The 144,179-nt window shown below is 40.1% G+C and overlaps 1 protein-coding gene and 1 non-coding gene across 2 annotated transcripts; one reads left to right on the top strand and one right to left on the bottom strand.

The window, feature by feature from the left end:
- Positions 1–85,592: 85,592 nt before the first annotated feature.
- On the bottom strand, positions 85,593–126,088 carry LOC127122013 (sugar transporter ERD6-like 6). Its single transcript, XM_051052429.1, has 8 exons — positions 126,014–126,088; positions 117,083–117,343; positions 111,928–111,990; positions 111,779–111,838; positions 111,497–111,562; positions 111,349–111,408; positions 111,130–111,244; positions 85,593–85,651 (listed from the first exon to the last, which is right to left on the bottom strand). Exons 1-8 carry the CDS (start codon positions 126,086–126,088, stop codon positions 85,593–85,595), a joined length of 759 nt encoding a protein of 252 aa, XP_050908386.1.
- Positions 126,089–131,916: 5,828 nt separating this feature from the next.
- Positions 131,917–132,023, top strand: LOC127124896 (small nucleolar RNA R71). Its single transcript, XR_007804374.1, has one exon. It is a non-coding gene; the product is annotated as a small nucleolar RNA R71 (small nucleolar RNA).
- Positions 132,024–144,179: the final 12,156 nt, after the last annotated feature.

Here is a 144,179-nt window from a genome sequence, read left to right as displayed (position 1 = left end):
TCTAACACGAATTATCCACTTTCGATTTCACAAATTTCTAACGTTTCTACCTCTAATTCCTACGAATTTCTTCAATTTTAATCCAAATTTCGTTCATCCCAAAAGTTCACAAATTCATCATACATCATTCAATCAGAGGCATATCAATGGTTTCTCACTACCCATCACATATTATCCCATAATACCCATTAATCGATGATAAACCCCCCTTACCTGAGTTAATCCGGCGAATCTTTAAGCTTCAAGCTTTCCTTCCTTCAACCCTTGTTCCTTTGCTCTTTTTCCACTTTCTGTCTCTTTTCCCTTTTCACGTGAAAATAACCTTTTTACCAAAAAAATGGGATTTTCTAAATTCCAACTTATATATTTTCCAATAATTATTATCCCAATAATAATAATAATAATTCAATAATTCCAAAATAATAATAATAATAATCCAATTATCTAATTAAATTAATAAATATATTATTAACTTAGTTTAAATAATTATCATATTATTATCGGGGTGTTACAACTCTCCCCCACTAAAAGAGTTTTCGTCCTCGAAAACATACCTCAAGTGAACAACTCTGGGTAAGACTCCTTCATCTTACTCTCCAGTTCCCAAGTCACATTGCCACCTGCTGGTCCTCCCCAAGCTACCTTCACCAAGGCAATCTCTTTACCCCGCAACTGCTTCAACTCTCGATCCTCAATCCTCATAGGTGATGTCTCAACAGTCAGGTTATCTCTCACCTGTACATCATCTACTTGGACTACATGCGACGGATCATGAATGTACCTCCTCAACTGAGACACATGAAAAACCTCATGCAAATTCGCAAGCGACGGCGGTAAAGCGATACGATAGGCTACCTCTCCTATCCTCTCCAAAATCTGATAAGGACCAATAAATCGAGGTGTCAACTTCCTTGACTTCAAAGCTCGACCAACACCAGTTATTGGAGTAACACGAAGAAACACATGATCTCCCTCTTGGAACTCAAGTGACTTCCTCCTCTTGTCGTGATAACTCTTCTGACGACTCTGAGCAATTTTCATCTTCTCCTGAATCATCTTAATCTTTTCCGTAGTTTGTTGAACAATCTCCGGTCCAACCACAGCACTCTCACCGGACTCATACCAACATAAAGGTGTCCGACATCTCCTACCATACAAAGCTTCAAACGGTGCCATACCAATGCTCGAATGAAAACTATTGTTGTAGCTAAACTCAATCAAAGGCAAATGACAATCCCAAGCACCTCCCTTTTCCAAAACACAAGCCCTCAAAAGATCCTCTAGTGACTGAATCGTCCTCTCAGTCTGACCATCAGTCTGCGGATGATATGCAGAACTCAATCTCAGCTTAGTTCCCAAAGCCTTCTGCAAACCTTCCCAAAACTTCGATGTAAATCTAGGATCTCTGTCCGAAACAATACTCGACGGAATACCATGCAAACTTACAATCTTCTCAATATACAACTCGGCTAATCTCTCTAACGGGTAATCCATTCTGATCGGAATAAAATGAGCCGATTTTGTCAATCTGTCAACAATTACCCAAATAGCTTCAAAATTCTTATTTGTCCTCGGCAACCCAGACACAAAATCCATACTGATACTATCCCACTTCCACTCTGGAATAGCCAACGGTTGCATTAGCCCAGACGGCTTCTGATGCTCAATCTTTGACTTCTGACAAGTCAAACAGGAATAAACAAAACTCGCAATTTCTCTTTTCATTCCCGGCCACCAAAATAACTTTTTCAAATCATGATACATCTTCGTAGCTCCAGGATGAATACTCAAGCCACTACGATGTCCTTCCTCCAGAATACTCTTCTTAAGTTCGGTAACATCCGGAATACACACTCGATTACCAAATTTCAAAACACCATTCTCATCAACTCTGAATTCACCACCTTGGCCTTGATTCAATAAAGTCAACTTATCAACCAAAAACACATCGGATTTCTGACCCTCTCTGATCTCATCCAGAATACCACTTGTTAACTTCAACATTCCCAATTTAACACTATTGTGAGTACTCTCACACACCAAACTCAAGTCTCTAAACTGCTCAATTAAATCCAATTCTTTAACCATTAACATAGACATATGCAATGATTTCCGACTCAATGCATCAGCCACTACGTTTGCTTTACCCGGATGGTAATTCAAACCAAAGTCATAATCCTTCAGAAACTCTAACCATCTCCTCTGTCTCATATTCAGCTCTTTCTGATCAAACAAATACTTTAAACTTTTATGGTCACTGAAAACCTCAAATCTTGACCCGTACAAGTAATGCCTCCATAACTTCAGAACAAATACCACGGCTGCCAACTCTAAATCGTGTGTCGGATAGTTCCTCTCATGAACCCTCAATTGTCTCGAAGCATAAGCTATAACCTGCTTGTTCTGCATCAACACACCACCCAAACCCAACAATGAAGCATCACAGTAAACCTCAAATGATTCCGACGGACTCGGTAATATCAGAATAGGAGCAGTAGTCAACCTTCTCTTTAACTCTTGGAAACCTTCTTCACATTTTGAATCCCAAACAAACGCTTGCCCCTTTCTAGTCAACATCGTCAACGGTAACGCCAACTTAGAAAATCCCTCAATGAACTTCCTATAATAACCAGCCAAACCAAGAAAACTTCGAATCTCAGCAACAGACTTCGGAGCTTCCCACTTAGACACCGCTTCTATCTTAGAAGGATCAACAGCAACACCACCTCTTGAAATCACATGACCAAGAAAACTAACCTCTTCTAACCAAAATTCACATTTAGAGAGTTTAGCAAATAACTTCTTTTCTCGGAGAACTTCTAAAACCACTCTCAAATGCTCAGCATGCTCTTCTTCAGATTTCGAATACACCAAAATGTCATCAATAAACACCACAACAAACTTATCTAGGTACGGATGGAAAATCCTATTCATATACTCCATAAATACTCCAGGCGCATTAGTCACACCAAAAGGCATTACAGAATACTCATAATGTCCATACCTTGTCCTGAAAGCAGTCTTCTGAATATCCTCAGTTTTCACACGTATCTGATGATATCCCGACCTCAAATCTATTTTGCTGAACACACTCGCACCAACCAACTGATCCATCAAATCATCAATCCTCGGCAAAGGATACCGATTCTTGATCGTTACTTTATTCAGTTGCCTGTAGTCCACACACAATCTCATAGTACCTTCTTTCTTCTTAACCAATAACACTGGTGCACCCCACGGTGACACACTCGGACGAATAAATTTCTTATCCAACAGATCTTCCAGCTGACTCTTCAATTCAGCTAACTCAACAGCAGACATACGGTACGGAGCCATCGATATCGGTCTAGTACCAGGTACTAAATCAATCGAGAACTCAACTTCACGCTCTGGTGGCAATTCATTCACCTCTTCCAGAAACACATCAGGAAAATCACACACCACGGCTAGATCACCAATCACCAGTTTATTTTTAGCTTCCAAAGTCGCTAACAGCATAAACAACTCTGCCCCATCTGCTACTTCCTCATTCACCTGCCTTGCAGATAGAAACAAACTCTTTCCTTCCTCAATCTCAGGAAAAATCACAGTCTTATCAAAACAGTTGATATAGACTCGGTTAAACACCAACCAGTTCATACCCAGGATAACATCAACCTGTACTAGTGGAAGACACACAAGGTCTATCCCAAAATCTCTACCAAAAATACTCAAAGGACAACCCAAGCAAACTGAAGTAGTAGTCACTGAACCCTTTGCAGGAGTATCAATCACCACACTACCATACATCTCAGATATCTCTAACTTAAGTTTCACAGCACAATCCAAAGATATAAAGGAATGAGTAGCACCGGTGTCAATAATAGCTACAAGAGGAAAGCCATTAATATAACACATACCTCGGATCAAACGATCATCTGCAGAAGTCTCAGAACCCGATAAAGCAAAGACCTTGCCTCCCGACTGGTTCTCTCTCTTCGGCTTAGGACACTGTGGACTGATATGACCCAACTCTCCACAGTTGAAACAAGTTATAGTCTTCAACCGACACTCTGCAGCCAAGTGACCACCTTTTCCACACTTGAAACACTTCATCTCAGCACTGGTACACTCATGGACACGATGTCCAGCCCGACCACATCTATAACACTTAGCAGGGGCGCTAGAGTCTCCCCCACTAGGCCTCTTCATCCCACTCTGCTTCTGGAAACCTTTGCCAGCTGCATACGGTTTTCCACGATCATTCTGATTCTTGCCTTTCCTATCAATTCTCTGTTGATAGCTCTCTGCTCTGGCTTTGGAATCCTGTTCAAAAATCCTGCAACAGTCAACCAAGTCAGAAAACACTCTGATCCGCTGATATCCAATAGCCTGCTTGATCTCAGGACGCAACCCGTTCTCAAACTTCACACATTTCGAAAATTCTCCAGCAGCCTCATTATAGGGAGTATAATACTTTGACAGCTCTGTGAACTTAGCAGCATACTCCGTAACAGACTTGTTACCCTGCTTTAATTCCAAGAACTCTATCTCTTTCTTTCCTCTGACATCCTCTGGAAAATACTTTCTCAGAAATCTCTCTCTGAACACAGCCCAAGTGATCTCAGCATTTCCAGCAGATTCCAACTCAGTGCGGGTAGCAACCCACCAATCATCTGCTTCCTCTGACAGCATATGCGTACCGAACCTGACCTTCTGGTTTTCGGCACACTCAGTCACTCGGAAGATCCTCTCAATCTCCTTCAACCACTTCTGAGCACCATCTGGATCGTATGCTCCCTTGAACATTGGAGGATTGTTCTTCTGGAACTCACTCAGTTGACGAGCAGCTCCCATTCCCACCACATTCGGATTCCCTCCAAGTACTCCAGCTAGCATACCCAGAGCCTCAGCAATCGCAGCATCATCTCTACCTCTTCCAGCCATCTCTATTCTGAAAACCCAAACAACTAAAACAATGAGTACTGATAGGGTTACACAACACCTATCCCGTACAGGGAAAACATAATAATTACGACTCGACTCGACCGACTATGCTCTGATACCACTAATGTAACACCCTTCTATGATACCCCAAATATTTAATTAAAATAATAAACATATATCAGAGTAATTATGCAGTTAAGGGTGTCACACAATCATTCACACCATGTTCCAAAATAACTGTCATGCTCTTTATTTACCCAATTAAACATTTGCATAAATCGCAGCGGATATAAATCAAATTAATCAAAACATGTAACATACTACATGTAAACTGGTTCAACAATCTTTAACAACATAATTAAAAAGGTTCCCTCCCGATGTTACATCTATCAGAGCATGACCCACTAGGGAGACTACACTAGACTCCAAGCATTCGCTTCTTCTCAACTCATTTCTCGTTACCTGAAAAATAGTTGTAAGGGTGAGTTCCTCAATCGATATAATAAGCATTATAAAATCTCATGTCATGTTAAGTAATTTGACACATTAATCACCCTAATCACAACATACAATCAGTAACAGCACATCAGCTCAACGTCATACTCAACACCAACATAAAACACAAGTATAATCTCAAATCATACTCCATAACAACACAAACACACGTATAATATTGGAATACATCCATTCATATTATACGCCATACATAATTTATGCAATGAGACTCCACACATGCGGTACCGACTATTCTTGAACATATAGTTCAAGCTCACCGATCAAATCCAGATACGGCTACTAAGCTCACTAGTCCCACTCATTTGAGATCTAATGACTCACTCACTAATTCCTCACCATGGGAATTAGCTACAGCCCCGAAGGCTATGCTATGCACACTAATCATCTAGCATGCAGACATCAACAACAAATCCACAATGATTCACTCACTAATTCCTCACCATGGGAATTAGCTACAGCCCCACAGGCTATGCTATGCACGCTAATCATCTAGCAATGCAACATCAACAACAATCCACAATGGACACATGCTCACACTCTAAGCCATACAACAGTCCATTCACAATTACATGCATAATATATACATTCACAGCATTATGCATTTCATCATACATCATCAACACATGTATCAACACATCATATCATGTCAAATAATTAAACACAGTATTAGCACACTCTACTAATACCTATACTGCTCAAAACAACGGGAAATGATCCCTACTACGTCATACATCAGCTAAGTTACATCACTCAGCCTAAACAACCAAAAACTGCACAACAACAGTTCAGGAAAACCACAAGTCTGCCCATACGCGTATTGCCTATGCCCATACGCGTATGGCGCATTTCCTCGCCCAACCCATACGCGTATCATCTGTCTCATACGCGTATGCTACGCGTACCACTCTCCCATACGCGTACCAACAGAGACAAAATCTACGTTCAAAATATCATTTTCCTCACCCATACGCGTAAGGCCTCCTCCATACGCGTACCAGCCCTATCATACGCGTATTGCCTAGTGCCATACGCGTATGACCAGAAACCAGAATTTCCAGATCTGCAATGGCTTTCTCTGCTACGAGATCTATCCAATTCAACCTTCCACAGTCCAAATTTTACACACAATTCATTCATCTCATCTAACACGAATTATCCACTTTCGATTTCACAAATTTCTAACGTTTCTACCTCTAATTCCTACGAATTTCTTCAATTTTAATCCAAATTTCGTTCATCCCAAAAGTTCACAAATTCATCATACATCATTCAATCAGAGGCATATCAATGGTTTCTCACTACCCATCACATATTATCCCATAATACCCATTAATCGATGATAAACCCCCCTTACCTGAGTTAATCCGGAGAATCTTTAAGCTTCAAGCTTTCCTTCCTTCAACCCTTGTTCCTTTGCTCTTTTTCCACTTTCTGTCTCTTTTCCCTTTTCACGTGAAAATAACCTTTTTACCAAAAAAATGGGATTTTCTAAATTCCAACTTATATATTTTCCAATAATTATTATCCCAATAATAATAATAATAATTCAATAATTCCAAAATAATAATAATAATAATCCAATTATCTAATTAAATTAATAAATATATTATTAACTTAGTTTAAATAATTATCATATTATTATCGGGGTGTTACACAGTTGGCAAGTGATGGATACATAACAATCTTCCAAGGAGATCATTGGAAGATTTCAAAAGGTGCAATGACACTTGTTCGTGGTAAAAAGTGTGGTTTTCTTTACAAGACAGCTGAAGCATGTCATTTGATTGCAGTTGCAGCAAATGAAAGTTCCAATCTATGGCACCAAAGACTAGGCCATATGAGTGAGAAAGTGATGAAAGTCATGCACTTAAATGGAAAACTACCGGGTCTTCAGTCAATAGAAATTGACATGTGCGAAGACTGTATACTTGGAAAGCAGAAACGAGTTAGCTTTCATACAAGTGGGAGAACTCCAAAGAAGGAAATACTCGAGCTTGTCCACTATGATGTTTGGGGTCCAACTACCGTCTCATCTATTGGTGGAAAGAAATACTTCGTGACTTTTATTGATGATCATTCCAGAAAGGTATGGGTATACTTTCTGAAATATAAGTCTGACGTATTTGAGGCTTTCAAGGTGTGGAAAGTGATGGTAGAAAACGAGACCGGATTGAAGATCAAAAAGCTCCGAATTGACAATAGTGGTGAATATGTAGACACCAGGTTCAAGAAGTTATGCTATGAGCACGGGATAAGAATGGATAGGACTGTGCCAGGTACGCCTCAACAGAATGGTGTAGTTGAGCGTATGAATCGAACGTTGACTAAAAGAGCCAGAAGCTTACGCATGCAGTCAGGCTTACCGAAGCAGTTCTGGGCAGAGGCAGTCAACACATCAGCTTACTTAATCAACCGAGGTCCATCAGTACCATTGGAGCATAGAATACCAGAAGAGGTATGGAGCGGAAAAGAGGTAAAACTCTCACATCTTAAAGTTTTCGGCTGTGTAGCATATGTTCACATTAGTGATCATGGTAGGAACAAGCTTGACCCCAAATCAAAGAAATGCACTTTCCTCGGTTATGGTGAGGATGAGTTTGGGTATCACTTATTGGATGCTGAAAACAAAAAGATGATCCGCAATAGAGATGTAGTCTTCAATGAAAGAGTGATGTACAAGGACAAACAAAATACATGTGTCAGCAACTCAGATTTGAGTGGGCCAGTTTATGCAGAGGTAGACGATGTCTTAGAAAGTCCTATAGTTGATAATCCTCAACTAGAGGAAACAATTAAACAAGGCAGTGAGCAGCAGCCTGGCATATCAGAGCCTCCGAATCCAACTCCTATATTGAGAAGGACTTCTGTAACACCCTTCTAAATACCCCAAATATTTAATTAAAACAACAACATATAAATCAATATCAGAGTAATCATGCACCAAGGGTGTCACATAATACTTCACATAATTCACCGTAAAAATCAGTCATGCTCATTATTTAATCCAACATAAACACTTCTTTAAAAATTCGCAGCGGATAGAAACATTCAACATCTGTAATATCTTAAAATTAACATTTATTCAACAAATAAAACATCCCGTCCCGATGTTACATCTATCAGAGCATGACCCACTAAAACCACTCTAGACTTCAAGCACTAGCTTCTACTCAACTCACTGCTCGTTACCTGAAAAATATAACTGTAAGGGTGAGTTCCTCAATCGATATAACAAATATTATAAATCATCATGTTATGTTAAGTAACTTTACACGTTAATCACCCACATCATATCATGCATTCGGTAGCAGCATATTCAACTCAACATCATATTCAAACACAACGTAAATGCAACTCAAATGAGACTCGACTCTTCATGCATGTGGTACCATTTGGAGTAAAACTCCCAACTTAAAATCATTGCCAGTTTAGTGGGCATCAAGGCATAAGCCTTCAACTTTCAACTTAAAATTTTTGCCAATCCAGGCCAACGTGGTGTGAGCAAAAGCCCCATAATTTTTGCCAATCCAGGCCAACGTGGTGTGAGCAAAAGCCCCGACTTAATGCATATGAATGTATATGGCATGTACGACTTGAAAGTTCAACAACATAATAACAACGACAACATAACAGTTTTTTCAGCAACAACAACTTAAAAATCAACTTTGGCTCATCAGCCTACAACTCAGCATTTTCAACAAAACAACTTATATTCAACTTTGGCTCATCAGCCTACAACTTAATATTTTCCACAAAAACAATTTATCAACATATTTGCATCAACATTTCGCAACATAGACTCCACGAATTTATTTATCACAATTGGATACAATAGGCCAATCACCAATTACGCTTACATCATAAAAATCAACCATTTTTTCATACTGCAACAGTGTTAACCGGTTAACGCTATAGGTTAACCGGTTAACGCAGGAAAATTACACTTCCAGGCAAAACGCAACAGTGTTAACCGGTTAACGCTATAGGTTAACCGGTTAACGCAGGCAAAACTCAACATTTTTCACAATTTATAACAGTGTTAACCGGTTAACACCCTGGGTTAACCGGTTAACGCAGGCGAAACAGCAGTTCCTGCGCTAACACAAGGCAGAATGCAGAGTTTCCGCATTTTCCGCCGTTGGAGGACTTCCGGACCTCCGATTCAACTTCCGTAAAAAGCTATACGCTCAGAAATTCACAATACACTCAAACACAAATTCAATTTCAGCTTTAATACAACTTATTCAACATAATTTCTCAGCATTCTAAATCCCAATTAGGGTCAATCGACGGCTTATCACTACCCATTACATGTTAATCGATAATACCCATTAAACGACGATAAACCCCCCTTACCTTAACAATCCGGCAACTCTTCGAGCTTCAAGCTTTTCCGTTCTCCAACCTTTGCTCTACAGCTCTTTGCCCTTTTCCTCTTCTCTGCAGCTTCTCAGTTTTCACGTAAAAACCTTTTCCAAAAATGAAAACCTTTTCTCTTATTCCACTTATATATTTTCCAATAATAATTATTATTCCAAAATAATAATAATAATCCAATAATTCAATTTATTTAATTAAATTATTAAATATATTATTAACTTAATTAAATAATTCTTTTACTTTATTTGGGGTGTTACAACTCTCCCCCACTAAAAGAGTTTTCGTCCTCGAAAACATACCTCAAACAAATAACTCTGGATAGGACTCCTTCATCTGACTCTCCAGTTCCCAAGTCACATTGCCACCTGCTGGTCCTCCCCAAGCTACCTTCACTAAGGCAATCTCTTTACCCCGCAACTGCTTCAACTCTCGATCCTCGATACTCATAGGCGATGTTTCAACAGTCAGGTTATCTCTCACCTGTACATCATCTACTTGGATCACATGCGACGGATCATGAATGTACCTCCTCAACTGAGACACATGAAAAACCTCATGCAAATTCGCAAGTGACGACGGTAAAGCGATACGATAGGCTACCTCTCCTATCCTCTCCAAAATCTGATAAGGACCAATAAATCGAGGTGTCAACTTCTTTGACTTCAGAGCTCGACCAACACCTGTTATCGGAGTAACACGAAGAAACACATGATCTCCCTCTTGAAACTCAAGTGACTTCCTCCTCTTATCATGATAACTCTTCTGACGACTCTGAGCAATTCTCATCTTCTCCTGAATCATCTTAATCTTTTCCGTAGTTTGTTGGACAATTTCCGGTCCGACCACAGCACTCTCACCGGACTCATACCAACATAACGGTGTCCGACATCTCCTACCATACAAAGCTTCAAACGGCGCCATACCAATGCTCGAATGAAAACTATTGTTGTAGGTAAACTCAATCAACGGTAAATAACAATCCCAACCACCTCCTTTTTCCAAAACACAAGCTCTCAAAAGATCTTCTAATGACTGAATCGTCCTCTCAGTCTGACCGTCAGTCTGCGGATGATATGCAGAACTCAATCTCAGCTTAGTTCCCAAAGCTCTCTGCAAACCTTCCCAGAACTTCGATGTAAATCTAGGATCTCTGTCCGAAACAATACTCGACGGAATACCATGCAAACTTACAATCTTCTCGATATACAACTCAGCCAATTTTTCTAACGGATAATCCATTCTAATCGGAATGAAATGAGCCGACTTTGTCAACCTGTCAACAATCACCCAAATGGCTTCAAAATTCTTAATTGTCCTCGGTAAACCAGAAACAAAATCCATACTGATACTATCCCACTTCCACTCTGGAATAGCCAACGGTTGCATTAGCCCAGACGGCTTCTGATGCTCAATCTTTGACTTCTGACAAGTCAAACAAGAATAGACAAAACTCGCAATTTCTCTTTTCATTCCCGGCCACCAAAATAACTTCTTCAAATCATGATACATCTTCGTAGCTCCAGGATGAATACTCAGACCACTACGATGTCCTTCTTCAAGAATACTCTTCTTAAGTTCGGTAACATCCGGAATACACACCCGACTACCAAACTTCAAAATACCATTCTCATCAACTCTGAATTCGCCACCTTGACCTTGATTCACTAGAGTCAACTTATCAACCAAAAGCATATCAGATTTCTGACCCTCTCTGATCTCATCCAGAATACCACTTGTCAACTTCAACATTCCCAATTTAACACTATTGTGAGTACTCTCACACACCAAACTCAAGTCTCTAAACTGTTCAATTAAATCCAATTCCTTAACCATTAACATAGACATATGTAATGATTTCCGACTCAATGCATCAGCCACTACGTTTGCTTTACCCGGATGGTAATTCAACCCAAAGTCATAATCCTTCAGAAACTCTAACCATCTTCTCTGCCTCATATTCAGCTCTTTCTGATCAAACAAATACTTTAAACTTTTGTGGTCACTGAAAACCTCAAATCTTGACCCGTACAAGTAATGTCTCCATAACTTCAGAACAAACACCACAGCTGCCAACTCTAAATCGTGCGTCGGATAGTTCCTCTCATGAACCCTCAGCTGTCTTGAAGCATAAGCTATAACCTGCTTATTCTGCATCAACACGCCACCCAAACCCAACAATGAAGCATCGCAATAAACTTCAAATGATTCCGACGAACTCGGTAATATCAGAATAGGAGCAGTAGTCAACCTTCTCTTTAGCTCTTGGAAACCTTCTTCACATTTTGAGTCCCAAACAAACGCTTGCCCCTTTCTAGTCAACATCGTCAACGGTAACGCCAACTTAGAAAATCCCTCAATGAACTTCCTATAATAACCAGCCAAACCAAGAAAACTTCGAATCTCAGCAACAGACTTCGGAGCTTCCCACTTAGATACCGCTTCTATCTTAGAAGGATCAACAGCAACGCCACCTCTTGAAATCACATGACCAAGAAAACTCACCTCTTCTAACCAAAATTCACATTTAGACAGTTTAGCAAATAACTTCTTTTCTCGTAAGACTTCTAAAACCACTCTCAAATGCTCAGCATGCTCTTCTTCAGATTTCGAATACACCAAAATGTCATCAATAAACACCACAACAAACTTGTCTAGATACCGATGGAAAATCCTATTCATATACTCCATAAATACTCCAGGCGCATTAGTCACACCAAAAGGCATTACAGAATACTCATAATGTCCATACCTTGTCCTGAAAGCAGTCTTCTGAATATCTTCAGTTTTCACACGGATCTGATGATACCCAGATCTCAAATCTATTTTACTGAACACACTTGCACCAACCAACTGATCCATCAAATCATCAATCCTCGGCAAAGGATACCGATTCTTGATCGTCACTTTATTCAGTTGTCTGTAGTCCACACACAACCTCATAGTACCTTCTTTCTTCTTAACCAATAGCACTGGTGCACCCCACGGTGACACACTCGGACGAATAAATTTCTTATCCAATAGATCTTCCAACTGACTCTTCAATTCAGTTAACTCAACAGCAGACATACGGTACGGAGCCATCGATATCGGCCTAGTACCAGGTACCACGTCAATAGAGAACTCCACTTCACGCTCTGGCGGCAATTCATTTACTTCTTCCGGAAACACATCAGGAAAATCACACACCACAGCTAGATCGCAAATCATCAGTTTATCTTTAGCCTCCAAAGTCGCTAACAGCATAAACAACTCTGCCCCATCAGCTACTTCCTCATCCACTTGTCTCGCTGATAGAAACAAACTCTTTCCTTCCTCACTCTCAGGAAATATCACAGTCTTATCAAAACAATTGATAGAAACTCGGTTAAACACCAACCAGTTCATACCCAGAATAACATCAATCTGCACTAGTGGAAGACACACTAGGTCCATCCCAAAGTCTCTACCAAAAATACTCAAAGGACAATTTAAACAAACCGAAGTAGTAGTCACTGAACCCTTCGCAGGAGTATCAATTACCATACTACCAAACATCTCAGATATCTCTAACTTAAGTTTCACAGCACAATCCAAAGATATAAAGGAATGAGTCGCACCTGTGTCAATAATAGCTACAAGAGGAAAGCCATTAATATAACACGTACCTCGGATCAAACGATCATCTGCAGAAGTCTCAGAACCCGATAAAGCAAAGACCTTGCCTCCTGACTGATTCCCTTTCTTCGGCTTCTGACACTGACTTCCAATATGCCCTTCTTCTCCGCAATTAAAACAAATCACTTCCTTGTGCTTGCAATCAGCTATTGCATGGCCAATCTTACCACAGCGAAAACACCTCTTTACTTCAGCAGTGCATACATTACTCTTATGACCAGCCTGACCATACTTGAAGCAAACTATACCAGTAGGAGCACCTCCCCCACTAGCTCTCTGAGCCGGAGCAGCTCTTTGCTTCCCCTTTCCAGCTGGATCATCATACGGCTTGCCACGGTTTTGATGTTGCTTGCCTCTGCGATCACTGACAATCTTGTAATGAGCATTATTGTCCTCTTCAAATATCCTGCAGCTATCAACCAATTCAGTGAAAATGCGTATCTTCTGATACCCAACAGCCTTCTTAATTTCAGAGCGCAATCCATTTTCAAACTTGATGCACATTGAAAATTCAGCACCAGCGCCAGTGTAATGAGGATAAAATTTGGACAACTCCACAAATTTCGCAGCATAATCAGTGACAGACATGTTTCCTTGCTTCAGCTCAAGGAATTCAATTTCCTTCTTACCACGGACATCTTCCGGGTAATACTTTCTCAGAAATTCCCTACGGAATACATCCCAAGTAATGTCTTCACCTGCCACGGTCAACTTCTCGTGAGTCTCTAGCCACCAGTCATCAGCTTCGACTGCTAGCATATGAGTACCATACCGAACCTTCTGAGCTGGAGTGCAATCCATAACACGGAAGATTCTCTCAATCTCTTTCAACCATCCCAAGGCTGCATCTGGATCATGCTTTCCCTTAAACACCGGCGGATTCTCTCTCTGAAAAGTCGCCAAGCTACGTGACCCAGCATCACCACCAGCATTTGGCAAGTTCTGCACCGCTTGTGCCATTGCTTGCATTGCGGCAGCCATTGCAGCGTCATTCCTTCCAGCCATTTCAACTTATCACTACAACACAACTTAAAAGTTAGACTAGTAACAATTACACAATTGTTAGACAGTAACGACACGACAACTGGCCGGACAGACCGACCTGCTCTGATACCACTAATGTAACACCCTTCTAAATACCCCAAATATTTAATTAAAACAACAACATATAAATCAATATCAGAGTAATCATGCACCAAGGGTGTCACATAATACTTCACATAATTCACCGTAAAAATCAGTCATGCTCATTATTTAATCCAACATAAACACTTCTTTAAAAATTCGCAGCGGATAGAAACATTCAACATCTGTAATATCTTAAAATTAACATTTATTCAACAAATAAAACATCCCGTCCCGATGTTACATCTATCAGAGCATGACCCACTAAAACCACTCTAGACTTCAAGCACTAGCTTCTACTCAACTCACTGCTCGTTACCTGAAAAATATAACTGTAAGGGTGAGTTCCTCAATCGATATAACAAATATTATAAATCATCATGTTATGTTAAGTAACTTTACACGTTAATCACCCACATCATATCATGCATTCGGTAGCAGCATATTCAACTCAACATCATATTCAAACACAACGTAAATGCAACTCAAATGAGACTCGACTCTTCATGCATGTGGTACCATTTGGAGTAAAACTCCCAACTTAAAATCATTGCCAGTTTAGTGGGCATCAAGGCATAAGCCTTCAACTTTCAACTTAAAATTTTTGCCAATCCAGGCCAACGTGGTGTGAGCAAAAGCCCCATAATTTTTGCCAATCCAGGCCAACGTGGTGTGAGCAAAAGCCCCGACTTAATGCATATGAATGTATATGGCATGTACGACTTGAAAGTTCAACAACATAATAACAACGACAACATAACAGTTTTTTCAGCAACAACAACTTAAAAATCAACTTTGGCTCATCAGCCTACAACTCAGCATTTTCAACAAAACAACTTATATTCAACTTTGGCTCATCAGCCTACAACTTAATATTTTCCAAAAAACAATTTATCAACATATTTGCATCAACATTTTGCAACATAGACTCCACGAATTTATTTATCACAATTGGATACAATAGGCCAATCACCAATTACGCTTACATCATAAAAATCAACCATTTTTTCATACTGCAACAGTGTTAACCGGTTAACGCTATAGGTTAACCGGTTAACGCAGGAAAATTACACTTCCAGGCAAAACGCAACAGTGTTAACCGGTTAACGCTATAGGTTAACCGGTTAACGCAGGCAAAACTCAACATTTTTCACAATTTATAACAGTGTTAACCGGTTAACACCCTGGGTTAACCGGTTAACGCAGGCGAAACAGCAGTTCCTGCGCTAACACAAGGCAGAATGCAGAGTTTCCGCATTTTCCGCCGTTGGAGGACTTCCGGACCTCCGATTCAACTTCCGTAAAAAGCTATACGCTCAGAAATTCACAATACACTCAAACACAAATTCAATTTCAGCTTTAATACAACTTATTCAACATAATTTCTCAGCATTCTAAATCCCAATTAGGGTCAATCGACGGCTTATCACTACCCATTACATGTTAATCGATAATACCCATTAAACGACGATAAACCCCCCTTACCTTAACAATCCGGCAACTCTTCGAGCTTCAAGCTTTTCCGTTCTCCAACCTTTGCTCTACAGCTCTTTGCCCTTTTCCTCTTCTCTGCAGCTTCTCAGTTTTCACGTAAAAACCTTTTCCAAAAATGAAAACCTTTTCTCTTATTCCACTTATATATTTTCCAATAATAATTATTATTCCAAAATAATAATAATAATCCAATAATTCAATTTATTTAATTAAATTATTAAATATATTATTAACTTAATTAAATAATTCTTTTACTTTATTTGGGGTGTTACAACTTCTAGAACTCATGTTCCTAACAGGAGATACATGGATTACATGTTATTGACAGATGAAGGGGAGCCTGAAGATTATGCAGAAGCATGTCAGACAGCAGATGCTAGCAAGTGGGAACTTGCTATGAAAGACGAGATGAAGTCTTTGATCTCCAATCAGACATGGGAACTTGCTGAGTTACCTATGGGAAAAAGGGCACTTCACAACAAATGGGTGTATCGGGTGAAGGAAGACCGTGATGGCTCTAAGAGATACAAGGCCCGACTAGTTGTCAAAGGATTTCAGCAAAAAGAAGGAGTTGACTACACTGATATTTTTGTGCCAGTTGTGAAGCTCAATACTATCAGGTCTATGTTAAGTATTATTTCCAGTGAAGAGCTCTACCTAGAGCAGTTGGATGTGAAGACTGTGTTTCTTCACGGAGACTTAGATGAGGAGATCTACATGCATCAACCAAGAGGTTTCTTAGAAGAAGGCAAACAAAAAATGGTGTGCAGATTAAAGAAGAGCTTGTATGGTCTAAAACAAGCTCCAAGACAATGGTATAGGAGTTTGAAAGCTTCATGCACAAGGAAGGTTTCTAGAAGTGCAATGCCGACCATTGTTGTTTCTTCAAAAGATATCATTCAAGTTATATCATTTTATTACTTTATGTCAATGATATGTTAGTAGCAGGTCCAGATATTGATGAAATCAGAAACTTGAAGATGCAATTGTCAAAAGAATTTGACATGAAGGACTTGGGTCCAGCCAAGAAGATTCTTGGAATGCAAATCACGAGAGATAAGCAAAGAGGAATTTTGCAGTTATCTCAGGCGGAGTACATCAACCGTGTTTTACAAAGATTCAACATGGACAATGCCAAACCAGTTAGCACACCTTTAGCTAGTCATTTTCGCTTATCAAAGGACCAGACCCCAAAGACGGAGGAAGAAAAAGAATTGATGGCTAAGATTCCATATGCTTCAGCCATTGGAAGTTTGATGTACGTGATGGTATGCACGAGGCCAGACATTGGCCATGCAGTCGGAGTTGTAAGCAGGTTTATGTCAAATCCAGGTAAAGCCCATTGGGAAGCTGTGAAATGGATTTTGAGGTATCTACGAGGCACTAAGGAGAAATGTTTGTGCTTTAGTAAAGGTGAATTAAAAGTACAAGGCTATGTAGATGTAGACTTTGCTGGTGAAGTTGATCATCGAAGAAGTACCATCGGTTACATATTTATTGTTGGTACTACAGCTGTTAGTTGGATGTCGAGGATACAAAAGATCGTTGCTCTATCCACTACAGAGGCTGAGTATGTAGCAGTAACAGAAGCTAGCAAAGAGTTGATATGGCTTCAAGGATTATTGACAGAGTTGGGATTCATCTAAGAGAGGAGTGTTTTGCACAGCGACAGTCAGAGTGCAATACATTTGGCTAAGAATTCAGCATTCCATTCTAGAACGAAGCACATCGATCTCCGTTATCACTTTATCAGAACTCTGCTTAAGGATGAGATACTAACGTTGAGGAAGATTCTGGGAAGTAAGAACCCATCAGACATGTTGACAAAGGTAGTAACTATTGATAAACTGAAGTTGTGCTCAACTTCAGTTGGCTTGCTAGAATAACATACCAGAGAAGGTTGCTGCATGATCGAGATGTGAAGACCGATTGAAGTCAATCTTCAAGTGGGAGATTGTTGAAAAAGTCACCGTTTCCTTATTATTTGGATGATCATTGTTTTCTTATTATTAAGAAATAAATGGAAGATTTTACTACTTTATAGGAACCGTAATAAATGGGTTACGGATGATGTATCCAATGCTTTGGCTATATAAGATGTAAAAGCCAAAACAATATTCATTCTAACATTGAGAGCATTTTCAATAGTTAGAGAAATACACTAGTGAGAGAAATTCTTAAATACAATGTGTATTTTATATTTCCAGTAAATAAAAAGTCTTAGCAACTTTGTGTGTTATTATTCCATATTTATATCGCTATTCCATGAATCTGACTATGAGGAAATGTTGCGTAGTTTCCTAACATATGGACAGGGGGCTGCATAATTATATACTAAATTAAAGAGGCATGAGGCGACTCAGGTACCATAGTACCTACTATACCCTTTACGCATTCAATATATGGTTATTTAGTTTAATTTAAACAATTATATTAATTTTTATGTATATTATTTTTAAAAAATCATAACTACTAAAATATTAAGAATTTTAATAAAAAAGGTTTGTGTATTTAATATCTCCACAAAAAAGCTTGAAATCCTTTTTAATTTTATTAAAATCTTAAAAAGATAAGTATTTTAAAATTGACACATTTATTTTTTCAAGATATATGCATATGGATAAGGGCATTTAAATTTCCTTACATACTTATACAACTATAAACATTGGTTCCCACGTGGATAAGGATACATGCATAAAGATTCTTTTAAATTATGGGTATGGACTCTGACAGGGAGACTTTTTGAATTGTTGGTGTGGAGTATATGAAACATTGACCACTACCGTCCCTCGAATAGGATGATAAATAGATAAACATATATATAATTTATATTTAAATTTGAAAATAATATTCATTTAAAAAATATTTAATTTTGTATATAAAAAAGTTCTCTTATAATTTTTTTTATGGGTGAGGTAACTCAAATGGGTTCGCTAGTTGGGCTATATGGGTGCGAGTTGTTGGTCAGTTAGAGTTCAATCCTTGGTAATTCCACAAATTTGTAGTTTTTTACAAGATAATAATGCAAAGAAGTCTGGAATTAATATTTTTTATTAATATAATATGCACTAAAATTAAAGAAAGGAAAATTAAAAATTGTAAAGCCTTCCACCTGATGCGTTATAGAAAAAATATAAAATACAAATTTAGTTTTTTCAATAAACTATAAATAAGTTAATATATAAACTTAGGCGTAAAATAGGTAATTGAAGAAATGAATAAAAAATATAAAAGAAACAAATATATAATCAAAGCTATTATGTGAACCATCCTTCAAAAAAGATATTAAATGGACAACATTGACAATTGTAATATTGTAAGAGTTTTGAATTTTTATTTGACCCGAAATTATAAAAAAAATGTTACCTTAAAATAGTTAATACGTTGAACGAGAATTATAAAAAAAAAGTTACCTTAATTTTTTATGCTTTTTTATTCGTTATCAATAAATTAGTATGTACTTTTTATAAATATAATAGTCTTACTCTTAAGTTGGTAGCTATATTTGGTGTGGCATTCTTTAACCTTGTGAAACTTGCACCATCTGTCAGGTTCAGGTACCATAACATATGCTTTTGGAGTTGAAGGCATGGGGATATTATGTAAATGGAGAAACTCCCACTTGATCTGTTCATGGCGAGTGTTCGGGGGCGTGAATCCCTCTACAACTTTTCTTCCTCATTTAAATATCGTTTTGTTCTTGATAAGCGAGGTGCAAGTGTTCTTCCGTGAGTTTTGTGAGCCTTCGGTGCTACGAACACATTCTTTCATGCAAAAGATTTCTTCTCGACATTTTTTCCTCGCCCTTTGTATAACATTCTGCCCTTATGGCCACCTATGCTAATGAATGTGATAGCCTTTAGGAGATGGTCTTAATGAAGTGTTGTGTTATGAGGCCATTCTAAAATGCGCCTACAAACATTTCTTAGTTCGGGTGGAAAACATTTATGGTGGCGATGGAAGCTCGGGGTAGGCCCATGTCCCATTGGGGCGCTTCAATGATTACCATTTACGTATTGATGGAGACGGCATGTTCGTAAGGGTCGCCACGACCAAAAAACTTTGCCAAGGAGAGAGGCTTTAAACCCATAAGAATATGTGCTTCTTATATTTTGTCTGAAAATGGATAGAGGTCCATCACTCCCATCTCCTCTGTGGGATTAGCCTCTTATTAGCGTTGTTGGAAGTTGAAGAGATTGTCCTTTAGGTTCTAATTTTGGTGACACAATTCATCGATGACGGAGCACATCTCCGTATGACATTAGAATCACCGCTACCTCTCGTATCCTCCTATGTGGGGGATTGTGCTCTCCTAGCAACCATGACTACGAATGATTGAGGTTAGAAGTGGAGTTTTTAGTGAATGTTAAACTGACGGTGATAATGAAAGGTGCGATCCAAGTTAGTTTTATTGGATCCCATGGTGGGAGCCATTACAATTGCTAAAACATTACATATGCGTTAGACGCCTATGCTGGTAGGAATGACTAGAGGCTTTAAGGATTTTTGGTGGTTTAGGACAAGCTCAAGATGGTGAGAGACTATGTTTCAAAGGTGTTTTTGGTGTGGAGAGAGTAGGCTCATGTGAGGTGAAAAACTTTTTATCTAGGAGTATATTATGTGTATTCATAGTATTCTCTTAAATCTAAGGTTGAGTTATTTATAGAGGCCAATAGGTCTGAATTTGAGAACTCCTTCCAAGTGGTAACGACTCCACCTTGACCAGGGAAGTTGTTAACTGTTTCTTCTTAAGGAATCGTGACCATGACTTCTTACACACGCGATTATGAGTCATGTATACATCATCATCAATGTTTCTACTCAGGATTATGTTTAGGCGACATATTAAGGGATGGGTGCCTGACGAAGAAGTCTCGTGTCGCCCCGTTTGTGACCCTTATGTATATATATGACCCAAAGTTCAAAGACAGCGAGACACAATTCCACCCATCTTATAGATACTATCATTGGCATAGAACACTTGTATGATTTTTTTATTCATGACTCGCACCATCTCTGTGACTAAAAAATTAACTTGAATATTGAAGTGTTAGCTTTGTAGGTCCATCCAACATACTGCACTAGAGCAATGTGAGTCATCTCCAATACAAAATCGGAAACAATATTTTTTCCCACGTATTTCCATGATTAGACCTTAGATCTAACCATTTATCTGAATCGATCAATTTTTTATTTGGATCAAACTAATTTGACAATCACGTTTAGCTGGATGCTAACTTCAAATATTATTGATTGAATTCTTCTTCAACTTTCGTCATAGATACGATTTGCAAAGATTCATTCATACCAACGATTTGCCTACCTTCTTCTGGGATTCAGATAATCCACACCCTCAGTTAGGGAGTAAGGAGATGATGTACCAGTACTAGAAATTGGAGATCATGAGAGGGTGCATGTGCGTACACGTGTAAGTATTACCAAGTTATATATATACTTATCATCCAACTATGTTTAATCTTATATTATTTTGTATATTAATTTTATTAATAACTAAATTTGGATTGTAAATTAATTTTGTCTGTCTGAAACATACATGCCTCCTATCAAAATTTAAGAGTAACAAAAAATTTAGTTAATAATAATATACTACATTTGTCAAATTGGGGTCTCTCTTATATAGATGTGGGCAAAAGTATTACTAAACTGTGTGAACCTTTTCATGGTTTGGTTTGGAGAGAAAATTGAGAGTAAAAGAAATCAATTTTATTCCAAACATTTCCAAATTTACTCTTAATAGGTTAAGTAAATAAACTTACAAGTTGTACTTTTTTTTATATAATATAAAATCCTGTAAAAAATAGTAAGACAAAATTGGTATAATAAGCAATAAAAATGAAAATAGTTGACCATGTTGTAAGAGGAAATATCATTGTTGAAATGATTTTAATTTATTCTCAATAGGTTAAGAAGGTGTGAAAATGGATTTTTAATAATTGTATCGTTAATCTAACTCATATTCTTGTTCTCTTGTTGAGAGAGGAGTTTATGCTTCATTGGCTCAGAGAGAGAGAGAGAGAGAGAGAGAGAGAGAGAGAGAGAGAGAGAGAGAGAGAGAGAGAGAGAGAGAGAGAGAGAGAGAGAGAGAGAGAGAGAGAGAGAGAGAGAGAGAGAGAGAGAGAGAGAGAGAGAGAGAGAGAGAGAGAGAGAGAGAGAGAGAGAGAGAGAGAGAGAGAGAGTCATAATTGAGGGAATAAGAATGCAGAAAAAGGTTGATGAATAGAGCAGTTAGAATATGCTCACTACCTTTATTATGATGTTATGCATGATCAGAATAATGTACTTCTGTTTTTACACGTAGTATTAAATTATCTCATTGTAGTTTTCATTGTTTTGAGTGATTAATAAAAAGTAAATATAGGACAAGAGAGTAGTGAAAATGAAATTAATCCAACAATCAACCACGCATAACATAGACCAATTTTCAACTATAAAGGTATCATGTCATCCAAATATTAGAAAAGGTTGTGTGTGTGCGCGCTTATGTGTTTTTATATTAATTTATTACTATTAAAGTTTTAAATTTTTGTTATATTGCCTACTACTATTTTTAACTAAATTAAACTCGTTGTACTCACTGAGCTTGCAACAAATTATGTTTATTTAATTGCCTTAAGTGAATTAGAGAAAGTGACTGAACTGGTATGAATTAGTTCAATAACAAATAAAATGAAATCATGTATTTTTAATGATTAGTTATATAATGTTCATATAATTTACTTTTTTTTTTTGCTTTTGTTTTATTAATAATTAACTTGTAAGTTCAAAACAAAAATTTTAAAATCGTTTTTCATTGAAGCACTGACATAGATACTAAAATATCTACTTTATTCATAAGTAATGCTAATATTAATTGAGTGAGAGTGATTCAGAGAGAGAGAGAGAGAGGGAGAGAGAGAGTAAAAGAGAGCAATAAATTTTGAAAATTGAATTTTTGTGTGTCCAAATATGCTTTCTAGAAGCCACTACTTCCCCTTCCAAATTTCCAAACAAAACCTCATATTATGTCCCTACCATTTCTTATGCTACATATCATTCTAAGAAAAATCATGAGAATTTTGAAGAGGTAGTATGTCAAGAAGGTGAAGTTTATTCAAATAAGACCGCTGATTTGAAAATATTGAAGGTATATTTAGCTTAGAACACATTTATCTCCCATCAACTGTGTTAGGTGGTTCTTTGGATATGAGATTTAATGTAGATGCCTTCATACTAATCAAAGTTCCCTCTAATTTCCATGGAATTTATGATTTCATTATTAAAGTCCCCATTAATCAACCAATCCCCTGATTCTACGTTATTTTTTAAGTACACAATTTTAGCCCATAAACATCTATTTTTTCTATCATACATGAATAATATACATTGATCAACCGTCATCACAATTTCTCAATTCACCTAAAGCATTGATCCACCATCATCACAATTTCTCAACTCATTTCTGGTCCTAAATGAAATAGTGGCGCCATGTGAGATAATTGTCTTCTAATTTTTACAATTTCCACAATTTCACGCCACTCTCCAATTCATCCGTTTGTAACCTCTGCAAACCACCGAATTAAGAACATTCCGAATCAAACATGAGAATCCATCGCGTCTTGGTTTAATTAATCATTATCTCAACTTTGATTCTTGAATTTCCAGATTTTTAGTTTCGACATTTGCGAGGGATGGATGGATCTAAAACCACACGATAAGATGTTGCACCTGCCCTAGTTGCGAGCAATTGTCCACCTCTACCCGTTACTGAATTGAGCATTGAAGTGCTAACCGTACAGGTCCCTTAACTCCACATCACCTGAAGCATTGATCCACCGTCATCACCGTTTCTCAACTCATTTCTGATTACCGAACAAAATATTGGCACCATCTATGGGGGTGGACTTATGATTCCTACAATTTCGATTCATAACCTCTTTAGATCATCAAACCAAGACCGTTCTGAACCAAACATGAGAATCCATCGTGTTTTTGTTCAATTAATCATTATCTCAACTTTGATTCTTGAATTTCCAAATTTATAGTTTTGACAACTACGGGGGATTGTTGGATCTAAACCCACTCGATAAGCTGTTGCAAGTGAAGCTGCTGCATCTGCACTAGGAGCGAGCAAATGTCTACCTCTACCTGCTACTGAATTGAGCGTTGAAGGGCTAATCGTGCATGTTGTCATACCCGAATTTTTTTTGGACATTTTAAATTTATGTGATACATGTCTATTTGTCAAGTTTTATATTTTTAGACATATGCAATTTTATCATCAATTAAAGTCATCATAATCATGCATATATGCATTATAATAAAAAAAAAGTCAACATAAAGTCAACATTTTACATGTTGAAGAAATTGACTAAAATTGCATTATTTTCATTATGCATTTTGAAAAATAAATTCATGATCATTTGATTTATCATCAAAATATCAATTTTAGTTTTATAAATTATTTTCATACAACATAAAACAAAAATCAATGTTTCTAGAAGATCCAAAATCTCTCTCATTTATTACATCATTATTCCATGCATATATTATATTATTATTCACTATTTAATTAAATAAGTTTCTTGAAGGCACTCGCACTCTTTGCATAATTCATAAACTATCATTTTTAGAGCCTATAAAAAAATATTTCTCATTCATAAATCTCACAAAGAATCACTCACAAGAACAAGGCAAAATTTTGCACAAATTTCTCTCCAATTTTTAAATGTCTTATTTATTCTTCTTTATTTACGTAGGCTTTAATTTTTGTTTATTTAATTTTTTCATTATTATTTTTTCTACACTTAATTAGTATCTTAATCATCACCATTTTGCATGAAAATTCAATTGATTCAAAATTAAGAGTTTAATGTGTTCTTGAACATCCATGTGTAAAAGTGATTAAATGTAAAATAATTTTTGTTTATTTATTTATTTTTTGTATTATTATTCTTTATGCACTTAATTAATATCTTAATCATCACCATTTTGCATGGAAACTCAATTGATTCAAAACCAAAAGTTTAAAGGGTTCTTGAACCTCCATGATCAAAAGTGATTGAATGTGATTTAATTTATATTATTTTAATTTCTTACTTTTTAAATATGAGCATTCCATGTTGTTTGTCAGACCGAGTAGATAAATTTTCATGATTCATTTGCTTAATTTCATGAAAAATTGAGTAATTTATGGCCAAAATAAGGATGAAAATGTTGTTGTTCTTGAATAAATCCAGATTTAATCTAGACCGCACATCCTGCTTTTTCTTTTTCATCCTGCGCTGCCATGTGCCGCTAAGAGTCTGGACAAAATTGAGGTTTTCCTAACCTACCCCCTAATTTGTTTTTTATTTTATTTCTTTTGTTTAGTTAAATTGGGTTGGGCCTTAAGCCACTTTCTTTTCTCCTCTTTTATTTACTAAACCCCTATCATCCATCTACTTCGTCATACCTCCCACTTTATTATTTCACTTTTGTTTTTATTTTTTGTTTATTTTTTTAATTCTTTTACTTATTTATTTATTATTTTATTAAATAATAAATAATCAAGTTAATCAAGTCTTAGTTAATTAATTCCTTGTTTAAATACCATTTGCTCCATCATATCTCTCATACCTCATGCACTTCCACATATCATTTTTGCCTCACTTAGAATTATACTGCTATTATTATTATTTGTTAATTTGCTTAATTAAATAATTAAATTGAATGAATTTTTATAATGATGATAAAAATATTTTCTAATTTAGAAACTCTTGGTCCAACGCCAAGTGAATTTTCAATACTGCTTGATTTTATTTATTTTATTATTATTGGGTTTTGTCGTGGTTGGAAAATTGACAGAGTCGCCACCATTGTAACAACCCGTATAATATATATCTAGAATAATATCATATAAGTGTCATTATTTGGTATTGACACAATCATAAATTCCTATTGGCATCATTATATACACATTGTTTGTAATTTCAACTGAGACATGTTTTAATGATTAGAAACTTTGGCCTTATGCCAATGAATTTTTAAACTCTTTTCTTAATCAAATTTGTAAATAAACTTAACCATATTTATTTAATTTCAAAAAGACAAAAAGGGACTAATAACCCCATTCAAACTTTGGCCTCTTGTGCCGTCTTCTTAAATTTTCATTAAAACCAACTTACTAATTCATTCGAAATTTCTACCACGAACTACGAGGTTTTGATCCCTCATTTTTATGTTGGTACGTAGGCACAAAACCGTAGGTCTTGTCGAACACAAAAATATAATCAATGAATTCTTTTCTCATCCCCACACTCTAGTTTATCAAACATCGTTTATACCAAAAACACATGCACACATGAAAAAGGGTTCCCTAGGAGTACCTAGGACACTTTGGGTGCTAACACATTCCCTCTGTGTAACCAACCTCCTTACCTGTAATCTATGGCATTTTATTAGTTTTGATTTGAAAACTTCTTATCTTTGGGTTTTGTTCGTACTTTTTCCTTTTTCTTTGGAAAAAATAAAAGCGCGATGGTGACTCTGGTTTTATTGATGTTAAGCTCATCCGTAGCTTGATAGTCATGAATTTACCGCTACAGCAATACATTGACGTGACACAGTGGATCGAAGGTTGCGATCACGATTCTCTTTGAACCTGAGGTATCAGACTCGTTGCGTTGAAGTTAACTGATGGTTGCGATCATCAATGCGGTAGACCTAAGGGGGGGAGGGTACCTGTATGGTTAACACTCTAACACCCAAGTCAATTTAGGGATTAAGATAGTTGGTAGTGAAAATAGAGATTATATATTGTGTACCTTAGAACCTCTTATAAAGGTATTTATACCTTGGGTCTGCCAAAGTAGGCTAGGTCATGGACCTCATGCTATTAGGCCTCTGGACAGCACAGAGCAGTGGGTCCTGGGTATTAATGCCTCCTTCCTTTGCCATATTTATTAAAGTATCCCTCATAGATCAAACTCTTTATCTCCTTCTTGAGCTGGTATCAATATTTGGTGTGGTGTTCTTAACCTTGTGAAACTTGCACCATCTGTCAGGTTCAGGTACTATAACATATGCTTTTGAAGTTGAAGGCGCGGGGATATTATGTAAATGGAGAAACTCCCGCTAGATCTATTCATGGCGAGTGTTCGGGGCGTGAACCCCTCTACAACTTTTCTACCTCATTTAAATGTCGTTTTGTTCTTGATGGGCGAGGTGTAAGTGTTCTTCTGTGAGTGTTGTGAGCCTTCGGCGCTACAAAAACATTCTTTCACGCCAATAGATTTCTTCTCGACATTTTTTCCCTCGCCCTTTATATAACATTCTGCCCTTATGGCCACCCATGCTAATGAATATGATAACCTTTAGGATATGGTCTTAATGAAGTGATGGGTTATGAGGCCATTCTAAAATGAACCTACGAGCATTTCTTAGTTCGGGTGGAAAACATTTATGGTGGAGATGGAAGCTCGGGGTAGGCCCATGTCCCATTGGGGCGCTTCAATGATTATCATTTGCATACTGATGGATACGACCTGTTCGTAAGGGTCGCCATAACCAACAAAAATTGCCAAGGAGAGAGAGGCTTTAAACCTTTAAGAATAGGTGCTTCCTATATTTTGTATGAAAATGGATAAAGGTCCTTCATTCCCATCTCCTATGTGGGATTAGCCTCTTGTTGACGTTGTTGGAAGTTGAAGAGATTGTCCTCTAGGTTCAAATTTTGGCGGCACAATTCATCAATGGCAGCGTGCATCTCCGTTATGACATTAGAATCGCTGCTACCTCTCGTATCCTCCTATGTGGGGGATTGTGCTCTCCTAGCAACCATGACTAGGAACGATTAAGGTTAGAAGTGGAGTTTTTGGTGAATGTTAAACTGACGGTGATAATGGAAGGTGCGATCCAAGTTAGTTTTATTGGATCCCATGGTGGGCGCCACTGTAATTGCTAAAACATTACATATGTGTTAGACGCCTATGCTGGTAGGAATGACTAGAGGCTTTAAGGATTTTTGGTGGTTTAGGACAAGCTCAAGATGGTGTGAGACCATGTTTCAAAGGTGTTTTTGGTATGGAGAGAGTAGACTCATGTGAGGTGAATTTTTTTTTTATCTAGGAGTATATTATGTGTATTTATAATATTCTCTCAAACCTAAGGTTAAGTTATTTATAGAGGGCAATGGGCCTGGATTTGAGAACTCCTACCAAGTGGTAATGACTCCACCTTGACCAGGGAAGTTGTTAAGTGTTTCTTCTTAAGCAATCATGACCATGACTTCTTACACATGCGATTATGAGTCATGTATACGTCATCATCAATGTTTCTACTCAGGGTTATGTTTAGGCGATATATTAAGGGACAGGTGCCTGACGAAGAAGTCTCGTATCGCCCCGTTTGTGGCCCTTATAATTATATGGCTGACCCAAAGTTCAAAGACAACGAGACACAATTGCTTCCATCCTATAGATACTATCATTGGCATATAACACGTGTATGATTTTTTTATTCATGACTCACACCATCTCTGTGACTAAAAAATTAACTTGAATATTGAAGTGTTAGTTTTGTAGGTCCATCCTGCATAACTGCACTATAGGAACGTGAATCATCTCCACTATGAAATCAGAAACAATATTTTTCCCCACATATTTACACAATTAGACCTTAGATCTAACCATTAATATGAATCAATCAATTTTTTATCAGATCAAACTAATTCGACAATCACGTTCAGTTGGATGCTAACTTAAAATATCATCGATTGAATTCTTCTTCAACTTTCATCGTAGATGCAATTTGCGAAGATTCATTCATACCAATGATTTGGCTACCTCCTTCCGGGGTTCAGATAATCCACACCCTCAGTCAGGCAGTAAGGAGATGATGTACCAGTACTAGCAATTGGAGATCATGAGAGGGTACATGTGCGTACACGTGTAAGTATTACCAGGTTATATATACTTATCATCCAACTGTTTAATCTTATATTATTGTGTATATTAATATTATTAATAACTAAATTTGGATTGTAAATTAATTTTATTTGTCTTAAACATACATGCCTCCTATCAAAGAGTAACAAAAAATTTAGTTAATAATAATATACTACATTTGTCAAATTGGAAGTATTACTATACTGTGTGAACCTTTTCATGGTTTCGTTTGGAGAGAAAATTGAGAGTAAAAGAAATCAATTTTATTCCAAACATTTCCAAATTTACTCTTAATAGGTTCAAGTAAATAAACTTATAAGTTGTACTTTTTTTTATATATGATATAAAGTCCTATCAAAAATAGTAAGACAAAATTGTTATAATTAGAAATAAAAATGAAAATAGTTGACCATGTGTAAGAGGAAATTTTATTCTTGAAGATGATTTTAATAGATTCTCAATAAGTTAAGATGGGGTGTTCCAGGAAGAGTAAGTTGGGATAGGATCCCACATTATTTCAGATGGTCATCAAACTCTAGGCTTAAATACTCACCACCTCGATCTGATCGAAGAATTTTAATATTCTTACCTAGTTTGTTTTGTACTTCATTCTTGAATTCCTTGAACTTTTCAAAGGACTCTGCTTTGTGTTTCATTAAATATACATAACCATATCTACTGAAATCATCAGTAAATGTGATGAAGTATTGAAAACCATCTCTGACTGGTATGTTCAGTGGTCCACATACATCAGTATGTATGAGGGCCAAAAGATCATTATCTCTTTCACCTTTTCCTGTGAATGGAGACTCTTTCATCTTTCCAATTAAACAAAAGATCTGCATGTCTCATATGATTCATAATCAAAAGAGTCCAAGAGTCCATCTTTATGGAGTTTGGAAATGTGTTTCTCATTTATGTGGCCTAATCGACAATGCCAAAGGTAAGTTGGATTTAACTCATTAAGTTTCATCCTTTTAGTATTAATGTTATAAATAGGCATTTCAAGATCAAGGACACATAGTCCACTGTTCAATTGTGCAGTAGCATAAAATATATCATTCAAATAAATGGAGCAACAATTGTTTTTTATTATAAATGAAAAACCAAACTTGTCTAAACAAGAAACGAAAATGATATTCCTGCTAATTGCAGGTACATAATAACAGTTCTCTAACTGAATTCAAGAATCTTTGCTCCATTGCCAACTCGTAGATCAACTTCACCTTTTGCCAAATCTCTACTCCTTTTTAGCCCCTGCACATTGGTACAAATGTGAGAACCGCATCCAGTATATAATAAACATGATGCAGAAGTAGATAAATTAATTTCAATAACAAAAATAACTGAAGTTGAAGTCTCTACTCCATTCCTTTTATCTTCCAGGTACTTTGGGCAATTTCTCTTCCATTTGATATTTTTCATGGATTATTTGGTTTTTAATGGTTTTAATTCATTTTAAAATACTTTATGACTTTTAAAAAATCCAAAAATATTTTCATGGCATCTATGCATCATGATAAGTCAATGAAAAATAGTCTCAATAATTTCTTATTTGATTTGAGATTATTTGAGATTTTAATTCATATTATGCTATTTTTAGTTGTTTTTTAATTGTTTTTAATTACTTTCTGATTTCAAAATTTTGTGAGAAAATTAGTCAAAGCTTGTTTGACTATGTTGAACCTATGAGAATTTAATTGGACTTTTTGAAGTTGATTTGAATGGAATTTGAGGTTCCTTTTGTTTTGTTTATTTTTTATTTGCATTTTATTTTAATTCAAAAAATACCAAAAAATATTGTTGACTTCTTGACTTGCTATCTTCATTTCTCTTCTGTTTGGTGTTGATTGATGTGGATTTGATTCACATTTGATCAATTGGATTTGATTGTTGTCTTCTTTTCCCCTCCCTTTAATCTTCATCCCTTTCTTTCCATCAATGGCCAATGAGTTAAGGTCTTGAAGTTGGTCTTGACAAATGAGAAGTTTAACCTTCTTTGATCCAAACCAAACTCAACTTGATCCATGATCAAGTGAGTTGTTTTGCGTCCAAGATAGGTTGCTTCTTGGTCAAGCAAATAACCAAAACTCAATACAAGGCCCTTCCCCTTTTGTTTTGGCATGGCAAGTTTATGGAGCTTGGCTTACTAGTCATGATCTCTAACTTATGTTCTTTGCTTATATTCTTATTGAACGACCTCAGATAGGTGTGACTACTACATTAGTCCACTTACGATGGCTTAACATAGCGCTACATTGTCTTATGACAAGCTAACATAACCTTAATAACTACTAACTTTAATTTGAGCTTTTAATTTCTTGCCATTTGCTTTCAATGCCATTTATTTCTTGCTCATTATTCATATTGATTTTCATCTTTGCTCACTTAAGCACATATTTTATGTTTATGTCATTTTTCTTTTGCTCATTTGAGCCCATTATTGCATATAAATATATTGCTATTTTGTGTTGCTTTGTGTTTGTTTTGTGTGAACCCAAATGCAAAAGGAGAAAGGACTTAGAATTAGGACTTACCCATGCTTAAAAGGAGTTCAAGATCAACTAGGCCTCATGCCTTTAGAATGAAAAATTTGTTGAAGAGAAACTAGGCCTCATGCCTTTAGAATGCTAAACTCAAAGTTAACCTCAAAAGGACTTCTCTTCTAAACTTATTCTTTGTCCATTCCCTTTATTATTTTGTGAACTTTTTGATGTTTTCTCTTGTGTGATAGGGATCCCATCTTAAGATTGTGAAAAGAGGACCATTATCACGAGTAGCCAAGTTAAGAGCCAAGCCAAATGGAGATCCTAGGAGCTTGAATTCAATTATTGATTGCTTGTTTGTGTGTTAAGTCCAAAGGAAAGGAGCATCTTGGGTAATCTCTATGACTCCAAGAAAAGGAACTCCAAGGGTTTATCTTTCCCCTCTTATCTTTGTATGCTTTAGGAATAGCCCTTCTCTTCTTCTCCTCACTCTAACCAAGCCAAAAATCATTTCAAAAACTTTGACTTTGTTTCAAATTAGAACCCTAGGCCTTAAGCCTTTGACTTTTTCAAAACCATCTTCATAAATACTCATTGTGAATAAATTTTGATCCAACTTTGACTTCATTTTGTAAATAAGTCTAATTTGTAAACGTAACTCACTTCAAGTTGTTTTTGTGGTTCCAATGGCCACTTGTCAAAACCTTTTTCAAAACATTAGTCATAGGTTTGAGTTATCATAGTGGTTGATGTAAATCTCACCTCAACCTTAGTGTTGGATTATAAGCCTTCCATGCTTATTATAGGGTTAACCCCTCACTAGTATGTTGAAGCCTTCCTCACATGGTGGATTGTTGGTTTAGGTTGAGTTTTCTCCCTTTGATAACAAAATACCTTAAGGCTTTTGATTAAAATCAATTCACCAATCTTTGAGATTTTTACCCCGAACTACAAGGTTTTGATACTCCTTTGTGATGGTACGTAGGCAATGGGTTCATCCATTCAAACAAATTTTTTTGTAAATACAATCTATTCTCTTCTTATCCCTCCAATCTTTTGTTCAAATCTTTTCACAAATACCAACCTACAACACATATTTGCAAAAAGGGTTCCCTTAGAGTACTAAGGATATTTTCGGTGCGTAAAACCTTCCCTTTTCATAACCAACCCCCTTACCCAGATCTCTGACATTTTTATTAGTTTTTGATTTGAAAAACTTCTTACTTGGCTTTTGTTCTCTTTTTAGCCTTTCCTTTGGACAAATAAAAGTGCGGTGGCGACTCGAATTGTATGTTTACTTTTGGTTTAGTCAATAAACCTAAAGGTAACGAAAACGCCGCTACAAAAAAGTGGCGACTCTGCTGGGGACATAAATCTTCCTAGTGGGTTTAGCCTACTTTTTGCTTGTATGTGTTGTATGTTTATATTTATTTGTGGCATATTTTTGTGCAAATTTGGGATGAATGTATTGTTTGTAATGTATGAATTGCTTGATATATTAATTGCTTCTATGCTTGGTGGTTTCTTGTGAGATGAGTTTGTTGCAACCTGCGAAAAAGGAGATGCGAAAAAACAACCGGCGAAAAGGAAATGACAGAAGAGTCGCCACCGTGCGTTATTTATCCCAAAGGAGGGAAAGGAAACGCTCGAAGTAAACCTGGAAAAAGGAAAGGAAAAGACAAGGTCTCGCAACCAAATCTTGGGTTCGAGAGTCGATTATGCGAAGGGAAGGTATTAGCACCCCTACGCACCCGTAGTACTCTACGGGATCCACTCTTGTTGTTCTTGTCTAAAGTGTATGGGTTTATCTAATGTACTATTTACTAAAAGAGGGTCAAAAGAAAATGACTCGCACGGATGTCGCATCCACTACATACGTATCTCATATGAATATGAGAATCAGAGTCTTCGTAGCTCGGCTACCTATGGGTTAAGGGGAAGTGTGCTCGGTAAGACATCGCGTCTTATGCCTACGTATCTCATCTGGAATGAGAATCAGAGCAAAACGTAGTTCGGCTAACTACGGGTTAGGGGGTTGTGTTTTTGGATGAACGACGTTACTACGCAATCTACCGGATGCTCGACCTTTGGAGACTTACTCGCCTGTAGTAGAAGTGTAAGACCCCAATTTTGGGCCCTAAGATCCCTCATGGCCCATATCATATCATATCATGGCCTCAAGGATCATTGCATACCTAGCTTCCCTCCTAGTGGGTGGGTTGCCTTGTGAGTGTGGTTCTTGATCACCAAGCATGTTTTGTATTTGTATATCTTTGCTTTTCATATGTTTACTAACCAAAAAGTACAAAAATATTGTCATCTAACCATGTTGCTTGCAGCTGAAGCAATCTACAGTCAACAGTCAAATCAGTCATTAAGCAGTGGATGGTGGCCATTCTTGAAGAATTTGGGCACCATGATCAATAATCAAGAGTTCATATGAATTGTGACATCATTTTGGATCAAGTTCTCAAGGGATTAGGGCTTGGAATTCATCAGAACATGGCCCAGTCATCCAAAACCCTAGAAAGTCAACTGTTGGTCAACTGTGCATTTAATTAGTGATTTGATGGTGGGATTTGGTCTGAGAGGTCTCATTCATGTCCATACAAGCTTCATATATCATGTCAAGCATCCACATTGAAGAATTTAAAGTCAGACAAAAAATTTCCAAAAATAGAAACTTGACCTGTAATTTTCACCTGCCAAAAATGGAAACTTCTTGATCCTAAACTTGCATCATGATACAAGCTTCAAATGAATTTTTGCCCAACATGAAAGTTGAAGATCTTGTTCTCCCATTTTCAAAAAGTCCAAGAACACTCAATTCCTATGTATGGTTGGCAAGATATGATCAAATCATTTTCAAAAAATTTTGAACTTCAAAAGGCCATATCTCTCAAACCATTTGGCCAAATTGGGTGGGGTTTTTTCCTACAAGTCACATTTGATCCCCTCTTTCCAAAAATGTCACCATCATTCACCAAAACATTACCAATCAAAATGGCCTTTTTGGACTTGCATGAATTAATTTCAAGTGTGGTGTAAAAATGAACTTTTGAATTAACCCTTTTCAATCCATTTTGCCAATTGAGATAGTTCAGAAAATGCATTTGGGATCTGTACAAAGCCCATTTCGCAGCCAGCTCATGCACATGCACCATTTGAGTGAGAAACCACCAATTAGCAAAAAACTTGTCGTTTAAACAAAATTCTGTTTTACCACTTTGATTAATGAAGTTTAGCTCCACTAATCACCACATATATACCTCATATTCTCTCTGAACACAACCCTAGCAAACAGCAGCCACACTCAAGACAGAAAAATCCTCACTCTTTCAAATTCTCATTTTCCCTTCATTTGAAATTTCTGCTAAGAAACCTGAAGGAATCCGAGTTTGGTCTGTTGTGCCTTCATCCACTAACCTCTGTTGAACCTTTGCAAGCAACAACACCCGACTGTAAAGCCATTAAAACACACTGTTTTCTCCAAGAACTCATCAATGGCAGTTCAAGGTCTGGACCAAACCAAGCATTCTTGAGCTCGAAATCTTCAACCATTCACTTCCTGGAAACTTGCTGTGCATCTGTTTTGGGCCAACGCATCCAAACAACACCTGTTTCATCATTTTCTTCCAAATCAAGTAAGTTTTCGAGCATCACCATTCGTTAAACCATGCTATGTATTAGGTAGATTTCCTTGCCATGAACATTGTGAAACTTAAATCACTGAAAATGGTTGTGTATTCTGATAGTTATGTTGACATGAAGCTGCACATATGAATATGTTTTTTGCTTGATGCTTCTTTGTTGGTTCAAATTGGTGTAATTGGTTGTTGGATTATTGATGTATGTGGTCTGCTGGTTCGAATGTTATGCCTGTTGTTTAATTTTGAGACAAAATTAATTTCACGATTTTGGTTGGATGAAGATGGTGACACTGTTGCTTCGCAAACCCTAAATCAATTGGCTGCCCAGAATTTTGCACGTGAGTTGCATGTTTGGCACTGTTTTATCCACATGCACCAATCAGAACATTTCCAGCCATGAGCTTAAGCGCAGCGTTTCATTTAGTTGTTCCAATAATTACAAAATTGCCACCGTGCCCAAATTAAACCATTAAATCATGTTTGTTTTCAATACTTATTTCATTTGGATGCATCAACTTGCAAAAATCATATCACGTCCATTTTTAATCCAAAATTAATGAGAATTTTTTCATTGTGTTCATCTGGATCTCTAGTTTTTAATCATGATTTTTCCTGATTTTTTGGATAAGTGGATTTTAATTGGTATTAGGGTTTTGTTCATGTGCTCATATTTTGTACCTTTTGCCAAAACATTTGTGAAATAATGATGCTTTATCCAATGGCTTCCAAATTGTTTGTGCTTAAACTAGACACGTTCATGGTGATTTTGGTGTAGAGTTTGTGAATTTATCATCTCTGGTTTGTGAGTTATGAATTTTTGAATTAGGGTGTGACAATTTGTGTCACACCATTGATGTCTAACTTCATGATTTTCAATACCATGCTTCTTGACCTCGAATTGATCTTAATTTTTGCATGAACCTACTCTTGGATGTCTTGTTTACATGTGATTTTTCTTGGAATTATTTGTAGCATTTTCCAATTGATTGAGATTTTTGTCCCCTGGTTGGTCTTATGTTGACTTTTTGTGACACATCATGCCATATCATTTGTGAAATTCTCATACTTTATTGGATGAATTTGAAATTTGGTGTGTGATTAATAAACATCTTAAGCTTTGCCATGGTGTTGATCCCATTCATTTCTCATATGTTATCACTGATTTATGAATTTTTGAAGTTGATGCATGTTTGGTTGCCTCCTTTGAGCATGTTTGAAATTGTTTTGACTTTCTGATTTTCATTGACTATCTTCCCATGATCCAATTGAGCTGAAATTTTATATGCATGTCATGTTATGGATTATGGTTGATCATGAATAATTTTATGGTTTTTGGAATTGTTTATGATTGGTTTTGAATTAAGTCTTGCTGTTGACTTCTATGAGCTTTCATTTGCCATGCTTTGACTCCTTTTGCTTATGAAATGATGATGATGCATGATATGAACATGAAACCAATTGAGTTTGTTTCTTAAATGTTTAAACTTGATTTTGATTGGATATCACTTGCTGTTTTGACTTTCTCATCCCCTTTTGACCCTAGGCTTGTCCTAGTGGTCCCGTTGCTTATGTTTGAGTTCATGTTTTCAGGTTAAGCAACAAATGCTTCAAAGAGAACAATACAAATTGATTGAGCTTGATTTGATTATCATGACTAACTTGTTTGTTTTGTAGGTTGCTTGGCTCACAAGCTTTAAGCCTTGTGCTTTGCACATTTATCTGATTATGTTAACTGTTGATTTCTATCTCCTTTTACTTTGACTTTGAGTGGTGTATTGATTCTGTTTGACTATTTCAGGTACCATTAGTTGCTTAGTTCTTTGAACTTGCTTTGCTTTGCTTTATAGCAATTTGCATTGAGGTATAATCCCTTTTCTTCATGTAGTCTGGAAGACCTGGCCTGTTTCTTGGCCAGGCAACTGTCTGAAGTCCTCCTTAAGAGGCAATGCTTGTGTGTGTTTACATTTGTCCCAAGCAGGAAAAGTCCTTTAAATAAGGCAATTGGTAGAATCCAAGAGATAAGCAACCTATCCCCTACTATTCTGTGAGTCTTCTCCTTGCTCCCATTGCATGGTTGTAGCATTGAGATCCAAGCCCAAGATCTATAGAGTCTTACTTGTGGAGAGAGTTCCTACTTTCTGAACTCCCACACCTTCTGATATTCAATGCTCTCCCTGATCAGGGATAAGAGCAATGAGGCACACCCCTCATATCCTTTCATCTGCTTCACCTTAGCCCTTCAATGGCAAGGTTAAGAGCACCATTGACCCTATTCCAGTTGGCTTCAATGCCTAACCCTCTTGTATGAGCCTGATTGCTTGGTTATAGTGTGTGCTGAATGACTTCATTGATTGATTGCTTATTTCATATGCACATGTCTGCTTCCATGCTTTGTGCATTTGTCATCATTAATTGCTCATTAATGCATGATCATCTCATTTGTCTTTATGACATGTCTTTGTTGTTTGCCCATTGAGGACAATTGTAAGACCATCCATTGGCCATTGTTCCTGTGATATGGAAGTGAGTATAAGACCATCTCATTGGCCACTCATCTTCTTTTTGCTTGATGCATTTGTTTGATTGTATGTGAGGATGCAATTGTAAGTCCCTGTAAGTTGGCATTTGCTTTCCTATGATCATATGTTGCATTGTTTGGTTGTATGTGAGGATGCAATTGTAAGTCCCTGCAAGTTGGCATTTGTATTCCTAGGACCATACTGTGGAGGTTAGAGTAAGCCCAGATAGATTGGCATCTGACATCCATGCATTTGTTTGTTGTATGTGAGGATGCAATTGTAAGTCCCTGCAAGTTGGCATTTGTATTCCTAAGACCATACTGTGGAGGTTAGAGTAAGCCCAGATAGATTGGCATCTGACATCCATGTTTTGCTTTTGTTTATGTGAGGATGCAATTGTAAGTCCCTGCAAGTTGGCATTTGCTTTCCTATGATCATATATTGGATATTGGTATAAGCCCAGGCAGATTGGCATCCAGTATCCAAGTTTTGTTTTGTTTTAGGAGATTGGAATAAGTCCATCTATTGGCTTCCGACATCCTTGTTTTTTGTTTAGGAGATTGGTGTAAATCCATCTATTGGTATCCGGTATCCGCTTTTGTTTGTGAGATTGGAGTAAGACCATTGAGTGGCATCCGGTATCATTTGTTTGCTTATTTTGTTATTGCTCATTGCCCATTCCAAAGGACACACTTGAATCATCTTCTATATGATCTCAAGAGGTGAACCTTCTAAGAAGTTTTACACTCCATCCTCATCCATTCATCCCCATTATGTCCTAAACCTTTTCACACATTGTTTTCAAAACTTGAGATAGATATTGTGCAAACATCTTCATGTTTTCAAATTAAAAACCTGGACCCCAAGTCCTTGACTTTTTCAAACCCTATTTCATAACACTTCTCTTGAATCAATCTTAATCATACTTTGACTCCACTTTCATAATCACAATCAATTAACTTCACCCATTCAATTGTTTTGGCTTTGTCCATTGTTAATCTTTTCATGCATTAGCCATAGGTTTCAATTATCATTGTGGTTGATGTAAACCTCACCCTATCCTTAGTGAGTCGACAGTAAGACTTCCGTACTGAAAACAGGGTTAACCCCTCTAGTACGTCGAAGCTATCCTCGCATGGTGGATGTTGGTCTTGGTCGAGTTTTCTCCCATTGATAATGAAAAGTCTCAGTGCTATTGTTTAAAATTGAATCCACCAACTTTTGGAAATCTTTTAGCCGAACTACGACGTTTTGATCCTTACCTTTGATGGAAGGTACGTAGGCAACGGGTTCATCCGTTCAAACCCAATAAAACTTGTATATTCTTTTCTCATCATCCCAATCATGTTTGCACAATACTTATGTCGTAACAAATAACAATTTTATACAACAAGTGTGAAAAGGGCTCCCTAGGAGTACCTAGGACGTAGTGGGTGCCTAACACCTTCCCATTGCGTAATTTACCCCTTACCCAGACTCTCTGATCTTTTATTAGTTTTCTACGTGTAAAACTTCTTAGGCTTTTGTTCGCTTTTTAGCCAGTCCTTTGGATAAATAAAAGTGCGGTGGCGACTCGAAATTTCATTGTATGCTTTGCTTATGGTTTAATCGATAAATCATATAGCGACGAATACAACACTACAAGAAGGAGTAAACGTATTCTTAGGAGAAGAAAAATCAATGAGTTATTGGTGTTTTAGGGATGCTTATGCAAAAAGGCAGTCCTAGACGAAGGAACCGCGCTACCTTAATTGACATGCAGACGGGAGACTATACGAAGCCTAGCAATCCTATGGGGAGACAATCACACTATACAAAACAAACATGCATAAAAGTAACCATGCCAACAAGGGGGGGTTTAACATACATGGGTAGGGCTTTAGTCAAGAGGGGTCATATCAACCTCGACAAATAAGCCATGGAGGGTAATCAAAAAGGCTCTTAACCACTAACATTGAACGTCAGGGTGAGCAGATCAAAAGGGTAATGAGGATAAGACCTCATAGCTCTTAACCCTGGACAGGGTGAGCTCGTGACAAGGCGCGGGGGTTCAGAAAGATGGAACCCTCTCCACTGACTGACCGGACAAAAGATCTGGGGCTTTTGTTCTGAAGCATCGACACGTAGTGTGATCTTAAAGAATAACGCACTGAATAACGGGGGATTGAATACTAATCCCTTTTATCCGTCAATTGCCTCTTCGTGGAGGTCTTTAGGCACAAAAATAAACACACAAAAACATTGCCTCATATCGAGGTCTTCCAGCTAAGAAAGCGGTAAAATGCGGGAAAAAGGTAAAAGTACCACACGGATAAAGATCCGAAGTAACAGCAACTAAGGGGACAAGAAACCCAGAGATCTCTCCAGCTAGCACCATCAAAGAAAGCGAATCAGTACAGGTAATCGGAATAAGCCTCCAGGGGGTATCCCACAAATAAAGTGGAATACCACACAAGCCATCTCTTCTAAAGTCATGTGAGTCCTCACAAAAACTCAACAAACAGGTTAGGAAGCAATGCATGGATGCAATAGAAAACATGTCACAGGACATATTAGGAAGCAAACAAAAAAACAAGTACTGTCACGCTCGCCACTGCTTCGCTTAGCGAAGCTTCGCTGCAGGCTCGCCTAGCGAAGATGCTAGCGAACGCCTGCGGGTTTTGGGTTCTTCATGGATAACAGTACGATCTCGGAAATCCCAAACCCTATGGTACACATTTCAGAAATTAAACGATTAAAAATTCAAGGCATTGATTTACATATTCATATACATCTAACCGTGGGCAAAACCTCGTGATAATACCTCATACATTAAGAGTATTCAAATTAAGCATAGAGTAATGGGAATAAGGCAAACCTGATTGGAGAGATCGGTTAAAGTTGAATTGCCCGGTTGGGTTTGTAGAGCAATCCTAGAGTCTGGAATTAGTTCTTTTGTAGATGAGTTTCCTTCAGGGTCCGGAGGTTGCTCTGAACTCTGTTGGCTTCTTCTCTGGCTCTGTTAGGTTAGGTTTTAGATCAGGTTAGCTCAGGTCTTTTCAGGTCAGGCTTTTTTGGGAGATGGGAGTCTAGAATATATAGCCTAATTTCGTGGCTTTGTGGGCTCAAATGAGAGAGGTCCAAGTCCAAGATTTTCTGTTATTTCTCAAAACGCGTGGGCTTCGCCTAGCGAAGGATCTGCTCGCTTAGCGAGCATGACAGCTCAGATTCGCTAGGCGAACCATTCTGCTCGCCTAGCGATCATGACAACTCAGATTCGCTAGGCGAACCATTCTGCTCGCTTAGCGAGCATGACAGCTCAGATTCGCTAGGCGAACCATTCTGCTCGCCTAGCGAGCATGACAGCTCAGGGACAGATTTTTGCTCCTTCAAGATTGGCATTCTGAATGATGAATGAACCCCATTTGAAATTGTTGGAAGTAACTCAAGTATTTCCCTTGTGTTGAATGATCACCCGGATAGAACCTGCAAAGTATTCTCGGACGATGTTCAAGCCTCTTGGATCCGATTCCGATTGACATGATGAAATGCAATATGAAATGTTAAATGACCTAAAAATGAATGCATGAATGAGGAGGGCAAATTTTGGGGTGTTACAGTTGCCCCTATTCAATCATCAACTAACCCGAGCAGGATGAAAGCGAACAGCTTATCAGACAAACGGGGTGAGCTGTGATTGAATACCAAAGACAGACCGAAAATTTGCGCTCTGAGAACACCACAAAAATGCTGAAATACACCGCGTTGTTTATTTTTCTTCCGATCCTCTGGCTGAATCTGAATCAGTCTTCTGACTTAATCTGGAGTTTCGATCCTCTGGCTGAATCTATACTCAATTTAGTCCTCTGGTTTGATATTAATTTTGATCCTCGGGCTGGATACGATTTTGATTCTCTGGCTGAATCTATTTCGGTCTTCGAGCTAGACATGACTTCGATCTTCTGGCTAGATCGTCTTCGATCTTCTTGCTAGATCTTCTCAGTTTGATTCTCTGGTTGAATCTATTCTCGGTCTTCGGGCTAGACATGACTTCGATCTTCTGGCTAGATCTTCTTTGTTTTGATTCTCTGGCTGAATATATTCTCGTTCTTCGGGCTACACCTGACTTCGATCTTCTGGCTAGATCTACTTCGATCTTCGATTCTCTGGCTGAATCTATTCTTGGTCTTCGGGCTAGACCTTCTTTCTTTGATTCTCTGGCTGAATCTATTTTCGGTCTTCGGGCTAGACCTGACTTCGATCTTCTGGCTAGATCTGGATTGATTTGATGATAAATTCCCATCATCAGGATCTCGCATCTGAGGCATGCGCTGGTTGACCCTCTTTCGAAATCTACATCCAACCTTCATGTTAGATATGCAGCTTCGAAAATTTCCACTTTTTGGGCTTCGTACATATTCTTCAGGCCAGAACATGTCGTAACGACTCTTCAATTAGACTTTGTTTTTAAATTGCGATCTGCGGGCTGGATCCCCTTGTAGGTTGATTTTCTGTTGAGCTGTCAATCTACTCCTTTAGCTGGCTTACTGGGGAAATGAAGCTTGTAGGTGATTCTCTGGCTGAATCTTCAAATTGAACCTTAGGCTGACTCATTGGAAAACGATTCTCAGGCTGAATCTTCGAAATGACCCTCATGCTGGATCACACACACTTGATCCTCTGGCTGGATCTCATGACTTTGGTTGTAAAGTAATTCTTCAGTCTGCTTTAAAGAACCTGTTTATCAGCTTATGTGTATGTGTAGCACCTCAAATTTGCCCTCCCCATTCATGCATTCATTTCATTTTTTAGGTCATTTTATCATTCCATATTGCGTTGCATCTTGGCAGTCAGCATTGGCATCAAGAGAATTCCTCAGTGCAAGAGAGCAAGTTTTTCCTTGAGATGAAGGCCACATGATCATTCTAAAGAGCTTATATGAGCTAGGGTTTATTTTGAAGCAATTTTACCAAGTGGTAAAGGCCCAAATTCATCAGTGCATTTTCAGGTCATCTGAGGCCCACACAAGTCAACTATGCAGTCAACTGAGGGCTTTGAGGTGGAGAAATGGTTTGAGACACTTCATTCATGTCTAAAAGAGGCTTATCCATCATGTCAAACATCTATCTTGAAGATTTTGAAGTCAAATCAAAAGTTTCCCAAAATGGAAAGTGACCTGTAATTTCAAGTTTCCAAAAATGGCAAGTTTTTGGACCACATTCAACTTGACTTTCCAACGTCAAAGAAGCTTCAAATGAAATTTTGGTCGACATGAAAGTCGGAGATCTTTCTCTCCCATTTTCAAAAAGTCCATGATCATGAGCATCTGATGAAGGGTTGAGAAGTTATGAGAAAATGATCACCAAGTGTACATGAAACTTCAAAGTGACATAACTTTGGCTACAAAACTCCAAATGGAGTCACTCTTTTTGCAAATTGCTCCTTGTGACCAATATTTTCCAAGTATATATTTGAGAAGCCAGCATTGACCAGACGGGTTGCGAGATGGAAAATGATTTTGACTGAATACGATATTCAGTATACCTCTCAGAAAGCAATAAAGGGGAGTGTATTGTCTGATTACCTCGCCCGGCAACCCATTGAGGATTATCAACCGATGAAGTTTGAGTTCCCTGATGAGGACATCATGTTTCTCAAATCGAAAGATTGTGAGAAACCAATCCCGGAGGAGGGGCCTGACCCTGAATCCGAACGGATTCTGATGTTTGATAGGGCCGTTAACGTGAATGGTAGCGGGGTTGGTGCTGTTTTGGTTACGCCGAAGGGATCCCACATTCCTTGTGCTGCCCGGCTGACATTTGAATGCACCAACAATGTAGTTGAATACGAAGCTCGTATCCTGGGTATCGAACCTCGGTGCGTACGTCTACTAGGGCAACGCCTTTCTCGCTGGTGTATAAGATGGAAGCTGTGCTGCCAGTTGAGGTCCAGATCCCGTCATTGAGAGTCCCAATGGATGTAATTGGAAGAGGCTAAGTGGATAAGGACTCGGTATGAAGAGTTGAGCCTACTTGAGGAAAAGAGGCTGGCAGCCATTTGTCATGGGCAGTCGTACCAACAGCGGATGAAGTGTGCTTTTGACCGAAAGGTGCGACCTCGTGTGTATCATGTGGGAGATATGGTGTCGAAAAGGATCCTTCCTCCTCAGAACGATCGTCGGGGCAAGTGGACACCCAATTATGAAGGTCCATTCGTGGTCAAGAAGGGTTTCTCTGGAGGAGCCTTGTTGTTGACGACCATGGATGGCGAGGATTTTCCATCCCATGTGAATGCAGACGCGGTTAAAAAAATACTTCGTATAAGAGACCCGCTGGACGAAAAGAATAAAATAATCCAGGCAAAAATGGGCATCCCGGCGAACCAAAAAGAAAAAAGAAAAAGGTTCGGGCAAAAATTAGGGATAAAAAGAAAAAAAACTGTACACCCGGCAAGTCGAAAACCCCACAAGGGCGGCTTGGGCAAAAAAGGGTATCCCGGTGGACTGAAAACCCGGAAGAGCGGTCTAGGCAAAAGAGGGAATGAAACGAACAACTGCGTCCAGCATGATCGTTTGTACTTTGGTTAAGACACCATGGATAATCCCCGATAGTGATCGATCGGAAGCGTCTTGTTCAGAAGGCAGAAAGTGCGGAGAGTCTTGAGGACATATGGGTTGTAACCGAGTTGGAACTCGATGAGATCACGGGTTCAGATTGCCATTAGGATAGATTTTCCTTTTGCGTGCAATTACCTCTTTTCAGGGATTGCTTCCTGTGTATTGCTCAGTTACGAGCCACCTTTTGTTCAACCAATAAAATGCATATTCAGTCAAATAATTTTGTTTGTTGTGTTCATTACCGCTTTGATTGCAAAAAAACATCCGTTTATTTTGATAAAGAATCTTTGCATTTTGAGACATAGGGGTCTCTTCCGATGCATGTTTATAGGATTGAAAACGTGAAATCTTATTCGGAAGGTTGAGTGACCTAGGTGTTGAAATTCTGGCACGCCTGGGGCACGCTTTTATTTAACGATCTCTTTTGCAGGTGTTGTTGGTTATTTTCACTCACTTGCAGGTTGTGATATGAAGCCTTTTGGCAAAAGAATCTTTTGAAGTCCAATCAGGGACGAGGGATAGAAGACGGCGAAAGAATGGCGACGATCCTAGAGGGTAATCAAGAAGACTCTTCAAAGTCTGAGGATTAGAGAGTTTGCCCGGATCTGAGGAGATCGTTTGTCTCGAAGCAGAGAAAAGCCGAGAATACAAGGTGAATTAGAAGAGACCAGATGAGTCTGTGAGCTCTCAAAAGTGGAAAGTTGACACTGTGGTTGGATGGTGAATTCCAGTGTCCGACGAGGCGACAGGTGTTCCATGTCAAAATTTCGTACCTCCCCAGCGGTTTGAGATTGTTATCTCCCCAGCGGGTCCGAGATCGGTGTTTCCTCGGCAGCCAGGTCTGAGATAGTTATCTCCCCAGCAAGTTCGGAACCTGTCTCCCCAGCGGGTTCGAGATCGGTATTTCCCCAGCAAGTCTGAAGTTTGCTGCAATCCCCAGCAGGGTTGAGAGTGTTATTTCCCTAGCAAGTCTGAAGTTTGCTGCAATCCCCAGCAGAGTTGAGAATGTTATTTCCCCAACAAGTTTGAAGGTTGCTGTTTCCCCAGCGGAGGTTTGTGTTGGTAGTTTCTTCCCCAGCGAAGTCCCCAAGCGATCGGGTTCAGTGGAGATCGTCCCTAGTAAGGATTATCCTTTCCCCAGCAGCAGTGCTATTCCCCAGTAGGGTGGAGATTGGAGTGATATTGAGTTCCTCAGCAGAGTGGCTCGTGCAGCCCCCGGAGGGGATATCTTTTATGCATTCATCATTTAGAGAAGCATAGCATATTACATCATTAATTGCGTAGCATTTCCATGGTTTTGGAGCATTACGTTGTAAAATTCATACATCCGTATTGCAAGCATTAGCCCCAAGCCGTGGTTACCATTCGAGGATTGGTTTAGTTGGTTGGTGAAGATGTTATTCTGAGGAGTTTAGCATCGCGACGTTGGGTCATCTGGTTCGATTTCAGAATCTGTTTCTCCAGCATGGTCGAGAGGTTGGTGTGTCCCCAACAAGTGACTCCCTAGTTGAGGGGGTTTCTCTGCCATTTCGAGACAGATCAATAAGCATCCCCAGCAGTGCTACTCCCCACAGAGTTAGGAGATCGAATCAGGAATTGTGTGCCCAGCAAAGTGATCATTTGCTTTCCCAGCAGGAGTTTTCCTCCCCTAGCATCTTGCAGGCTTAGACCATTTCCCCAGCAGAGGTGGATCATTGTCCAACATCTGTATGGTACATTTGCAGCGGTTGCTCTTGACAGCATTCAGAATTGACGATCCCCAGAGAGGTTTATTTCCTCACCCGTCCGTGAAAGGAAAGCTTGACTCCCTAGTGTAGTCCCCGGCAAGCGTCCGCCTTGTTTTGACATATGTAGATGTCATCCTTGTGATACCGGTAAGTGTCGTGTCAACACCCGTGTGTGTCCTGTCTTTCTTTTGGTGTCAGTAGACATCATCTCTCGATGGTCAATAAACATCGAGTTTCTTCCCATTCATCCCTTGATGTCTGGTCGTGGTTTCTTTCTTCCCATTCATCTGTTGATGTCTGGTCGTGATTTCTCTCTTCCCATTCATCCGTTGATGTTTGGTCCGGGTTTCTTTCTTCCCATTCATCCGAGAGATGTCTGGTCGTGGTTTCTTTCTTCCCATTCATCCGAGAGATGTCTGGTCGTGGTTTCTTTCTTCCCATTCATCGGTAGATGTCTGGTCGTGGTTTCTTTCTTCCCATTCATCGAGAGATGTCTGGTCGTGGTTTCTTTCTTCCCATTCATCGGTAGATGTCTGGTCGTGGTTTCTTTCTTCCCATTCATCGAGAGATGTCTGGTCGTGGTTTCCTTCTTCCCATTCACCCGTTGATGTCTGGTCGTGGTTTCTTTCTTCCCATTCATCCGAGAGATGTCTGGTCGTGGTTTCTTTCTTCCCATTCATCGAGAGATGTCTGGTCGTGGTTTCTTTCATCCCATTCATCCGTTGATGTCTGGTCGTGGTTTCTTTCTTCCCATTCATCCGTTGATGTCTGGTCGTGGTTTCTCTCTTCCCATTCATCTGTTGATGTCTAGTCGTGGTTTCTCTCTTCCCATTCATCCGTTGATGTCTGGTCGTGGTTTCTTTCTTCCCATTCATCCATTGATGTCTGGTTGTGGTTTCTTTCTTCCCATTCATCCGTTGATGTCTGGTCGTGGTTTCTTTCTTCCCATTCATCCGTTGATGTTTGGTCGTGGTTTCTTTCTTCCCATTCATCCGTTGATGTCTTGTCGTGGTTTCTCTCTTCCCATTCATCCGTTGATGTCTGGTCGTGGTTTCTTTCTTCCCATTCATCCGTTGATGTCTGGTCGTGAAGCGCTTTCTTTGGTTCCCCAGTAGAGTCGTCGGTAAACGTCTGGTCTTGTTCCAGAGGTAAACCTCTTTTTTCCCCCTCCCCAGTAAAGCCGCCATCTGGTAAATGGCCTCGCTTTCCTTGATATCAGTGTATATCAAGTCTTGCAGTGGAAGCCGCCATCAATAAATGAGCCTCGCTTTCCTTGATATTGGAAAATATCAAATCCTGCAGTGGAAGCCGCCATCAGTAAATGCGCCTCGCTTTCCTTGATATTGGAAGATATCAAATCCTGCAGTGGAAGCCGCCATCTGGTAAATGTGCCTCGCTTTCCTTGATATTGGAAGATATCAAATCCTGCAGTGGAAGCCGCCATCTAGTAAATGCGCCTCGCTTTCCTTGATATTGGAAGATATCAAATCCTGTAGTGGAAGCCGCCATCTGGTAAATGCGCCTCGCTTTCCTTGACATCGGAAGATATCAAATCCTGCAGTGGAAGCCGCCATCTGGTAAATGAGGCTCGCTTTCCTTGACATCGGAAGATATCAAATCCTGCAGTGGAAGCCGCCATCTGGTAAATGAGCCTCGCTTTCCTTGACATCGGAAGATATCAAATCCTGTAGTGGAAGCTGCCATCAGTAAGTGCGCCTCGCTTTCCTTGATATTGGAAGATATCAAATCCTGCAGTGGAAGCTGCCATCTGGTAAATGAGCCTCGCTTTCCTTGACATCGGAAGATATCAAATCCTGCAGTGGAAGCCGCCATCAATAAATGCGCCTCGCTTTCCTTGATATTGGAAGATATCAAATCCTGCAGTGGAAGCCGCCATCTGGTAAATGCGCCTCGCTTTCCTTGATATTGGAAGATATCAAATCCTGCAGTGGAAGCCGCCATCTGGTAAATGAGCCTCGCTTTCCTTGATATTGGAAGATATCAAATCCTGCAGTGGAAGCCGCCATTTGGTAAATGAGCCTCACTTTCCTTGACATCAGAAGATATCAAATCCTACAGTGGAAGCCGCCATCTGGTAAATGAGCCTCGCTTTCCTTGACATCGGAAGATATCAAATCCTGCAGTGGAAGCCGCCATCAGTAAATGCGCCTCGCTTTCCTTGATATTGGAAGATATCAAATCCCGCAGTGGAAGCCGCCATCTGGTAAATGGCCTCGCTTTCCTTGATATAAGTGCATATCAAGTCTTGTTTTGAAGCCGCCATCTGGTAAATGGCCTCACTTTCTTAGCTTTATCCCCTGCGGAGTGCAAATTCTACGGTTCTTTTGGTATTCAATCCCTGTTTACCTTGAAAGTCTGATAGCTGCTGCTCTCATCCGTTCAGGTTCCCAGTTGATTGAATAGGGGCAGCTGTAGCACCTCAAATTTTCCCTCCCCATTCATGCATTCATTTCATTTTTTAGGTCATTTTATCATTCCATATTGCATTGCATATTGGCAGTCAACACTAGCATCAAGAGAATTCCTCAGTGCAAGAGAGCAAGTTTTTCCTTGAGATGAAGGCCACATGATCATTCTAAGAGCTTATATGAGCTAGGGTTTATTTTGAAGCAATTTTACCAAGTGGTAAAGGCCCAAATTCATCAGTGCATTTTCAGGTCATCTGAGGCCCATACAAGTCAACTGTGCAGTCAACTGAGGGCTTTGAGGTGGAGAAATGGTTTGAGACACTTCATTCATGTCCAAAAGAGGCTTATCCATCATGTCAAACATCTATCTTGAATATTTTGAAGTCAAATCAAAAGTTTCCCAAAATGGAAAGTGACCTGTAATTTCAAGTTTCCAAAAATGGCAAGTTTTTGGACCATATTCAACTTGACTTTTCAACATCAAAGAAGCTTCAAATGAAATTTTGGTCAACATGAAAGTTGAATATCTTTCTCTCCCATTTTCAAAAAGTCCAAGATCATGAGCATCTGATGAAGGGTTGAGAAGTTATGAGCAAATGATCACCAAGTATACATGAAACTTCAAAGTGACATAACTTTGGCTACAAAACTCCAAATGGAGTCACTCTTTTTGCAAATTGCTCCTTGTGACCAATATTTTCCAAATCTATCATTGCATTGCATGAAAGAGAATCACATGATCATTTGTCCATTCAAGTGCATTTTGGAGGGAAAGTGCATAATTTGAAATTGGTGAATCATACATGCAAAATTCCACTTCTATGTTGTTCTTGAGCTGATTTTAAGTGATTTTGAACCTTGCATGGGCACTGTTCACGTGCATTTTTGCCATGCAAGGGTGCATTTGCCAAATTGGTCATACACCTCATATTTCCTTAATTTTTCATTAGCCAAGCCTAATTGGGATTAGCATGGTAGTTAACATGTGATATAAATAGATAATCCTAACTGAATTGGATCGGATTACACATTCTAGATCTAGAAATTGGATTTCCCTCCAAATTTTCTCTCAATCCAAATTTGAAAATTCTTCACATAACACATCCATTTTCTTGCATATTCGTGTTCATTGATCATCATTTAGTAGGAATCAAGGCCTGGATTGGTGGATTTGGTCAAGAATCATGCATGCTCAAAGCTTGAACATGAACATGGAAGTTCCAAATTAAGCAAGATCCAAGCCTTTTCAAGTGTCAATTCGTGTACCAGACTTCATATCAAGGTTGGAGGAGAAGATTTGGAGCTGGAGGGAGCTTGAATCCACTGTTTCATCATTCTGTTCTTCAAGAAGGTTGGATTTCGAATCTCATGATTCTTCATTCTATTGCCATGTTTAGGTAGAACTTTCAATGCTGATGATCATGATATAAATAGAATTTGAAATGGATGAATATTGAATGAGATATGCTGAGTTGAAATTTTGATGTTCAAACTGTTTTTGTTCGATTCGCCTTGTTCATGGAGATTTAGCTTGAATTGATGTTAGATCCGTGTTGTACGTTGAGAGACGATTCAATCCATGTATCATATGCGTAATTCTGAAAAAAAATTGATGAGCGTCGCCGGAAAGCCACCGGAGAAGATGACCGGAAGTACTATTCCGGTCACCTGGTGCGAGCGCTAGGGTTTTCCTGTAGAAGCGCCTTTCATATCCCTGTTCTCAGTTCGATCCCGCGCGCCAGCACTTTTATTTTCCACATTTGATTTTCCTTCGTGTGCCAAACGCAGCGTTTTATGTGGAACGCGCCTATGACTTGCCTTGCCTCTGTTCGATCCTTAGCGCATGCATTTCCATTTTTTTTCAATTCGTTTTATGCTGAATGCGCCTTGCAACCTGAAACACCTATGTTTGAACCATGCCTCATGTGTTTTCCATTCCCCATTCACATTCCATTTTTCAATTATTCTTTTCACATTATTTCATTTTTTGTTCATTAATTCTAAAAATCACTAAAAATAACATATGCATCCAATTTAATTCAAATTTTTTCTCACATGTTCGTTTGAATGTCTATTATTTTGTAGCATTTATTTCCTGATTTTTTCCTTGCTGGATTTATAAATGTGCTTGATTGTTTGAACATGATGCAAAAATGATATGTTGTGCTAATTTGATTGTGAAATGCTCATGCTTAATCCAATTGCTTTTAAATTTGACATGCTCATTCATAACAAGTAGTATGATCTTTTGGCTTTTGTTTGGCATTTTTAGCACATTCCATCACTGTTTTAGACACATGAATATATGGTGTGACAATTTGTGTCACACATTTGGATGCTGCATTTATTCATTTTCATACATATGCCATTTGATATCTTCTGGTCCTAATTTTTTGCATGAGGCTTGTGTTTAACATGTTAATATCACATAAAAAATTTCATGATCATTGGATGCTTTTCTGTTTTAATGTGGATTTTCTATGTTTGATGTCCAATTGTGATCACCTTTGCTTGCCTTTGCCTTATCTTGTTCATTGGATGGCCTTGCCTTATGATTTGAGTTTGATCCTTTTTATGACATGTTCTTGCTTGATTAAATGTGATTTATGTGGAATATCAACTTCTGTTTTGACTATTTGCTTTGCCTTTGACCCTAGTCTTGGTGCTAGTGGTTTGTACTCACCGATTGAGCTTTGTATTTCAGGTTCAAGCATCTAGCTCTAATGGTTGATGTGATCTCCTTACTTGAGATGCAAATTACCTTGTCCACTAACCTTTGTTGTGTTGTAGGTCCATTGGTGATGGACTCACTTGAGTTGCTTACACTTTGACTTGCATTGTGTAGATGATGAATAAGCACCACTGTTGTTGACTGTTTGATTTGTCTGAATGTAAATATTGACTGTTTGGCTTTTGTACAGGTACATTAGTCGCTTTTAGCTCTTTATTGAGCTTTTCTTTGGTTGTGGTTGGCATACCACCTAGGTAACCACTCTTGTACTCCATGTAGTCTGGAATCCCTGTCGTTTCTTTTGGCAGGCATTTGGCTGAAGTCCTCCTTAAGAGGCAATGACTGTGATTGTTTATGTTTGTGCTAAAGACCTCCTTGTCGAGGCATGTTACTTAAGTCCTCCTAAGTGAAGAGGCAATTGACAAATAGAAGGGTCTAGAAATCAGTCCCCTGTTAGTCGTTGAGTCGTTCATCATGCTCACACTACATGCTGACGCTCTTGAACATAACCCAAGATTTTGTGTATAGAGTCAGTCAAGTGGAATAGGGTCCCTCATTCTGGATCCTCACATCTTCTTTGATTCAAGCTCACCCAGGCCAGGGTTAAGAGCATGAGGTCTAATCCTCATTTCCTTTCATCAGCTTCACCCTAACTCTCAATGTTAGTGGTTAAGAGCTTCAAGACACCCCTACAGTTTTGGCTTGTTTGTCGAGGTTGATATGACCCCTTGACTAAAGCCCAACCAACTTGTCTGAGCCTCTTGTTTGTGTATAGAGTGTGATGATTGCATTTTGTGTGTTTGCATTTGTTGCTCGTTTGTTTGAGGAGTCAGATGTAAGACCATCGATTGGCTATCTGTTTCCTACTTTGTTTTGTGGAGTTAGATGTAAGACCATCAATTGGCATTCCATTTCCAGTTTTCGTTCTCTTTTGAGACTTGCTTATCGTATCCCCATAGGATTGCTAGACTTCGTATAGTCTCTCGTTTGCATGTCAACTAAGGTAGCACGGTTCCTTCGTCTAGGACTTCCTCTCTTGCATGAGCATTCCTAAAACACAAACATACTTTATCTTCTCTTAAGAACACGTTAACTCCTTCTACTACAGATGAGTAACTCTCCAAAGGTCGAGTATCCGGTAGATTGCGTAGTAACGTCGTTCACCTAAAAAACACAAAACAAACAGAAATAGTTTAGCCGAACTACGACAACTCTGATTCTCATGTTCAGATGAGATACGTAGGCACAAGATGCGATGTCTTGTCGAGTTTGACTGACGACTAACAATTAATCCTTGTTTGCTTTCATCCTTGTTGCGATTCCTTTCTCTCGCCCTCGTTGCGATCGAGACCTTCCTTTTTTCTTGCCCTCGTTGCAATCGAGACCCTTCTTTCGTGTGTGTTTGGAGTCGGATGTAAGTCCAGTTATTGGCATTCCGTTTCCTGTTTGCGTTTGTTTGTTCGGAGTCTGATATAAGTCCATTTATTGGCATTCCGTTTCCTGTAGTGTGTTTAGTTTGACGTCTCAGCGTCTCCTTTCAGTGTTTTGTTTCAGCGCGCGTTAGCCGAGCTACGAGTGCTCTGATTCTTCCTCTGGTTAGAGAAGATACGTATGCATAGGATGCGATATCCTAGCGAGCATATTTCCCATTTCCTCGAACTACGTCGACTCTGATATTTGTTTCTGACAAACTACGTAGGCCCAGGATGTGACATCCTGCCGAGTCCCCTTTCCTCCATCTTCTTTCACCTGTTTTGTTAGTCCAGTGTGTGTGCAGTCTTTGAGCAGTTTATCAGCAACCTTTTTCTATTCTTTTGAGCGTGGATCCCGTCGAGTACGACGTACGTGAGGGGTGCTAATACCTTCCCCTTGCGTAACCGACTCCCGTACCTTGCAATCTCTAGTCGTAAGACCATTCCTTTCCCTTTTTCAGGTTTACTTCGAGCGTTTCCTTTCCCTCCTTTGGGATAAATAACGCACGGTGGCGGCTCTGTGTTTTTCCCGCCGGTTGTTTTTTGCGATGCGGCAGTATGCTTGATATGCATGCAAATGCAAATGTTATGCATGGTGCAAAAAGAAATCTGCTTTGGGAAGCAAACTCTGGTAGGGAACGAATCGCTGCATCAATCCTTGAATGCTCTGTGGGGAATGATCCGTCTGCCGGGACCGGGGAGCCACCAAAAATAAACCGACTCTCTTTTTTGAAAAGTTGACCTTGCTGGGGAAGTATCATCTATGGGAACTTTGTTTGGCGAGGCTCTGTGAGGAGAGTCTGTGGGGAAAGCACTTCCTGGGGAAAGGTCGTAGGAATCGACCTTTGATGGGGATATGAACTTGCTGATCGTCCTCAGGCTGAGGATCAAAACAAATCTGTTAAAAATAATCTGCTGGGGAATGAGATGAACACTGGGAACACCACCCTCTTGTCTGTTGGGTATGCAACTACTCCGCTGTTGCTGGAGATACAAGGTGCAACTCTACTGGCGGACATGCTCTACTGAGGAGAGACCTTGTCAACCGCTTGGGGATGAGGATTCATGACTTGGCATTTGGTTCCTGTGACCTGCAATCACACACGTATGTCCCGGGGGAATTAGTCGGTTTGAATTCACCGTCCGGGGTTAAGCACATTCAAAGCAATTTTAAATGTTTTCCTGTGCAAATCATCTGTAAAAGCCACCATTATGTTCAGATGCAATATGTTTTATCAAAAATTCGGACATTTTTTTGCAAACAAACTGATAAATGAAAAATAAAGGGGCTTTTAAACTGAATTATTCGACTTTTATTGGTTGAAAAATTTGTGCTAGGAATAGGCGAGTACATCAGGAAGCTTCTCCCTGAAAAGAGGCGATCGCTATAAATTGAACAAAAGAAAACTACCCTAATGGCAATGTGGATACGGGGTCCCACTGAGTTTCGACTCTGCTATGGCTCGTATGACCTCAAGACGCTCTGCTCATCTTGCTTTCCGAAGTGGATGATTAGTCGATCTTTAACCTTCGAAGATTGCCGGATTGAATGAAACGGTGATATAACACAGATGAACTCAGATCGCAGTCATTCGCTTATTCCCTCTTTTGCGTGGATCGCCCTTTTGGGTTTTCAATCCACCGGGATACCCTTTTTTGCCTGAGCCGCCCTTTCGGGTTTTCGACTCACCGGGTGTACATTTTTGTTATTTTTTTTTATATCCCTAATTTTTGCCCGAACCTCCTTATTATTTTTTATTTTTTTGGTTTTTTTTTGGTTCGTCGTGATGCCCTTTTTTGCATGGACTCTCTTTTTGTTGTCCAGCGGGTCAATTTTATGCAAAGTATTTTTTAACTGCGTCTGAGTCGACAGGGGATGGAAAGTCTTCGCCATCCATGGTTGTTAGCATCAAAGCTCCGCCAGAGAAAACTCTTTTAACCACGTATGGACCCTCATAGTTCGGTGTCCATTTTCCCCTGTGATCTGTGTTGGGAGGAAGAATTCTTTTGAGTACCAATTCACCGACTTGATACTCCCGAGGGCGCACTTTCTGATCAAATGCTCTTTTCATTCATCTCTGATATAGTTGGCCGTGGCATATAGCTGCTAGTCTCTTTTCCTCATCTAGGCTCAGCTGATTGTATCGAGAACGGACTCATTATGCTTCGTCCAGCTTAACATCCTTCAGGACCCGCAAAGAAGGAATTTCGACTTCAACCGGAAGAACTGCTTCCATGCCATACACAAGTTGATAAGGTGTTGCCTCGGTGGATGTTCTAATTGAAGTTCGATACCCATGTAATGCAAATGGTAATATCTCATGCCAGTCCTTGTATGTTGCCACCATCTTTTGCACAATCTTCTTAATATTCTTGTTAGTTGCCTCAACAGCGCCGTTCATCTTTGGCCTGTAAGGAGAAGAATTGTGATGCTCAATTTTGAAGTCCCGGCAAAGCTCTGCCATCATTTTGTTATTGAAATTCGAACCATTATCAGTAATGATCCGCTCGGGAACTCCGTATCTGCAGATGATATTATCGCAACCTGAAAAATACAGTGCGCAAAAAAAACAACCGGCGAAAGAAAAAGACAGAAGAGTCGCCACCGTGCGTTATTCATCCCAAAGGAGGGAAAGGAAACGCTCGAAGTAAACCTGAAAAAGGAAAGGACAAGACGGGGTCTCGCAACCAAATCTTGGGTTCGGGAGTCGGTTATGCGAAGGGAAGGTATTAGCACCCCTACGCATCCGTAGTACTCTACGGGATCCACTTTTGTAGTTCTTGTCTAAAGGCTGTGAGTTTATCTTGTGCTGTTTACAAAAAAAAAAAAGGGTTAAATGAAAATGACTCGCGTGGATGTCGCATCCACTGCATACGTATCTCATCTGAATATGAGAATCAAAGTCTTCGTAGCTCGGCTGACCTATGGGTTGGGGGATGTGTGCTCGCTAAGACATCGCGTCTTATGCCTACGTATCTCATCTGGAATGAGAATCAGAGCAAGCCGTAGTTCGGCTAACTACGGGGTTGTGGATTGGATTTTGGACGAACGACGTCACTACGCAATCTACCGGATGCTCGACCTTTGGAGACTTACTCGCCTGTAGTAGAAGGAGTAAACGTGTGTTATGGAGAAGAAAAATCAATGAAGGGTTTGTTTGCATTGTAGGAACGCGCATGCAAAAGGGTAATGAGGATAAGACCTCATAGCTCTTAACCCTGGACAAAGGAACCTGCAAAAAGTAAACACAAAAACATTGCCTCCTATCGAGGTCTTCCAGCTAGGAAAGCAGTAAAATGCGGGAAAAATATAAAAGTACCACGCGGATAAAGATCTGAAGTAACAGTAATTAGAGGAATGGGAAACCCTGAGATCCTTCCAAGCTAACATCATCAAAGAAAGTGGGTCAGTACAGGTAATCGGAATGAACCTCCAGGGGTTATCCCACAAATAAAGTGGGAAACCACGCAAGTTATCCCTGCAAAAGTCATGTGAGCCCTCACAAAAACTCAACAAAAGGGTTAGTGAAACACCATAAGCATTTTTTTCATGGATAACAGTATGGTTTCAGAAACCTCAAACCCTGTGGCATACACTTCAGAAATCATGTGATTAAACATTCAAGGCATAGGTTTCACCCATTCATAATACATCACACATTTAGAACATTCAAATTGAAGGCGTAAAATAATGGGAATAGGGCAAACCTGATTGGAGAGTTTGATTGAAATTGAGTTGCACCCGTGAGGCCCTTCAGGGTTTGGAGGCTGCTCTGAGTTATCTGTCAGGTTTCTCTTCAGGTTTTGTCCAGGGTTTTGTTCCAAAGAAACCTCAGAGTATTTTGCTTCTCTTCCTTCTTCTCAAGTGAAGCCTTGGTATTTATAGACTGAATTTCATGGTTTTGTGGGCTCAAATGAGAGAGACCCAAGTCCAAAAAATTTTATTATATTTTATTTATTTATTTTTTATTATTTTTATTTATTTATTTATTTTGTAAAAAAATTATTATTATTATTTTTTTTCGGATCTAATTCTGATTGACATGATGAAATGCAATATGAAATGCTAAATGAATGCATGAATGAGGAGGGCAAATTTTGGGGTGTTACAGCTGCCCCTATTCAATCATCAGCTAAACCGAGTAGGATGAAAGCGAACAGCTTATCAGACAAACGGGGTGAGCTGTGATTGAATACCAAAGACAGACCGAAAATTTGCGCTCCGAGAACACCACAAAAACGCGGAAATACACCGTGCTGTTTATTTTTCTTCCGATCCTCTGGCTTAATCTGGAGTTTCGATCCTCTGGCTGAACCTATACTCAATTTAGTCCTCTTGTTGGATATTAATTTTGATCCTCGGGCTGGATACGATTTTGATCTTCTGGCTAGATCTTCTTCGATCTTCTGGCTAGATCTCCTCCGTTTCGATTCTCTGGCTGAATCTATTTCCTTTGATTCTCTGGCTGAATCTACTTCGATCTTCTGGCTAGATCTGAATTGTTGCGATTTTCGATCTTCTGGCTAGATCTTCTTTGTTTCGATTCTCTGGCTGAATCTACTTCGATCTTCTGGCTAGATCTGGATTGTTTTGATGATAAATTCCCATCATTAGGATCCCGCATCTGAGGCATGCGCTGGTTGACCCTCTTTTGAAATCTACACCCAACCTTCATATTAGATATGCAGCTTCGAGAATATTCCACTTTTGGGCTTCGTACATATTCTTCGGGCTAGAACATGTTGTAACGACTCCTCAATTAGACTTGGGCTTGCTGGGGAAATAAAGCTTGTAGGCGACTTCACTGGGGAATCTTCAAATTGAGCCTTAGGCTGGCTTACTGGAACACGATTCTCAGGCTGAATCTTCGAAATGACCCTCAGGCTGGATCACTGGAACACGATTCTCATGCTGAATCTTTGAAATGACCCTCAGGCTGGATCACTGGAACACGATTCTCAGGCTGAATCTTCGAAATGGACCCTCAGGCTGGATCACTGGAACACGATTCTCAAGCTGAATCTTCAAAATGAACCTCAGGCTGGATCATTGGAAAACGATTCTCAGGCTGAATCTTCAAAATGACCCTCAGGCTGGATCACTGGAAAACGATTCTCAGGCTGAATCTTCAAAACGACCCTCAGGCTGGATCACTCATGCTTGATCCTCTGGCTGGATCTCATGACCTTGGTTGTAAAGTAATTCTTCAGTCTGCTTGGAAGAACCTGTTTATCAGCTTATGTGTATGCTTGATATGATATGCATGCAAATGCAAATGTTATGCATGGTGTAAAAAGAAATCTTCTTGGGGAAGCAAACTCCGGTAGGGAACAGATCGCTGTATCAATCCTTGAATGCTCTGTGGGGAATGATCCGTCTGCCGGGACCAATGAGCCACCAAAAATAAATTGGCTGCTTGAAAAGTTGACCTTGCGGGGGGAGTATCAACTATGGAAACTTTGTTCGGCGAGGCTCTGTGAGGAGAGTCTGTGGGGAAAACACTTCCTGGGGAAATGTCGTAGGAAACAACCTTTGCTGGGGATATGAACTTGCTAATCGCCCTCAAGCTGAGGATTAACAAATCTGTTAAAAATAATCTGCTGGGGAATGAGATGAACACTGGGAACGCCACCCTCTCATCTGTTGGTTATGCAACCACTCCGCTGTTGCTAGGAAGATACAGTCTGACACTATCAACTCCGCTGGGGATATGAACTTGCTAATCGTCCTCAAGCTGGGGATTAGAACAAATCTGTTAGAAATAATCTGCTGGGGATGAGATGAACACTGGGAACACCACCCTCTTGTCCGTTGGGTATGCAACCACTCCGCTGTTGCTAGGAAGATACAGTCTGACACTGTCAACTCTGTTGGGGATAGACAGTCTGGATACTGTCAACTCTGTTGGGGAACATGCTCTGCTGAGGAGAGACTTTGTCAACCGCTTGGGGATGAGGATTCATGACTTGGCATCCGGTTCCTGTGACCTGCAACCAAAAATACACGTATGCCTCGGGGGAATTACTCGGTTTGAATTCACCGTTCGGGATTAAGCACATTCAAAGCAATATTAAATGTTTTCCTGTGCAAATCATCTGCAAAAGCCACCATTATGTTCATATGCAATATGTTTTATCAAAAATTCGGACATTTTTGCAAACAAACTGATAAACGAAAAATAAAGAGGCTCTTTAACTGAATTATTCGACTCTTAATGGGGAGAGAATTTGTGCCAGGAATGGGCGAGGGTATCAGGAAGCTGATCCCTGAAAAGAGGTGATCGCTATAAAAGAGAACTATCCTAATGACAACGGGGATACGGGGTCCCACTGAGTTTCGACTCTGCTATGACTCGTATGTCCTCAAGACGCTCTGCTCATCTTGCTTTCTGAAGTGGATGATTAGTCGATCTTTAACCTTCGAAGATTGCCGGATTGAATGAAACGGTGATATAACACTGATGAACTCAGATCACAGTCATTCGCTTATTCCCTAACTTTTGCCTGGATCGCCCCCTTTTCGGGTTTTCAATCCATCAGGATACCCATTTTTGCCTGAGCCGCCCTTTTGGGTTTTCGACTCACCGGGTGTACTCTTTTTTTATATCCCTAATTTTTGCCCGAACCTCTTTATTCTCTTTTTTTTTGGTTCGTCGGGATGCCCTTTTTTTACCCGGACTATTCTTTTTATCGTTCAGCGGGTCTATTTTATGCGAAGTATATTTTTTTTAACTGCGTCTGAGTTAATAGGGGACGGGAATCCTTCGTCATCCATGGTTGTTAGCATCAAAACTCCGCCATAGAAAATCCTTTTAACCACGTACGGACCCTCATAGTTCGGTGTCCATTTGCCCCTGTGATCTGTGTTGGGAGTAAGAAATATTTTGAGTACCAATTCACCGACTTGATACCCCCGAGGGCGCACTTTCTGACCAAATGCTTTCTTCATTCGTCTCTGACCGAGATACGTCAATTCTGGGTACGTAGTTCCAGCATAGAACCTTAATCATCGAAGACAAGGTAAACAAAGCATCAGCAAAGTGGTTTTTCTTCAAAAGAAAATTAACAATCTTCTCGTGTAGTCTCTGTAAGGAACCAGATGAGGCTGAGGTGTATACCATTTCCCGTTGGTTTGATTGATGACCAAAGCTGAATCCCCGTATACATCCAGGGTTTTAATCTGTATATTGACGGCTTCCTCAAGTCTTAGGATACAAGCTTCGTATTCGGCTTCATTGTTGGTGCAGGGAAAAGTTATTCTGGCACCAAATGGCATGTGAACCCCCTTCCAGTGTGATCAACATTATACCAACTCCGCGACCATTGACGTGGACCGCCCCATCAAACATCATAACCCATTTGGATTCAGGGTCAGGCCCCTCCTCCGGGAGTGGTTCCTCTCAATCTTTCGATTTGAGAAACATGATGTCCTCATCAGGAAAGTCAAACCTCATAGGTTGGTAATCATCAATCGGTTGCTCTACAAGATAGTCTGACAAGACACTTCCCTTGATGGCTTTTTGTGAAGTGTATTGGATGTCATACTCTGACAGTATCATTTGTCACCTAGTAACCTTTCCGGTAAGTGATGGCTTTTCAAAAATATACTTGACTGGATCCGTTTTTGATATCAATAGAGTCGTGTGAGTCAACATATACTGTCTTAGTCGGCGAGCAGCCCATGCCAAAGCGCGGCAAGTTTTCTCGAGCAATGAGTATCTTTGTTCACAGTCGGTAAACTTTTGCTAAGGTAGTATATTGCATGCTCTTTTCGACCTGACTCGTCATGCTGACCGAGCACACAACCCATTGACCTTTCTAACACAGTCAAGTACATGATCAACGGTCTTTCCTCTCGGCCTGTAGACTGGCCCCGATCTTGATCTCTTTCTTGTCGTCTTCGGTACCAACGTTGATGGTCTCAACCACCTCCTGATAAGGTGTAATAGCTCGGTCCTCCTGTTTCAACAATCTGGCTAACCCTTCAGGCAATTCACAATCTTCCTCAGCCCCTTCTTCGGCTTGATAGATAGGATTGTCGAAGTCATACTTGGCCATAGCAGTGAGATCCGAGTGGTCGGCTCTGCATGATGGATGATCATGCTTTACCTTAGAATGAGAGATTTTTTTGGAAAGAAAGGAAAAACAAAAAAAGAAACATTGCCATTTTTTTGTAAAAGTAAAAAAACTGAAAGAAAGAGAACACAAAATTGTTTGCAAAAGCCGTCCTTTATTGATGATAAAAATAATTGCGAAACGTAACTAAATGGATGGCCCTACAAATGAGCCGTTACACCTTGGGCAAAGTGTAAGACTTTATTATGCATGTAATAAAGGAAAACAATAAAAATCACTCTTTCAGTAGAGTAACCCGAACGGTTTTTTCAGACGACCAATTGTCGAGCTTTTCTCCCGGGACACACGGGCGAATCCAGCTATCTAAGTCACAGTCGCTGTCAGCCTTGTCTTCATCTGCAGCATTGACGATGTGGGGGGAAACCAAACCCCCGCTGGAGAGAGTACCAGTTTCATTCTTCTGAGATCCCGGAGCATACCCCAATCCAAACTTGTCTTCTTTGATGACTGGCTCCACAAATTTGCCCCAGCCTTGGGCATTACCAGCTTTAACCACTTCGACAGCTTATTTGTATGAAGAGATAGAAGTCCCGACCTTCTCAAACTCAGGTGAAAAGACAGCTTCGGGCGCGACCTCGTTGATGTTTGTAGTTTCGAAGCCCTGACACAACATCTCATGCATCTCGCCATCCATCTCTACATACTTAAATGTAGACAGGTGGCTAACAAAAATATCCTCTTCACCACATATAGTGACGATCTGAACTTCTAGTTCATATTTGAGCTTCTGGTGGAGGGTAGAAGTAACAGCACCGGCAGCATGAATCCAATGCCGACCTAGCAGACAGCTGTAAGCAGGCTGGATATCCATCACATAAAAGGTGCTCTTGAACACCTGCGGTCCAATCTTAACTGGCAACTCAACTTCGCCAAAGACAGCTCTCTTAGAGCCATCAAAAGCCCTCACAACTAAGTTACTTGGCCTCAGGATGATGCCATCGCAATCCAACTTCATTAAGGCTTTCTTTGGAAGAACATTCAGAGAAGAGCCTGTATCAACCAAAACATGGGAAAGCACCACCCCTTTGCACTCCATTGTGATATGCAAGGCTTTGTTGTGATTCCTGCCCTCAGGTGTCAGGTCATTATCGGTGAAACCTAGCCCCCGGCTAGCGTTTACATTGGAAACTACCGACTCCAGTTGGTTAACAGTTATCTCCGGTGGAACATAGGCCATATTCAGTACTTTCAACAAGGCTGCTCTGTGCGCCTCAGAGCACAACAATAGTGAGAGAATGGAGATCTTTGAGGGTGTCTGATTTAGCTGGTCGACTACCTTGTAGTCACTTTTCTTGATAATCCTCATAAACTTATCCACTTCCTTCTCGAATGCGGTCTTAGGAGGATCTTCCTCAGTAGTAACCTCTTCGGTGGATACCTGTTTCCCTTTAGCCTTGGCAGCTGCCTCGGCTTCAGTATTCGTGCGTAATGTTGATGGTGCAAATAGGCGTCCACTGCGAGTGAAGCCACCAACCCCTCCAACATTGTCTACAACGGAGCTACCAATGTCAATGTCTTCTTCGTTAACTTTCTGCCCCTGGCAGTAGATATCAGCCCCATAGTGCCACGGGATAGCACTGTCTTTCTCATACGGAACAGGTCCTGGTACCGTGATGGTGATTGGACCAACCAAAGTCGGTTGAGGGCTGTCAGAGTAAATTGCGACTGGTGCTGAACTTTCGATGTTCACCGCTGCTGGTTCTGTACTTTCTGGGAAATATATTATTGTCGGAGCGAGTCTCTCGGGAACATATATTTCTTCAGGAGTGAAATAAAACGTCACCGTCGATACATCATTCTTCACCGGACGGGCCTGATCAAACTGAAGACAACCTTCATCTATCAGCTGCTGAATACCCCTTCTCAAACTGTCACATCCGTTTTCGGCAGCTTGACAATTTCTGCATTCTTCCCCACAGCCCGGGAAAATCTGTCCTTTCAGAAGTCGGTCTTTAACCACCGATAGCGAAGTCTTCACCTTAGTCACATCAGAAACCAAATTCAAAGTTTCGCCACTATCAACAGCATTAATCCTCTGCCCGCCGTGAGCCGGCATCGGGTTCTGGATAACATTAGGCACCGTAGCAAAATTGATAGCCTGGGCATCTCTCAAATCTTGTACCTTTAACTGGAGAGCCTTGCAATTATCTGTAGTATGGCCAGGTGCGTTGGAGTGAAAAGCACATCTGGCGTTGACATCATAACCTCTAGGCAAATTATTGGGATCGATTGGTGGGGCCAGAGTTCTCAATGTAACCAGATTCATGTCAATCAGCTTGGGAAGTAATATTGAATAAGGCATTGGGATTGGCTCGATGACCCGGTCCGTCTGCCTTGGACGTTGTTGATAGTGTCTCTGCTGACCCGGATTACCTCCTTGTTGTTGATTGTTGTACCTGGGTTGTTGTTGCGGATGATATTGCGGTTGAGGAACAGGTGTTGGAATAGTGACTGCGGCCACTTGATCTTGATAATAATTAGGGCATCCTTTACTCCTGCCTCTGTCGGCATACACAACGCTTTCCTCGCCTTCTTTTCTTCGCTGACCGTTACCAGCAAACGGTCTCTTGGGACCTGATGGGTTGGAAACACTATTGTCTTGAATTCGGCCCATCTTCAACAGACTCTCGATTCTTTCTCCAGCAATTACTATCTCTGCAAAGCTGATTGACGGGCAAGCAGCCAATCTCTCAATATAATTGCCTTGAAGAGTGTTCATGAACATGTCCGCCATCTCCCTTTCAGACATAGGGGGTTGGACGGACACAGCAATCTGTCTCCAACGCTGAGCATATTCTCTAAAGGTCTCCTTGGCAGTCTGGGACATACCTTGCAACAAGGTCCGATTTGGAGCCATGTCCAAGTTGTATTGATATTGCTTGATAAAAGCCTCTGCCAAGTCTTTCCAGCTCTTGATGGTAGTACGAGACAAATGAGAATACCATTCACGAGAAGCTCCAGTTAGACTGTCTTCAAAATAGTACATCCACAGCTTTTCATCTTCCGTGTGAGCTCCCAACCTTCCCAAATAAGATTGGAGATGAGTGCGTGGGCAAGAAGCCCCGTTGTATTTCTCAAAAGTAGGGGGTTTGAACTTGTGAGGAATCCTTACTCCCTGAACCAGACCAAGATTTGTGACATCAAAGCCTAAGGAATTTTGAGACTCCAAAGATTTGAGCTTCTCAGCAAGCTCATCCATACGGCGAGTGGTCTCGAGGGCCTGGTCGTGCAAAGAAAATTGATCATACTGATAATCTTCAGTAACGGGGCGCCCGTTAATCCGAATTCCTTGATTCACATTGTACCTTCCGCCAATACCATTTCCAACATTCCCCGTGTTGCCAACATTACCCGGGTTTCCATCAGCATTTGCGTTACCCGCGTTACCAGTGTTCACAGGGTTATCAGCGTTCCCAGGGTTACCAGGGTTTCCCTCAGCATTTAGTATCTCCACCTCCGGATCGGGTCTCGGTTGCTCAACCAATTCCCTCAGCTTTTCCTGGCCTTCTGCCATACCAGTCATCAATGTCATGAACTGATCCATCCTTTCACGCATATCAGCCAGCTCTTTCTGTACTTGGTCCATCGCTAGCTGTGGACGATTTTCCTTTGTCGGGTATCTGTGAACTCACTTGGGACCAATAACTGCCTGATACAGGGAACAAACATTAGACACTGCGGTGACACCTACAAAACAGACAAGGGTTAATATGCATGGTATGCGATGCACTGCTTGTTCAGTTTTAAGGCACCCCCGTTTTGAAAGGGAATACTCTGCAAATGAATAAGCATGAGATGTTGGATGCAAATATGCAGATGATGTTATGCAATGCAAAGGCATGTCAATCAGAATTGATGGATCCGCTTGAACATCTGTCAGGTTGCACTTCCTGGAGAGAAATTCACTGAGGAATATAATACAAGACCAAAACTCTGCTCCAGAAAACCGGGTTGGTTGGAGGTTAAGGTTTCCTGAATTTAGCCCACCCCTCACTGGTAGGTTCTAAGAACAGAAGTTCGTCAGCTTCAGCCCTTCAGTCGCGAATAATACGTTTACCACTGAAGGTTTGGCATTATTACGGGATAAAAGACCTCCACTGACTCCCCTTAACAGGACATCCTAAAGCAAGTTCCCAGTCTCGGGGTCCTCGGATTGATCAACGAGAATGTGTCCACCAGAGCTAACATAATCACGTCTCGGAGGAGAGGCCTCGACTGAGTTCTCGGGAAATGGTCACCAGAGTCGACGATTTCTAAAGGAACACCATGTCGTTACGGAACATCCGTAGGACATAATATATCCAAAAGAAACCTCGTCTGGGTGTGGTTCTTCACGAACGACTTAACGTAGCAACATGCCACGCAAGCCTCATGATCATCCACTCTAAAACCTGTGTGTACACTCAAGCCTGGGTAATGGGCTTATCTCTCATAGAACATCCCATCCCAACAAATAAACAAACAGATCCAATAGATACAACAGATGCATGCAAGCAGGTAAGCAAATAAATGTACAAAAGCATGAACACCCAATAAAAAAGAAATCACACAAGCTAGGAGGGACTCGCTTAGGGAAGATGGACCAGCAAGAGGTCAACTTCTTAGTCCCCAGCAGAGTCTCCAGCTGTCGCAACCTGAAAAATACAGTGCGCAAAAAAAACAACCGGCGAAAGAAAAAGACAGAAGAGTCGCCACCGTGCGTTATTCATCCCAAAGGAGGGAAAGGAAACGCTCGAAGTAAACCTGAAAAAGGAAAGGACAAGACGGGGTCTCGCAACCAAATCTTGGGTTCGGGAGTCGGTTATGCGAAGGGAAGGTATTAGCACCCCTACGCATCCGTAGTACTCTACGGTATCCACTTTTGTAGTTCTTGTCTAAAGGGTGTGAGTTTATCTTGTGCTGTTTACAAAAAAAAAGGGTTAAATGAAAATGACTCGCGCGGATGTCGCATCCACTGCATACGTATCTCATCTGAATATGAGAATCAGAGTCTTCGTAGCTCGGCTGACCTATGGGTTGGGGGATGTGTGCTTGCTAAGACATCACGTCTTATGCCTACGTATCTCATCTGGAATGAGAATCAGAGCAAGCCGTAGTTCGGCTAACTACGGGGTTGTGGATTGGATTTTAGACGAACGACGTCACTACGCAATCTACCGGATGCTCGACCTTTGGAGACTTACTCGCCTGTAGTAGAAGGAGTAAACGTGTGTTATGGAGAAGAAAAATCAATGAAGGGTTTGTTTGCATTGTAGGAACGCGCATGCAAAAGGGTAATGAGGATAAGACCTCATAGCTCTTAACCCTGGACAAAGGAACCTGCAAAAAGTAAACACAAAAACATTGCCTCCTATCGAGGTCTTCCAGCTAGGAAAGCAGTAAAATGCGGGAAAAATGTAAAAGTACCACGCGGATAAAGATCTGAAGTAACAGTAATTAGAGGAATGGGAAACCCTGAGATCCTTCCAAGCTAACATCATCAAAGAAAGTGGGTCAGTACAGGTAATCGGAATGAACCTCCAGGGGTTATCCCACAAATAAAGTGGGAAACCACGCAAGTTATCCCTGCAAAAGTCATGTGAGCCCTCACAAAAACTCAACAAAAGGGTTAGTGAAACACCATAAGCATTTTTTTCATGGATAACAGTATGGTTTCAGAAACCTCAAACCCTGTGGCATACACTTCAGAAATCATGTGATTAAACATTCAAGGCATAGGTTTCACCCATTCATAATACATCACACATTTAGAACATTCAAATTGAAGGCGTAAAATAATGGGAATAGGGCAAACCTGATTGGAGAGTTTGATTGAAATTGAGTTGCACCCGTGAGGCCCTTCAGGGTTTGGAGGCTGCTCTGAGTTCTCTGTCAGGTTTCTCTTCAGGTTTTGTCCAGGGTTTTGTTCCAAGGAAACCTCAGAGTATTTTGCTTCTCTTCCTTCTTCTCAAGTGAAGCCTTGGTATTTATAGACTGAATTTCATGGTTTTGTGGGCTCAAATGAGAGAGACCCAAGTCCAAAATTTTTTATTATATTTTATTTATTTTTTATTATTATTTTTATTTATTTATTTTTTTGTAAAAAAATTATTATTATTATTATTTTTTCGGATCTAATTCTGATTGACATGATGAAATGCAATATGAAATGCTAAATGAATGCATGAATGGGGAGGGCAAATTTTGGGGTGTTACAGATATCTCTTTTCAGAAATCTGGCTACCACCTGCTTCATAACATTCGCATAGGATGCTGCTTCCACCCACTTAGTGAAGTAATCAATAGCGACCAAAATGAATCTATGGCCGTTGGAAGCAATCGGTTCGATCTTGTACTGATCAACTGTTCTTTTACCTCGGCCTGTAGACCGGCCCCGATCTTGATCTCTTTCTTGTCGTCCTCGGTACCGACGTTGACGGTCTCAATCACCTCCTGATAAGGTGATATAGCTCGGTCCTCCTATTTCAACAACCTGGCTAACTCTTCAGGCAATTCACAATCTTCCTCAACCCCTTCTTCGACTTGATAGATAGGATTGTCGAAGTCATACTTGGCCATAGCAGTGTCGTTAGCAGTGAGATCTGGGTGATCATCTCTGCATGATGGAGGATCATGCTTTACCTTAGAACGAGAGATTTTTTTATTTATTTATTGGAAAGAAAAACGAAAAAGAAACATTGCCATTTGTTTTTTGTGAAAGTAAAATAATTGAAAGAAAGAGAACACAAAATTGTTTGCAAAAGCTGTCCTTTATTGATGATAAAAATAATTGCGAAATGTAACTAAATGGATGGCCCTACAGATGAGTCATTACACCTTGGGCAAAGTGTAAGACTTTATTATGCATGTAATAAAAGGAAAACAATAAAAATTACTCTTTCAATAGAGTAACCCGGACGACTTTTTCAGACGACCAATTGTTGAGCTTTTCTCCCGGGACACACGGGCGAATCCAGCTATCTAAGTCGCAGTCGCTGTCAGCCTTGTCTTCATCTGCGGCATTGACGATGTGGGGAGAAACCAAACCCCCGCTGGAGAAAGTACCGACTTCATTCTTCTGAGACCCCGAAGTAAACCCCAATCCAAACTTGTCTTCTTTGATGACTGGCTCCACAAATTTGCCCCAGCCTTGGGCATTACCAGTTTTAACCACTTCAACAACTTGCTTGTATGAAGAGATAGAAGTCCCAACCTTCTCAGACTTAGGTGAAAAGACAGCTTCGGGCGCGACCTCACTGATGTTTATGGCTTCGAATCCCTGACACAGCATCTCATGCATCTCGCCATCCATCTCCACATACTTAAATGTAGACGGGACAAATGAGAATACCATTCACGGGAAGCTCCAGTCAGACTGTCTTCAAAATAGTACATCCACAGCTTTTCGTCTTCCGTGTGAGCTCCCAACCTTCCCAGATAAGATTGGAGATGAGTGCATGGGCAAGAAGCCCCGTTGTGTTTCTCAAAAGTAGGGGGTTTGAACTTGTGAGGAATCTTTACTCCCTGAACCAGACCAAGATTTGTGACATCAAAACCTAAGGAATTTTGAGACTCCAAAGATTTGAGCTTCTCAGCAAGCTCATCCATACGGCGAGTGGTCTCATGGGCTTCGTCGTGCAAAGAGAATTGATCATACTGATAGTCTTCAGTAACGGGGCACCCGTTAATCCGAATTCCTTGATTCACATTGTACCTTCCGCCAATACCATTTCCAACATTCCCTGTGTTGCCAACATTACCCGGGTTTCCATCAGCATTTGCGTTACCCGCGTTACCAATGTTCACAGGGTTATCAGCGTTCCCCGGGTTACCAGGGTTTCCCTCAACATTTGGTATCTCCACCTCTGGATCGGGCCTCGGTTCCTCAACCAATTCCCTTAGCTTTTCCTAGCCTTCTGCCATACCAGTCATCAATGTCATGAACTGATCCATCCTTTCACGCATATCAGCCAACTCTTTATGTACCTGGTCCATCGCTAGTTGCGGATGATTTTCCTTGGTCGGGTACTTGTGGACTCTCTTGGGACCAATAATGCCTGAAACAGGGAACAAACCTTAGACACTGCGGTGATACCTGCAAAACAAATAAAGGTTAACATGCATGGTATGCGATGCGCTGCTTATTCCTTTTTTAAGGCACCCCCCTTTTTGAAAGGGAATACCCTGCAAATAAATAAGCATGAGGTGTTGGATGCAAATATGCAGATGATGTTATGCAATGCAGAGGGCATGTCAATCAGGATCGCTGTATCCGCTTGAACATCTGTCGGGTTGCACTGTCTGAAGAGAAACCCACTGAAGAATATAATACAAGATCAAAACTCTGCTCCAGAAAACCGGGTTGGTTGGAGGTTAAGGTTTCTTAAATTTAGCCCGCCCCTCACTGGTAGGTTCTAAGAACAGAAGTTTGTCAACTTTGGCCCTTCGGTCGCGAATAATACGTTTACCACCGAAGGTTTGGCATTATTAGGGGATAAAATACCTCCACTGACTCCCCTCAACAGGATATCCTAAAGCAGTTTCCCAGTCTCGGGGTCCTCGGATTGAGTAGCGAGAATGCGCCCACCAGAGCTAACATAATCACGTCTCGGAGGAGAGGCCTCGACTGAGTTCTCGGGAAATGGTCACCAGAGTCGACAATTTCTAGAGGAACATCATGCCGTTACGGAACACCCGTAGGATAGATTATATCCAAAAGAAACCTCGTTTGGGTGTGGGTCTTCATGAACGACTTAACGTAGCAACATGCCACGCAAGCCTCATGACTATCCACTCTAAAACCTGTGTGTACGCTCAAGCCTGGGTAATGGGCTTATCTCTCATAGAACACCCCATCCCAACAAACAAACCAGCAGATACGGCAATCATATGTACACAATGCAATAAGATAAAGCAGGTAAATGCTGAAAAATAAATAACTGTACAAAAGGATAAACACCCAACAAACAAGAAACTTACAAAAGCTAGGAGGGACTCGCTTAGGGAAACCAGGGTCCCCAGCAGAGTCGCCAGCTGTCGCAACATGCGAAAAAGGAGATGCAAAAAAACAACCGGCGAAAAGGAAATGACAGAAGAGTCGCCACCGTGCGTTATTTATCCCAAAGGAGGGAAAGGAAACGCTCGAAGTAAAACTGGAAAAAGGAAAGGAAAAGACAAGGACTCGCAACCAAATCTTGGGTTCGGGAGTCGATTATGCGAAGGGAAGGTATTAGCACCCCTACGCATCCATAGTACTCTACGGGATCCACTCTTATTGTTCTTGTCTAAAGGGTGTAGGTTTATCTAATGTACTATTTACTAAAAGAGGGTCAAAAGAAAATGACTTGCACGGATGTCGCATCCACTACATACGTATCTCATCTGAATATGAGAATCAGAGTCTTCGTAGCTCGGATACCTATGGGTTAAGGGGAAGTGTGCTCGGTAAGACATCGCGTCTTATGCCTACGTATCTCATCTAGAATGAGAATCAGAGCAAAATGTAGTTCGGCTAACTACGGGTTAGGGGGTTGTGTTTTTGGATGAACGACGTTACTACGCAATCTACCGGATGCTCGACCTTTGGAGACTTACTCGCCTGTAGTAGAAGGAGTAAACGTTTTCTTAGGAGAAGAAAAATCAATGAGTTGTTGGTGTTTTGGGGATGCTTATGCAAAAAGGCAGTCCTAGACGAAGGAACCGCGCTACCTTAATTGACATGCAGACGGGAGACTATACGAAGCCTAGCAATCCTATGGGGAGACAATCACACTATACAAAACAAACATGCATAAGAGTAACCATGCCAACAAGGGGGGTTTAACATACATGGGTAGGGCTTTATTCAAGAGGGGTCATATCAACCTCGACAAACAAGCCATGGAGGGTAATCAAAAGGGCTCTTAACCACTAACATTGAACGTCAGGGTGAGCAGATCAAAAGGGTAATGAGGATAAGACCTCATAGCTCTTAACCCTAGACAGGGTGAGCTCGTGACAAGGCGCGGGGGTTTAGAAAGATGGAACCCTCTCCACTGACTGACCGGAAAAAAGATCTGGGGCTTTTGTTCTGAAGCATCGACACGTAGTGTGATCTTAAAGAACAACGCACTGAATAACGAGGGATTGAATACTAATCCCTTTTTTTCCGTCAATTGCCTCTTCGTGGAGGTCTTTAGGCACAAAAATAAACACACAAAAACATTGCCTCATATCGAGGTCTTCCAGCTAAGAAAGCGGTCAAATGCGGGAAAAAGGTAAAAGTACCACACGGATAAAGATCCGAAGTAACAGCAACTAAGGGGACAAGAAACCCATAGATCTCTCCAGCTAGCACCATCAAAGAAAGCGAATCAGTATAGATAATCGGAATAAGCCTCCGGGGGGTATCCCACAAATAAAGTGGAATACCACGCAAGCCATCTCTTCTAAAGTCATGTGAGTCCTCACAAAAACTCAACAAACAGGTTAGGAAGCAATGCATGGATGCAATAGAAAACATGTCACAGGACAGATTAGGATGCAAACAAAAAAACAAGTACTGTCACGCTCGCCACTGCTTCGCTTAGCGAAGCTTCGCTGCAGGCTCGCCTAGCGAAGAAGCTAGCAAACGCCTGCGTGTTTTGGGTTCTTCATGGATAACAGTACGATCTCGGAAATCCCAAACCCTATGGTACACATTTCAGAAATTAAACGATTAAACATTCAAGGCATTGATTTACATATTCATATACATCTAACCGTGGGCAAAACCTCGTGATAATACCTCATACATTCAGAGTATTCAAATTAAGCATAGAGTAACGGGAATAAGGCAAACCTGATTGGAGAGATCAGTTAAGGTTGAATTGCTCAGTTGGGTTTGCAGAGCAATCCTAGAGTCTGGAATTAGTTCTTTTGCAGATGAGTTTCCTTCAGGGTCCGGAGGTTGCTCTGAACTCTGTTGACTTCTTCTCTGGCTCTGTTAGGTTAGGTTTTAGATCAGGTTAGCTCAGTTCTTTTCAGGTCAGGATTTTTTGGGAGATGGGAGTCTAGAATATATAGCCTAATTTCGTGGCTTTGTGGGCTCAAATGAGAGAGGTCCAAGTCCAAGATTTTCTGTTATTTCTCAAAACGCGTGGGCTTCGCCTAGCGAAGGATCTGCTCGCTTAGCAAGCATGACATCTTAGATTCGCTAGGCGAACCATTCTGCTCGCCTAGCGAGCATGACAGCTCAGATTCGCTAGGCGAACCATTCTGCTCGCCTAGCGAGCATGACAGCTCAGGGATAGATTTTTGCTCCTTCAAGATTGGCATTCTGAATGATGAATGGACCCCATTTGAACTTGTTGGAAGTAACTCAAGTCTTTCCCTTGTGTTGAATGATCACCCGGATAGAACCCGCAAAGTATTCTCGGACGATGTTCAAGCTTCTTGGATCCAATTCCGATTGACATGATGAAATGCAATATGAAATGTTAAATGACCTAAAAATGAATGCATGAATGAGGAGGGCAAATTTTGGGGTGTTACAGAGTTCTATACCCGAACTCGAGTGCACTTATGATAGAAGAATGGCATAGTCTTGTTGACTTGTGTGGAGTTATTCCTTAGCAAGTTAACTTGCAAGTCCATTCACTTGGTGGACGTCTTGTTGGGATCAATAGGATCCTTAGAAACCAAGGACCTTAGATACCTATCCCATCTTGGCCTATTTTAGGACGTAGTGCGAAGATCGTTCAAGTGTAAGACTTGATACGATTGTTACGCGATATTACACTCATAAGAGTCTCTCTTGAGAATATTTTTGGAGGACGAGTAGTCGTTTTATCCGATAATATCCGAAAGATGGGATGATGACTATGGGAACCTCTTTAGAACATGATTGTCAGGTTTAACCATAGTACACTCCCGTTGGGTGGTTCTTAACCGAGACTCCATGCTTGTGACTCTCAACAAACCCGTGATTCGTGGTTGATCCGTTCTCGTATATCCTCAATATCAATGGAACTTGGGTGTTGATAAGGTGTAAACCATAATCCACCAAAATGGATGATTGATATTGACGATGACTTGAGCCATCTCGTGACCTTTGTGTGGTGTGACTTTCTTGATCCTTGAGTGTGATTGTTGCATCCATGCATTCATGCATTCATCTGCATTCATGTCATCAACAATAAAGATTTTTGCCAAGAACTTAAGAGGTCTATTTGCAAATTTTCAGACATGGATAAGAAAAGAAGGAATACGAAGAAGTACAGTTTCAAACAACCCGACTTGAAAGAGTTAAGGAGACTGAAATCTTATGTATTAGAGCCCTTGGAATTCAAAGATCGCCATGGGAAGCTTCTAGCTATTCTCTCTACCAAAGTGGATGAGGGTCTGATGAGTGTGTTAGTACAGTTCTATGATCCTCTGTATCGGTGCTTCACTTTTCCGAATTTCCAGCTTTTTCCTACACTTGAGGAGTATGCTTATCATGTGGGTATACCTATTCTTGACCAGTTGTCGTTCAGTGGTTTGGAGAAGATTCCGTCTTCTCAAGAGATTGCTGACATGCTTCATGTGGAGGTATCTGACGTTGTTGCCAATATGACTACCAAAGGTGGAATTCAAGGTCTCCCATCTGATTTTCTGATTGCCAAAGCTACCTTGTTTAGGGAAGGCCGTGAGTAAGGAAGCTTTTGAAGCCATATTTGTGCTCCTCATCTACGGGCTAGTGTTATTCCCCAACATCGACAACTTCGTGGATGTGAACGCTATTAGGATTTTCTCTTCTCTTAATATCGTTCTGACTCTACTGGGTGACACTTATTTCTCTTTGCATATGAGGAATTCAAAAGGCGGTGGTTCCATTGTATGTTGTTTACCTCTGTTGTACAAGTGGTTTATTTCACACTTGCCTCAGACGCTTGCCTTCAAGGAGAACAAGGGATGTTTACGGTGGTCCACGAGACTTATGTCTCTCACTAATGATGATATCTCTTGGTACAATCGTGTTTATGATAGTGTTCAGATTATTGATTCTTATGGTGAGTTCTCCAATGTACCTCTTCTTGGTACATGTGGTGGAATTAACTACAACCCTGCTTTGGCTCGCCGTCAGCTTGGGTTCCCCTTAAAGGATAAACCTAACAACATTTTGTTGGAAGGCTTATTCTTTCAAGAGGGTAAAGATCCCCAAAACTTGAAGGATAGGATGGTCCGTGCCTGGCGCAAGGTTCATAGGAAAGGGAGGAATGAGCTTGGTCCGAAGAACTATGTCGCTTTGGAACCTTACACCTCTTGGGTAAGGAAGAGAGCTATCGAGTACCGCATGTTGTACGAGTATCCGAGACCTACCCCTATGATTATGGTTGGGCCTTCAACCCTCCCTAATCAAGGAGTAGAGGAGTTGAGAGATGAAGACCGTTCGCGTGCTTGGGTTCGTGAGCGTGAGGAGCTTCTTCAGCAGCTTAAGGATAAGGATGCGATGATAGAGTTTCTAGAGCATCAGGTTATTGATGATCCCGATGACGTGGTTACTTCTCTCCTTTCTCACTCGTCTAGGTTTTGGAAGAAGGCCGACATGGAAGCAACTTATGAGAGAGAGGTGAAGAGGCTTCGTGCGAAGTATCTTCCGATCTCGAAGGCTTTAAACGATTGTTTCTAGGGCTCCATGGGATGTTTATTCTCCTTTTCTCTTGTATTGTATTTGGTTACCGAAACTGTACTACTTCTTTGGTGTAAAAAGTTTCCAAATATTATATTGCTATGAGTATTCCATATATGTCTTAAAAAAGTTTAATATTTTCAAAACATTTGCAAATAGATCTTTATAAAGTTCCTCTGATAAAAAAACAAATCATATGCACAAGCATTGCATGCATCATATGCATAAGCAGGTTTTGATTCCGAGCTCCGATACAGTGGTCTAACTCTTTGCTCTACATTTATTTTGAAGACAAACTGACGCACTGGTACAACACCCGAGCAAATCATCAGAAGATAATGGAGCACCTTAAAAAAGAGAACAGAGATCTGAAAGAAGATATTGCCAGGCTGACTGCCATGATGGAGTCAGTTCTTGCCACTCAGAGTCAAGCTTCTCCAACTCCTGCAACTCCTCCCGCAAGGACAGTCATCTCTAAAGTGGTTACTTCAACAGTGCCTGCTGCCACTGCCCACTTCGCTCCTAGCCTGCCAGCTGGATTCCCTTGGAGAATTTCATCTAACTTTGTACCAGAAGGTTTCACTCCCAGTTTTGCTTCTATGTTGGCATCTAGCCCGGTCATGTCTGTGCCACCTCCCGTAGTGCACACTTTGCCGCGTGTTGAAGACACCATCTATCACTCCGAGCCATCTGAGGGCCCGAACGTGTATGATGGATGAGATGAAGGATCAATTCCTTGAGCTGCGCAAGGAACTGAAGATGCTGAGAGGCAGAGATCTGTTTGGGAAGAGTGTTGCTGAATTGTGCTTGGTGCCCAATGTTAAAATCCCAGTTAAATTCAAAGTGCCTGACTTTGAGAAGTACAAGGGAAATACATGTCCACTTAGCCATCTTGTGATGTATGCCCGCAAGATGTCAACCCAAACAGATAATGATCAACTACTGATTCACTACTTCAAGGACAACCTGACAGGTGTTGCGCTCCGTTGGTACATGGGGCTAGAGTGTGCAAGCATCCATACTTTCAATGATTTAGGAAAGGTTTTCATGAAACAGTATAAATACAACGTGGATATGGATCCAGACAGGGATAAGTTGAGGGCGACATCCCAGAAAGACAAGGAGACCTTCAAGGAATATGCCCAGAGGTGGCGAGAATTGGCAGCTCAGATAGTGCCACCCTTGGAGGAGAAGGAGATGACAAAGATCTTTCTGAAGACTTTGAGCTCTTTCTACTACAAGCGCATGATTGCTAGTGCTCCCTCGGGCTTTACCGAAATGGTAAATATGGGGATGAGGCTAGAAGAGGGAGTCCGCGAAGGACGTCTGTCCCGCGAGGACAATTCGGCAAAGAAGTATGGAGGATTTGCCAGGAAGAAAGAAGGGGAGACTCACGCTGTCTCTTCCCATATCAAAAGAAGGCCCTCTATGAGGAGGAAGGATGTCCGACCCGTCATTAACCAACACCAGGTGGTTCATATAACACCTGCTTTCAGAGAAGCACAACAACAACCACAACAACAACAGGCTTACCAGCCTCGCAACAACAATAACAACACCACCACCAGCAACTATGAGAGGAAAAGGGTGACCTTTGACCCGATTCCTATGACGTATGCTGAACTTTATCCTTCCTTAATCGATAGGAAGTTGGTAACTCCACGAGATCCTCCTGCTGTGCCAGCCAATCCCCAATGGTGGTACAAGCCTGAACTTCACTGTGTGTATCATTCCGGTGATCCCGGACATGATGTGGAGAATTGTTTTCCTTTGAAGACCAAGGTGCAAGACCTTGTGAGGAGTGGGATACTATTCTTTGAGGATGTAGGCCCAAATGCGAAGAAGAACCCATTGCTCGAGCATGGGAAGGCAGTTGTCAATATGGTTCAGGGGTGCCCTGGCAAATATAAAGTCCTTTATATGAATGACATAAGTCAATCCTTGGTAGAGATGCATAAGCTGTGTGTGAGCATAGTCATTATGAGCATGATCATGATAGATGTCATGAGTGCACTGTCAGTGAAGGAGGATGCCGCCAAGTAAGAAAGGACATCCAAGAGATGCTAGACCAAGGGATGATTGAGATACTTCAGAATCGTATTGAGGATGAAGTCGATGTTATCACTCCCGTGTTCAAAATTCCTGACCCTGTTATCATTAAGTATAATGGCAGCAAGAAGAAAGTGTCGCCAACTCTTGTGGTCAAGCCAGCGGGCCCTATTCCGTATGTGTCAAATAAAGTGGTCTCGTACCGTTATAATGCTATTATGTTGGAAGATGGGAACGAGGTGTTGTTTCCCTCTACCTCTATTATAAGAATTTCTGACGTTAGTGGAGTGACCCGTAGTGGTCGTGTTTTCTCGGCTCAACCAAAATCCCATGAAGACGCAGTGAAGAAGGATGTTGTCAATCTTGCTGGTCCCGTGGGGACTTCTTCTTCAAATCAGTTTGTTCCTGTTGTGAAGGGTGTTGATCTTTTGGCCCTCCTTGTTGGCCAGTCTGGCATGTTGAAAGAGGGTGGTGATGAGATGCTGAGGCTCATCAAGAGGAGTGAGTACAACGTTGTGAAGCAGTTGCTTCAAACTCCATCAAAGATATCTGTCTTATCTTTGTTGATGAATTCAGAGCCACACCATGAAGCGTTGCAAAGGGTGTTGGACGTGGCATATGTGGATCACGATGTCACGATTGAGCAGTTTGATAGCATTGCTGCAAATATAACTGTCTGCAACAATTTGAGCTTCTGTGATGATGATCTTCTCGAGGAGGGAAAAGACCATAATTTGGCTTTACATATCTCTATGAATTGTAAAGACGATGCCCTGTCCAATGTGTTGGTGGACACAGGGTCATCACTCAATGTATTGCCAAAGTCCACTCTCGCCAAACTTTCATATCAGGGGCCTCCCATGAGGCAGAGTGGAGTGGTAGTGAAAGCTTTTGATGGATCGCGTAAGACTGTGATCGGTGAATTAGACCTCCCGATCAAAATTGAACCTAGTGATTTCCATATCACTTTCCAAGTTATAGACATACATCCGTCATAGAGCTGTTTGCTTGGTAGACCATGGATTCACGAGGCAGGTGCCGTGACATCCACCCTACACCAAAAGTTCAAGTTCGTTAAGAACAAGAAGTTGGTGGTGATGGGGGAGAGAAGGCTCTCTTGGTCAGCCATTTATCTTTCTTTTCCTACATTGATGCTGAGGATGAGGTTGGAACTCTGTTCCAAGCCTTATCTATTGCCGAGCCTTCTAGGAAAGGACTTTCTTCATTTGTCTCCTATAATGACGTGAAGTTGGCCATTAAGCATGGTGCAACTGATGGTTTGGGGAAAATGATAAAGATGGAAGATAATAAATCCCGGGCTAGTATAGGGGATTCTTCTGGTGTTTCCAATGATCTTGGGTTGTTTTAGAGTGGAGGTTTCATCCACACCGTTGAAGATTAGGAAGTTGTTGCCATCGTTGAAGAAGATGAAGAGGAAGACCTTGGCAACTTTGTCATACCTGGAGGAATCTGCAATAATTGGGTCGCTATTGATGTTCCAACAGTTATCCATAAGTCAACGTAATGTGTTCATTTTGTTTAAAAAACCCTTCTCCCATGCCAAAAGGAGAAGTGAAGACATTGTTTGCATAATTGATTAATACAATGATATTCATTCAATAATCGCATGTTAAACTTTTGTTTTTCAAATTATTTTTCAAATTATTTTTCATTTTTTTCTTTTTGCATGAAATTGGTGATCACTATAAAACCCTAAAAAAGAGAATAAAATCAATTTTCCATCTGCATAGTGATTTGCCTTGTTTGAATTCTGAAATCTCTTATACTCAAAATCATTATACAGGTTAGTCAAACCCATTGAACATAATGATCTAGCACCATCTCCCAACTTTGAGTTCCCTGTATTTGAGGCAGAAGAAGATGATGTTGAAGAGATTCCTGATGAGATTACTCGTCTACTTGAGCACGAGGAGAAGATCATTCAGCCACATCTTGAGAATCTGGAAACAGTTGTCATACCCTGAAATTCGCCTCACCCTTCACATTGATCTTATAGGTCACTAACCCCGCACATTTGTATATCATCTTCATCCATTCCTTTCATTTGAATAAGCATGGTTCAATTCGATTCACGAGTTGTGTTGGTTGGATTCAATAATCCATGGCATAGGCAGTCATCATCTCGTAATCATGGCGATAATTGCAAATTAATTCTAATTTCATATCGATTCTAATTTCAAATAAATTTTTGGAGTTTGGATTGATTTTCGAGGTTAAGTTTGTTTGTGGACTTTTAATTGATCGATGAATTTCTAATTAATTCATTGCGTCATTTTGAAAGTTGATATTTCGATGTCGATGATTTCAGATTAATAACTTGTTAAAGCCCATTCATCCTTTTTTATGTTAAAAATCCATCTTTTTTTGTTAAATCCAAATCCATTTCTTTATTAATCCATTAACCTTTTCTAAATCCATTTTTAAAACCAAAAATCCCAATTTGTATTCATTTCAATTAACCATTTTTACATTCCAATTCAAGTGTCCATTTTCAATCCAAATATCCATCCAATTTGAATTTTATCATATCCAATCCAATAGTCCAACCATTCGATATCCATTTGTCAAAACAATTACTCATGTCCATATTCTAATTATCCAATTCCCATATCCATTTTACCAATTTGTAAAACTGTGAATCATTATCCATTCATAACCAATTTAATCCACAAACCACATTAACCAAAATCCAAACCATATCATTTCTACATCCAATTGATCCAAATTAATATCCAAATAATACAAAAGTTGGAATTGCAGTATAAGCCAATAGTGCGAAGCATATTCAAAGGCAATACAAGTGCCAAGACATAGAAGTAAAATGGAAGATTGAAACAAGGCAATGTTAGGAATCGGCAACCAAAAGCAATAAGCCAAAGTAAAATGCAGCAGCTACACAACAAGTTTAACCGCAGTAGCAATAAAGCGCAACATGCGTGAATGAACATAGATCACCAATAGAAACAACACCAGCTACAATATGCCAAGCTACCAAGACGCCAAGCCAAGACAAAGGGAGATGCGCCATAAAAGCGGTAGCTTCCCAAACTACAAGCGTCAAAACGCACGCCAAGCGCGAACAATAAAATTGAAGAGTGAATAACGCAATTAACTCTTTTACCTGCAAAAACATATAGCAGAATTTCAAGCTATCAATGACCGTAAAAATAATTCACAACAGATTTTTTTTCTCTAACAAACTTCTAACCTCCCTTTCATAACTCTATAAATTCTTCTTCTTCCCTCTCTCAAACTCTCTTCCAGATTCTTCTTCTTCTTCCCTCTCTCAAACTCTCTTCCAGATTCTTCTTCTTCTTCCCTCCCTCCAAACTCTAACAAACTTTTCCAATCTACATTTCCTACAATCTCCATGTTGGTGATTTTAGTAGTAATGAGATTTACTATAGGCCGATGCAATTATGCGTTAAAGCTTGGAAACGAGTTAGGAGTAGTGCGGAGTGCACGCTCGTAGAGCCAACGTGTAATTGACTGCAAGTAATTGAAAACGGGGTTCCAAGGGGCGTAGCCCCTGGCGGGGTGCGGGGCAGCGCCCCGCTGGGGTTCCAAGGGGCGAAGCCCCTGGCGGGGTGCGGGGCAGCGCCCTGCCGGGGTCCAAGGGGCAGAGCCCCTGGCTGGGGTCCCGCTGGGCAGCGCCCCGAAGAAAATTTTATTTTAAACGTTTGAACCTTCCCAGCCGTTATTACCGTTTTTCTTGAAAAGGTATGACTTTTCGTTTTCAGTTTTCGTTCTCCTATAAAAGGGGGAAATCTGGCCTCGGTTTAGGGTTACACACAAAAACCATTCTACGTTCCAGAATCTTTCTTTTGCCAGAAACATTCTTTCTTCAAGAATTATCCCCACAAAGATTTCGTGAACCCAGGCATAAATAGGGTCGAAATACTTTGTTCGGAAAGTGAACGAACACGATTCTTCGAAGATTATCCAGGATTATCAATTAATTATCTAACAAACGAACAAAGTATTCATCTGATAATCATGGCTGGAGGAAACACCGTCAAGGAGATGACCAGAAATTTCGGAAAATTGGACAAGTTTCAAGGACAAGATTTCAGGCGTTGGCAGAAGAAGATGCATTTCATGTTGACAACGTTGAAGGTGGTGCATGTCCTATCTACACCGATTCCAGAAATTCGGGAAGATGACACAGTTGAAAATCTGAGACGCAGATCAAAGTGGGAGAACGACGACTACATATGCAGAGGGCACATTCTTAACGGTATGTCTGATCCCTTATTTGATATTTACCAAAACATAGAATCTGCAAAGGAATTGTGGGATTGTCTCGAATCCAAGTACATGGCAGAGGACTCATCCAGTAAAAAGTTTCTGGTGACTGATTTCAACAACTACAAAATGGTTGAATCAAGGTCTGTCATGGAACAATACAATGAACTCCTCCGAATCCTTGGACAGTTCACACTACACGGATTAAATACGGATGAAACAATATCTGTCTCAAGCATCATAGACAAGTTGCCTCCTTCGTGGAAAGATTTCAAACACAATCTGAAACATGGAAAAGACGAACTGTCTTTGATCCAACTTGGAAGTCACTTGCGCATAGAAGAATCTCTAAGAGCGCAGGAGGATAACAAAGGAAAAGGCAAAGAAATTACTGGACCCTCGGTTAATATGATCGAAGAGGGTGGTAGGAACGGTAACAACAAAAACAAAGGAAAGAAGCGTGCTTTCAAGGACAATAAGGGTAGTTTCGGTGCTAACAAGAAACTGAAATTAGAATGCTGGAAGTGTGGTAAAACAGGCCACTTCAAGAGGGATTGTCGCTTCGTTAAAAAGCACGATAACGCGAATGCAAGTGGTTCAGGAAAGGGGTCTAAGGACCAATCCGAAAACCAAGGTCAGAAATCAATTCGTGATTTGAATAGTTTAATTAAACATTCTGTTTCACTAAATTCTGAAGCATTTTATGTGCAGGATGATGCTACCGCATGGTGGATTGATTCTGGCGCCGCTACACATGTTTGCAAGGATCGTTTCTGGTTCAAGACTTTTGTTCCAGTGGAAGATGGTTCTGTCCTCTACATGGGAGATGATCACTTCGCTCCCGTTGAAGGCAAAGGAAACGTGGTGTTAGAATTCAGTTCCGGAAAAACTATTACTTTGTTTAATGTTTTGTATGTTCCTAAATTACGAAAGAATTTAATTTCTGGCCCTGTATTAAATAAGCTTGGATACAAGCAAGTGTGTGAATCAGATAAATATGTATTATCAAAGTCTGGTGTGTTTGTAGGATTTGGATATTATAATAATGGTATGTTTATGATGAATTTGAATGGAGTTCCTAATGATTCTGGTTCTGTATTTATGTCCTCTTCAAATATTATCAATTCTTCGTTATGGCATGCTCGTCTAGGACATGTACATTATAAAAGAATGCATGAAATGTCTAAAGGTAAATTAATTCCTAATCTTGATAAAAATGTAGAAAAGTGTAAAACTTGCATGTTAACTAAGATAACTAGGCAACCATTTAAAAGTATAACAAGGAAATCTGTCATTCTTGAGTTGATACATAGTGATTTACGTGATTTACATGCTACTCCATCATTAGGGCATAAAAAATATTTTGTCACTTTCATAGATGACACATCTAGATTCTGCTATGTCTTTTTGTTGCACGCTAAGGACGAAGCCTTAGATAAATTCAAAATTTATAAAACTGAAGTTGAAGTGCAACAGAATGTGTTGATTAAAACATTACGCACAGATAGAGGTGGTGAATATTATGATCCTGTGTTTTTCCAATCCGTAGGAATCATTCATGAGACTACGGCTCTTTACACACCTCAACAAAATGGTGTGGCTGAAAGGAAAAATAGAGTGCTAAAAGAAATGGTGAATGCCATGTTATCTTACTCTGGTCTGAGTGAAGGATTTTGGGGAGAAGCCATTTAACGGCATGCTATTTGTTAAATAGAGTTCCCAATAAAAGGAACAAAACTACCCCATATGAACTTTGGTATAAGAAACGACCCAACCTGACATTTCTACGTGTTTGGGGTTGTAGGGCCGTGGTTAGACTCCCGGACCCAAAAAGGAAAACTTTGGGTGAAAAGGGTGTAGCTTGCATCTTTGTTGGATATGCCGAGCACTCCAAGGCCTATAGGTTCTATGTTATAGAGCCTAATGACTCGATCTCTATTAACACAATTATAGAATCGAGAGATGCCATATTTGATGAGAACTGTTTCTCCTCTGTACCTAGACCAAAGGACTCTATACCTATTTCAGATGAATCTCTAAGAGATGATCATTCAAATGATGTGCCAAGTCAAGCACTTGAACCCCGTAGGAGCAAAAGAGCTAGAAAAATTAAATCTTATGGATCTGATTTCCAACTATATTTAGTTGAGGGATCAAAGGATCAGATTGACACTCAATATTATTATTGCTATAATATTGAAGAGGATCCAAGAACGTATGATGAAGCTATCAAGTCTCGAGATTCTGCTTTTTGGAAAGAAGCAATTGATGAAGAGATTGGCTCTATCATGGAAAATAATACTTGGATACTATCTGATTTACCACCAGGTTGCAAACCATTGGGTTGCAAATGGATCTTCAAAAAGAAGATGAAAGTCGATGGTACAATTGACAAGTTTAAAGCTAGACTAGTTATCCAAGGCTTCAGACAAAAGGAAGGGATTGATTATTTCGATACCTATGCTCCTGTTGCCCGTATCACTACTATTAGATTGTTGATTGCCTTGGCGGCTATTCATAATCTAGTGATTCACCAAATGGATGTCAAAACAGCATTTCTGAATGGTCATTCGGAAGAAGAAGTGTATATGAAGCAACCTGAAGGTTTTGTAATGCCTGGTAATGAACATAAAGTGTGTAAACTAATTAAGTCATTATATGGGCTAAAACAAGCTCCGAAGCAGTGGCATCAAAAGTTTGATGAGGTTGTTTTGTCCAATGGTTTCATTCTAAACCAAGCTGACAAATGTGTATATAGCAAATTTGATACATCCGGTAAAGGAGTTTTCATTTGCTTATATGTTGATGACATGTTGATCTTTGGCACCGACCAAAATCAAATTGATATAACAAAGAATTTCTTGTCATCAAAGTTCTCCATGAAAGATATGGGAGAAGCGGACGTTATTCTAGGAATTAAGATTAAACGGGAAAATAAAGGGATTGTAATTACGCAATCTCATTACATTGAGAAAATGCTCAAGAAGTTCAATTGTGAAAGTTGTTCTCCAGTAAGTACTCCAATGGATCCGGGAGAAAAACTTATGCCAAATACAGGTAAACCTGTAGATCAACTCGAATATTCAAGAGCTATAGGCTCTTTGATGTATGCTATGATTAGCACTCGACCGGATATTGCTTATGCGGTTGGAAAGTTGAGCAGATTTACGAGTAATCCTAGCCGGCATCATTGGCATGCGATAACTAGGGTATTCAAGTACTTGAAGGGTACAATGAATTATGGATTGTCATATATGGGATTTCCTTCGGTGTTAGAGGGTTATTCGGATGCTAGTTGGATAAATAATGCTGAAGATTCATCCTCTACAAGTGGATGGGTGTTCTTGCTTGGGGGAGGTGCTATCTCATGGGCTTCCAAGAAGCAAACATGTATAACTAGTTCCACAATGGAATCTGAGTTTGTAGCATTAGCTGCTGCTGGTAAAGAAGCAGAATGGCTAAGGAACTTGGTATACGAGATTCCGATATGGCCTAAACCGATATCACCAATCTCTATCCGTTGTGATAGTACTGCCACATTGGCTAAAGCTTATAGTCAAATATACAATGGAAAGTCTAGACATTTGGGTGTCAGACATAGTATGATTAGAGAATTAATCATGAATGGGGTGATATCTATAGAGTTTGTTCGGTCGCAACAAAACTTAGCTGACCACTTGACGAAGGGGTTAGCTAGAGACTTAGTAAAGAAGTCGGTAATTGGGATGGGATTAAAGTCCATTTAAATCTATTAGCTTTGATATACCCAATTCCCTTCTAATATGACGTTAGAAGCAGAATTCAATGTGGAAAGATCATAGTTAAAGATTGGAGCAATTATATTTATCTTCCCAGGGTATGTGCTCAGACCTGCAAGTGATGGTTAGGTTGAAGTATATCTTCTTAATGGTTCTTTTGAAAAATTGTAAATGCAGGTACAAGATTAAAAGAATCACCTATGTAAGCATGAAGTTTTGCCGCTTCAAGAAGTTTGGACTTGGCTTCCTATATGCTTATTAATGGATAAGGACACATGGCTTGTAAAGTGTCTAGTATGAATAGTAGAGTATTGTAAGAAACATATGTGAACTATATCTTCTGACATTCAAATGGATTGACGGGTTCAATCGCTATGACACCCAGATTTTCGAGTGTTTGAAATGTGTATTTGTACTAAAATGAAAATTCAATCGCAAGACATTTTCGTTTATGCATCTGTTTGATTGTAATATACCCTTATATATTTTATTGTATATATTAAGTAAATCAAGGATTACACTAAAATGGGAGGGATTTGTTGGTGATTTTAGTATCACCCATGATTTTAGTAGTAATGAGATTTACTATAGGCCGATGCAATTATGCGTTAAAGCTTGGAAACGAGTTAGGAGTAGTGCGGAGTGCACGCTCGTAGAGCCAACGTGTAATTGACTGCAAGTAATTGAAAACGGGGTTCCAAGGGGCGTAGCCCCTGGCGGGGTGCGGGGCAGCGCCCCGCTGGGGTTCCAAGGGGCGAAGCCCCTGGCGGGGTGCGGGGCAGCGCCCTGCCGGGGTCCAAGGGGCAGAGCCCCTGGCTGGGGTCCCGCTGGGCAGCGCCCCGAAGAAAATTTTATTTTAAACGTTTGAACCTTCCCAGCCGTTATTACCGTTTTTCTTGAAAAGGTATGACTTTTCGTTTTCAGTTTTCGTTCTCCTATAAAAGGGGGAAATCTGGCCTCGGTTTAGGGTTACACACAAAAACCATTCTACGTTCCAGAATCTTTCTTTTGCCAGAAACATTCTTTCTTCAAGAATTATCCCCACAAAGATTTCGTGAACCCAGGCATAAATAGGGTCGAAATACTTTGTTCGGAAAGTGAACGAACACGATTCTTCGAAGATTATCCAGGATTATCAATTAATTATCTAACAAAACACCTTCACCAAATCTTCAACCACTACTCCAATCTCCAACAGAACCGAACCTGCAAGAAATCATTCTCTCAATACATAACAAAAAAACCTTCCATTATTCCTCTACCGATCTTCATAACCTCATCTTCATAACTTGCAACGACCGCACAAGCAGAACAATGGAGAATTCACGGCAGAAAAGGAGAAGAAGCTTCGTCATCTCAATTGGCAAGGTACGAATCCGAAAGCAACGTTCATCTTCATTAACCACGACACAACGATTTGAAAAACCACAAGCAAATCACGTATTGAACCACATCTTCACCTTCAATCGAAAACGGAATCGAAGAGGAATTGCTAACAGCGCAAGAACTCACCACGATTCAACCTCGTGACGGATCATCAGTGAGGAACGGTCTTCATCACAAGCGTGATTCCCACATATTCATCCCTCATCACATCACGAACATAGTGACATATCCGTCTTCTTCGTTCTTAAACGTCCCGTATCAGTAAGGATTCAACTGTCTTCAACCTCGAACCCTCAACCTCTCACTCCATTTCATCACACTCCATCTTCACTCTTCATTTCCAACCGCGCAACACACGCAAGACCCGTGGTTACGTATTCAGGTTAGCTCTACAACCATCTCTTTTTCGCACACATTCTCGATTATGAATACCACTTCGATATTGGTTTAGATTCGAGGCCAAGTTTGAGAGCGATGCCGATTCCGTGTTCGTTTCCTTCTGCTCGACGGTGAACACACTTGAAGTAGGACACGACGCACGTTTGGATGAAGAATGTGATGAAGTTGAAGAACATGGTGATGGTAACGAACAACTGCGACACCAATTCGGTTCTTTCGCGTAGACGTAGTAGGTCTGTTTTCACCGTTGGGGCTTCGCGGAGGCTGCTGCAACTGGATTCAGCCTATGGATGAAGATCACAGATCCGGGTTTGGGCTTCAGTCAGTTCCCTTTCTTTTTTTGCTGTTTGTTCACTGTTGCATTGCTAGAACCAATGAGCCTAGATTGGGCCCCTGCATCCGTAGTAACTATCCACACACCTTTTCCTCCACTATGCACTCCCCAAATCCGGACATTTGCCATAGCAAATGGGCTCTTCTTTGAGGCCCATGTAGAGATCCGCTTCCTGCACCCTCCGAATCCAGTACACCCCCACTGAATGGGCCTTGCATCAATCCATCTCAGGGCCCAATTGTTTTTTTTTTCTTTTTGTTTACTAATTAACTTGTATTTACTTTACTAGAATATTTAGATTAGGAACATTAGAATTAATCAGGTATTAGGATATTCTTAATTAGTAATTAGAATGTTTAGACTTAATTAGTTATAGGTTGTTAATTAGAAACTTTTAGAAGTAATTAGAAATATTATTAGAAATTAATTTTAGAATTAGTTATTTAGAATTAGAAATATTAATAGGAAGTAATTTTAGGATTAGAATATGTTAGAAATAGTTTTAGAAATATTAAGTCTAGTTTATATTTTAATTGATTTTAATTAGGATTTTGCATAAGTAGAAATTTAGTTCAACATTAATCCATAAATGGTGTAATGACGATTGTACCCCTAGTGTTAGAAATAGGATAATTTTGCATGCTTTCTAGTTTAGGACACAATGCACACACATGGCTTTCTCTTGGGCTACCTAACAATGAGACTTTTTACTTCCTGCACTCCCTTGTACTTTACATGTACCCCCCTCCCCTTTCCGATGTAGGCATTTACTTGCTTTCTTTTATTGCTTGTTAGCTACTCCTTAGGCATTAGGAACGTTCACCATTTCGCAACCAGTAATCAAACCCTTGATCCAACGTCAAGTGGTCCTTTTCTTAAATGAAAAACAATAAACAAACCCTTGATCCAATGTCAAGCGGTCATTTTCCAAATCAAATTCAAAAACACCATAAATGGCGATTAGGATCGTACGTCACAAGCCTTAAACGATAAAGAAGTGATGTGACTGGAGCTTTCCTACACTCATTCTGAATGCTTCGAACACAAGACGTTTGGCTTGACCGTTTGAGGTATTCACCTTTATCCATAATCTTTAGTGCAATCCGAAATCAATAACACTTTCTTTAAAACTTAAAAAACAATTCAACACATTCAAACCTTTTGTTTGAGCCTTAGGGCGACACCATCGAAAACCATTCTTCAAGGTAAATAAAATCAACAAAACAAACCAAACAATTTAAACCCACGAACTACGAAGGCTCTGATTTCTCACTTCAACAAGTGGGCATACGTAGGCACGAGGATCCATTCCTTGGCGAGCACACTAATTTAAAATCTACCTCCATCTCCGCAAACCTTTGGCAAGCAAACATTCGATAAACAATACACACGTAAGCGCAAACATCCTAGATGGTTCCCATGGGGTACCATGGATGTGAGGGGTGCTAATACCTTTCCCTTGCATAATCAACTTCCGAACCTGTTCGTGGTTGTGATGGCCATATTTTGGGGTTTTCTCGATATTTTCCCTTTCCTTTGGAATAAATAAAAACCGATGGCGACTCTGTATTTTTCGTGTAGCGACAACAATCAACTTTGGGTCTGAAGGCTGCATTCGTGAAGTGAAGATTGGGGCACTCCTTGAAGAGTATGTTAAGAAAGGGTTGATTGAGTTTCTACGAGAATATGTCGAAGTCTTTGCCTGGTCGTATGAAGACATGCCTGGTCTAGATACTGATATTGTGCAACATTTCTTGCCATTGAAGCCTGAGTGTGTGACTGTGAAGCAAAAGCTCAGAAGAACTCATCCTGATATGGCAGTGAAGATTAAAGAAGAAGTTTAGAAGAAAATTGATGCGGGGTTCCTGGTGACTTCTACATATCCTCAATGGGTGGCCAACATTGTGCCTGTACTTAAGAAAGATGGAAAAGTCCGAATGTGTGTGGATTACTGTGACTTGAATAAAGCTAGTCCAAAAGATGATTTTCCTTTACCACACATTAATATGTTGGTAGACAATACGGATAAATTCAATGTTTTTTCATTTGTGGAAGGATTTTCCGGTTATAATCATATTAAAATGGCACCCGAGGATATGGAGAAGACAACTTTCATCACATCTTGGGGAACATTCTATTATCGACTGATGCCCTTCGGTTTGAAGAACGCAGGAGCTACGTATCAACGTGCTATGACTACCTTGTGTTCATGACATGATGCACAAGGAGATCGAGGTGTATGTTGATGATATGATTGCAAAGTCGAAAACGGAAGTTGAACATGTAGAACATTTGTTGAAGCTTTTCCAGCGTTTGAGGAAGTACAAACTCCGCTTGAATCCGAACAAGTGTACTTTTGGGGTCCGTTCCGGCAAGTTATTGGGCTTTATTGTCAGCGAGAGAGGTATTGAGGTTGATCATGCCAAGGTCAAAGCAATACAAGAGATGCCTGCACCCAAAACTGAGAAGCAAGTCCGAGGTTTTCTTGGCCGCTTGAATTACATTTCTGAGATTTATATCCCACATGCCTGCCACATGTGCGCCTATATTCAAGCTCCTCCAGAAAGATCAGCGTCATGATTGGACCAAGGATTGCCAAAAGGCCTTTGACAGTATCAAAGAGTATTTGTTCGAGCCTCCGATTCTGTCTCCGCCTGTTGAAGGGAGACCGTTGATTATGTACTTGAATGTGCTTGATGATTCCATGGGTTGTGTCCTTGGTCAGCAAGATGAATCAGGAAAGAGAGAATATGCAATATACTACTTGACTAAGAAGTTCACTGACTGTAAGTCTCGGTTCTCAATGCTTGAGAAGACATACTGTGCTTTGGCTTGGCCTGCTAAGCATTTACGCCAGTATATGTTGAATCATACACTTGGTTGATATCCAAAATGAATCCGATCAAGTATATCTTTGAGAAGCCTGCTTTAACTAGGAGGATTGCCCGTTGGCAGATGTTGATGTCTGAGTATGATATTGAGTATCGAGCTCAAAAAGTTATTAAAAGAAGTATCTTGGTTGACCATTTGGCGCATCAACCAATTGAAGATTATCAGTTTATGCAATACGACTTCCCTAATGAAGAGATTCTGTATTTGAAGATGAAAGATTGTGATGAGCCTACGCTCGATGAAGGGCCAGAGCCTGGTTCCTGATGGGGTATGATGTTCGATGGTGCTGTCAATCAGTATGGAAATGGTATTGGGGCAGTGATTATTACTCCTCAAGGCACACATTTTCCTTTTATAGCAAGGCTAAGTTTCAAATGCACGAATAATATGGCGGAGTATGAGGCTTGTATTATGGGTTTGGAAGAATGTATTGATCTTAGGATCAAATATTTTGATGTTTATGGCGATTCGGTCCTTGTTGTTAATCAAATTAAAGGTGAATGGGAAACGAATCAACCTGGCCTCATCCCATATAGAGATTATGCGAGGAGGATTTCAAATTTCTTTACTAAAGTTGACTTCTATCATATTCCTCGAGATGAGAATCAGATGGCGGATGCTCTCGCTGCACTTGCTTCAATGATTTGCTGTCAATTATTGGAATGAAGTCCCAAATATTACAGCGATGCGGTTGGATAGACCAGCTCACGTGTTTGCAGTTGAGGAGGTGAAATATGATAAGCCATGGTACTATGATATCAAGTGTTTCCTCCAAAGTCAGACTTACCGGCCTGGGGCATCTGTTAAAGATAAGAAGACTTTGAGGAGATTATCTGGCAGTTTCTACCTTAATGGTGATGTGCTTTATAAGAGGAAGTTTGACATGGTTCTGCTCAGATGCGTGGATAGACACGAAGCAGACATGTTGATGACTGAAGTCCATGAGGGTTCATTTGGTATGCATTCCAATGGACATGCCATGGTAAAGAAGATGTCGAGAGCAGGCTACTATTGGCTAACAATGGAGTCTAACTGCTGCAAGTACATGAAGAGATGCCACAAGTGTCAGATTTATGCTGATAAGATTCATGTTCCCCTGACACTTCTGAATGTTATTTCCTCACCATGGCCTTTCTCTATGTGGGGAATTGACATGATTGGCATGATTGAACCTAAGGCATCGAACGGTCACCGTTTTATTCTCGTAGCTATTGATTACTTCACCAAGTGGGTTGAAGCGACATCGTATGCAAATGTGACAAGGAAAGTGGTTGTGAAGTTTATCAAGAGCCAACTCATATGCCGATATGGTGTGCCAGACAAGATCATTACTGATAATGGATCTAACTTGAACAACAAGATGATGAAAGAGCTGTGTAGCGAGTTCAAGATTACACATCATAATTCTTCTCCATAGAGACCCAAGATGAATGGGGCTGTTGAAGCTGCTAACAAGAACATCACGAAGATTATTCAGAAGATGGTTGTTATGTACAAAGATTGGCATGAGATGCTGTCATTTGTTTTGCATGGCTATCGTACATCTGTCCGCACTTCGACAAGGGAAACCCCTTTCTCCCTTGTATATGGCATGGAGGTTGTGCTCCCCGTAGAGGTCGAGATCCCATCAATGAGAGTCTTGATGGAAGCCAAGTTGATTGAAGCTGAATGGGTTCAGAGTCGTTATGACCAACTGAATTTGATTGAAAAGAAGAGATTAACTGCCATGTGCCATGGTCAGTTGTATCAACAAAGGATGAAGAAAGCCTTTGATAAGAAGGTCAAGCCTCGTGTGTTTCGAGAAGGTGACCTCGTGCTCAAGAAAGTCTTGTCTTTCGCACCCGATTCCTGGGGCAAGTGGACTCCAAATTATGAAGGTCCATACGTTGTTAAGAGAGCCTTTTCAGGCGGTGCTCTGTTGCTCACAACTATGGATGGGGAGGATTTCACTCGTCCTATGAATTCAGATGCAGTCAAGAAATACTTTGCCTAAAAAATAAAAATAGAATAGCTCGCTAAGTTAAAAACCCGAAAGGGAGGCTTAGGAAAAAATGAGTGTCTCAGTGGATTGAAAACCCGAAAGGGAGATCCAGGCAAAAGTTAGAGACATGAAAAATGGATATATATCCCGCTAGACTGAGTACCTCACCCTGGGGCAATATAGGCAAAAATTAGGGATTTGACAAGTAATTGCATCCTGACAAGACTTTGTTCTACAAGCTGTCGTCTGTCAAAGATTCTCGCTCAATCGTCATTAATTGAAGTTTCGAAGACATCGGATTCAGAGTTGGTGGAGAAACGGTAATTATGTTCAATGTAGCCCTTTTCCATGTATATCACCAATTTCAAATTTGTAAAGATCCATGGAGTCTCGCCATTTGCGGGCTACCATTCTCTTAAATAAATTTGAGCCTTTATCCAATTCTTTACACTCTTATTTGTTTCTGTTTAACAAACATTTGCATGTTTTAATTAATGAATATCATTGTTTTAAACAAATAAAGTTTTCATAAATAAATTGTTTTAAACAAAATGAACATTCACAATGACTGAAAGGATAAATGGGATGTCCTCAGTGCTTTCCCAAGGATAGTACGATCATCGAAGGGTAAGACATTTGTTCATATTCTGGCATCCTTATATCCTCTTCATCATTATTCAAGTTGTCTCCCCAGCAAGCGCAGGAGGAATAATACATCATCAGCTTTCCAAAGAGTCTGGTATGAGGGTTTCTCCTTGACGGCAGTGGATTGCTTTCCCCTAGTTGGATTTTCATCCAACACATTCCCAGATAGTTTGTTTGTGCATACATGCTTATTTCCCCCGCGGAGTCTTGGCAATCCATGATGGGTGTATGGTTGATCTGTGGATGATCCCTCTTGTTTGATCCTTCTCATGTGATGCAGGTAAGGTCAGGCCAAGCTGGAAATTGTCCAGGATTTGCATGGTCTCAACTGGCATTGCTATTTGTAATTTCATCCTCATGCTTGGAGAAATGACCACTGCAGTAGGCTCACCCTTGTTTTCAAGTGGAAAATGGCAAAAGCAAGGTGGTTAACCCTTCTGTTGGACATCTCATATTGTTGGTTGCTATAAGACCACAGATGCAAGATGCTTGCCAAAGTGAATTCAATGCCAAGTGCAAGTGGATTGTCTTCTCCACATAACCACTATAAGAACAACATATGATCAGGTGGTTGTGGTATTTGTTTGGTGGTGAATGCTGGTTTTATAACGAGGCAACAAGGTTGCATATTTTTGCTGCAGTGACAAGGGTTGAATGTGCTTGCAGGTCGGATGTTACAACTCTATTGTGCAGGCTGATGCAAGTTAGTGTAGGATGCTTACAAGGCAATGTTAAGTGTTGGTTGGTCTTCTTGCAGACAGACTGTCGGCTACACTGGTGTTGGTTTACCTCGTATGCATAGCTAGTTCAAACCATGTCTTGGCATGCTTCATGGATGAAAATGGTTGTACTTTCACAACAGGTTTTGGCTTGGACATTGGCAGCAAACTCATGGCTTTACTTTATGGCTTGGATTTTATGTTGGTCATGACTTGGTTTGTGCAAGTTGAGCATTGCAGTAGGATGGTGCAGCAGGGCAAATGCAGTAGGGTGGAAGTGAATTGGCAAAGCAAGAAACTCCAAATGTTCAAGGCATGACCATGTTGGCATTAAAGTGAAGAAGCCAAGCACAAGTGGTTAAACAAAAGATAACATGGACATGGATAATGTCATGAGAGTTAGGACTAGTCATTTAGTGATTAGGGATGACCAATGGCATAGGGTTGACTTTGGTCAAAGTTGACCAAAAAGTCAACTATTGACCAAAGTCAACAAATGGTTAAAATTCAATTTTATTTGCATTTTTCTTGTAAATGGACAAATGATTGATGATTGTGGTGAAAATTAGGGCTTTTGGGTTTTGGGTGACTTTGGTCAATGTTGACCAAAAAGTCAACTGTTGACCAAAGTCAACAATTGGTCAAAATTGTCAAGACTTGTACCTTTTTTTTTATGCAGAATCAAATGTGATGGTTTAGAATGATGTGAAATGAATTGAAATGGTTTGAAATTTGTTTTACAATTGGTTTATTTTATGACTTGAATGCTTGACTTTGAAAAGAATATGACTTGACTGGTAGTACGTGTTAACAAGGCCATCAAATGATAGTATAAGATTAGGATTTGAAAGGGATATTCATGAATCAAGTGGCATGATTGGCAATTGGCTTGTGACACAAGAAGGTTGGTTGTTTGGATGACCAAGACCATATGTGTATTCACAATCACATGAACAACACCATGACTTTGGACCAAGACCAATCCTCATATAAAACCAAAGTAAGGTTAGGCCAAGCATGCTAAACAAAAATAAAAACATAAAAAATTCAGGACCAAAATCGGGGTATGACAGTTGCCCCTATTTAAGCGTCTTCAACTAGAGAATATGAAGCAGGACGTTCTTCATATGATCATAGTGGGAGATGGTTAAATACTAAGAAGACCCGGATTTTGATCCTGAATCCCTATGAAATAATTAACAATGCCTGTCAGAATCGGCAAAGAAGCAATCTCAAAAGAAGAATCCGTCTGGTACAGTGAAATTCGGCCTGAGTACCGAAACAGAAAGTTGACCTGGATACCAAAATAAATGGTAACACAGGAATACCCATGGCCTGAACGCCGCACATTAGTCTGAACACTAAGCATCGGAATATGAGAGTATCAATGTTGGTCTAATCACCGGAAATCTGGTCTGAACACCACTTCGATCTGGAAATCGGAAAACTGGCCTGAATGCCACAAGTACTTCGACTTGATCGTCGGAAACTTCTTCGATCTGAAAATCGAAAACTGGCCTGAATGCCACTTCGGTCTGGATACCGGAAACTGGCCTGAATGCCACAAGTTGCATCGACCTGAATGTTGGAAACTTCTTCGATCTGAAAATCGAAAACTGGCCTGAATGCCACTTCGGTCTGGATACCGGAAACTAGCCTGAATGCCACAAGTTGCATCGACCTGAATGTCGGAAACTTCTTCGATCTGAAAATCGGAAACTGGCCTGAATGCCACTTTGGTCTGGATACCGGAAACTGGCCTGAATGCCACAAGTTGCATCGACCTGAATGTCGGAAACTTCTTCGATCTGAAAATCGGAAACTGGCCTGAATGCCACTTCGGTCTGGATACCGGAAACTGGCCTGAATGCCACAAGTTGCATCGACCTGAATGTCGGAAACTTCTTTGATCTGAAAATCGGAAACTGGCCTGAATGCCACTTTAGTCTGGATACCGGAAACTGGCCTGAATGCCACAAGTTGCATCGACCTAAATGTCGGAAACTTCTTCGATCTGAAAATCGGAAATTGGCCTGAATGCCACTTCGGTCTGGATACCGGAAACTTCATGCCTGTCAGCCTCGGCAGAAATAGGGAAAATGATAATTGAGGCGGCACGTGGGCCAACGACCTACGCCGGGGATAATAAGTCAAGAACAACCTTCAGTCTGAATACTGGAAGCAACTTCTGGCTTATCATTGGGGATACCGAGAATGTTTCATGCTTACATGCGTATGTTTGAATTTTTCAATGGCGTAATGCTCCATGAAAATGGAAATGCTACGCGATTTGGGAGGATGCAATGCAATATGATTCTACATGCAGGGATGCGAAATGCTGGGGAAAATGCCAAGCTGAAGCAAGGAATCCTGTTGGGGAAATGATCACAATCTTCTGGACCCTGGCACTACTGTTGGAGATGCACAGCATAATGAACTATGTGGGGAAATGACCGGCCACGCGGTGTTCTGGCAATGACGAGATACCGAGACTCTGACTAGGGAGAAAACGGCGCTGCAAACCTGTTATTGGGGGAAGCGATAGTGGTTCTGGCAACCATAATCTACGAGAGATGACTCAGCAGGGGGGAGCAAACACCGATACGGTACCGAGGTTATACTTCCAGGAAAGAGATCATCGATCTGGGATTGAAATCCTCGATCTGGCATCGAACTCTGAGGAGCAGCTGCTTCTGCTGGGAAGATACAGTCTAGTACTGTCAACTCCGCTGGGGAGTGTATAGTCTGACACACATGCTTAGGAAATGCCCCGAGGGTATCTGTTCTGAATAGATGATCCAAAGCACTTAAAATTCACATCAACTTTAAATGTTTATTAAGCATATACCTGTAAAGCCCTTATGTGTCATGATGCAATGTTTATCAAAAATTCGGACGTCATTTTTGCAAACAAAACAGTAAAATGAAAATGAAAACAGAGATATACTGAGTAACATGATTTTATTGATTGAATGGCCTCTGAATAGGCATTTACATCAGGAAGCAATCCCTGGAAAGAGGTAATCGCAAAACAAGAATTAATCTAATGGCAATGTGAAATGGATTTCTACTGGGTTCCAATTCTGCTATGACTTGCCCGTCTCCAAGATCCTCCAGATGATCAGCCTTCTGAAAAAATGATTGGACTGTTTCCTACCCTTTTGAAAGTTTCCAGTCACCGACATGAGATGAGATTCAAAACTAACTCAGAACACAGTCATTCGCTAAATCCCTAACTTTTGCCTGGATTTCCCTTTTCGGGTTTTCAATCCACCGGGATACCCATTCTTGCCTAAGTTGCTCTTTCAGGTTTTCAACTTACCGGGTGTACAATCTTTTCATTTTTAAATCCCTAATTTTTGCCCGAACCTTTCTCATTTTCTTGGTTCGTCGGGATGCCCATTTTTGCCTGGACTATTCTTTTATTGTCCAGCGGGTCTATTTTATGCGAAGTATTTTTTAACTGCGTCTGAGTTCACAGGAGAAGTGAAGTCTTCACCATCCATCGTTGCAAGCATTAAGGCCCCACCATCGAAAACCTTGGTGACGATATACGGTCCCTCATAGTTAGGAGTCCACTTGCCCCTGTGATCCGTCTGAGGAGGAAGGATCCTTTTCAACACCAAATCTCCGACTTGGAAACATCGAGGGCGCACTTTCTGGTCAAAGGCTCTCTTCATCCGACTCTGATACAACTGCCCATGACAAATGGCTGCCATTCGCTTCTCTTCGATAAGACTCAACTCATTGAACCTTGTCCGAATCCATTCAGCTTCATCTAGCTTGACATCCAACAGGACTCTTAGAGAAGGAATCTCCACTTCAACAGGTAGGACTGCTTCCATACCATACACCAGGGAGTAAGGGGTCGCCCCGGTCGACGTACGTACTGAAGTGCGGTACCCATGCAAGGCAAAGGGTAGCATCTCGTGCCAATCTCTGTACGTAACGACCATCTTCTGCACAATCTTCTTTATGTTCTTATTTGCTTCCTCAACAGCACCATTCATCTTAGGACGATAGGGGGAAGAATTGTGATGCTGAATGTTGAAGTTCTGGCACAACTCCCTCATCATTTTGTTATTGAGATTGGAACCATTATCAGTAATGATTCTTTCGGGAATCCCATAGCGACAAATGATTTCTTTCTTGATGAAACGGGCAACCACATGTCTGGTGACATTCACGAACGACGCTGCTTCGACCCACTTGGTGAAATAGTCGATGGCAACAAGGATGAAGCGATGCCCATTGGAAGCAGTCGGCTCAATATTTCCAATCATGTCAATGCCCCACATAGCAAACGGCCACGGCGAAGACATCACATTCAGAGGATTCGGCGGTACATGCACCTTATCAGCATAAATCTGGCATTTATGACACTTCCGAGCATACTTGAAACAATCTGATTCCATGGTCATCCAATAATAACCCGCCCTCAACAATTTCTTAGCCATTGCATGTCCGCCGGCATGAGTACCGAAGGAACCTTCATGAACTTCTTGCATTAACATGTCCGCCTCGTGTATATCCACGCATCTGAGCAAAACCATGTCGAAGTTCCTCTTATACAGCACATCGTCTTTGTTCAAGAAGAAACTGCCTGCCAATCTTCTCAAAGTCTTTCTATCATTGTTGGATGCCCCTGCAGGGTACTCTTGATTCTTCAGAAAGCACTTGATGTCGTGATACCAGGGCTTGTCATCAACTACCAGTTCAGCAGCTAACACATACGCGGCCCTATCAAGGCGCATAACATCGATCCTAGGAGCACGAATCCACCGAACCACCTTGATCATGGAGGATAGAGTAGCAAGAGCATCTGCCATCTGGTTCTCATCACGAGGTATATGATACAGCTTTACTGTTGTGAAGAAAGTCAACAGTCTTCTCGTGTAATCTCTGTAGGGGACCAGAGTAGGCTGAAGAGTGTTCCAATCACCATTTACTTGATTGATCACTAAAGCTGAATCTCCGAAGATGTCCAGAGTCTTGATTCTCAAATCAATGGATTGCTCAATACCCAAGATACATGCCTCGTACTCAGCTTCATTATTGGTGCACTCGAAAGTCAGACGAGCGGTGAAAGGCATGTGGGCACCTTTCGGAGTAGTAATGACAACACCAATTCCACTTCCTCTGGCATTGACGGCCCCATCAAACGTTAAAATCCACTTTTCATCTGGATCAGGTCCCTCCCCAACAACTGGCTCTTCACAGTCTTTCATCTTGAGGAACATGATGTCTTCATCTGGAAAATCAAACTTCATCGGCTCATAGTCTTCAATCGGTTGTTGAGCAAGATAGTCTGACAGAATACTCCCCTTGATGGCTTTCTGGGATGTATACTGGATATCATACTCTGTCAGTACCATTTGCCAACGAGCAACCCTTCCGGTGAGAGCTGGCTTCTCGAATATATACTTGACTGGATCCATCTTGGAGATCAGTAAGGTTGTGTGAGTCAGCATGTATTGTCTTAATCGCTTAGCAGCCCATGCAAGTGCACAACATGTCTTTTCAAGCATTGAGTATCTCGACTCGCAGTCTGTGAATTTTTTACTCAGGTAGTAGATGGCATGCTCTTTTCTACCTGTCTCGTCGTGTTGACCGAGAACACAACCCATGGAATTGTCGAGTACCGTCAAGTACATAATCAGCGGCCTCCCTGGGACTGGAGGCATGAGGATAGGGGGATTCTGCAAATACTCTTTTATCTTTTCAAAAGCCCTTTGACAATCGTCATTCCACCTGATAGCCTGATCTTTCCTCAGCAATTTGAAAATTGGCTCACACGTGGCTGTTAGGTGAGAGATGAACCTTGCGATGTAGTTCAACCTCCCTAAGAAACCACAGACCTGCTTCTCTGTTCTTGGCTCAGGCATTTCCTGTATTTCTTTCACTTTGTCAGGATCCACCTCAATCCCTTTTCCGCTAACAATAAAACCCAGCAATTTTCCAGATCTCACCCCAAAAGTGCACTTGATCGGATTAAGCCTCAACTTGAATTTCCTTAACCGTTCAAACAGTTTATGCAGATTCACCAGATGTTCTTCTTCTGTCTGAGATTTGGCAATCACATCGTCCACATAAACCTCGATTTCATGATGAATCATATCATGGAACAATGTCACCATAGCTCGTTGATATGTTTCCCCAGCGTTTTTCAGACCAAACGGCATCACCTTGTAGCAGAAGGTGCCCCATGGGGTTATGAAAGTTGTCTTCTCCATGTCTTCTGGTGCCATCTTGATTTGGTTATAGCCAGAAAAGCCATCCATGAAGGAGAATACCGAGAACTGAGCTGTGTTATCCACCAAAACGTCGATGTGAGGTAATGGGAAATCATCTTTAGGGCTAGCTCTGTTCAGATCCCGGTAGTCGACACACATCCGTACCTTTCCATCCTTCTTAGGTACTGGAACGATGTTGGCGACCCATGGCGGATAATTGGTAACCGCTAGGAACCCTGCATCCAACTGTTTCTGCACTTCTTCCTTTATCTTTACAGCCATCTCTGGTCTTGTTCTTCTGAGCTTCTGCTTGACCGGAGGACAACCTTCTTTGAGAGGCAAGCGGTGTACCACGATGTCTGTGTCAAGCCCTGGCATATCCTGATAAGACCATGCGAAGACGTCAACATACTCTTGCAACAGTTCAATCAACCTCTTCTTCACATCATCTTCCAAAGCAGCCCTTATCTTGATTTCTTTCTTGACGTCCTCGGTGCCAAGATTAATCACTTCAGTAGACTCTTGATGCGGTTGAATGACCCTTTCCTCCTGTTTTAACAGCCTGGAAAGTTCTTCAGGGAGTTCACAGTCTTCGTCACCCTCTTCTTCAGCTTGGAAGATTGGATTTTCGAAGTCGAAGCGAGCCATAGCAGAACTGTTATCAATAGGATCTGGTGATGTGCATCTGCATGAGTGATGGTATGTGCTTATGAGTGTGAACAGTGAGTGAAAACTAAACAAAACATTGCCAAATATTTTTATTCTTTTGAAATTTTGAAAACTGTAAAAATAGAAAAACAGTGAACAAGATTTTGAATGCAAAAGACGTCCTTCATTTATGATAAACAATGCAGGTATTCACATAGATGAGCCCTACAATGAGTCATTACGCCCTGGGCGGAACGTAAGACTTGGACATGCATGAATAAACAAAGAAAAATTACTCCTCTAGAAGAGTGACTTGGACAATTTCCTCGGAAGACCAATTGTTGATGACTTCACCAGGGATCCTCAGACGCACCCAGTTGTCGATGTCGCAATCACTATCTCCATTTTCATCGTTGATCGCAGAGATCTGGCCATATTGGATGACGCCAGCACTGGAGAAAGTAATCGGCCCCTGACGAGTCTGAAGTGCTGAAGTTGTAGAAGTCAGCGCTGGTTGATACCCAATCCCGAACTTGTCGTCCTTCATTGGTAATTCCAACAGACGTCCCCAATCGGGAGTAACACCTGAATCCACCAAGGCTTGCGCCTGCTTGAAAGATGAGATAGGGGCTCCTACTTTAACCCCTTCCACCGGAGCTGCATCCTTGATCTGAACTGACTCAAAGGCCTGACAGAGAGTCTCATGAATTTCACCTTCTACTTCTACATACTTGAAAGTAGACAGGTTATTTACCAGGATGTCCTCCTCACCACAGACGGTGACAATTCTTCCATTGACTGGGAACTTGATCTTCTGATGTAGTGTTGATGAGACTGCCCCAGCATTGTGGATCCAAGGACGACCCAGCAGGCAACTATACGAGGGACTGATATCCATCACATAGAAGACAGTGTTGAAGGTTTGTGATCCAATCAGGATTGGCAATTCTACCTCTCCAAACACCGACCTCTTAGAACCATCGAAGGCTTTCACCACGAGATTAGAAGGCTTCAAGACCAAACCTTCTACTTCTAACCTTGACAGGGCTCTCTTGGGTAGCACATTGAGAGAGGAGCCTGTATCCACCAGAACATGTGATAACATAGTGTCTCTGCATTCCATCGAGATGTGCAAAGCCTTGTTATGATTGCGTCCGGCTGGTGTTAAGTCAGAATCAGTAAAACCCAACCCGTTGCTTGCATGAACGTTTGCAATGATCCCTTCTAGTTGGTTTACTGAGATCTCCTGAGGCACATATGCAGTGTTAAGGACCTTCAGAAGTGCCTCCCTGTGTGCCTCTGAACACAATAGGAGTGAGAGAATGGATATCTTAGACGACGTCTGAATCAACTGATCGACTACTTTGTAGTCGCTTTTCTTTATAATTCTTAAGAGCTCGTCCACATCATTCGAGAAAGTAGGCTCTGAGCCAGTCCGGGGTGCAGAAGTGCCCTCATTTACAACTTGCTTGCCTTTGGCCTTAACCGCGGCATCAGTGCTCTCAGCTTGGGTAACGGGTGGCGAGAATAGTCTGCCACTCCTGGTGAATCGCCCGATTCCACCAACATTGTCCACTGCGGGACCTTCAACTTCGAGTTCAGACTTTTGACCCTCTTCTACCTTCAAAGGTCGTTCCACCCCATGATCGTGTGTGTATACACTCCCCCCATAATGCCAAGGAATGACCCTATCGCTTGTGAAAGGTAAAGGACCAGGGGTTGTGATTGTCATAGCGGCCGGTCGCATTAGTGGCACTGGTTGCGCTTCTGGCACACTGATCTGATTAGTCGGGTAAAAGATGGTGATAGTAGCGACATCATAGTCATACTCAGGAATCTCATTCATTGAAACAAAAACATCCGGAACACCGGAATCAAGTTCAGTTACATCAAAATCAGACACATTATTTGGTATATCAGCAACAACATTTGAAAAATTAAATACATCAATGGGAAATACACAGTCAGCAGGAACAACATTTGTGAATTCTTCAACAGCATCTTCAAACACCTCTTCAACTACCCCTTCAGCAAACTCTTTGACAGACAAGTCTTCAACTTGGAGGGTACCATTGTCAAGCAAGACCTGGATACCCAGCTGCAGCTTCAAGCAATCCATACCCTGTGTAGCGCAATCCAAACAACCTTTCCCACAACCAGGGAAAACATCGGCCTTCAGCAAGCATTCCTTAATTTCTAACAACGGAGTCTTCAACTTCAACACATCCTTAATAGACTTGGCTTCTTCTTCCAGCATATTCACGTTTGCACCACCATGCTGTGGCATGGGATTGTTGACGACATTAGGAGCCGGTGCAAGGTTGATAGCCTTTGAATCTATGAGGTCCTGAACTACGTGCTTAAAAGCTTTGCAATTCTCAATATTGTGGCCAGGTGCCCCAGAGTGGAAACTACACCTAGCATTGGCATCGTAACCCACCGGAAGTCTACCAACCGGAGGAGCCAGAGTGCGTAACTGCACAAGTTGTAGCTGTTGAAGACTAGAAAGCAGCTGAGCGCACGACATTGGAAGAGTGTCGAAACGCCGTTCCATCATCCTCTGCCTCTGTTGATAGGTGGGTCTGTTACCTGGTTGTTGTTGTTGTTGATACTGAGCTTGCTGACGTTGTGGTTGTTGTTGTTGTAGTGGTGCTGCAGCTGGAATGGTCACAGCCGTAACATACGGTTGCTGATGATAGTTTTGAAAATTATTCCTCCTGTTTTGGTATGAAGATACAACATTCACACCCCCTTCCCTCTACTTCTGTCCTCCCATAAATGGCTTCTTTACTCCTGATGAAGATCCACCTCCATTGTGGCTCTTGTAGGTCTTCAGGTAATTCTCTACCCTCTCTCCGGTAGAGACCACATCAGCAAAGTTGGAGGCATTGCACCCCACCAGACGCTCCAGGTAAGGTCCAGGCAACGTATTCATGAACATGTTGGCCATTTCCTTTTCCAACATGGGAGGTTGAACACGGGAAGCTGTCTCCCTCCAGCGTTGAGCGTATTCCCTGAAGCACTCATTGCTTTTAAGAGACAGGTTCTGTAGTTGGGTTCTGTCTAGGGCCATGTCTGCATTATACTGGTATTGCTTCACAAAAGCTTCCGCCAAATCCCTCCAGCAACGGATGTGGGCTCTATCCAACCTCATGTACCATTCCAGGGATGCCCCAGCTAGGCTGTCCTGGAAGAAGTACATAAGTAGCTTCTCGTCATCAGAGTATGCAACCATCTTTCGGAAGTAGGCTTGCACATGGGTCTTCGGGCAAGAGCTACCATTGTACTTGTCAAAGATTGGGACTTTGAACTTTGGTGGGACCCTCACGCCTGGGACCAATCCCAAGTCAGAAACATCTACCCCCAGGGGGTTTTGTCCTTCTACCGCCTTCAGCCTCTCCTCTAATCTCCTGAACATGGGATCCATGCCATGGCCCAAACCAAAGTCTTCTGGCAGCAAGAACTGATCATCTTGATCATCGTGGATGGGTTGTTGATCAAGGTTGTTATGTGGGATCGGGACAGGCCCCGGTCCATTAACCTCTGCAATTGGAGGATCAGTCACGACCTCTGGTTGAGTAGTTGCGGGATTCCTTTGTATCATTTGTCTAATCTCTTGCTGTCCTTGAGCTACTCCCTGAACCACATCCATGAATTGGTTCATGCGGACCCTCATCTCAGCAAGTTCTGCTTGTAGACCCTCCATAGCTTTCTGTTGGTTTCTTCGGGTACCGTACCGGTGAATTCCTGAATCAGCTATCCTGCTAGTGGAACACCAAATAATATGAGAACACCGCAGCGACACCTATTATGCAAGATATGCAAATGAATATGTTAATGTAATTACATGTTTATCGATTCTAAAGGGGTATTCTAACCCCCTTGATTCCAGTCTCACATCAGGTGAATAGTGCAAGAAGACCGAGTCATGGATAAACTTCTGAGATCAATATGCAATAAAGGGAAACCATCATACAAACAAGTTCAAGGAAAGGGGCCTTAGCCGAAAGTACATCAAAAGAGGATCTCCACAACAAGCCTGTGGATCATCGCCACACAACAACAAAGCAATAAGTAAAAGGAGGAGCAATAATTAGGACTCAGCCTCCCGTGTACAAACCATGAGGACTGCTCCTCACTTCAGCCAGCAATGCTATCGTGTCAGGATGATCTGGGAATTCTATCAAACGCCGGATAAGCAGATTCCTTTGGTGAATAACTCCATCCAACTCGTTGATGTGCTCTCTGTAGTAATTCCCATCATCTTCTCCGAATACCTCTTCAAGTCTGGATTTCTTCAAACCTGCCAACACCTTAAGTTCTTCAATTTGTCCTCGAGCCTCATTGAGTTGATCGGTGATGTAACCATTGGTAGAACGGGCGCACAGAAGCTCATTGTTCTTCTCCTTCAGCAAAGTCTTCAATTTCTCCATCTGACCAGTCAGTTCGGTCACCATCTCCTCCTCCTTTTCCTTCCGAGAAGTTGAAAATGCATCCCATCACTCTTTCCACCCAGCTAATTTTCCATGAGCATCCATTAACTGTTGCTTGACTCGCCTCAACTCAGAACTGGATGATCCCAAGGCCTTGTCTGTCTTCCTAAAGAAATCCACCTCCACAGCTAATTTCCTTTCTGCTTCCCCTTGCAATCTGACGGCTTCCCCCTTCTGATATTCTGCCTCATGGAATTGATGCATATAGTCTTGCAACTTCACACTTAACTCCGATTTTTCAATTTGAAGCTCCTCCATGGCTTTCTTCATTTTGTCATACTCCTCTCGGCTCACCATTGTTGACTGCGCAGGAGTAGATGGATACAAAGGTTCTTCAATAGGAAACGGCATACCAAACTCTTCGACTCTTCCTTGAAGCCACTCTTCATACTGAGGGTAAGTTCTACAATCTCCTTTTCCAAGCACAATTCTTCCTCTCTTGATCACCTTGAGCCAGGCCTCAGCTGCCTTACGGGATACAGTCAAATCAGGCGAAGAATGGAAAAATAGTGATTCTTCCACGTCCTTTTCCAAAGGCGGAGTTCTTAAAGCATATCCAAACTGTCTAACCGCTAGAGAAGGATTATAGTTGATTCCTCCTCTTCTTCCTACCAACGGTACATTTGGGAAGTTCCCACAACTATGAATAATATCCGCCCGAAGCAAGCTCCGGTCAGACCACCAAGAAATATCTTCAGCTCTCAACCCCACCAATCTCTTCGACCAACTCAACGAGTCCTCGACATCAACGAACGCTCCTGATTTGGGTAGGTGAGAACTGAACCACTTATAAAATAAAGGCGCACAACAATTCAACAATCCTCCTTTTCTATTCTCATTCCTGTGGTGCACCGAATGAAAGAAATCTCCTAGCAAGGTCGGCACTGGATTTCCCAATACAAAGAGGCGTGCGGCGTCTATGTCCACAAATTTTGCAACATTAGGGAACAGGACAACCCCATACACACAAAGAGCCAACACAGCATTGAAACCCCTTTGGTCACCATCTTCAAGCTTCTTCTTTGCTTCTCCCAGCAAGAAACTCAAATGAAAACCACTGACTCCTCCCTTCTGACACATATTAGCCTTCAAGACTGATTTCCCCAAATATGTGGCCGAAGCAACCATGCTGAGATCGGGAAGAAACTCAGAACTGTAGAATAACAACTGTGACTTGATAGGAACTCTGAGAAAACTGGAAATCTCCTCCAAAGTAGGGACCAAAATATAATCCGGGAATGTGAAACACCTCAATGGAGGGTCATAGAACTGCAGCAGTGTGAAGAGAGCATCATGTTGATCCTTGGAAAGAACCGTGACGAAACTTAGAATCAAACCGTACTCCTTCCGGAATCCTTCTAGAGAATCAGGATCCATTAACTTCATCAACTGTTGAATAGGCTCCAGACAGACCACCGGAAACTTGTAGGCGACATGTCTCTTTCTGCCAATATTCATCTCTAGAGAACCAGAAAAACCCGACCGGAATCAAGAAGAAGATGTAAACCCCTGGGAATAGATAAACATGTATTAAGTGATATGAATGCAAAATGATGTGATGCAATGCAGTGACATGGAAATCAGGACTGCTGTATCTGCTTGAACATCTGTCGGGTTACACTGTCTGAAAAGAAACCCACTGAGGAATGTAATACAAGACCAAAACTCTGCTCCAGAAAACCGGGTTGGTTGGAGGTTAAGGTTCCCTGAATTTAGCCCGCCCCTCACTGGTAGGTTCTAAGAACAGAAGTTTATCACCTTCAGCCCTTCAGTTGAGAATAATACGTTTACCACTGAAGGTTTGGCATTATTACGGGATAAAAGACCTCTGCTGACTCCCCTCAACAGAATATCCTAAAGCAAGTTCCTAGTCTCGGGGTCCTCGGATTGAGCAGCGAGAATGCGCCCACCAGAGCTAACATAAACGCGTCTCGGAGGAGAGGCCTCGATTGAGTTCTCGGGAAATGGTCACTAGAGTCGACGATTTCTAAAGGAACGTTTGTCGTTATGGAACACCCATAGGACAAAACATATCCAAAGAAACCTCGTTTGGGATGTGGGTCCCATGAACGACTTAACGTAGCAACATGCCACGCAAGCCTCATGACTATCCACTCTAAAACCTGTGTGTACGCTCAAGCCTGGGTAGTGGGCTTATCTCTAATAGAACATCCCACCCCAACAAACAAACAACCCACAGAACCCACAGATACAGCAAACATATGTACATGAATGCAATAAGATAAAGCAGGTAAATACGGAAAGTAAACGACTGTACAGAAGCATAAACACCCAACAAACAAGAAATCTACAAAAGCTAGGAGGGACTCACTTGGGGAAATGTCCCCAGCAGAGTCGCCAGCTGTCGCAACCTGAAAAATACAGTGGGTGCGAAAAAAAAACCGGCGAAAGAAAATGACAGAAGAGTCGCCACCGTGCGTTATTTATCCCAAAGGAGGGAAAGGAAACGCTCGAAGTAAACCTGGAGAAAGGAAAAGAAAAGACAAGGTCTCGCAACCAAATCTTGGGCTCGGGAGTCGATTATGCGAAGGGAAGGTATTAGCACCCCTACGCATCCGTAGTACTCTACGGGATCCACTCTTGTTGTCCTTGTCTAAAGGGTGTGTTTATCTAATGTACTATTTACTAAAAGGGTCAAGAGAAAAATGACTCGCACAGATATCGCATCCACTGCATACGTATCTCATCTGAATATGAGAATCAGAGTCTTCGTAGCTCGGCTACCTATGGGTTAAGGATAAGTGTGCTCGCTAAGACATCGCGTCTTATGCCTACGTATCTCATCTGGAATGAGAATCATAGCAAAACGTAGTTCAGCCAACTACGGGAACAAAGGTCTCGATTGTAACTAGGGCAAGAGAAAGGGAAAGGTTTCAATCGCAACGAGGGCGAGAGAAAGGATCGCAACAAGGGCAAAAGCAAACAAGGATTAGTTGTTAGTCGTTAGTCAAACTCGACAAGACATCGCATCTTGTGCCTAAGTATCTCATCTGAACATGAGAATCAGAGTTGCCGTAGTTCGGCTACCTAGGGGTTGCCATCTGAATATGGACTTACAAAAGGAGGACACCAGTCGTGTCAAAGGAGAGTGGGCAATGTGTTCACGTCCTAGCAGCAGGTGTCGCAGCTCGCTGAATCGAGTCTTAGGCAGTTACCTCTTTGCAATAGGATGGATTGACATGCCACAAGATCGGAGACGCACGGAAGGTCTAAAAGAAATGGGGAAGTTCTGCCCTAGAGTTGTCATGCAATATGTACTTAGGTGTTAGGATTTACAAATCTACATTCGGAAAAGCGTCATTTATCTCTACTCAACAATCTTGGCCGAAACATTATTTTGTATCTCTTAAGGCAATGTATCTTTCATTTTAAAAGGTTTTTGATTGGTCGCACGGCAGCGAGAAAAAAGAGTTTGATTGGTTGGATGTGCTTTGAGTGATGGCGAGAACTAGGATTGGCGAGATATACATCTCGAATCCTAGCCTCAGGAGTGCATGGTATACACCATGTTCCATTTCCATCTTTATTAAAAAGGGTTAAGATAGGAATTAAGTATTTTGGAATTTGATTGAGAAAGGGTTTGAAGAAACCGCATTGACAATTTTAGACGATGGCGAGAGCTAAGATTGGCGAGATATACATCTCGAATCCTAGTCTCAGGAGTGCATGGTATACACCATGTTCCATTTCCACCTTTATTGAAAAAGTCTTGAATAAGAATTAGGTATTTTGAGTTTTGTTGTGAAAATGACTTGACCTAGATCAAGTATTGATGGACGTTTTCATGGTGCTGCAGGGTAGTTTTTTGGTTGTGACTTGGTGGGGCAATCTCTGCAGGGTCTGCACGTGTTATGTATGTTGATCCTGTTAGAGTTGTAGGACATGGTTGTTGGCTGCAACTGATGGTTAATGCAGGTACAACATGGGTTGCCTTGGTTCAGGTTGCACCTTGCATTAACTTTGCTAGCAAAATTGAACCAATGCATTGAAGTGGTCTATCAACTGCTGATGGTCTTGTTTGATCCTTCTCATGTGATGCAGGTAAGGTCAGGTCAAGCTGGAAATTGTCCAGGATTTGCATGGTCTCAACTGGCATTGCTATTTGTAATTTTATCCTCATGATTGGAGAAATGACCACTGCAGTAGGCTCACCCTTGTTTTCAAGTGGAAAATGGCAAAAGCAAGGTGGTTAACCGTTCTGTTGGACATCTCATATTGTTGGCTGCTATAAGACCACAGATGCAGGATGCTTGCCAAAGTGAATTCAATGCCAAGTGCAAGTGGATTGTCTTCTCCACATAACCACTGTAAAAACAACATATGATCAGGTGGTTGTGGTATTTGTTTGGTGGTGAATGCTGGTTTTATAACGAGGCAACAAGGTTGCATATTTTTGCTGCAGTGACAAGGGTTGAATGTGCTTGCAGGTCGGATGTTACAACTCTATTGTGCAGGCTGATGCAAGTTAGTGTAGGATGCTTACAAGGCAATGTTAAGTGTTGGTTGGTCTTCTTGCAGACAGACTGTTGGCTACACTGGTGTTGGTTTACCTCGTATGCATAGCTAGTTCAAACCATGTCTTGGCATGCTTCATGGATGAAAATGGTTGTACTTTCACAACAGGTTTTGGCTTGGACATTGGCAGCAAACTCATGGCTTTACTTTATGGCTTGGATTTTATGTTGGTCATGACTTGGTTTGTGCAAGTTGAGCATTGCAGTAGGATGGTGCAGCAGGGCAAATGCAGTAGGGTGGAAGTGAATTGGCAAAGCAAGAAACTCCAAATGTTCAAGGCATGACCATGTTGGCATTAAAGTGAAGAAGCCAAGCACAAGTGGTTAAACCAAAGATAACATGGACATGGATAATGTCATGAGAGTTAGGACTAGTCATTTAGTGATTAGGGATGACCAATGGCATAGGGTTGACTTTGGTCAAAGTTGACCAAAAAGTCAACTGTTGACCAAAGTCAACCAATGGTTAAAATTCAATTTTATTTGCATTTTTCTTGTAAATGGACAAATGATTGATGATTGTGGTGAAAATTAGGGCTTTTGGGTTTTGGGTGACTTTGGTCAATGTTGACCAAAAAGTCAATTGTTGACCAAAGTCAACAATTGGTCAAAATTGTCAAGACTTGTACCTTTTTTTTTATGCAGAATCAAATGTGATGGTTTAGAATGATGTGAAATGAATTGAAATGGTTTGAAATTTGTTTTACAATTGGTTTATTTTATGACTTGAATGCTTGACTTTGAAAAGAACATGACTTGACTGGTAGTACGTGTTAACAAGGCCATGAAATGATGGTATAAGATTAGGATTTGAAAGGGATATTCATGAATCAAGTGGCATGATTGGCAATTGGCTTGTGACACAAGAAGGTTGGTTGTTTGGATGACCAAGACCATATGTGTATTAACAATCACATGAACAACACCATGACTTTGGACCAAGACCAATCCTCATATAAAACCAAAGTAAGGTTAGGCCAAGCATGCTAAACAAAAATAAAAACATAAAAAATTCAGGACCAAAATCGGGGTATGACATTTAGGAAAGGGTTTTCTGAATTGGTTGAATATGGAGTATGATGAGCTGAAAGATATATAGTGGGATAAGTAACTTTGGGTGAGTGATAATGGAGCTAGGGTTTTGGAAGGGAGAAGGAGGGTTTTGGAAAGGAAGATAAAGGTTGGAGATAGAGAGAGCTGAATGTGTGAAGTGATTAAACAATTGAAAGAAAATAACACTTAAACATTTTGCATATATATATATAAAAAGGTCACGTGTATTCTTTTAAAAAAAAATTTCTGGTGGGAGCAGTGTTAATCGGTTACTCAAAGGGGAGTAACCGGTTACACAGTGAGGAAAATATGTGTGAAAACTGAAAACGTGCAGGGTAATCGGTTATCCAAAATCACTACGCCAAATAAGGGAAAAGAGGGCGCTTTTTTTGGCCTATAACAGCGCTTTAAAGCGCCCTCTAATCTGGCGCTGGCATAGGTAAAGACAGCGCTTTTTTTCCTGGTGAAAGCGCTCTCTAAAGTGGCTCTTTAAGCCCTTTAAGGGCCATTTTAGAGGGCGCTTTTTAAAGAAAGCGCCCTCTAAAGTGGAAACTTTTAAGGGTTTAGAGGGCGCTTTTACTGGAAAGCGCCCTCTAAAGTGGAAACCTTTAAGGGTTTAGAGGGCGCTTTTACTGGAAAGCGCCCTCTAAAGTGGAAATTTAAAGGGTTTAGAGGGCGCTTATTTTGGAAAGCGCCCTCTAAAGTGGGTGGTTATTTAACATTTACATGCATCACATGTCTCTGTGACCATATTCTCATTTCAGGTTATGTTGCAGCCACAAGAGGTAACCAGAAGAAAATGGCATACAATTGCTTGTTATAATTCACAAGAGCAACTAAAGGTTCTTTTTATGCTTTTATAATATTAAAATACAAATATTGATATATGCTTATTGTTTATATGATCCTCTTGCTATTTGAAATGTCATGAACCGAAACCGCTGCTACTCTAATTGAAATGTATAATAACCACTCTCTTTCATTTATTTGTTTATAATCAATCAATTACAACAAAAATGCAAGTATGCTGCTAGATTAGAAAATCACACTGTTTTGGTATTTTTCATATTTAACAAGACCAAAGAGCATAAAAATGAATTGAGTTGATTCAGAAAAAAAAATATGAATGTGAATACATGAGTGAACACTAGCTGAAGTGCTACTCGAAAGGAAACTTCATCTGAAAAACTGTTGTATTTCTTCAAGAGTTTTTCCCTTTGTCTCGGGGACCCAAATGGCAACAAATCCTGCTGTGAAAATACACACTGCAGTATATATTGTGAAGGTTCCTGATAAAAACATAGGAAGATTCTGGTTAGAAACAATAGATATTTATAGAAAATTAACATAGGCAATGCACACAAACCTCCCGAACTCCAATCCAAGAGCAAATTTGCTGTTAATGTAACCAACCAGGAAAAGAACCAATTGGCAAGTGTTGCAAAACTTCCAGCTAGGCCTTTGATGTTAATCGGAAGAATCTATTATGTAAAATATATTCAACACATCAACTATCACATTATATTACAACAAAGGTTTGTTCATATAGGGTTGTCATGCATATTATTATTGAAGAAAATTGTACCTCAGACATTATAATCCATGGCATTGCTCCTAATCCCAGAGAGAATGCAATAACCATGACCTGAAAGAAATTGAAAGTTTATAATAATGAAGTTAGGGAAACAAACAATAGAAACCATCATTTGTGTAATAAAGTTGTATTTACACACCACAACTCCAGCCACCGATACGAGGCTCAATGTCGCATATAAATCAGAATCTGGTGATATATATTCCTGAGAGCAAATTCAACATAAAATATATTATCCATATAAAAAACCAAAAATATAAAGAAGAATTTACTGATATATAATCCTGTGAATCTGTGTTACAAATTTCTGAACATTTATGCATGAATGCATGTGTAATATCTAGTTAATGTATTATGTATATATAAAAATAAACAAAAAAAAAATGTTCAAAAAATATAACAAACAAAAAAATATTATTACCTTCAAGTAGAATGATATTGAAACAACCAAAAGACTCAAAGCCATTGCAGATGAAGAAACCTGCAATAGGAGATTTTGATTAATCTCTTATTACCCTCCAAACAAATAGTAATGTGAATGCAAAAATTATCGAAAAAGCTCAGACTCACAATAAGTAAAAGCCGGCGACCAGATTTGTCTGCTAACCACAAAGTTAAAATCGTAGCAAGAACCTAAATGACATGTAAATATTGTTCAGATTATGGTCTGATAAATTTGGAACGTTACAAATTTAGTTTCCTTTCGGTCGAACCTGAACAACACCGACTCCAAATGTTGCTACATCACTCGAAACATGCGTCTAAATCTTGGAATAACAGGAAAATACCACAAGACTTTTGCTGGAGACAATTTGTTCTTATATCGCGAGACATCGCATTTAGGACACTCATTTAACGATACATACTCATTTCGAAACAAAACGCAATCGTTTGGACATGCATGTATCTTATCATAGGTCATGCCAATAGAGCACAACATCTTTTTGGTCTCATATGTTCGATTGGGAAGAACATTATCCTCAGGAAGCATATCTTTCAAAAGGGCTAATAACTCTGTGAAACTTTTAACCCATAATGCCTAGTCTCCATTGCTAGCATTGCAACACAATAATTATTGTTGAGAATACTCAATAAATGTATGAACCAAGAAAAATGAAACCAAAAATGAACAGTAGCGAACGTCAGAAGAGAAACCAAGTAATATGAAGATTAGAAAAATACCTATGGTGTCAAAATCGAACAGCTAACAACGAATTAATAGAAGGAGGAAACGTCGTAGATCTAACAGAGGTGGAAGGAGAACGCCTTAGAAGTAGCGAAAATCGTAGCAGTGAGAACCCTAACGTGAAAAAGAACGAAAATAACAGAGAGTGAAATAACAAAACGCGCAGTATGTTATAATTTTAATGTTTACTAAAGGGGACCTTAGAGGGCGCTTGTGGAAAAAAAGTGCCCTCTAAAGGGGGCCTAAGAGGGCACTTATGAAAGCGCTCTCTAAGGCTTTCCAAAAGCGCTTTATAAACTGGAAATGCACATGGACTTATAGAGCGCTTTTTTAAAAGCGCCCTCTAAGGGTAACCTTAGAGGGAGCTTTCTAAAAAGTGCCCTGTATTGTTGTCCCTCTATCTCCTCCTTATTTTTTCGCTTCACCTTAGAGGGCGCTTTATTACAAAAGCACCCTCTAAAGTGCGCTGTCTATTCCAGTTGTTCGCTCCTTATTTTTTCGCTTCACTTTAGAGTGCGCTTTTGTAATAAAGCGCCCTCTAAGGTGCGCTGTCTATTCAAGTTTTTGGCGTAGTGAATGGGGTAACCGGTTACACAGTGAGGAAAACGTGATATTTACACAGAGAACAACAGGGTAACCGGTTATCCAAATGTGAGTAACCGGTTACACATAATGAAATTTAGGAAAATAGGTAAAAAATGAGCATGGTAACCGGTTATCCAAAGAGAAGTAACCAGTTACACAGTGGCAAAAAGCACATATACACAACAAATTTTAGAAGAAAAAATTTCACAAACATTAAGAAGGATTGGGAACTTGTGTACCTTGGCCTTATGTAATAATTTTAAATAGTTATATGTCACCTTCATCCAGAATGCCAAGTTCTCTTCGAATCTTATAGAATGGTTCTTTTGCGAGTGGCTTTGTGAAGATATCCGCCAAATGGTTATGAGTATCGACAAAGGTAACTTCGACATCGCCCTTAAGCACATGATCACGGAGGAAATGGTGTCGAATGTCTATGTGTTTGGTTCTAGAGTGCATGACCGGATTCTTTGTGATATTAATCGCACTTGTGTTGTCGCATCGGAGTGGTATGCATCCAAGATCGATTCCATAGTCACTTAATTGTTGCTTTAGCCAAAAAAATTGGGCACAACATTTGCCTGCTGCTATGTATTCTGCTTCAGTCGTACTAAGAGCAACACACACTTGTTTCTTAAAGGACCATGAGACTAGAGCATTACCAAGGATGTGACACGTTCCACTAGTACTTTTTCTATCTGTTTTACAGCCTGCATAATCCGCGTCAGAATAACCAATTAACTCACAAACACTACCTTTAGGATACCATAATCCAACGTTGGTTGTTCCCTTGAGGTACTTCATGATTCTTTTGACCGCCGTGAGATGTGACTCCTTTGGATTTGCTTGGAATCGAGCACATAAACACATGCTAAACATTATATCAGGACGACTTGTCGTCAAATATAATAAAGAACGAATCATACCTCGATACTTCGTGATACCAATTGACACACCCGATTCGTCTTGATCAATGTAAGTTCCAGAGCCCATTGGTGTTGACATTGCTTTACACCCATCCATGTCAAATCTCTTTAACAGTTCTTTGCAGTACTTTGATTGGTTGATAAAAATTCAGTCTTTTAGTTGCTTGATTTGCAATCCAAGAAAGTAGTTCATCTTCCCCATCATAGACATTTCAAATTCACCTTGCATTATCAACGCAAATTCTTCACATAATTCTTTGTTGGATGAACCGAAGATTGTGTCGTCTACGTAGACTTGTATAAGTAAGGTATTCCCTTTTATCTTCTTTATGAATAAAGTCTTGTCTACTTTGCCTTTTTCAAAGCCTTTTTCACACAGAAAATTGCTTAGACGATCATACCACGCCATTGGTGCTTGTTTTAATCCATAGAGCGCTTTCTTCAGTTTGTATACATGTGAAGGATGCTTGAAGTCTTCAAAGCCCGGGGGTTGTTTGACATAGACTTCTTCGTTGATGTATCCGTTTAAGAAGGCGCTTTTGACGTCCATTTGGAAAAGCTGAAAATTCATTGAACATGCGTAAGCAAGTAATAAACGAATAGCTTCTATCCTTGCAACCGGAGCGAAAGTTTCTTCAAATTCGATTCCTTCTTCTTATTTATACCCTTGAGCGACCAATATTGCTTTGTTTCGAACAATTATTCCATTCTCATCAAGCTTGTTCTTAAACACCCATCTTGTTCCAATGATGTGCTTACCACTTGGTCTAGGAACAAGTTCCCAAACTTGATTTCTCTCGAATTGGTTTAATTCTTCTTGCATAGCAACAATCCATTGATCATCTTCTAGAGCTTCATCAATTTTGGAAGGTTCTATTTGAGAAACGAACGCCATGTTTAAGCATGCATCCTTGAGATTCAATCTTGTAGCAACACCTTGACTAATGTCACCAATTATTTTGTCAATGGGATGATCTCTATGAGTTCTCCATTCCTTAGGTAGATTATTTTCATTTGACTCTTGTTGAATCGGTGCTTCTTGATCCTTGTTTGAAGTATCTTCTCTAGGAATTTCTACAAAATCATCATCATCATCACAAACAACAATTTCCTCTTTTGAGGGGTTAGATTCGTCAAACTTAACATGTATGGATTCTTCTATATTTAAAATTCTTTTATTATAAATTCTATATGCCTTACTTGTAAGAGAATAACTGAGAAAAATACCTTCATCCGATTTTTCGTCGAACTTACCAAGGTTGTCTTTGTCATTGTTTAGGACAAAGCACTTGCATCCAAAGATGTGAAAGAAAGAGATGTTGGGTTTCCTTCCTTTGAAGAGTTCATATGGAGTCTTATTTAGGATAAGTCTTATGTTAACTCTATTGCTTACAAAACATGCCGTGCTAACCGCATCTGCCCAAAAATACTTAGGAAGATTTGAGTCGCTAAGCATTGTTCTTGCAAGTTCCACCAATGACCTATTCTTTCTTTCAACTACTCCATTTTGTTGTGGAGTCCTTGGAGCCGAGAAGTTGTGAAATATTCCTTGATCTTCGCAAAAATCTTCAAAGGAGGTACTCTGGAATTCTCCACCATGATCGCTTCTTATGAAGGCAATTATTAATGATTTCCCATTTTGAATCTGTTTTGCATACTTCTTGAATGCTTTGAATGCGTCACTTTTTTGCACTAAAAAGAAGGTCCAAGTGTATCTAGAATAATCATCAACAATAACTAAAGCATATAAGTTACTTCCGAAGCTTCTTGTTCTTGATGGACCAAATAAGTCCATGTGCAACAGTTGTAGTGGCCTAGAAGTGGACACCACATTTTTGGATGTGAAAGTTGACTTGGTCTGCTTCCCTTTTTGACATGCATCGCAAAGCCTATCTTTGAAGAATTTTATCTTTGGCAATCCAATGACAAGGTCATGTTTTACTAACTTATTCAAGTGCTCCATGTGAATGTGAGCAAATCTCTTATGCCATAACCATGAGTCATTGTTATTTGCCACAAGGCACTTAACCTTCAAAGAAACATCGTCAAGGGAAATCATGAAAATATTATTAATTCGCTTACCTATAAGCATTACCTCTTGTGTGATTTCGTCTTCAATTAAGCATTCATCTTTTGTGAACTTTATTTTGAATCCTTTGTCACAAAGTTGGCTTATGCTTAAGAGATTGTGCTTTAGTCCTTCGACATATAGCACATCTTCGATGGATATGATATTTGGTGCACCTACTTTGCCTATGCCAAGAATTCTTCCTTTGTTGTTATCTCCAAAACTAACATAACCCTTGGCCTTAAGCTTTAGATCTGAAAATTTGTGCACATCACCGGTCATATGCTTGGAGCACCCATTATCCAAATACCAAAGATTTGTTATGGCCTTCAAGCATACCTACAAAACAAAGCTAAGTTTTGTTAGGTACCCAAATTGCTTTGGGTCCTTTATAATTAGTTCCTTTTTCAACCCATACATAATGCCCTTTTGCTATACTAAAATTTCTAATGAAGCAAGCATTAGGTGTATGGCCAATAATACCATAATAAAAACAGGTTGGTTCAAAATTGCTTTTGTATCTAGGAACGAAAGACTTTTTCTTGATAAACTTTTTCTTTTTAGGATGTTGATGCACAACTTTTGGTGTTTTGACTCTTTCTTTTGGAGGTTGATCTTTAGGCCTTACAAAGATAGTTTTACTTGTACTTGGTTTAGAAAATTTGGAGTAACCAAGTCCACTTTTGTCATTTGAGTACCTTTGTTGGGTTCTTAGCTTTCAAGGACTCTTTTAAGTTGGACAATTTGGAACGAGAGGGACTCATACTCTAGACATACAAAATTCTTCTTTTCACTAATCATCTCATGTTTCTTATTTTCAAAAGCTTCAATCTTTTCTTCCAAGGAAGAAATTTGTTTCTTTTGAGATGATATAGTTTTATAAAGAATTTTGCACTCATTTAACAATTTATTAATTGCATCTTGTGCATCATCATCAAAAAGAGAAAAATTATTACTAACCTCTTCTTCATCATCAGAATGATGTGAAGCCATTAGCGCAAAGTTTGCAAATTCCTCGCTATCTGATCCAGATGAAGAGCTAATTTCATTGTCCTCCCATGCAAGATATGCCTTTTTATTCTTGAAGTCCTTCTTGCTCTTGAATCCTCCTTTCTTTGAAAGTTTAGGATATTCCGGCTTTATGTGGCCTTGTTTTCCACATTTGTAGCATGTTACATCTTGCGTAGATGTGGTGGCCTCTTTCTTCCTGAAATGTCTATTCTTTTTAGCGTTAAAGGATTTATCATTTTTGTTAAAGAACTTACCGAGCCTTTTAACAAGGAGCATGAAATTCTCATCTTCCTCCAATGCGTCATCATCTTTATCTTCTTTTGAGTCTACCTTCAAGGCAATCCCTTTAGATTTCTTTTCTTGGCTTTCATGTTTCTCAAGCCTACCAAGTTCTAACTCATGTTCTTGAAGTTTGCCAAAGAGAGATGCGGGCGTCATTGTTGAGATACTTTTCTTTTCGGAGATAGCCGTCACTTTTGGTTGCCATTCTCGAGTCAATGATCTTAGTACTTTTAGATTGAGATCATCATTTGTAAATGTTTTTCCGAGAGCAATCAAGTGGTTTGTCAAGTGAACAAATCTCTTTTGTAGTGCCACGATGGATTCTCTGGGCATCATTCTAAATATCTCATATTCTTGACTTAATGTATTCAACCTTGATCTCTTTACTTCAGAGGTGCCTTCATGTGTCTCCACTAAGGTGTCCCATATTTCTTTTGCCGACTTGCATTGAGATATGCGGAAGAACTCATCTATGCTTAAAGCACTTTGAAGAATGTTTATTGCTTTCTTTTCATTTTTGATTTTTTTCTTATCATCTTCATCGTACGAACTCTTTATCTTTGGAGTACCAACGCCATTGATCACACTCGTAGGATTATGTGGGCCATTTTCAACGGCTTCCCATATGCCTTCTCCTTGGGCTTCTAGATGTGCCTTCATACGGATCTTCCAGAAATCAAAATATTCTCCAGAGAATAGTGGTGGTTTGTTACTACTTCCACCGTCTTTAAAAACCGGATTCGTGCTTGCGGAAGCCATGCAGATCTTTTAGGAACAAGTTACCTATAACCTGCTCTGATGCCAATTGTAAGTTTAAAGAGTGCCTTAGAGGGGGGGGGGGGGGTGAATGAGGAACTTAGAGTATTTTCCAAATTTTTGACGGTTTATGACTTTTACTTTCTGAGTTGCTTAAGGATGTAAAAGCAGTAAAGTGCGGAAAGTAAATGACACAGAGATTTATAGTGGTTCCCCTCACAGATTGAGAGTACTCCACTCCCCTTTCAACACGAAAGAGAATTTCACTAAAATGTTAGATTCCTAGAAAAGACACCTTAAGGTCTTTCTATCTATTCTAACACACCAAGAACAATCCTCTTGGATTTACACTATTTAAAGTCCAAACGAGACTCAATTTCTCACAAATGGACCTCTTGTATCCACACACCGGATGACAAGGATAAACCTTACAAACTTATCCTTAACAATCCTAAGAATAAGTTGTAATCAAAGAATATAATTCTGAATAATTTGTATAAGGTTTCACTTTTGTAATCAAAAAATATAATTCTGAATAATCTGAATAATTGATCTTCTCCTGTGTAACACTCAAATCTCACAATAATTACACAAGTGTTCTTGGTATGAAATGAAACTATAATGCAGAAAATGACAGTTTGTGCAAGGTTTCACTTTTAAGAAAGTTTGGATGAACACTTAGAAAGTTTGAGAGAATGTGTGTAAAATGATTTAAAATTTTGCAAGGAGGTGATTTTGAAATCTGAAAAATTATGTTTATATAATGTCTAAAACACCTCCTCAGATTGAATGCAATAATCCAAAAGATTCCATGTTTCATGATGAAGAGATCATAGGAGTTTTCATGAAAAGATGCAAGTATTTTTCATTCTGGATCAGTGGTAATCGGTTACCTAAAATAGGGTAACCGATTACATGCATTCAACGTTACAAAATAATTTGAATTTTGCTTGAGGTAACCGGTTACTACAAATAGGATAACCGGTTACATGGTTCCAACGTTTAAGAAATATTTGAAAATTGCACAGAGTAATCGGTTACTCATATATTGATAACCGGTTACTCTAACACAGTTTTGAAATATACCTTTAAAAAATGAAGTGTGGTGGTTTGATGATGCATAAAACTATTTTTAATGATTATCATATGAATGCAACATGTTGTGAACACTTGTATAACTATCTAGAGTTCAAGTGTTACCTTAATCCATGTGACAGCCGGATCTTCATGAGATTTACGAGACTTGATCATTTGATGGAAACTTCATATGTGAGCTTTAAACCTTGATCAATCTTTTTGTTAATCCGACTTGAGCTATGAAGCAAGGTTTGTCGTCATCAAAATATCTGAGCAGTCATGTCTCCACATCAATTTGCCAATTCGATCAAGATAACCCAAAGGGCTTGAAGATTGTTTCCCAAGGAAACCCTAATTCCACTATGCTTTGACTGTGCCTTGTTCATGAAGCAATCTCAACCTATGATCAAATTTAATCAAGGGAAGGTCTTTCATTTAACCTTTTATGCATATGTGAGCCTATTTGAGGCCCCTCAATCATTTATTCATCAAGATTGGAAGTTTGGCCTTGAGAAGTTGACCAGTCAAGTCATCTGACTAAGCTGAGGATCACTGAGATATAACTTTTGATGTGTTTGTCAAATGAATATGACCCCCAGGAGAAAGAATGTTCCTAAGAACCATATGAACAACTTTCGTGTTCATCAAAAATCCATTTTAAACTTGGAAGGTCATCATTAATTTCAAAACATTATAGGTCATTTTGACTGAAACCCTAATTTTTTGTGATTTTGAGGTGAGACCAAATTCATTGGAGAGCTTGAGATGTCTACTTCAAATGTCATGTTGGACAAAATTTCAGAATCCTAAAACAAATACATGTGATAATACGAAACATTATAGGTCATCTTGGACCTAATTCATTGAATTTGAAAAAGCACCCAACTTCAAATGCCCATAACTTTGTCATAGAAAATCTAAATGACGCAAACTTTGATGTTGGAGGTTTTTCCATTTGAATCTTGTATCATTTGGACAGAGGGGATTGATTAAGCTTGCTTTTGGGTGAAATTTTTCAAAGTGATTTAAATATGTTTTGTACTTGAATTTTCACAGCCAGTTTTCATCAATTTTAACATTCCAAATGATTTTTTTTCCCAACATGACTTTCGTTCCTTATTTCTAGATCTTTCCAACCATTACTCACAATACTCATTTGGATCTACCATTTGTGAGTTTCGAATTTCTTTTCATGTATGTGCAATTTTGGTATTGTATGCTAAAACTTGAAATGAAAGCTATTTCCCTCCAAAGTGCACGACCAAATGCTCTTCATGTGAGCTCAGCAAACTTCTGCAATCATCATTGGGCCTTCCACACGCATACACATGCCCATGCATCCAATTTTCAAATTGCCATGCACATGAGAGAGGCATGATCATCTGATACCTTCAGCTATAAATAGAGCCTTCATGAGCTTCATTTGCTAACCTTTTGGAGATCCCAAGTGCTGCAGAGCTGAAACCATAGCCATTACCAAAGGAATTAATCACTTTTTCTTCCATTTTCGAGCTTGAAATTCAGCATCATTAGCAGAGTTTTAAAGCTAAATTCCTTAGCCTATCACTTCCATTACATTCACAGATCAAGAAGAACCGAGGATCTTGAAGAATTCGTGGCCAGAAGTGCATCAATTCAAAGGTTTATTCCCAAACATTTTGGATCTAGAACTCTTAATTCAATGTAGTTTGCTTGTGTTTCTATGGTTTTCTGAAGTCCTCATACTTGAGGCAAGCCATTGGTGCTTTCAATTCTTCATTTCATGAGCTTTCAGTATGAACACCATGATTTTCTCCTTCACATTTCTCTCAATATAGGAAGAGTGAGGGAGATCCAATGGTATAGTGTTGATCTCCATCACACGAGCTTCATCTCCATGTCCTTGTTTTCCATTTTCATTAAAATTTATTTCTCTGCAACTGGTGGCCGGAAGTTATTGTCTGGCCGGAGAAGATGGTGGTTTCCACCACCACCATCACGTGTGCACGTTTGTGGCCCTTGGATTTGGCTTCCACGATCTAATTTCACATGTTCTTTGTAATTACTTCATTTAATACCTTGTGTAGCGTGTTTGACTCAAGTCCAGCGTATGTCCTCAGATCTGGACCATCCCTTTATGCCACATCAATTAGTGAGTTGCATCCTGTGGCGCTGCTTTTTTCCATTTATTTTATTTTCTTTTTATTTTCAGTTAATTCATTTTATTTTCAAAAATTCATAAAAAATCATTTGAAGTCAGAAAAATATGAGACCAATTCCAAAACTTTTCTTGAAAAATCTAGTTTCATATTATGATTGTTAATTATTTTTGTGACTTCATTTGATAATTTTCATGGATTATTTGGTTTTTAATGGTTTTAATTCATTTTAAAATACTTTCTGACTTTTAAAAAATCCAAAAATATTTTCATGGCATCTATGGATCATGATAAGTCAATGAAAAATAGTCTGAACCATTTCTTATTTGATTTGAGATTATTTAAGATTTTAATTCATATTATACTATTTTTAATTTTTTTTAATTGTTTTTAATTACTTTCTGATTTCAAAAATTTGTGAGAAAATTAGTCAAAGCTTGTTTGACTATGTTGAACCTATGAGAATTTAATTGGACTTTTTGAAGTTGATTTGAATGGAATTTGAGGTTCCTTTTGTTTTGTTTATTTTTTATTTGCATTTTATTTTAATTCAAAAATATCAAAAAAATATTGTTGACTTCTTGACTTGTTATCTTCATTTCTCTCCTGTTTGGTGTTGATTGATGTGGATTTGATTCACATTTGATCAATTGGATTTGATTGTTGTCTTCTTTTTCCCTCCCTTTCATCTTCATCCCTTTGTTTCCATCAATGGCCAATGAGTTAAGGTCTTGAAGTTGGTCTTGACAAATGAGAAGTTTAACCTTCTTTGATCCAAACCAAACTCAACTTGATCCATGATCAAGTGAGTTGTTTTGTGTCTAAGATAGGTTGCTTCTTGGTCAAGCAAATAACCAAAAGTCAATACAAGGCCCTTCCCCTTTTGTTTTGGTATGGAAAGTTTATGGAGCTTGGCTTACTAGTCATGATCTCTAACTTGTGTGCTTTGCCTATATTCTTATTGATCGACCTCAGATAGGTGTGACTACTACATTAGTCCACTTACGATTGCTTAACATAGAGCTACATTGTCTCATGACAAGCTAACATAACCTTACTAACTACTAACTTTAATTTGAGCTTTTAATTTCTTGCCATTTACTTTTAATGCCATTTATTTCTTGCTCATTATTCATATTTATTTTCATCTTTGCTCACTTGAGCACATATTTTATGTTTATGTCATTTTTCTTTTGCTCATTTGAGCCCATTATTGTATATAAATATATTGCTATTTTGTGTTGCTTTGTGTTTGTTTTGTGTGAACCCAAATGCAAAAGGAGAAAGGACTTAGAATTAGGACTTACCCATGCTTAAAAGGAGTTCAAGACCAACTAGGCCTCATGCCTTTAGAATGAAAAATTTGTTGAAGAGCAACTAGGCCTCATGCCTTTAGAATGCGAAACTCAAAGTTAACCTCAAAAGGACTTCTCTTCCAAACTTATTCTTTGTCCATTCCCTTTATTGTTTTGTGAACTTTTTGATGTTTTCTCTTGTGTGATAGGGATCCCATCTTAAGATTGTGAAAAGAGGACCATTGTCATGAGTAGCCAAGTTAAGAGCCAAGCCAAATGGAGATCCTAGGAGCTGGAATTCAATTATTGATTGCTTGTTTGTGTGCTAAGTCCAAAGGAAAGGAGCATCTTGGGTCATCTCTATGACTCCAAGAAAAGGAACTCCAAGGGTTTATCTTTCCCCTCTTATCTTTGTATGCTTTAGGAATAACCCTTCTCTTCTTCTCCTCACTTTAACCAAGCCAAAAATCATTTTCAAAACTTTGACTTTGTTTCAAATTAGAAACCTAGGCGTTAAGCCTTTGACTTTTTCAAAACCATTTTCATAAATACTCATTGTGAATAAATTTTGATCCAACTTTGACTTCATTTTGTAAATAAGTCTAATTTGTAAACGTAACTCACTTCAAGTTGTTTTTGTGGTTCCAATGGCCACTTGTCAAAACCTTTTTCAAAACATTAGTCATAGCTTTTAGTTATCATAGTGGTTGATGTAAATCTCACCTCATCCTTAGTGTTGGATTATAAGTCTTCCATGCTTATTATAGGGTTAACCCCTCACTAGTATGTTGAAGCCTTCCTCACATGGTGAATTGTTGGTTTAGGTTGAGTTTTCTCCCTTTGATAACAAAACACCTTAAGGATTTTGATTAAAATCAATTCACCAATCTTTGAGATTTTTACCCCGAACTACGAGGTTTTGATCCTCCTTTGTGATGGTACGTAGGCAATGGGTTCATCCATTCAAACAACAAAATTTGTAAATACAATCTATTCTCTTCTCATCCCTCCAATCTTTTGTTCAAATATTTTCACAAATACCAACCTACAACACATATTTGCAAAAAGGGTTGCCTTAGAGTACTAAGGATGTTTTGGGTGCGTAAAACCTTCCCTTTTCATAACCAACCCCCTTACCCGGATCTCTGACATTTTTATTAGTTTTTGATTTGAAAAACTTCTTACTTGGCTTTTGTTTTCTTTTTAGCCTTTCCTTTGGACAAATAAAAGTGCGGTGGCGACTCGAATTGTATGTTTACTTTTGGTTTAGTAAATAAACCTAAAGATAACGAAAACCCTGCTACATTGACCAGCTTGTGCTCGAGAAGTCTTAGATGAAGGCTTCTTTTGACACCGAGATCCATCGCATTCGAAGGAAGTACGCGCCTTCAGCCAGACCTTCTGACACCGTTGTTAGGGATCCTTAGGATGACTAGTCTCCTTTTCTCTTATATCTTTTTATTTTGGTTTCTAGAATTGTACTTAGTGTAATCCTTCCAATTTATATAAATAAAAAGAGATTTTTTGTCATATCAAATTGTTGCAATTGCCATTCAAATTTTATATATTTGCAAATGATATAGTAAGTTCCTTGGAAAATAAAAATAATCAAGCATTGCATTTCATGCATCATTTGCATAAGCAGGTTTTAGCCAAGCTGACTCACCGGTACAACACCAGAGCCAATCATCAGAGAATCATGGAACACCTTGAACAAGAGAATCGAGATTTGAAGGAGGAGATTGCCCGACTGATTGTCTCTGGTTGTTGCATGATGAAAGTAATTAACTAACTAGTTAGTAATTTTCCTGTTTGTCAGTATCCAATATGTCTAAGTTAGTTACTAGAAACAACAAGAGTGATTGCAAAGAATCAAGAAGAGGGGAGCAAAGAAAATAAAGAAGAAAATCAAAGAAAGGAAAATAGAGTGTAAGAAAAATAACAAAAAGAAAAAAGGGTGGGTTGTCTCCCACTAAGCACTTTGTTTAATGTTGCAAGTTTGACAGTAGTGTAGCGTTGTACTAGGTTTGGGGATGAGCGGGCAACTCTATGAGTCTGAGACTGTTCAAATAGTCTCTGTTTTCTATATTATGATAATGCTTTAGTTGCTGCCCGTTCACTACAAAAGGGTCACTATTTCTACGTTTTATTTCTATCGCATCACTATTGAGAACCTTGGTGATTTCGAAAGGACCAGACCACCGAGATTTGAGTTTTCCTGGAAAGAGTTTAAGTCTTGAATTGAATAGTAGCACTACATCGTCGACTTTAAAATCCTTCCTAGAAATGCGTTTGTCATGCCATCTTTTAGTTCGTTCTTTGTAGATCCTAGCATTCTCGTAAGTGTCCAATCTCAACTCTTCTAATTCGTGGATGTCCAGAATCCGTTTTTCGCCTAAGGAAGTGTAGTTTATGTTCAGGGTTTTAATTTCCCAATACGCTTTGTGTTCTAATTCCACAGGGAGGTGGCATGATTTACCATAAACTAGTTTGAAGGGTGTGGTTCCTATCGGGGTTTTGTAAGCCGTCCTGTAGGCCCACAAAGCTTCGTTTAGTTTGGATGACCAGTCTTTTCTGGATATTCCTACGGTCTTCTCAAGAATTTGTCTTATTTCTAGATTCGAGACTTCGACTTGCCCGCTAGTTTGTGGATGATACGGTGTTGCTACGCGGTGTCGGACTCCATACTTCAGAAGGAGTTTTCCAAATATATTCGATATGAAGTGGGAGCCACCGTCACTGACTACTAATTTTGGGACACCGAATCTGGGAAAGATAATGTTTTTGAATAACTTGATCACTACTCGTGTGTCATTTGTTGGAGAGGCTACAACCTCAATCCATTTTGAAACATAGTCGACAGCAACGAGTATGTATTTATTACCAAAAGAAGCTGGGAATGGTCCCATGAAGTCAATCTCCCATACGTCAAGGACTTCGACTTCTAAGATTCCCGTTTGTGGCATTTCATCGCGTCTTGAGATGTTGCCAGTGCGTTGGCACCAGTCGCATTTTATAACCGCGTTATGGACGTCTTTCCATAGAGTAGGCCAAAAGAGGCCAGATTGCAGGATCTTAGTGCAGGTCTTTGAGGTACTTGCATGCCCTCCATAGGGGGCAGAATAACAATTAGAGATTATATCATTGATTTCATCCTCAAGAACACATCGACGGAAAATACCGTCGGTCCCTCTTTTGAAAAGAAGAGGTTCATCCCAATAATACTGTTTTAGGTCATGAAAGAACTTCTTCTTTTGTTGATAAGATAGGTCCGGTGGAAGTACTCCGATGGCTAGGTAGTTAACAAAGTCAGCGTGCCATGGCAGAGTTACATTCGCATGTACTTCTTCCACGGATTCATCTATTTCTATATCGTTTAATGTTAGTTCGGACATATCGTTTTCCATTTGGGCTATGAGTCGTTCGTACGGGAAATCATCATTAATTGGGATATGTTCAGGCTTATTCCCTTTCGAGACGAGATAAGTGGTCTACTACTACGTTTTCAGTCCCTTTCTTATCTTTTATTTCTAATTCGACTTCTTGTAAGAGCAGGATCCATCTTAACAGTCTTGGTTTGGCATCCTTCTTACTTAACAGACATCTAATAGCGGCGTGGTCGGTATAGATGATAACTTTTGCCCCTACTAGGTAGGAACAGAATTTCTCCAAAGCGAACACGACAGCTAGAAGTTCTTTTTCAGTGGTGGCATAGTTCATTTGGGCAGGACCAAGCGTTCTACTCACATAGTAAATAGCATGAAGCCTTTTATCCTTCCTTTGTCCCAGTACTGCGCCTACTGCGTAATCACTCGCATTGCACATGATTTCAAATGGTAATCTCCAATTAGGTGGTTGCATTATGGGTGCGGTGATTAAAGATGTTTTCAGTTGGTTGAACGTTGTTAAGCATTTTTCATCAAATATGAAATCAGCGTCTTTCATTAATAATCCTGTAAGTGGCTTGGTTATTTTTGAGAAATCTTTAATAAAACGTCGGTAGAAACCGGCGTGTCCTAGAAAGCTTCTTATTTCTCGTACGGTTTTCGGAGGTTGAAGGTTCTCTATAATTTCGATTTTAGCTTTGTCTACTTCAATTCTTCTGTCAGATACTACGTGACCTAATACAATTCCTTGTTGAACCATGAAATGGCATTTCTCCTAGTTTAGAACAAGGTTTACTTTCACGCATCTTTCGAGTACCAATTCAAGGTTAGATAGACATCCTTCAACACACTGCCCGCGAACAGAAAAATCATGCATAAAGACTTCCATGATGTCGTCTATAAAATCGACAAAGATTGCCATCATGCATCTTTGAAATGTTGCGGGAGCGTTACATAAGACAAATGACATTCGTCGGTAGGCGAATGTACCACAAGGGCATGTGAAGGTAGTCTTTTCTTGGTCGTCAGGATGGATTGGGATTTGAAAGAATCCTGAATAACCGTCTAGATAGCAGAAGTGAGAATGCTTAGCCAATCGTTCAAGCATTTGGTCAATGAAGGATAAAGGGAAATGATCTTTACGAGTGGCTTTATTTAGTTTTCTATAGTCAATGCACATTCTACTTCCGGTCAAAACTCTTTGTGCTATGGATTCGCCCTTCTTGTTCTTAACGACTGTAACACCCCCTTTCTTGGGTACTACATGAACGGGGCTAACCCATTGACTATCGGAGATCGGGTATATGATTCCGGCATCTAGAAGTTTCTTTACTTCATCCTTGACTATGGTACTTAGGATTGGGTTGATCCTTCTCTGGTGTTCTCTAGAGGTTTTACAGTCTTACTCCAGCATAATACGATGCATACAGATTGAAGGACTTATTCCTTTTAGATCGGCGATGTTATATCCTAACGCTGTTGGATATATCTTAGGACATCTAATAATTTCTCAGTTTCCATCTGTCCTAAGTCAGCGTTGACTATTACTGATCTTTTTAGTTCAGTGTCTAGGAATTCGTATCTTAGGTTCTTTAGTAGTGTTTTTAGTTCTAAGTCAGGTTTCTTTGGGCATGGCATGTGGTTGGGTGTAAGTGCTAAGCATTCTCTTAGACTTTCGTTTTGGTATGGTTCATGCCAATTATTGTCTTCAAAGATAAGAGGGATTTGGATTTTCATTATTTCAGAGTATGTGGTTTCTTCCATCTCCATCTCTCTCACGCATTCGTCTATGACATCAAGCAGATAACAGGTGTCGTCTATAGCTGGCGCTTGTAAGAATTGGGTCAAGATGAATTCAACCTTTTCCTCTCCAACTTTGAATGTCAGCTTACCTCTCTTTACGTCTATTATTGCTCCAGCGGTAGCCAAGAATGGCCTTCCTAGTATGATAGGTGTACTGGCATCTTCTTTGATGTCCATGATTATGAAAACGGTAGGAATGTAAAATTGTCCTACACAAACCGGGACATTCTCTAGTATACCGACAAGATATTTGATTGAGCGGTCATCTAATTGAACAAACATCTTTGTCGGTCTTAATTCTCCCATACTGAGCCTTCTACAAATGGTTAGGGGCATTACACTAATGCTGGCTCCTAGATCGCATAGAGCTTTGTCTATGACGAATTTTCTAATGACACAGGGTATGGAGAAACTACCTGGGTCTTTTAGTTTGGGAGGCATGTTATTTTGGATTATGGCGCTACACTCGGCAGTAAGTGTAATTGTTTCGTCATCCTCAATATTTTTCTTATTGGATAGGATTTCCTTAAGAAATTTGGCATAGGAGGGCATTTGTGTGATGGCCTCTGTAAAGGGTATCATAATGTTTAATTGCTTCAGAAGTTCAATAAATTCCCTAAATTGATTCGCAGTTTTAGAACTTTTGAATCTTTGAGGATACGGAATGGGTGGTTTATAAGGAGGTGGAGGCACATAAGGTTTCTCTTTCTGTTCGGCCTCTTGGGTATTATCTTTTCTTTCCTTTGGTTCATTCACCTGCTCAGTAGAGGTTTTATCTGGTTTTTGGTACATGGTAGTGTAACAACCCGTATAATATATATCTAGAATAATATCATACAAGTGTTAAATTTTGGTACTGTCACAACATAAGTGCCTAATGGCATCAATATATATACATGTCCAAACTAAAACATCAATGGAACATGTTATACAATAATGCCTAAACAATAAAAATCTAAGAACTATGTACAATATCTTCATTGCACACAACTCCACAGCGGAAGATCATAATGAACAGCAACCCTTGAAACATCCATAACAATTTCTCTTAACTTCAACCTGTAAAGAATTACCTGAAAATAACAACAATAATGGGATGAGATAATAATCTCAGTGAGTTCTCCTATCCTATGGGTCCACTCGGCTCTACAGGGTATTCTAATCGATATTCAACTCATATCCAACTCAAGTCAACAAGGGAACGAAGACTTGAGCGATGGGGAAACTATCTCGCAATTGTATGGCAACATGCATCTGAGTTCTCATAACTCAACCACGATCATTATTCAGATTCACGCAACATCGATCCCCAACCGGACCTACGTCTAGGCCAAGGCTTGGTTCACGCATGTCCATATGATTCGACTTTCGCGGTGGATATCCGGTTCCCCTATGGGACTTAAACCCACTTTTAAGAACCATCACCCGTACGGGACTCTAACCCACCTAGGGTATCTTTCACCGTATGGGACTCTAACCCACATAGGTGTCCACCTTTCCCCCATGTCCGCCATGGTTGGGGCTCAAACCCAATTGAGGCTCGAATCATTGGTCCCACATCCCAATGCTTACTCATCTAAGCATACCAATAGAGATGTGTACCACCACAGAAAAACACACATTCTGAATACATGATCGGTTCCACAAAACATTGGTTCCACGAACCATAACAAATTCATCAATCATAGGTGACTTCATTCACCATAATACACAAATAATAATATGGCATGTTCCATATAATGCGTCTCATTCTCAATCATGGTAACAATTCGTCCACGACCTCACATAAGCGTCGTACGAATGAATACCGTATTCTCATACATATATCACATATGTTCCATAACCTAGATCATATTTCTAAGTTATTAATCATGTCATTCTCCTAGGTTTCCTCACTCATCTTTGTAGAGTTTTAATCATGTTACTTCACCTTTCACATAACAACAATATTTAATTTTCATCATGATAAAATTCATGGCATTTATAAATCACATAATATTTTATAACATGGAACAATAATAATAGCCCTTTACGTTATCTTTCTAACGCATCCGGCCGTGTCCAAAACGGAGGTATAATACTCAATTAATTCATTAATCTAGCTTAATCAAGATTTAGATTAATATTTATTCATTGCATAAACATTCAACAACAACCTCTCTAGCCTAGTGGTAAGGCATGTACAGTTCAAAAGAGGTCCTGGGTTCGAACCCCACTGGTGACAAATTATGTACATACAGAAAATTAAATTCTGTTTCAGTGTTAACCGGTTAACCTATACCGTTAACCGGTTAACCACTCACGAATTTGCCCAGAAAGTGAATTTTGCTACGCGTTAACCGGTTACCTCATACCGTTAACCGGTTAACACTGTAAAAAAAGGAAAAATTCCAATTTCAAATTAATTCTCTCAGTAACTTCTTTCCTTAAATAACTCCTCTTTTATTTTCCTTTCCATATACCATTTTTACCTACTATTTCCACATAACATGATTTTTCAACAACAACAAACATAATATCAACACATAGCATGGATAGGGACAAATTCACACAAATCCTAACCCCACAAACATAGATTATTTTCCCCCAATGCTACAACTATCTAAGAACTCACCTAGAAGAAGAACAAGATGAAGTTGGTGATGATGAAGATGAGATGATGGTGGTGATGTACATGATTTCCCATCTTCTTCCTTCCTCTTTCTCTTCCTTCTTTCTCTCTTCCTCTTTCTTTTCCTTTCCTCTTCTCTACTCTACCCTTTCTTCTTTCCTTTCTTTCTGATAACCCCTTCATTCTCTCTTACCCACTTCTCTTCTTATCTTTTTCTTCTTCTTTCTACACCATACAACTATATAACATATAATATATATATAATATATAATATTAAGTAGTCACATAAAATATCCCAAGTGATATTTCATCTTCCAACACCAATTGACCAATTATTAATGTTACTAAAGATGCCCTCTCTTGTACTTATTAATATTGGTCTGTCTCTTTTATTAATAATTAATCCCTTCAGAGTTCAGCGGTTACTCTATTGGTCCCAATTGACAACATTTAGAGCACAAAGGAGCTCTAATTGTTACAACTAACAAAAGATATAGTACACAGGTACTCAATTGATCTCAACTGACAACTAATTGAGCATTTAAGGGAATATGGGATATTACAGGTAGGGTTTTGGAGTCTTGGATCTACGGGTTTGTCTACTTCTTTTCCACTCCTCAGTATAACGGCATTCACATGTCCCTTTGGATTAGGTTGCGACTGTCCAGGAAATGTTCCAGCTGGAGCGGCTGTAGATGCTTGATGTTGAGCCACTTGTGAAATCTGTGTTTCAAGCATTTTATTGTGGGTGGCTAAGGCGTCTACTTTGTTCACTAGTTGTTTAAGTTACTTGCTAGTATGTATGTTTTGGTTCAAGAAGTCCTTGTTTGTTTGAGCTTGGGTAGCTATGAAGCTTTCCATCATCAATTCGAGATTTGACTTCCTAGGCATGTTAGGAGCATTATTAGCTGGCTTTTGATATCCAGGTGGAACAGTTGGTGCTTGGCCAGGTGCATACAGGGCATTGTTATTCTTATACGAGAAATTAGGATGGTTTTTCCAACCTGGGTTGTAGGTATTTGAATAGGGATTTCCTTGTGTGTAGTTCACTTAATCGGTTGGGACTCCTGCTAATATTTGACATTCTTGTGCAGTGTGTCCAGGGTTTCCACATAACTCACAGTTTCGAGTTACAGCAGCCACGGTGGCTGCGGGTGGTATGGTCAAGTTATGTAATTTTTGGACAAGGGCATCTACCTTTCCATGAACATGGTCAAGGCTACTGATTTCGTACATTCCACCCTTCGTCTAGGACTTTTCCACTAGAGTTTGTTCACCTCCCCATTGGCAATGGTTTTGGGCCATGTTATCAATGAGTTGATAGGCTTCGGTGTATGGCTTATCCATAAGTGCACCGCCTGCGGCAGCGTCTATTGTAAGTCTTGTCTTATACAGAAGCCCATTATAAAATGTGTGAATGATCACCCAGTCTTCGAGACCGTGATGTGGACATATCCTCATCATGTCCTTGTATCTCTCCCACACTTCGTAGAGAGATTCTACATCTTTTCGTCGAAATCCATTGATTTGAGCTCTTAGTATAGCTGTTTTGCTCAACGGAAAGTATCGGGATAAGAAAATGTTCTTCAGTTCTTCCCATGTCGTAACGGAGTTGGATGGAAAAGATTGCAACCAAGCCCAAGCTCTGTCTCTTAGTGAGAAAGGAAAGAGGCGCGGTCTTATCGCATCTTGAGATACACCATTCGCTTTTACAGTATCTGCGTACTGCACAAACTTGGTCAGGTGTTCATTAGGATCGTCCGTAGGATTTCCAGCAAATTGATGTTGTTGGACGGCTGAAAAGAGTGAGGGTTTCAGCTCAAAATCGTTTCGATTAATAGCGGGGGTAGCAATGTTGTTGTGAGGTTCTTGTTGAGACGGGGTGGCGTAGAATTTAAGAGGACGATTTTGTGGTCCTTCTTTAGCCATGTTTGGTTTTTCTTCTGATTTAGGAGGAAAGGAGATATCGGGAATACCGTACTTTTGTTGATATTCATGTATCCGGCGTCTCACGTATAGGAAACACTCTAATTCAGGGATTGGTGGTGCTAAGTTATCGCCTTGTGAGCGAGTACTTGGCATACAATCAGGGAAAGAAGGGAGAGAAGATTAGTTTTTGTTTTTACCTTAGTCTATACCGTGCAACGAAAGAATCGCATTATTCGACTAAAACAGGTCCCCGACAACGGCGCCATAAACTTGACGCTTGTAGTGGCTATATATAAAATATTGTCTGTCGGGTACTTGACTGCGAGTGCACAGTCTAGTCGCTTTAGTTTTAAAAGATATCGATCCCACAGGGACCTATGGTCAAACTAGTGTTACTAACGTCACTATGTTTAGCTAAGGGAATTGATTAGTAGAAGTTCGGGGGTAATATAGTAAATCTAAGGGGAATTTTTGGTTTTAAGAAAGAATTAATGGAAGGAATCAGTATGCAGCGCATTAATTGTCAGGGATTCGATAAGTCACCGGTGAATAGTTTAAATGCCAAATATCTCTCAGTAGAAAATGTTTATTTAAAAGACTTTATCTCACACTCTCGTGGTTGTTGATTCGGCCTATAACTTTAAGTCAGAATGTACGCTCTCGTTGTCCCATTTGAAGTCAAAATTACTTTTTGAAAATAAATAAGTTCTAATTGCTTTTAAAGTGCTCTCGCTATTTTTAAACTCAATGCTTAATTTTTACTATCCAGCTCAAGCCTCACGCTCTCGCGATTGTTGGTTCTCACCTTAGTTAATTTCCCACTCTCGTGGAAAAATCGTATTATTTTCACGCTTTTGTGATAAAGTTAATTAAATTTAGATTAAAAACTTCACCCTAAAAGGTTATTTGAGAAAAAGGGTTTTCACCGGTTATTATTAAATCCCATCAAATTAAGTTGCTACATACCGATACCGGTAGTTTAGCCGGACATATTAAATAAAGCAAACACAAGGCATAAACAGACCAACATTGCGGCAAACATGCTTATAATAATAAATGGGCAATAACAATAATAATTCAATAAAAACCTGGAGATCGAAGTAACAAAGTATAGCGATTCTTGGAGTACTTAAGCAGTCCTTCACAGGTCGGTAGGCTTTGCTTCTTCAATACAAATTACTACTAAAATTAAATAAAGTGTAGTAGTCCCCCAGTGTAGGAAACTACTACTATGGCTAACAGAAAGGAAAAAGGGAAACTCTAAAAAGAATGGCGAATACAATAAGGCAACGGAAACAAGGTTGTTGGAAAAAAAATGCTAAAAGCTAGAAAGCTGAAAACTAAATTGCAGAGCGTGAGTCTAAAAGTAGGCGTCCCAAATTTTTCCCATTCTGGTCTTTTATATAGTGTCCTTTAGGTCTTGGATGTTGAGAAATTCAAGGGAGACTTGGTTTTGAATGAGGAATCCGTGGGAATAAGTTTGTTGGAGGAGACTTAAGCACGTTTGGGTGCCTGTGGCTGACTGTTTCAAAGCGCATATTGTGGCCGCATGACGCTCGTCATGGGCCTGTGACGGTCGTCACAGTCTGGGTCGTGACGGGTGTCATGAATCTGTGACGGTCGTCACATTAGCAAAATCTGCATAATCTGCTTTTCTGCTTTTTCTGTGCTTTTTCACCTTTTTCTTCTTCTTTTTCTTCCTTTTCTTCATTTTGCTCTTTAGTGCATGGAGATTTAAATACCTGCAAAAACAACACGAATACTTGCGTAATAATCAGGATATTAATCGAAAATGTGTGATCTTTGAGTGTAAATTAAGGCAATTATCTAATGTGTTTTTGCGTTATCAGTGAATTGAAAGTTTTTGATGTCCGGTCTATCTGAAGATCTTTGGTGCAAATGCATAAAGATATCTGTTTGATGAGTGACTATGAACACGATCACGATGGTTGTGATATTTGTAGTGTGAACCCGAGGGGGTGTGTTGTGGTGAAAAGGGACATCCAGCGTCTGATGGATGAAGGAATGATCCAGATTGTTCAATCCCGCCATGTAGATGATGACGTCAATGTCATAGTGCCCATTTTCAAACAAAAAGAGAGATTGGTGATTCAGTATGATAGCAGCAGTAATAAGAACGTCAACAAAAGATCAGTCTCACCTTTGGTAATACGGTTAGCGGGCCCAGTACCGTATGCATCTGATTAGGCTGTACCATACCAATACAATGCTACGATGATAGAGAATGGTCAAGAGGTCCCACTGCCTACGACCAGTTAAGTGGTGAGCATTGCAGATGTTACAAAGGTGACCCGCAGTGGTCGAGTTTTTGGACCGGTGTTCCAGGAGAATAAAGAAGAAATAATTGTTTGTAAGAAGGCGGAGGTGCCTAATGTAGATCCGGTTGGTTGTTCAAAGGATAAGTCTGGTGATTCCAGCAACTTGAAAGCCAACGATGATGATGAGGTACTCCGACTGATTAAGAGGAGCAAATTTAATATGGTAGAGCAGTTGCTCCAGACTCCCTCAAAGATTTCCGTGTTATCTCTGCTTTTGAATTCTGAAGCACACAGAGAAGCACTCCAGAGAGTTCTTGAACAAGCATTTGTGGAGCAGGATGTTACTGTGGATCAGTTTGATCACATTGTGGCTAACATCACTTCATGCAATAATTTGAGCTTTTGCGATGAAGAACTCCCTGAGGAGGGAAGAAATCATAATCTGGCTTTGCATATTTCGATGAATTGCAAAGAAGATGCTTTGTCAAATGTGCTTGTTGACACCGGTTCGTCACGCAATGTGCTTCCGAAGTCAACATTGCCAAAGTTATCTTACCAAGGAGCTCCCATGAGGTATAATGGGGTGATTGTCAAAGCCTTCGATGGCTCGCGCAAGACAGTGATTGGAGAAGTGGACCTTCTAGTTAAGATAGGTCCGAGTGATTTTCAGATTACTTTCCAGGTAATGGATATTCACCCGACCTACAGCTGTTTATTGGGAAGGCCATGGATTCATGAGGCAGGAGTTGTTACTTCCACTCTCCATCAGAAGCTCAAATTTGTCAAGATTGGCAAGCTGGTAATTGTTTGAGGAGAGAAAGCGTTATTGGTTAGCCATCTGTCATCTTTCTCCTATGTGGAAGCTGAGGATGAAGTTGGAACTCCGTTCCAAGCCTTATCTATTGCTGCTGAGAAGAGAGTTGGGGCACCTATGTCCTCACTGAAAGATGTTGAGAAGATTGTTGAAGAAGGTGTTATTGATTTGTGGGGGCGCGTGGTAGAGGTCTCTGACAACAGAGGAAGAACTAGCTTGGGGTTCCAGAAGGGCTCGTCAACCGTTAGATCTGAAGAGATGCAACTCAGCTTCCATAGCGGAGGGTTCATTCATGGGAATGAACAACACTTAGCTGATGTGCTAGAGGATAGTGAAGAGGAAGACTGCACCAACTTTGTGACGCATGGAAAGACATGCAACAATTAGACTGCTGTTGATATTCCTGTTATTTTGCATCGATCTAAGTAATTGCTTTTATATTTTAAAATCCTTCTCCTATGCCTAAGGGAGAAGTGAACATTGTTGGGCATTTTAAATTGATCATCAATAAAATTAATTCTATTCATCCACATCTTTGATGTTTATTTTTACTTTTTGCTTTATTCTGAAAATGGTAATCACAAAAAACATAAATAAACAATATAATTGTCCATTTGCATAATATTTGGTCACAAATTCACTTCTCTAAAATCAAAATATCAAATCATTATGCAGGTTGGTTCCTACCCCCTTTGAATAATATGCTCTTTCTCCTTCTCCAAATTTTGAATTCCCTGTGTTTGAGGCCGAGGAGGAAAGTGATGTAGAGGTGAGTGATGAATTGTCTTGTCTTCTTGAGCAAGATGAGAAGATTATTCAGCCATTTGAAGAGCAGATTGAGCTTGTCAACTTAGGTTCCGAGGATGATGTGAAGGAAGTCAAGATTGGGTATCGACTGTGTCCAGATGCTAAAAAGGGGTTGATTGATCTTCTTTGAGAATATTCAGATGTGTTTGCTTGGTCCTATCAAGACATGCCTGGGTTGGATTCTGATATTGTGGAGCATAGATTGTCGTTGAAGCCAGAATGCCCGCCGGTCAAGCAGAAGTTGAGAAGAACGCATCCTGATATGGTTGTGAAGATCAAAGAGGAAGTTTAGAAGTAGATTGATACCGATTTCCTTGTGACTGCTAAATATCCGCAATGGGTGGGCAATATTATGCTTGTGCCGAAGAAAGATGGAAAAGTCCGCATGTGTGTTGATTATAGAGATTTTAATAAATCCAGTCTGAAAGATGATTTCCCTCTGCCACACATTGATATGTTGGTAGACAATACTGCTAAATTCAAAGTCTTTTCGTTTATGGATGGATTTTCCGGATATAATTAGATTAAGATGGCACCTGAGGATATGGAGAAGACCACATTCATTACTACCTGGGAACATTCTGTTATAGAGTGATGCCTTTCGGTCTAAAGAATGATGGTGCAACTTACCAGAGAGCAATGACTACTCTTTTTCATGATATGATGCATAAAGAGATTGAAGTTTATGTCGATGACATGATTGCTAAATCAATTGATGAAGAGGAACATGTTGAGCATTTGTGGAAGCTATTCCAGTGTTTGAGGAAGTATAAACTCCGCTTGAATTCCAATAAGTGTACTTTTGGTGTTCGTTCTAGTAAGTTATTGGGCTTTATTGACAGCGAGAAGGGTATTGAAGTTGATCCTGCCAAGGTCAAAGGAATACAAGAGATGCCTGTGCCCAAAACTGAAAAGCAAGTCAGAGGTTTTCTCGGCCGCTTGAGTTATATTTCCAGATTTATTTCCCACATGACTGCCACATGTGCGCCTATATTCAAGCTTCCTCAGAAAGATAAGTCTTGTGATTATACCGAAGATAGCCAGAAAGCATTTGATAGTATCAAAGAATATTTGCTTGAGCCTCCGATTTTGTCTCCACCTGTTGAAGGAAGACCGTTGATCATGTATTTGACCGTTCTAGAAGATAGTATGGGTTGTGTTCTTGGTCAGCAAGATGAGATTGGAAAGAAAGAATTTGCAATTTACTACCTAAGTAAGAAATTCACCGACTGTGAGACTCGGTATTCAATTCTTGAGATGACTTATTGTGCATTGGCTTGGGCTGCCAAGCGTCTGCGTCAGTATATGTTGAATCATACCACTTGGTTGATATCCAAAATGGATCCAATCAAGTATATATTTGAGAAGCCTGCTTTAACTGGGAGAATTTCCCGTTGGCAGATGTTGTTATCAGAGTATGATATCGAATACCGATCTCAGAAAGCGATCAAAGGTAGTATCTTGGCTGACCATTTGGATCACCAACCAATTCAAGATTACCAGTCAGTGCAGTATGATTTTCCAGATGAAGAGATTTTGTACTTGAAAGAGAAAGATTGTGCTGAACCATTGCTAGAAGAAGGGCCAGAACTTGGTTCCCGTTGGGGCATGGTATTTGATGGAGCTGTTAATCAATATGGAAATGGCATTGGGGCAGTGATTATTACTCCTCAAGGCACGCATATACCATTTACAGCTAGATTGACTTTCAAGTGTACAAACAACATGGCAGAATATTAAGCTTGCATTATGGGGCTTGAAGAGGCCATGAATCTCATAATCAAATATTTGGTTGTCTTAGGTGATTCGGCTTTGGTTGTGAATCAAATCAAAGGGGAATGGGAGACAAATTAACTCGGTTTATAACCGTATAGATATTATGCGAGGAGGATTTCAACTTTCTTTACAAAGGTTGAATTTCATCATATCCCTCGAGATGAGAACCGGATGGCAGATGCTCTTGCAATGTTGGCGTCAATGATTATAGTGAAGTATTGGAATGAAGTTCCCAATTTATCTGTGATGCGTCTTTATAGGCCAGCTCATGTGTTTGCTATTGAAGAGGTCAAAGATGAGAAGTCGTGGTATTACGACATCAAATGGTTCCTCCAAAGTCAAATTTACCCGCCTGGGGCATATTTGAAAGATAAGAAGACTTTGAGAAGAATAGCCAACAATTTCTACTTGAATGGTGATGTACTGTACAAGAGAAACTTCGACATGGTTTTGCTCAGATGCGTGGATAGACACGAAGCAGACTTGTTGATGACCGAAGTGCATGAAGGTTCCTTTGGTACTCATTCCAATGGACATGCAATGATAAAGAAGACGTTGTGAGCAGGTTACTATTGGTTGACAATGGAATCTGACTATTGCAAGTTTGTGAAGAAATGCCACAAGTGTCAAATTTATGCTGATAAGATCCATGTTCCTTCGACAGTATTGAATGTTATCTCTTCCCCATGGCCCTTCTCCATGTGGGGAATTGATATGATTGGGATGATTGAGCCCAAAGCTTCGAGTGGACAACGTTTCATTTTAGTGGCATTTGATTACTTTACAAAATGGGTTGAAACGACATCGTACGCGAATGTAACCAAGCAAGTCGTTGTAAGGTTTATCAAGAATCAAATCATATGCCGTTATGGTGTGCCGAGTAAGATCATTACTGATAATGGATCGAACTTTAATAACAATATGGTGGAAGCTCTTTGCAAAGACTTCAAGATTGCACATCATAATTCTTCTCCCCATAGACCCGAGATGAATGAGGCTGTTGAAGCTGTGAATAAGAACATCAAGAAAATTATCCAGAAGATGGTTGTCACATATAAGGATTGGCATGAGATGTTCCCATTTGCTTTACATGGGTATCGTACATCCGTTCGCACTTCAACAGGGGCAATCCCTTTCTCTCTTGTATATGGTATGGAGCAGTGCTCCCCGTAGAGGTTGAGATTCCTTCATTGCGTGTGCTCATGGAAGCCAAGTTGACTGAAGCTGAATGGTGTCAGACCAGGTTTGATCAGCTGAATTTGATTGAAGAGAAGAGATTGACTGCCATGTGCCATGGTTAGTTATATCAACAAAGAATGAAGAAAGCTTTTGATAAGAAGGTCAAACCTCGAGTGTTCAGAGAAGGGGACCTCGTGCTCAAGAAGATTTTGTCGTTCAAACCAGATTCTAAGGGAAAATGGACTCCTAATTATGAAGGACCATATGTTGTTAAGAGAGCTTTTTCAGGCGGTGCCCTGATTCTTACAACTATGGATGGTGAAGAGTTCACTCGTCCTGTGAACGCAGATGCAGTCAAGAAATACTTCGCCTAAAAAAAAAAAGAATAGCTCGCTAAGTTGAAAACCCGAAAGGGCGGCTTAGGCAAAAATAAGCGTCTCGGTGGATTGAAAACCCGAAAGGGTGGTGTAGGCAAAAATTAGAGACATAAAACAGAAAGAATTTCCCGATAAGTTGAGTACCCCACCTTGGGGAAACTTATGCAAAAATTAGGGATTATGGCAAGTAACTGCATTTTGCTGATCTTCAAGGTGTTGAAGACTTGACTGAGCACAAGGGTTGACATTAGTTCATCTCCAGCAGCGGTCAAAAGCACAATGGATATCAAGAGTTGGTAGAGGGATTAAGGATCATTTGTATTCAATGTTACCCTTTTCCATGTAAATTGCCATTTTCAACTTTGTAAAATCTATGAAGTCTTGTCATTTACAAACTACCATTCCAATAAATAAAAGTTGAGCTTTTATCCAATTTGTTTCTACTCTTATTTACTTCAGCCAATAGTTTTAAATCTTATTATGATCATTTTGAAATTAAATTTTTAAATCAAAATCAAGTTTTCTTTAAAATATAAAAGCAAGAATTTTTCCAAAGCAAGTAACAGTAGTATCAACATCATTTCAGTAAAGAGCAAGTTTTTAAGCGTGAAGCATAGGAGGTTCCCCAAGCAGTAACTCTTCGGGTATCCCTAGACATTAGTGTTGATTCATTTCCCCAATGGAATGTTGTTATCCCCAGCTGGGTTAGCTAATTCAGATACCTTGTGGCGTGTCCTTTTTCCCAATCAGAGTTTCGGCCTTCCCCAGCGGAGTTCGTATTTCCTTAGCAGGTGGATATTCATCAGAGATGTTTGGTGTTTCCCCAATAGATCTCTTTGGTGTCCCCACCGATCGCTGTATCTTTGCTCCCAATCAGAGTTTCCTCCTGGTTTTTGAGCGGCCTTTGTTATTGATATTTCCTCTGTAGGGTTGTCTCCCATTTTTATGGTGTTGACCTAAAATTCCCCACAGAGTTGATGTTGTTATATCCTCAGCAGATCTCCTCTCTCCCTAGCCAGGGTTGAGCCCTTGAGATGTTGATCTCCGTTTTCTAGCAGTTCATCTCCAAATTTTGTGGATTGACCGAGGATTGTACCGGTGGTTCAATTTTTATTTGTGACACCTCTGTATCCTTTGCGATCGTTTTGTCAGCATAATCATCACATGTACATATACATATACATTCATATAATTTCATGATTTTGCATATCTTGCATCTCCATATTTGATTTGTTTGAGATTCTCATTCTCTGTTATGGCGGTACTTTATCCCCATACCAAATCTGGTGTTTGTCCTCCTTCAATTGTAGAGTGTCATCCCCTTAAGCAGAAAGACTTTAACCTTTCTCTGTTTCCCCACTGAGTTTGTTTCCTCGTGGATGGTTGTTATTTCAGTTTCCTCTCCAGTAAATTTTCTGGATGGAATTACTCCCCTTGAGTTATGTCCTCATTGGGTTGAGTCTTGATTGATTGTTTCTTTCTAGCTCTTACCTAGATAGATATTCTGGTTCCCTAAGAGTCTATTACCCAGTAATTGGTAATATTCTTCTTAGTTTGCATTTGTTACTTCTTGCCCAATACCCGACAAAAGTACCCTTTGCTCTCCTCAGTAGAGTCCCCTGAAATTATATCCTTGATATGTTCATCTTAACCGGTGACGGATATCTTTCCTTCCCCCGCGTGAGTCCATCCTTGATATGTTCACTTTAACCAGTGACGGATGTTCTCATTCTTTGGTATTCTACCCAGTAAATAGGTAGTTGTAATCCCTATTTTGTTCCTCAGAGAGTTAATCCTTGATATGTTCATCTTTGCCGATGACGAATTTCCTTCTCATGTTGGTCTTCTACCCAGTAACCGGTAGTTGTAAATCCTACATTTTTCCCCTGTGCAGAGTCAATCCTTGATATGTTCACTTTAACCAGTGACGAATTTTCTCTTCTTTGGTATTCTATCCAGTAACAGATAGATGTAATTCCCATTTTCTCCCCTTTTCAGAGTCTATCCTTGATATGTTCACTTTAACCAGTGACGGATTTTCTCTTTGATTTGGTCTTCTACCAGTAACGGTAGTTGTAAATCCTACTTTGTCCCCTTGTGGAGTTAATCCTTGATATGCTCATCCTAACCGGTGACGGATTTTTCTCTCCGACGGTTGTCTATCCAGTTTTCGATAGATGTAATTCCTCCCTTTTTGTTTAGTTGGTATATCCTTGATATGTTCATCCTAGCCGATGATGGGTATCCTCCTCAACATCCCCAGGAAAGTCTATCCTTGATATGTTCACTTTAACCGGTGACGAGTTTTCTTCCTTGTCGAGTTTATCCTTGATATGTTCATCCTAACCGATGACAGATACTCTCACCCTTGGTCTTCTGCCCAGTAACTGGTAGTTGTAAATTCTATTCTTTTCTGTAGTTTTCCCCAACAAGGCTATTCTTACCCAGTAACCAGTAATGAATATTCCCTCCTGGCGGTTCCCAGCGAGTCATCCTTGATATGTTCATCCTAACCGATGATAGATGTCCTCTCTGTCAGATCTTTGTTATCTCCTTACCCAGTAACAGGTAGTAGATAACAGATTTCTGCTCCTCCTGTGTTGAATTTTATTTCTGCCCAGTTGAGTTGAGTGCGTATTTCCTTAGTGAAATCATTCTTTCCCCTGCACGAGTCGAGTATTTTAATGTTATCCTGAATTATTCATATCCCCTGCAGATTTTTGTTTCCCCGACTGAGTCTTTCCATTTTGTTTGGAATCCCTCTAGTCCCGCAGCAGTTTTAAGTCGTAGCCTGGCCTACACATAACTCCTTTTTATCCCCCCAGAGTCTCTGTCCCCCCCAGTGAGTTTTCCTTACAGAATGCATTATACTTTTGCGGATATTCAGTCTCTGTGATTTCTTTTTTCTTTGTGGCAATATTTCTCCACAAAGCATTAACTTTTGCATTCATATCATATGCATCATGAGGTCTCTTAGGGACCAATTTTTTTTATATACGTTCTTATTTAAGCCCATTCCACTGAGTCAACATGAAGATTTTAACCTTCGCCTCCTCAGTTAGAATGTCCTTAAATAGGGGCAGCTGTAAGACCCAAATTTTGACCCTAAGATCCTCATGCAATTCCATCATAAGCATTAGCATTGGGATCATGCCTTAGCATCCTCCTTACCCCTTTTCATTCGGTTTGTTTTGGGAGAGATCACCAAGCACTTTGTGATTATATCATACTTGTATTTTATCATTTCACTAACCAAAATACCAAAAATATGTCTTTGTAGTTGTCTAACTCTTTTGTAGGTAGGGCATGATCTCATTGATTCATCAAGATCACATCTAGGGTTTGAGACCCTCATGAACAAAGAGCACAACCAAGAATTGATTCAAGAATGGTTATGAACATAATATATGAGTCCAAAATCATCTCTACATGTTATATTTGATCAAGTTTGCTTCAAGAGTTTGAGGGTGATTTGCCTTGGAAACCCTAGCTTGATTGGGTATCTTAAGTAACTTCTCCAATAAGCTATCTCACCAATTGATCAAATTTCTCAAGTGACACTTTAAAATTCATCATCTTATACATATATGATCTACCATGATCCAAGAAAGTCAAGAGAATTGGAAATTAGCAAGTTGGTTGATGGTGGTTGGCCAAATGGATTCATCTAATTAAAACTAGGTCTCCCTAGACCCTATCTCCTACAATTTTCACCATATGAAAATGATTACAAGAGAAACATTACTCTAAATGACATTATAAACAACTTTCATGTTGATACCTAGAACTAATTTTGCTTGGAAAATCATTTTCTATGTTGAAACATTATAGGTCATTTTGTCTAAACCCTAATTTGAATGTCAAATTCCCAAGGCCATAACTTGCTCAATTTTTATGATTGGAAATATTTCCAAGTTGCACATTCAAATTCAATATGTCTACTTAAACTTTGATGTTTGGAGTGGGAGCTAATTCAACTTTTTTGAGCATGTGATATCAGGCTACATTATAGGTCACTTTTGACTTATACCATTGATCAAGTGATTTTTCCAAACTTAAAAAATGCATAACTCTATCATTTCAAATTCAAATGACATGAAATTGGTGACCATTTTGAATGTCCTTGAGAGAGATACAACTTTGATGAAGACACTTTTCTCATTTGAAACTACTATAAAAGGTTAAGCAAGGTGGAATATTGAGACATATGGCTTGACACTTAGAAAATTTTTGATATGTCAAATTTTTTCCAAACTTTCACCTCAAATTTCTCCAAGTTCCAAGCTCCAAATGAAAGTGTTCAACATCAAACTTGTTCCTCTTGATCTTACCTTTCCAAAGAGCTAAAATTAGTTCATTTCGGACTTGAAATGCATAGGCTGCACATGGCTTAAACAGGATGATATCATTTGGCATAGATCCAAGTTCAAGCAACAATGCACATAAGCCTTGCAATCCAATCAATCTTGAAAGCATCTGAACTTCAAATTTGGACTTTCAGCTATCATTCTGTGGGCCTATGCGCACCCATACACAA

This window comes from Lathyrus oleraceus, chromosome 2, assembly GCF_024323335.1.
Source record: "Lathyrus oleraceus cultivar Zhongwan6 chromosome 2, CAAS_Psat_ZW6_1.0, whole genome shotgun sequence".
In the NCBI taxonomy this organism is placed as follows: domain Eukaryota; kingdom Viridiplantae; phylum Streptophyta; class Magnoliopsida; order Fabales; family Fabaceae; genus Lathyrus; species Lathyrus oleraceus.
The sequence above is the reverse complement of the archived record's forward strand: the minus strand, read 5'-3'. Positions and strand labels throughout refer to the sequence as shown.

What these genes read in the sequence shown, in the direction of transcription:
- LOC127122013 (XM_051052429.1), bottom strand. Translation starts at nt 126,088, where the DNA reads ATGGAAAACGATATGTCCGAACTAACATTAAACGATATAGAAATAGAT. An exon ending in CAATATCATTCTACTTGAAG is followed by an intron (nt 111,563 to 111,778) that starts GTAATAATATTT and finishes ATTTGCTCTCAG; the next exon opens with GAATATATATCACCAGATTC. An exon ending in TATCGGTGGCTGGAGTTGTG is followed by an intron (nt 111,409 to 111,496) that starts GTGTGTAAATAC and finishes AATTTCTTTCAG; the next exon opens with GTCATGGTTATTGCATTCTC.